General features: G+C 40.8%; 3 protein-coding genes and 1 long non-coding RNA gene across 5 annotated transcripts; 2 read left to right on the top strand and 2 right to left on the bottom strand.

The window, feature by feature from the left end:
- Positions 1-28,937: 28,937 nt before the first annotated feature.
- LOC140996639 (GDNF family receptor alpha-2-like) lies at positions 28,938-87,137 on the bottom strand. The gene is made up of 9 exons (XM_073467085.1): positions 86,790-87,137; positions 86,517-86,677; positions 84,945-85,301; positions 70,059-70,145; positions 53,937-54,315; positions 39,639-39,751; positions 38,506-38,646; positions 34,228-34,370; positions 28,938-30,192 (listed from the first exon to the last, which is right to left on the bottom strand). The coding sequence occupies exons 2-9, from the start codon at positions 86,566-86,568 to the stop codon at positions 30,055-30,057; spliced, it is 1,410 nt and encodes a 469-aa protein (XP_073323186.1). The 5' UTR covers positions 86,569-86,677; positions 86,790-87,137; the 3' UTR covers positions 28,938-30,054.
- Positions 87,138-91,704: 4,567 nt separating this feature from the next.
- Positions 91,705-104,037, bottom strand: bco2l (beta-carotene 15, 15-dioxygenase 2, like). Of its 2 annotated transcripts, none has more exons than XM_073466853.1 (12): positions 103,979-104,037; positions 100,839-101,016; positions 100,282-100,493; positions 99,725-99,840; positions 99,492-99,594; positions 99,230-99,370; positions 96,771-96,931; positions 96,228-96,398; positions 94,777-94,914; positions 93,880-94,062; positions 93,588-93,698; positions 91,705-91,978 (listed from the first exon to the last, which is right to left on the bottom strand). In XM_073466853.1, the coding sequence occupies exons 1-12, from the start codon at positions 104,004-104,006 to the stop codon at positions 91,862-91,864; spliced, it is 1,659 nt and encodes a 552-aa protein (XP_073322954.1). In that variant the 5' UTR covers positions 104,007-104,037; the 3' UTR covers positions 91,705-91,861. The 2 variants fall into 2 exon arrangements, with proteins under 2 accessions (XP_073322954.1, XP_073322955.1); XM_073466854.1 differs by lacking the exon at positions 103,979-104,037 and adding an exon at positions 101,557-101,620.
- Positions 104,038-112,006: 7,969 nt separating this feature from the next.
- Positions 112,007-114,961, top strand: ela3l (elastase 3 like). The gene is made up of 8 exons (XM_073465966.1): positions 112,007-112,112; positions 112,364-112,452; positions 112,668-112,765; positions 113,131-113,259; positions 113,662-113,798; positions 114,145-114,290; positions 114,666-114,818; positions 114,904-114,961. Exons 1-8 carry the CDS (start codon positions 112,073-112,075, stop codon positions 114,919-114,921), a joined length of 810 nt encoding a protein of 269 aa, XP_073322067.1. The 5' UTR covers positions 112,007-112,072; the 3' UTR covers positions 114,922-114,961.
- Positions 114,962-119,848: 4,887 nt separating this feature from the next.
- On the top strand, positions 119,849-125,553 carry LOC140996594 (uncharacterized). The gene is made up of 2 exons (XR_012178819.1): positions 119,849-120,112; positions 123,994-125,553. It is a non-coding gene; the product is annotated as an uncharacterized lncRNA (long non-coding RNA).
- The last annotated feature ends 6,295 nt before the right edge of the window (positions 125,554-131,848 follow it).

The following is a 131,848-nucleotide window of genomic DNA, read 5'->3' as shown; positions in this document are numbered from 1 at the left end:
ATATGGCAGATCACCGTCCAGCTCCATAGTCATGAAATATTTACGTGTAAGGCTTTTATCCCACTCTATAAACAGCACGGGGAAATGTATTGTTATAAGTGGAAGTATTTTTAGACATTTCGAATTATAGCCCAGCCATTAACCACGAATATTTACCTTTTCCATTACCATCAGCACTTGTTTTGAACAGGCTGTGTCACTTGTGGCTGATATGACAGCCTCATGCGGATGAAATTTGATGGATCGTCATGAAAGCTTTGTTGTGCTGTCAGATTTTCATTTGTACAATAACTGAGCTCTCAGCAAGCTTTCGGCACGCTTGTTGTCAAAATGTAGAAGATATAATGGAAGCACATTACACCGGCGTCAGATGAGTTTTTTTTAGTGATATTATAATGTAAGATCATAAAATCGTGGTACAAAGACAAATTAGAGATAAGTGTTTTTAAGTTAGTGCTACAGCATTTCTCACATAGTAATTTAGTCTGTCTCATATATTTTTGTTTGCTTCGGTATCACAGAAGAATGACACACATAGGTAGGTGGGAAAGAATGAGGCCTTTTCTGGCACTGTTACCCACTGACCCTGTAAGCTGAAGACTCAGTGATAAGGTTGTCATTCTGAAGCATAACCATCCTCCCATCCTCCTAATCTGCTGTGGCTGTGTGTATGTGTGTCGATGGTGCAATGTGGGAGTAAGAGAAGACACAATGAACTCTCTTTCAGGGGCCTATATCATTCTGAAAGCAGCTGGAAATTTGTGCTGCAGGCGATACCTGTGCTCAGCTCTAAAATAAAAAGCCCCCTGACCTTGTAATGCTAAATTGTTCATGATATGGAAACTCTGCGTGGTTCTATCAACAGTTTCAAGGTGTCATAACTAACAAAGTCACCTGCTGATACTCACCTGCTGTGCACAGTTGCTCATCTAATTCATATACCTGCATGATATAATGATGTTTAAGGACGTTTACGAATCCTTAGTGGAAAGTTGAAAACTCTGCAATATCATCATGAGCTAAGCCTCACAAAGACGTTGAGATGCTGCACTCCTCTGACACAGAGCCTTCACTCATGCAAGGATACTGCATTTGGGTATCTGGGACAGTTATTTTAAGAAGCGTCTTCTTTAGCAGGTCATGACAGCTCCATTGGTTTGTCACACGCTACAGATATGGAACAGAGCTTTGTTAATTCCCTCGAAAATTCACTTGTGAAGTCAAGATATTTCCATAAACAAACGGAATTATTCACTTCACGTAGGAACAAACAAACAACTGAAGACAAGAGACCTGTCTTTATACTTTCATCCTCCACCACCTCTCCCTTCGATTCGGCCTCTCCTCTGGGTTTTACTGTTGCACAAAAAGCTACAACACAGAGCAAAGATGAACATGTCTGAACAGGTGCTGCCCTATACTTACCCATTCACCTTAACACCAGCATAATGCACAGTAATTCATGATCCTCACAGGTCTCAACACATGCATTATTGTATACAGGGGTGACAGCGCCAAAACTGGGAGGCTTGCAACAGTAAATTATTCCCCACAGAGAGTCTTTCTTTGTGTTGCCTTCAATTACACAGCAAATTATATGAATTTTTAATAACAGTTGGGCCAGTTCCTATAAAAAGTCACAGGGTGGGACATATATAGATGAACACTTAATTCATGCTTAAAACACCCATAACAACCAGCTCCGTGTCCACTGCCATTTATTTCCCCCGAATTGCTGTGTATAGTGTAACATTTAAACAAAGCCCCACGCTGCTCCCTATTATTTCACTAGTTTAAAAGCAATGGTTTGTTCAGTAATGGCTGTGCTAAAACTGAAGAACGCGATAGGCAGTTTTCTGCAAAGAGAAAAAAAAAAAAGTTGAAAGCAGACATTTCATTCAGAGCTGGCATGTCCTCAAACACAGAGATGCTTTAACTTAGAAATTCAGCTCGCATATTAAAAAGTAGCAAAACACTTGGACTGCCTCCAGGAGAGAAACTTTGTTCAGTCAGAATGTTTAACTGTGTAAACAACAGACATAGACCAGTGTGGTACTAAAATGATCCTAGCTTACATTTTGGTTCTTACTTAGTGCAAAAATAGCTAAAAAGCCCCCCCCCCCCCCCCCAAAAAAAAACAAAAAACTAAGCTGCAATCACACACACTTAAATCTGTGGGATGTGCTAGTGCCACCCAGTCTCACTCCTGTTCAAAGTTGCAAGCCTGTGAGCCCTGACTGACTCTGTGCCATCATTTGTCCCCTGTCACATCCAGTCAAACAGCCACAACCTTCCCTCAAGTCTGGCCAGAGGTGACTTACCTCCATTATAGTCTGCATGCCCCAACAGTCACAGTCACTGCCGCTGCTGCTCTCTTCCCCAAAGCTGTGTGGATCACTGTGGACAAACCACTTCCAGTGGGATGCTAGCTGGCACTGCTGGAGTGGAGAGAAAGAGATGTCTGCCTTTGTTGCTGATCTCTCTGGGTCCCCCTCTCACCCCTCTTCAACACCTGGTATGGTGAAATCAGTCCGTCCCATCTCCCATACACTGAGCACTGTCACATTCCTCCATAAACACGCTCTCTCTCCCCTCCCTCTCTTTACAGTGTATCCTTGTTGCCTCCCTTCTGAACTCCCTCCCACTCTCTCCTTCACTCTGAACATCCAACACTCCCTCCCACCTCTCCCTCCCTCCCTTATTCCGCTGCTTGCCTCGTCCACCTCTTACATTCCCCTTTAGTTGTGCACTTTTTCTTTAGTATTGTTGCCCTTTCATCTCTTGTTCCCTGCATCCATATCTCTCTCTATCTGTCTTCTCACTCTCTTTTCCTCTTTTCCTGGCAGTGTGCCCAGCAGCTTTGCTATTCACTTTAAGTCACTTCACTGCCTCGATATGCCTACGTACAGCACATCATCCCTGCCCACACTTCTAAGCCACACACAATATCTGTAGGTGTTCTAAATATTTCTGAGTTCGACTCGTGCGTCCAGTTGTGTGACTATATTCATATAAACCAGTGCGCCCTATATGTGTGCACCTGCGAGTAAGTCAGTGAGTGGCTACTGGGCTGATGATTCATGCATGCTGTTACCCACCATGCTCTGCTGCTGTACATTTAACCTGCTTCAGTGCTCCAACTGGCTCCATTGGCACTCACACATACAGGAAGCCAGGGGCAAATCTGTTGTGTGTTGGTTTATTTATGTAACAGATGAGTTGAATAAATGATCAGGGTGGTAGTGCGCAGGTTATAACCTCACACTGCAGTCTTGGCAGAATACCCATTTGACATGCGCGTACACCCCCCCGTCTCTCTCTGTTTTGCCTTTCTGTGTCCATCATTTTCCCGCGCGCCTGTCTGCAGGTCTTTTTTGTTCTTTTTATCTTACTCTTTCTTCTTTTTTCCCTCCTCTTTTGCAGTCCACCCTCCCTTCTCATCCTTAATCTTTCGCCCCAAAACTCACGACAACTGCTGCATCACAATTATCAAAACTTCCAGTCTCTCTCGCAGTTAATATAAAATAAAAAGAAGTTTGAAGTCACTTTGCTGGCTGTGAACAAAACGTACACTATTCCGCTTTGCTGTCTGGGCATGTTTGGTGGAGATATAATGACTGCTGGAGACTTCCTTCAGTGGTCATGGTGTGCCAATTTGTCTTGAAATGATACTCTCCCCTTTAGTACTCAGCAGCCAGGAACAAAGGTAGGGACATCGCCTTTACACTCAGTGGGTGCCAAAGATGTGCATATCTGTGTGTAACTGCATGTTTGGCTGCTCGATACAGGCCTTTAATCTTAGTTGTGACACAGGTGTGTTTGACTCATCTCATTTCGATACCTGACAGTATAATTTTCCTCTTCTTTTTTATCGTTGCTACAGCTGACCACTGCCAGGCAATTTGTGTGTGTCAGTGTGTGTGATAATGACAAAACAATCGTCTCTTATTATGACAAAGTGCACTAGTCGGTGTTTCAGTGCCCACTCTGTAAAGGCCCTAAATCTGACTTGTAACCTGTTTGTGTTCACTTAACAATCTGCCCTTGTGTGCATGAACAGATGTCTGGGTGGGACTGTGCATTTGGGATTGTCTGTGTGTGTATGTGTGTGTGTGTGTGTGTGTTTATGTGTGCATGTGAACATATAATTTCATGGTTATCTCAAAAGCCTGCATGCTTTGAAAGGGTCGCTTTTATACCTCAGTCCAAAGGTACCAAAAATGCAACCCAATCGCCAGAAGAAATGTTAGCTCAGTATGTTTCTGCAAAACCACAGATAAGTTAAAACATAATGTTTCTTTATGTTGCTATACTTTGTTTAACTTTACGTTTAAGTAAGTTAAGTAAGTCTCTCTTGTCACAATGCTGTGGTTATGGTCTGCTTAGGTTCAGGACCAAAAACCACTTGGTTAGGGTTAGGAACACATCGTGGTTTGGCTTAAAATAGGTCTGCTAAAAGAAACAACCCAGTTTTGTAGCCACAAAAATGGCTGAAAATGTCCCAAGGTCACCTAAAAAAAAAACACTTTTGTCACCACAAAACGGCTGGAAAAGTCCCCAGATGGTCCACTTTTTGGTGAAGAATAGCTGGCATTTGTCACCACAAAAACAGCTGGAAATGTCCCAAGGTCTCCTTAAAAAACACCCGCTTTTGTCATCATAAAAATGGCTGGAAATTTCCCAACAGATTCAAACTACAGTCACCCACTTGACAGCGGTAACACAACGCCACCACCCCGCCGATGTGAAAGTCAGCTCATAAGCATATAATGTGAAGGTGATGTGCCATGTTTGGTAGAAATGTCAACATTGGACGTTTATGTGGTTTGCATAAACGTTAACTGCTAACATTATATCCGGGCGACTGCGCTGCATTATGGTATTCAGGGTTGTTAATAGATACCTCATCAGAGCGTGTGCTGTATGGATCTTTGAGTATTTACACCCACTGCCATATATAAATTATCTAGCAGGTCTCTACAGATTGCATCACAGGAAAACAATTAAGTAATGTTTATGCTTTTTGCCAAAGATACTGAACCGGTGTCATTACTCGTGAGTTTTGCATTTTCTGTACCTGAGGAGCAGCTCACACTGTCAGATGGGGAATCGACTGCAGCAACTGATTGGATTTTATGTCAAATTTGCTCTTCCAGAACGTGCCTCCTTGTCTTGGCCCTGGCCCCATCTCCCTGCTTATCTTTACTCACCCCCATGGACACACACACACGCAAATAAGCACATGGAGGAGGATCAATACCTCGTTGAATAAAAAGACCCAGCATAATGTTGTTGACCCAGCTGGCCCAAGAAACTGACCCTGGTCAATGCCGGATGGCCGGAGGCTTGACGCAGCTGGGTTGCACAACCACACACACACACACACACACACACGCACACGCACACACACACACACACACACGCACGCACACACACACACAGACACACACAAATTACTAAATGCACACATATACTGTACGAAACACTTAAACTAAAATAAAATATCCTCGTATTTTCATGTATTTAGACCCTCAGGATTTTGGTGAACCAGTGCTTTTAAAAGCACTCTGAAAACCACACACACAGACACACAGACACACACACAGACACACACACATACACACTGCCGATCTTAAAATCCAATTTCTTATGTAAGCCTCATCTATGTTTGTCCATATGCCTTTTTTTTGGCAGACTGGTGGATGTAGGCAGCTAAACGTGAATCCAAAATGAAACCATAATACACAATACACAGAGATTAAATAGACTGTCAAGTCACAATAGCATCCCACATGGAGCAAACATGTACAGTAGCTGTAAATAGCGACTGTATGCATATTCAAACGTTGGGAATGTTTTACTCCAGAGTATTTAAAGGCCATCTTGGACTGAAACATTCAAATTAAAGTTGCTGTTTTGCAAGAAGCAGCGTACCATCGTGTTTTAGTAAATCATTTTGAGCTTCTTCATCTCATACTGAATGAGATTAAAGAAGAGTAAAACATGCAAAACAAGAAGCATACTCTCACTAAATGATGACTGGCACTCCAGCAAAGCATCATGCTATTAGAACAGTTTTACTTCCATCCTTACTCACATCTTCCCAGGTATAATTTCAAGGACAGAGAAAGTGGTGGTTTTAATCATTCCATAATATATTTACTGCATTTTAGATTTCAGACCCTTTACAACTTTAACACAACTATTATCTCGGAGAAATCATTATTGTGGGGAAATATTTCCAAGAGAGATTGAAGAACCATTTCCCAAGATGAAATCCAATTCTTTGTGGGAGGAGTTCATAATGGTAATCGACAGTAATAAATGAAAGCCAAACCTCTTCACCGCAGGAAACTGCTACTCTTTTGGGTCATAAACAGGTAGCAGTGACATTGACGCTCCAGTTTAATTACCGTGAACTACTCCCCAGTGCTCCTTCTATCTCTCTAATAGCATTTCCACTGCTGTCTGAAATGGTTTGTGGGTACTACACAAGGCCCTCAATCATTTAAACTGTCTATTTGGGGATCATTCACACCTCCAGAGCTTGAATCACTCAGACCCTCTGAAAAAAATTAAGTATGCATTTGTCTGATGTAGGTGCAGCTGCACTAACAAGCCGAATGGCCTTCAGTAATCCTAAGGCCTTGGTCTTTTCTTTCTTTCTGATGTGCGCCTCTTTTTTTTCCCATTTCCTGTCAAGGCTGACAGTTCCACTGTGTATCAGCATGTTCACCTGGGGCCCAGCAGAAGGGCAGATAGAGATAATATTGACAGAAGTTGTAGTCAGACACAGATAAATGATGTCACCCTGGAAAAGACAGAAGTGGAGAGACAGATGTACAATAAATGGGAGGGAGGGAAGAAATAGAGATGGAATTTGAGTAAGAAAAGTAGCTGAAGAGGCCGAGGCGAGGTCTGAGTGCACAGAAGTGGGGCTTGAGCTAAGGCTGTATTGATTCTGTTGGCTTTGTCTGTCACCGCCTCAGAGGACACAGTTGGCCTATGATGTATGGCTGCTTCATCCTCTGCCGCTGTAGCAAGGGACACGAGTCAGGGAGTCAGGCACTACAGGGACCTTACTTTACGCTGCTGGTACAGCAAGGCCAGGGCAGCCCTGTGAGCCCCGTACATCACAATTCCACTGAGAGTTGCTGTGAACCAGCGCGAGCGAGAGAGACACTCACCTGCTTGTTGACCTGTGAGAACACCACTCCGTGCTGAGCTAGATAAATCTCCAGCGCTCATTGCCAGACAACTGACAACATAAACTTGTCATCAATAAATAAAAACCCATAAACACATTTGATTTCTCACCTGGCAGAAACACGCGCAACTTGTCCTGTCGCAAGAGATGCAGCGAGGCAATGCACGCACACAGTTGCTCACACTTCAAAGCAGTGATGGCTGTCTCTCTGTGTGCAAAGCAATTTGCCCTACCCAAGATCTCTCTCACCGGCAGCATATAAATAAGCCTGGCACCGAGCGGTCAGAGCGCACGGTAACAGCCTGTCAGGTTAGATGAGGACAATGAAGTTGTCTGTCTGTCCCACGCACCTGATGAGTGGCACAAGTTGAGAGTAAAGTACGCATTAGAGCACACCAAGATACTGATGTTGTCACTGAGACACACGCACAAACACATACAGGGGTTATTAGTATTGATTTAATGTACCTTGCTAAGCCACAGTTTGATGAGGCTTTAATTCATCAACATACTCGCCCTGTTGAAGGTGTTGGGCGCAGAGCCAGGGCAAGCGTTGTCTTTATAGACGAAGAAGGATTAACTGACTTCAGATAAGAGTAAAGGGCCAAACACTTACAGATCTGCTCATCAATACATCTCGACCTCATGGAAATGTGAAGTGAGAGGTGAGTGAAAGGACAGGGATGCCTCTGACAAACACTACATTTCTGTTTGGAGCTTCCAGCTGCTGTTTCCCCCTCGTTTTACCTTTCAGACTACATTTTCACATAATCCTATTAAGTTGTGGGGTTAATAGAGGAACTGTTGGTGATGATTTAAATTTTTGATTCAGGGGGCAGAGTGTGTGTGTGTGTGCCCATATACACTGCAGATGGATCACTGCCAAAGTCACCCTGATCCAGCCGTTTTGCCCCCCAGGTATTACGTGCATAATATAAATTTCACAAATGAAGTCATCCATCTCTCCCTGTGGTTAACACTTCACAGGCTAACAACAGTTAACTGCTTTGAGAAGTCTTAAGCATCTGGTAATAGGGATTATATGGAGTGTAACTAAGCTATAAATTGTAGCAAGGTGCACGGCCATGTAGCGTGAACAGAATAGCAGAATAACCCAAACACCTCCTCCCTCCAAAATCTGCCTGCTTCATAGAGCTCATTCAGATTATGTTAGCTCGAGATGGTGATCTTATTAGTTTTTGTACTTTCTTCGAAAGACTGATGGGGTAATATATGTAAATTGCAGTAATGGCTAAACTACAGCTGACTTGTGGGACTCATGCCAGCTCACAACAAGTGTCTCAATTGAATCATGAAAATAGCAGTCTGTAAGCCAGTAGTTATTACTTTACAAAGAGGCCAAGCTGGTGAAAAATGGCCTTCACTGTCATATAATTAAGCCTCTGTGAACACTAGCACAGCACTAAACAAATGTGTTAATACTTGCTAGACTAATTAAAACTGAGCCCCCGCTGCCTTAATACACTTATAAAAATCCTGCTGTAGACATAATACCAGCTTGTGATTCAACTATATTCACACTGTTATTTTATCCCTCTTTTCTTCTGCACCACAAACTGCTCATGAGCCGGTACCCTAAAATAACCCAACTCCACATAACCCATTTTCCTCAGCCATTTTGTCAGTCCTGATCTTTCCTGATCACTTAATCCTTTCTGGCATGGCTAAAGTAACTAAGGTGTGTTGACAGTATGAGGCTGAACGGCACAAATCAGCTTCTTAATGTATGAAAGAAAAGAAAAAATTGGAGCTATTGCAAATCTTCAGCTGTAGTGAATGCAGAGAAGTTGCCTATCTGCTTCACAAGGGGGCACTGTTGCCATTCACTTCATGAACCAAGGTCTCCTCGGACGTTATTTCCCGTTTTGTCCTCCTACTAGATGATATCATACATGAAATGAAATTATGTTATTCCTTATAAGCAGGAGGGGAGTATTAACAACAGCTTCTTTCCCTGGTTAAAATTAGCAGAGTGATCCAGGGGGCAGTCCCTCCATTGTGCTTGCAGCACACTGGGTCCCTGCTAATTTCCTATCTCAGTGGCGAGGCAGTCATTATCTGAGGATGGGCATCTACAATGGATAATTATCCTGGGAAAAGGATTTCAAACTGTGGAGAAAATACTGCTTTCAGCAAGGGGGCCTGAATGCACAAAAACACTGGCTAGCAGTTAGTCACTGCCATTACTTCTTTCTATCTGCCTTTATCCAAACTCCCAGTCGTGATTTGGACCAACCCCCAACAAAACAATTTTAAAATCAGTCCTTTTTCTCTTTTTTTTTTCAACACATAATTCTATATTTATTGCTGTTTTAAATCTCATTTCCAAATGAGCTTGCTGGCTGGAGAGACCAGATAATAGTGTGTAATTTGAGTGGACCAGTGGGGCAGAGCAGGAGACTGGACACAAACACTGATACGTGCACACCAGTGAACACAGGTGCACATAAATAAACCAAAAGAAAGTAAAAGTTGAAACAGTGCAGGAGTTTGACATGTTTCAATCACTGTTGAGTTATCAGTAATTACTTTCTTTTGTCTCAAAGGCAGCTTTTTTGGGGGTGGCTGGGTTGTTTAAAATCTTCTCTTCCTCCGTGAGAGAGCACAGTTAAGTCCAACATCAAACGCTCTCTGAGAGAGTCCATTTATCAGCACAGACACTCTCATTTTCATGCACTGACTTATAATTTTGATGAATAGGAAGGCCACTCGACCCTGATAAGAATCCCCTTCTACTGTCAATCATTTTATCACAAGACGAAAGATAAATGACTCGACATAATGTCCTGTCAATGTTATCTCTACCTCTTACATGCAGATCAATACCATGGTCAATTTCTCTGTGTTTGAAGGGGATGGAGAGGGTGTTTGAAGGGCCATTGCGATGGTTAAAAAGTGAGGCTGGCTGGCAAAAGTTTTAACACATCCTGGATCAGAAGATGTTTAACCCTACAGCTTTTGAACTGAGAGTTCAGCTCCCTCATATGCCTTTTGAACTTAAGGAAAAAGTACTGTTTGATTCCACTGTGGCCCTCGTATCTTGTTGGAAAAATCCTGCAGAGATTGATTTGATGCCAGGCTGTTCTGTGCCGTAAACTCAAATAAATTTGATCATATCAGAGCAAAAGAACATTATTAATGATTTGGAGCAGCTTCACACACATACACACAGACATACATACTGCACGCTGTTCCCTCTTCCCTGGTGCAGTGGTGATTGACCCTTGCGGGCAAGTAAGGAAAAAAGCCAGATTCTGAAAAATAGATTAGAACCTAATAATGTTATCTTCTCTAAACATATAAAGGTTAAATAAAATAACAGGAATACTCTCTAGATCTGGAGTAAGTGGATGACAACACTGCGCTCTGATTTGTTTCTGGTGTACTGGTTTAGCTCAATATAATTGGCCGTACGGTCTGCAGAACACAGGTGATTTACAGATAAGTGGGTCTGCATGGGGCCTGGTTCAAGCTAATGCTCAGCCACTAACGTCAGCAGTAGGTCTCCTTTTCGTTTCAACTCATTAGACCTGAGTGCTGTGGGAGGGACAGAGCATAGAGCTGCAGGCTCGCGAGTCTAGATCTCTAAGTTGGGTCAGTCGGTGGACTTCAGCCTTATCACTTGTTATTGTAACGTGCAGATGTGGGTGCAGGGGGAGTGAAAAATGAGAAGAGACAGTGAGTGGAAATAAATATCATAATTGTAAATTTTAGGCTCTGTCACGCTAAACCTGTCACCGCCACTTGAATACCATAGTTTGTGGATGTCGGGATTTTTTCTCCCTCTTCCTCACAGTTTCAATCCCTTTTCCAAAGATGTATCGTTATTCCTGTATTAGCAGATTGAATCTTAAGTTGGCTGAAGATTAAAGTAAAGTGAAGACACCCACAAGAAAGACAATTCAGCCAACACTTTTTTGCAATCTAGTTATGCATCATATAGTTTGTACCAAGATTCAAAGTCTAAATTCTTGAGCTCTTGTCCTCAAAATACCAAGCTTACTTTTGCCATGCTTTTACTTTGTAATATATTCAAATGTACCCACATTTTCTAAAGAGTATTTAGTCACTTAAATGAATCATTTAGATCAGAAGGCCAACGAGGAGTATGAAAGGTTTTTGAATGCCATGGCCTTGGATGATGTAGTCTGCAGTGTATTAGCTGTGAAAATGCTTGGATGTTAAACAGAAGGAGTCTTAAGGCTGCCGTCTGGCAAAAAAAACAAAAGAATCTCGCTTTAAAATCAGAGCACAACAGCACTTCTGTTGACAGGAAGCATTTGGAGGAACCATTTCCACGAGAACAGATCATCAGCTTTGTGCGTGTCCATTATTGTCTTATTGTCTTCCACCATTAGCTGTAAGCATCAACAAGCAGCCGTCTTCTCTTTCAGTGTACTTGACCTCCTCAATTAATCACCCTTCCTCCCAACTTTTTCCATGAAATTATTACCATCTTCCTCTCGCTGAAGCTCTCCATTGCTATCATTTCTTTCCATCTCCACTGATGTCTTGTTAAAGACGGAGCACTCATCGATGATGAAGCCATGTACTGTAGATTTCTCGGATACATACCACACTGGTCCACCTCATTATTATGTTTTAACTTAAAGGAATAGTAGGATACTTTGGGAAATACACTTAATTGCTTTCTTGTGAAGAGTTAGACAGGAAGATCGATACCACTCTCAACTGTCCTTAATAAAAATAAAGTTTTCAGCGAGCAGGAATTAGCTTAGCTTAACACAAAGACTGAAAACAAGGAGAAACAGCTAACCTGACTTAAATCTGACAGTTACATCATTTGTCTACATGCTTTTCCAATGAACATATTATATCAAGTTTGTTTAATTCATACAAAAACCAAAGTGTGAAAATGATTTCTTGGTTGGCAGCAGTAACATCCTGGGTGGGTGGATAATGTTTCCTTCGGGCAGAGCCGGGCTGATTGTTTCCTCCTGTTTCCAGTCTTTGTGCCAAGCTAATACTTAACTGCAGACAGCAAGAAATCTTTGTTATAAAATATTTTGACTTATTAAATGGGCTCTATGTATCAATTTGTAACAATTTCCTTGTATTCATCACTTTTTTATTGGCCACATGTGAGCGGATTGTAACGTGATGTGAAAAATGAGGCCTTCCCCGTCACTCTCAGTTGCCTATACAAGTCTGTAGATGGTCAGTTGAAGTTTTTTTGCGGGACTGTCGGATTTTCTTCGAAAGATGTGACTTTATGCACATTCTCGAGTGCCTCGTCTCAGGGCCTTTCTTTGCCCCGCTAACAGAAAGCAACAGTAGCATAAAGACAGTGGGAAACAACAAATAGCCTGGCTCTATCCAAAAGTAACAAAATTCACCCAGCTAGAAAGTTACTGCAGCCAAGAAACAATCTAGCACATATAAGGGCTTATCATAATTTTCATATTCTGTCTTTTTAGTACGCATTCAACAAATATAATAATATGTGTAGGCTAATATTTAATGTATATAATGTGTTGATAAGTGAGCTTAAGAGGGGATGGTAGACCGATTTTGTTTACCATACAGGGACCCAAATGCAGACACTGAGGCAGGCAGGTTGAAAACTAAAAGCGAGCTTTCATTCTTAAGTCCAAAAATCCAAATCCAAAGTCCTGCAGACAACAAACAGAAGCAGGCCTATTTCAAAAGCAAAATCCAAAACAAAGTACAAACCAGAGTAACACAAGGAATCATTTAGCAAATGCTGGAAAACACAGGAGCAAAACAGAGGAACAGGGTTAGATACACAGGAAGTTATTAATGGAACACAGATGAGGAGCAAAAAGGATGGGAAGACAGGAGGAAGTATAGAGTGAAACATGACACATGAAGATATAACTACAAAATAAAACCGGAAATTAACAAAACAAAAAAGCCACACCATGAACGGAGTGAATGGAGCCATGCCCAGCTGTTTTCAGTCTTTGTGCTAAGCTAAGCCAACTGGCTGCTGACCATAGCCTCATTTTAAGTGAACAGACTTGAGAGAGTATTGATCGTTTCATCTTATTTTCTGTCAGAAATCGAATAGTCCAAAAATGTCGAACTATTTCTTTAACCAGCCCGTCCTCACCAGAAAAAAGGCTATACAGGTTGTTTGTTCAAGCAGATTATTATGATCCATATTTACGTTTTATTGTCAGGTCGCGACCTCTAGTGGCCAAAGTAATTATGATGAATAGAAAGAAGTCAGGTTACGTTGTATAAAGAGCAACACGAGCAGATTGAGGTGGATGGATGGAGCAAACACACCCATATTTTGACCCAGGGGACCACTGTCCGTGTCACTAAGGTAAATGACACTAAAATTCAGTGTTGTCTTATTTAGACTTACGTAATGTGTTTTCTGAAACCTTACCACATAGTTAGACTTGCCATCAAATATACATAACATACACAGTGTTTATTAAGGGTTTTCTGTTCCTATCTCTGCCCCTCTTTACAGCATACACCACTTTTCTGCAAAAGATGTGATTATGATTTATATTTCGCACAATCTTCAGAATTTATTGTCAGTTGTGGTTACAAAGTGCACCACTTGGCATATGTCTGTGCTGTATCAGTATTCACCAAGAAACTGCTGTAGTGGGAGAAAGAGAGCACAGAAAACTGACTTGGTGAAAAAAAAAAAATCTTCAGCCAGGTTTTTTGATTTCTCTTTTTTTTGTGTCTTTTTTTCATTTGGTCTCTGCTCCCCTCCCCGTATCTGTCTCCCTTTACTCCCTCTCTCCAACACTCCACCATATACACACACATACATTCACCACACACATCCATATAGTGTATATAGGGCCTCCCCCTTCTCAACATTATCTGTAAGACATCACCCCCCAACCCCTTTCATTTTCCTCCGTTTCCCCGACTCTCTCATTATTTCTCACTGTCCACATCTCTTCCTCCACCTTTCCTCCCTGCATTCCCTCCTCCTTTCCTTTGTTTTCTCACTCACTCTCTCTTGCTCTCGCTCTATCTCAGCCCTGCCTGATGTGTGGTTGTAAGAGTAGGTGTTTTGACCTGACATTGGGTTTGTTCAGCACGTCCGTCCACAGCTGCTGGAGGCCCTGTGGGGTCCTCTGGGGTCGGGTTTTGTTGGTTGTAGAGTGTGGTTCTCCAACAGGTACGCTCATTCAGAATACAAACCTGGAGCATACCTCTGAAGGGTGGAGTGAGAGGAAACTGCAACGCGATATTTTCTTCGTGGGGTGGCGACAGAATCACCACCATTACGAAAGAGTACATGAATGCAGAATCTGTAGGCAAGGGATAAGATTTTGATATCAAAGTGTTTTGATTTCCACTTGAAGCGAGTAGCATTGACCAATCACCATGAGTAGAGCCAACCTAATATCTTTATGCTGCAACTTTACATTTCTTTAGGTTCAATTTGCAATTTTATGTTGTGCTTATGGTCTGGTTAGGTTAAGGCAAAAATAAACCACCCACTTAATTAGTGTAAAATACCTGTTTTGGTCGCCACAAACATGAATGGAGATGTCCCGAGTTCTCCTTAAAAACGCCCAGTTTTGTTGCCAGAAACACGGCTAGAGATGTCGCAACAAAAATATCCAGTTTCTGTCACCACAAAAACAACTGGATTTGTTTTCATGTCTCCTTAAAAATATCATTTGGCGTGATGCTTACAAATGTTGAAATGTAGCCGAACACGATCACTGGTTTGGCAGCTGTCTCACCCAGCGGTTACTCCACCACCATCCTCTTCGCCCCCCATTATGAAAGTCATCAATATTTTATTCAGCAGACAGGGCTGATAATCTGGCAATGTTGGAACTTGGATCAGCTATCATCTGGCGATGATTTTGCTTTTTATTAGCCCTTTAAAAATGTATCCACATTCATATGCAGATAAATTAAAAGTCGTCTCTAAAGTCCAACTCCATTCTGGCATCTTTAGTTTGAAGCACAGAAGAAAAATCTTAACAGGATATCCATTTTGTGTTTTTTCCGGATATCCCCTGGCTATGCCGGAAGCCCCAAAAACATTTGCTCTGGAGGCTAAATCCTCCACAGGAGATAGCTGATAAGTTTTGACATTGCCCTAACCCCTCACCCTAACAGTCCTGGGTTGGATGTCAAGAACATTTGTCGTTTTGATTGGATGAATAATGTGACCTTCTGTCGCCATCCTAGGAAAAAAAGTGTGAAAACAACAGTGATGAGAGGGGTTTAACACCACCTCCTCTTTCATCCATTCATCCCTCCCTCCCTACCTTCAGGTCCACTGCTCCCTCTCTTATTCCCCCTCCTTCTTCTATGTTCCCCTCCCTCTCTATGCCTCAACGCATACACAAAGTACACAGACTCAGGGTAGTACAACGGCCCTGGGCAAAGACCTAAAAATACAAGCTTCAACACACCCTTACGCGAGGCTACACACACACACACACACACACACATGCACACACTCACACACACACACGCACTTGATATCACTCTGAGATTCCCAGAGCTGCTCTCTACCGTTGAACTGAGCTTTTTATGATGTTCACCTTTACTCAGACTTTCTCTCCACTAAATAAATCTCTGTCCACACTTTTCACGGTAGTTTTTGATCCGAACATAACTCTATTGTGCTTTTTGCTGGAATACAAATCAGACATGAAGATGTTTTAGATGTCAAAATCCATCTTTTATCTCTTTATTTCCCTTCCCTTTTTTAAAACAGTTAATGCAGTTTTGAAACACTGCATCTAGTTTTTAATTTAGTGGCTGCTGATGCTGACAAATCTAATATTCATTATAATAATGCATTTTTGTCAATACTGTCAGTCATGATGAGCGATCATCAATAGGTGCTCCCTTCACTCCCCACCTATAAGCCTCCTCCCTGCATTTGGTTGGGCAGCACACTTAAATATTTATTAATATTATTTGCAGTTGGTTATGATATGACTGTTAACACCAGGAAATAAATAAAACCACCGGCACAGTTGAGGCAGATTTGCTGAGCAGTGAAATACTCTGTTTTACTGTAATTGATGAAGCACTATAGTGTACAGTATTTCATATGCTGAGTAATTTTCTAATTGGTTGAGGGGTTGCGAGTTGTTGTGCAGCCCTGCAGCACCGTCAGTGAGGAGAAGCACTTGCTCATCAGAGGGAAAGAAAAAGGGGGAAAGAAATGCGATGAACTGAGAATCTCCTTGTGATATGCAGCATGAATCTCTGTGGGTTCAATGAAAATCTTTTTATTTTCCCGTATACTTGCCGACAGATACACCCCGCTGGACTGCCTGCTGTGCCTTTCTTTGCTTTATAATATAAGTGATGTTTTCCTGAGGTTGGCCTTCAAATTCCTTCCGCAGTGATTGGGTCTAATACAGCACTCCTGCTGGAATATGTGCAGTTCATGTAAATATGATTACAAGTCTGGAAGACAAAGACATCAGGCTACATACAGTGCGTGCATGTCCACAGAGAGAACGCACAGAGAAGCTCCTATGTTGGCCCTTTCAACACAGAGGTATGGATTGAATATATCTGCATAATGGATTTTCCCAACTGACAGTGTCTTATATGAATGAAGCTTTAGATGCCTGAGATAAAGAAAATGTAGAAATCATGGAAAACGTTTGCACAAAATAAATTTCTGTCGAAAATTTAATGAGGAGAGTTTCAAAGGTGTTGTGCTGTGAAACATTTCATTCCTCCCACCTCATTTAGGAAATACTGTAATCATGTAATTATGATACAAATAAAGCAGATTGCAAAACCAAGTTAATTTGACAAAAACTGTTGGTGTACTGTTGTTGTTTTGTTTTATCTGCAGGAGGTGTCGTGATGGGGTCATCTCCTCTAAATTCAAATATACCAGTTGTGAGAAAAACCGAGGTTTATTTTTTTGAGAACTCCTGTAATGCAAAAATCCACCCATACCATTTTAAATCACCACAGGCAGCAGGAATAATGAATCTTTCGCAGTGTGGACGTCATAAACATGTAAACGCGCTGGGCCAGGAGGTGCAAGAGTAATGAGAGGCAGTCCAAACAGTCTGTCATCATCTATGCCTTTAGAGTGGGTCCTTTACCCGGGCCTCTGCAAAGTATATTGGTAGCATTATAGCATAGCGGTCCTCAATTTATCAATAAAAGAACCAATGTGTCACTCCGGCAAACACACAGCCGGCATTTGCATTCAAGATAACGAGACCTGTCATGTGAATTTTATACTCTGTCTCCTCGCTCTGTTTGTGCTGTCCCTCTTTCTTGCACTCTTGCCTTTGGTTTTTCCTCCCTTTGGAAATTTGGATGGAAGCTCCTCCCGCGGCCAGGATGGCTCTCATGGAGTCCGCTGCAATATTCAGATTCCATTCTAGTGCATTACTGATAAATTATTCATACATTTGCTTTGCATTATACCATTTCTTTCATTCTATTCTGTTCAAATCTTTTCTGTTTTATTCTATTACTGCTACATTCCTGCTTGCACACCATAACGCCACTTGCAGAACTCTTCCCGCCAACCACCTTTTGTTGAACGCCGCCTGCAGCAACTGCTGATACTAACTCTGTTTATAGTTTCCACTCCTGTTTTTTTTTCTTTGGGAGCCTTGTGTCCATTAAGTTCAACTCCTGATTCAATTTCAAATATTCTTCTGAGCGTGAAAAACAGTATTAAAATATGGCTAAGATGCACTGTTGACCATCCAGAGAGGGTAAGGAGACACCTAAAGTGGTGAGCAGCAATATATTCCCTATGTGCAGGACTCCATACTGTGCTGTGTATTGTGTGTATATACGTGCCCTCCACAGGATAGCTATGACTGCGCAACACAGGCCAGACTACAGCTGTGAGAGAGACAGAGATCCCATCGGCAAATCCAATAAGAGGAGTAGAATTTCATTACAGATGTTCAGCCTGGATATGACGGCTCCATCAATAACCACCCCACATGTGAGAGGCAGAGGGATGAGCATGACGCAGTCAAAGTCGCACAGCCATGGCAGAATCTATATCGGATTGTTTCACAGTTCCACTAGCTTGAGTCCTCTTCTCTCCAACGCCTCTTTGCTCTGGCAGACGCCTCTCTTTCATTCTCCCCGTCCCCCTCTCTTGCTTTCACCTTCACTTTCTTTTTTTGGTCTTGACAATAGAAATGTCCAGTCTTTCTTCAATGGAGCAAGGAATTAGATCTCAAGTGGTCTGGTTCAATACTGCTGTCCACTCCGCTCGCCAGACAACGAAGATGTTTGCTTAAAAAGATATATGGCCCTTGTTTTGATTTCCAATTACAGTCTCTCTCCCTGTCTCTGGGTTTCTCTCCTCTTCACTGAAACAATTTTCACTTGTCAAACAGGGTGACATAAGCAACACTATTTCTTATATAACAACTACACAGACAGTTTTACAATTAACTAAAACAACAACATCATTTAATGGGGTAAAGAAAGCCGTTTGTGTTCTTTTTTAGAAAATCAATATGCATGTGCTCTTCTCATTTACTGTGTCAACATAAAAGGAGACACCGGCTCTTTTCCATTAACACATACAAGACTTTTCCATCCCTCACGTCTAAATATCTCCTACATGTTCATTCAAATGAGTCATTTTGTAAAGCATACATAACACTGTTGTCCATCTAAGAGACTTGAACTCTTTGAGCTTTATAAAGGTCTTATGAAGGCTGAAACAATTTCACTGGACATTGAATAGACAGAAAGGACACCAGTGTCTGGCAGAGTCGTCATCCCTCTTGAAGGTTTTTGTTTCAACAGTCGGATGAAGAGAAGAGTCTGAAGAACTCACAATTTTTCAACCCATTTAACTTTTTCAAATGCATCAGACATTTGCTCTTTCAGACTCAACAATCTGAAGGATTCCAGCATTTCTTTCAAAACAGAGGAGTTCATAGATCTTCCAAACACCCAATATGTGAGTATAATAGGTGCTTTTTATTATATTAAAGTACCGACATCATATCATGAATGACCTTTGGCTAGACGCAGATTACTGAGAATTTTCTAGCGAACTGACATGAACACACATGCCAGAAATATTACACATACAACAGGATTGTCAAGCTTGTTATTATGTGACGTTAAAAAGGTCACATAGCAGACAGGTTATTTATTTTGATCAAATTTGTCAAACAGGAATTTTACTGGAGAGGCAGGAATATTTGTGTACAGCAACCACTTAGGCTGAATGAATGCAGGTTGTTGAAGTTCACATTTTTCAATTACCTCTCGGTGCCTTCTGGAAACGCCACCACCCGGGGATTGCTTTGGCCCACCTGTCTTTCATTTAATGTGTTTTTAAAAAAGACATTTAATTCAAGCACATGCTGAAATTCCAAAATGCATGACAAATATTTTAATAAGCAAGACTTTGTCACCCTGTTACCATTCCTGGAAATGTATGTAAAATGATCTTAAAATGCCTATCCTTGTCCAGCCCAAAGTAAATGCAAAGGCTGTTGAACCATATGGACTACAGGCCTGATTTTGGGAAAGATTACAGTCTGAATTTCTTTTTAGAGGAGTTTGAATACACTGAATTATTTATTCATTTCTCTCACCTGAATTTATTAATGCCATAATATGCCTGTAGATGACCTGAAACGGCCCCCTATTAGCTGGAAAACACAATGGGTCCACATCATCTAGTCTTAAATGGTCCAATTTCAAATTTAGTAACAATATCACTAAAAATGTACACCTAACACATGTTTTTCTAATTAAATATTTAGGCAACTGGCAAAAAAATGCCATTTTGTGACCTCAAAATACCCCTGCTTGAGAGTAACAGGGGCTAAAACTCACTATAGTTCTTTATTCCCTTATTAACAGCAACTTTATGCATATAAAACAGTCAAAAACAAGGGCTTAGATTGAAAACAGCCTCAAACAAAAGGCATAAAACTATGTAAAATTACATAATTTCCAAGTTAAATGCTTTAAAAAAATAAACTAGATGTTGCCTGATTTGAAATCTCATGGGCTATATGATGCATCGATCATCCAGAGGCTGGCCTGTAAGTGTCTCAGGAGAGAGGAGAAAGAAGAGAGAATGGGTCACTGGTCTACATGACCACTCATTGGCTGTTGTAGGCTCTAGGGTGGGCATAGATGCTCATGTCTGCTTAAATGAGCTGTCAATCAAATGGCTGCCATCTCACGCTCTAACTGGTGTAGAAGGATAATGGCGTCTGCTGTGAAATGAGGAGTCTTAGTTTACAGATGAAAGCATGAAAAAGGTTTTGTTGGAGTTTGATGCACTACTGAAACACCCAGACACTTTATTGATGAGTTGGCCAAACTTCGTACAAGCTAGTTTGTTAGCCTGTTTGTTAATTGTACCTTGCTGATGCGGTTTTATCTTGAATGGTTTCAGCGGTTCAGCGCAGCTTAACAGGTTAAAAAAACACCTGTAGAATCAGCTAGAATAGCAAAGTAAATCTAATGACCATGTTGCTTGATTTAGACTCAGTGGATTTGATCTTTTTAATTTTCAGTGTCACATATTATTATTCCATCTCCTACAGATAATAATATGCAAACTTCAGGGAAAAAGAAACTGGTGGCATAACCACATTACTGTGAATTTAATTTCACATTCCTCTTTCTTATGTTGTCTTCTCTGATTTATCCGAGAAAGGCAAGAAGTGTTTTTGACAACAATAAGCGAGCGCTGCAGTCTAGCCATAGAAAGCCAAACGTACTGGCGTTGCATCCGTCTCTCTCTAATCACTTTAATTCCCTTCCCAACTGCCATTAACGTTGTATTGCAAATCGATCACGCAGACAGGATTTCTCACATTATAGTAAGATATTAACACCTTTAGTGGAACAAATGAAAGGACAGAGAAAATCATTTACTGCTAGGGACAAAACATCTTAACATCTTCTGAAGTAATATTTAATCTCACAAGGATATATACTACACACAAAACAAGAGGAGCAGGTCATTACTTTGAATTTATTTGTCTGCTGCTCTCTCTTTTCTCTTTTTTTTAACCATGTGATTTATTCTCACAGTGTGCTGCAGTGCGAAGGATACATGCTGTGACTGAGATTTTTCTTCCCAGGCATTCAAAGAACTATCATTCTCAGCTCATATCACAGTGGTTTTGAGAGCCATTAGTGCATGCCATACATATTTATCAAGAATCAACACATCCAGGCTGCGTATCAAACTTGATAAACAGGAGTTTATATCAAACATCTAGTTCTGTCAAGCGTGAAAGTGATATATTTCCAAGCACATCTGTAACTATTACCAAACACTTTACTGGCGGATCTTTTTCTGGCTGTCTGCTGGCAGCCGACTAGACTCTCCTCTTGCATGATGACATCAGCCACATTAACAACTTATTACAAACGTTTACATCAGTTTCTGTGGTAATCTCCAAACAAAGACCATGATACAGATGTATCACAAACTGTACAGACAAAACTCGCTGGCACCTTACCTAACGCAGAGTAAGGGGTCCTATTGCATCAGCCACAAACTGCTGTGGAGAAGAGAAGAAGAGAGCCCCTCAAAAACAGGTGGGTGAGCACAGAAAGGAATGATGGGACGGCAATGGGAGCCGTCTGTGATTGGAGCATTCCTAGCCCCGGTAAACCTTTCTTCTCCCACCGCCATGTGCAGAGTGTTGATAAGAGACATCATCCCACTGACTCATTAATCAACTGTGAAATGTACAGCTACCTGCCGCTTTCTTATTCCCGTGCCCCCAAAACCCCTCCGCTTCTCCTCTTCTACCCGTCTGTAAAAGGAAGAAACAAACTGGACTCCACAAGGATTCCTTTTGAGAAAAAAAAAAAAAAATGCTCTCCTTGCAGATTTCCCGTTTCAAGATTATTATTTTTTTTACTCCCACCCAACATACACACAGCCTTGTGAACACACATGTCCGCCACACACAGAAACGTACTTGGTGTTTAAACACAGGAATGCAAGGACACAAGGGCAAAAGGAGCGATCACGACTCTGCAACTGGTTTAAAGTTGTGCAGCTGAGCACTTTGTTGTGCACACACAGACACATGTCCAATGCATTTCCCTGCCAGGATCATGCAGCCAGATAACTATATTATTTTGGCTTTAAATCTAACATCCAAACCTTCCTCCCACTGCTCACTTTTTTCTCTGATAAAAGCACTTTATTCCCTTTTCAAGCTGTCCCATCACTGCGCTCCTGGAACAGGTAATATCTGCCATGAAACCCCTGATACATTTCTAAATTGTGCTGTGTGTTGTGTAGGTCTCCTGCATATACATTCTGTTACGCTGTGTAAGAACTGCTGATCTGCTGTCTTTTTCACCCCAAACTCACTCCAGGGAGGCTTGAATTTTGATCAGTTTATTTGCATTTCCAACATGTCAGAACCTTTAATTTATCTACCCGTTTTTGATTGACTTTATGGGGAGCTGACTATATAATCACTCATACTGCGTCATCATTTTTTTCTGAAAAGTAAGCAACAAACTGACCAAATCAAAGTTTGATTAATAGGCAGGGAGGTCTAGACAGCATTGTTCTGGTGACAGCTGCGTACACAGAAAGCCCAGAGAGCTTTTAGCTATAAATTTTCTGATAGAGCAGATTGTAAAATATACACAGCGTGGCAGAAGTTCACTTTTGTGCATTTATAGAGGAGAATATCCTGCTAACAGGTAAACTTTGTGATTCATGTTTATAGCATGCTGCGTAGGCCTGAAGAGCTCCGGTTTGACGTAAATTGAAAGCCCAAAAAACATTTTATGTTGTCAAAAGGGTTGAACATGAAGTGTCAAGCAGTGACTTCTCACAGTACATAACCCAGAAACATCACCGGAGTCTTGTTATCATCCAGGCACCAATGCCGCAGTCTGTTTGCATTTTACCTTCTCCCTGTAATAATCCTGCTGTAGACTCCACTCAGCTCTAAATTATTCAGGCACAATGTAAAATACATAGGGGTGTAAGTGAATGCAGGTGAAGGGGGCCCAAGTGTCAAACTTGAAGAACACATTTCTCTGTAGTGAGCTCCTGTACACTGTATTTTTTAATTTAATGTGAAAATGTAAATATAGAAAAATAATAAGGTTTTCATGCTATAAAAAGATCCATGTCTGTATTGGAGAATCAATCTTGAGCACTGGGTTGTGTCTGCGATGGGGTCTGTGCTATATTATAGCTGGATTGCATTATGGACCACTGGGGCTGCCGGAGAATTTGGCAGCTCTGCTTCATCTTTGATGGATTTCTTCCTCTGAAATTGTTTAATGTTGATGTCAGATGCTTTTTGATTCTTAAACACCAAACCTGGCTGATGCTGTTGATGTGGTTGATGTGTTTTAGATAGATGGTTAGATAGAAATGTTTACATTCAACTGGGGTGGAAGTAACTAATTACAGCAAGTCAAATTACTGTAATTAAGTCATTTTTGGGTACTTGTACTTTATTATTATTTATAATTATGTATTTTTTCATGTCTGTAATTTTACTTACTTAATTTTACTTTACTTACTTAAAGTAACATTATGTAACTTTTTACCTTAATAGCAGCTTCAGAATCATTGTGATGGTACAGTGTCTTGTAATAGGGTGAATGGTGTCTCTGTCACAGCCACTCCACCCTCCTATCACTTGTTTCTGCACTATGTAACTTCAGTGAGAGGGTGGGATCACAGCTTTACATACAAGTTTTCAACACATAACACATTAAGAGATGACGTAAAGAATTTTGTTTGTAGTTAGCACCTATATTACGTCTTACAAATTGTTAAACACGTGGATTTGTATTTATGATGGTGGTGCTGCACTCAAAAACAAAGTGTCAATTTCTACATAATGTTGCTTTCAGTATGCATTTCACGTTGGAATCTACTTAGTTACTTTTGACATCATTATTGAGTACTGAGTACAATTCGGATTCATATCTAAACCTTTCATCTGCATTTTTGTAGTCAATAATTCTACCTGATCACAAATGGGCCAATGAAAACCTGACATACGGACAAAAAAACCCAAAACAGATAAAAACTGTGCAGCAGGCCCAGGTTTGGAGAGGTGACCACAACCACTGAGCAGGACAGCGCAGGAGTTGGGAGTAGTTTAGAAGATTTGGAGAAACAGAACCCCCTTTGATTGAATGCCTGCTATTGATAATGCATTATAATGCAACATCAGCAGTTAAAACGTAATTAATACTTATTAATGTTTGAGAAGAATACTTTGTACTTTTTTGAATCTCATTCCTAACCTGTCAGATACTGACATTTTGGGATTGTAGACCAGTTGTCGCCATCCCAAAGCGTCAGTATTAGACAAGTTGGGGCTGAGACTCAAAAATCTACTTTCTTACAAAGGGGACCTTGAATACCAGAAGGGCTGTCACACTATCATAGAAAATTTGAAAAAAAAGGCCCTCTGTCAAATTCATGTCAACTTTGTTTGTGTTTTTTTCGTCAAATGAATAAAATTCAAGTCTACATAACCATAAATTGTTGTCTGTCATTTCGACAGGATTTTGCAGCAGATGCAGCAGATGTAATTCAATGAGATCCAGGCCACACACTAGTGAGCTAACAGTTAACTGTTTCTGCAGCTTATTCTTCTTCTTGTCCCATTGTGTGGCAGTTGGCAACATGTGTTGAGGCGCATTACAGCCACCTACTGTAACATACTAAGAACAGAGAGAAACATTTTATAATTTTATATTTTTAGCACAATATGAATATTTCATTCTTTGAATATAACGGTTATTGTTGATACTGGTTATCAGCACCACCCCTACTTAACAGAAGTTTTACTTGTAATTGAGTAATATTTCAGTAATGTAACTTTACATTTTTGGTACTTTTTCCACCACTGCATATAACTGTTTTGCACACAAGACCTACTTCATATTTTTCTTTTAACTTAGGCAGCCATATCTCAAAATCATGCCTTGAGGGTAATTGAGAGCAGCTTGTAAACTTTTAAAGAGGTGCATTATAATTCAAAAGTGCTGCTGCGCTGCCAGAAACAATATTTGATTTTAAAAATGCTTGAGATGTGTGCAGGTTGTAGACAGCAAGCACAAATTGCTAATGTATTCTGCATTATTTTATCTTTGAAAATACTTTTGGAGGTTGAAATGATGAGTGATGTGTAATTATTAGTTATAAGACTGGTGAAGACTCCCTGAAATGGAACTGTCTGTACCTTTTACCTCGCAGTCATCATATATTTTAACATCCAAAATGATAACAAGATGACTGAGCCAAAACATCAAACACAGTGTCACTGTTCAAATGTGCTGAATGTGGAGCTCACGGTGAAAAACTATACAAATCATATTCAAATGTTTGACATGTTATATTCTCAGAGGCCCAGAGCAGTAAACCCACCAGTTTAGAAAATCGCTGTAATTTCTGCCAGACCTGGCCACACTGTATATAGTGCAACCACAGTTAACAATAACATATTGAGCAGCGTTTACTTTGACATCTGTTCCTGTGACAGATTGTAAACCTTTTTTTCTAAATCAGCGGGTAACATAAAGATGTTTGGTTCAGTAGCATGCATTTATGTGGCACAACACTTTATTTGTATGTGCCGCCTGAAGGCATAAACATTTTAGTGGAGACACTAATTGTATATCAGCAATGGTCAACCTTCATTCTCTGTTGGGAAGAAAATACGTATGCAAAAACATACAGAAATGCATTTTTCATGTGCAAACATCCCCAAGAAAGTTCAGCACATGTGTGAGGGTGTATGTTTTAAAAAGAAGTCGCAATAAATCATGGGTAAAATAACATTCTAGTATAAACATAGTGATATATTGTTTAAAATGTAGGTCCAAAATTATTTAGTCTGCCTGTTCTTGTTTGCTAGTATATTATTACTATTACTATTGTACAGAACAAATATCATGCATAAGTCCTCTCAGTGATAGCCGCAGCAGATTGGATGAAGAAAATAGTGAAAGTTGCCCACTGGAGACTAGGTTAAGATTTTTACTATTTAATAGGAAAGTAACATACACCAAGGACTGCAAGTACACTCAAAAGGAGAGAAAAAAGTGTTCCACATGCTGGCTCCGTATGCATTTTTCTTTTTAATCCGACGACGTTTTGGCCCTCAGGCCTTCTTCAAGATCATGATCATCCTCAACCACTAGGGTGGGAACAAACAAGCCACTGAAGGCCTCCTGATTGTTCCATTGTGCTGGAGGATGATTGTCTAATCACCATCACATGTGCCATTAGGGTGTAGCCTATATAAAATACCAGTGCCTGCGACTAAGTATGGTTGTTGAACTTGAAGAGGGCCTGAGGGCTGAAATGTGATCAGATTAAAAAGAAGAATGCAGCATGATTTTCAATATGGCACTAACATGTCCATAGATTAGAGTTGCTGTCCATACCAGCCATGATGAGATCTTTTCCTAACAAAATCACCAGTCAACTCAAGGGGGTATCATCCAAAATGGCTTTCTGTGTCCCTGTTTCTGACTTATATCTATTTATTTATATCTAGCGCTGCAGAGGATGTGACTCTTTGAGTCTGCCCCTCATTTCTTACAGTGGAGTCACACATGTGCACACATGAGGCCTTTGAGTATTGAAAGCACTTGAAAAAACCTGAAACAATCCTGAAAAAAGTACCTTTTGTCCAAAGTCGGTATAAAAAGACCACTTTTTGAAAGGATGTAGATGGATGATTGATACCACTCTCATGTCTGTAAGCTCAAGGTAAATAGTCCCCTCCATTAAATCCAAACATATCACTTTTACAGAAGAAAGAGAAGATGACTGGTTGCTCTATTTAACACAATGTAGGCCAAACATTGTGTCGTGTGCTCTTGGAAAATGGGAGAAAAGGTCAATTCCAAAGGCAATCCAGGCATATATAATATATAATATTAAAAAGCATGTATTGTTGTGGCTAAATCATAAAAAAAAAGAAAAAACGCCGACATGTCTCGACCATCAGGTCTTCTCCTGGGCTCCAGACAAACAGCACCAAATGGCCCCACCTATATAGTGGCTACAGCCAATGGGAGGCATCACATGACCCACATGATGACATATCAGGTGAAACAAATTCAAGTTAATGAAGCATAAAAACACAAGAGATGTTTACATGCTTACAACATACAAAATAGATTAATAACCCAAACACTGTAAGGAAGGGGGAAGCCTTTACAGAAAAAATAGATTACAAAAACATCTGGGTCCTCTTGGCTGTGGCCCCTGGGCCTCATGGTGTTGTCTGTTTGATGGTGGAAACTCTTTTTTAATGATTGCCCTTTTTATGATATAGCCATGACAATAAAGACTTTTTAAAATGTCCTTCCTTCCTTTTACACCTCACTTTGAGTAAGGACTCAACAAGCAGGACATGACATACTAATAGCTTGTTTTTCTATTATGTCACATGTTTCCGTAGCTATGGCGCAAAAACTGCAGATGGAGGACAGGAAGTGATTTATGATACAAATGCTGATACATGTAGTGAATGGTGAATTACCATGGGACCTTATTTCAGAAAAAATATATGTGGTAGTGAATGGAGTGTGACAAATCATTTCTTTATCCTGTTTGAATTGTGCCATGAAAGACACATATGATGTTTGTCATTTTAATAGATAATCTTTTTGAGAAAGTAAACCAGAATTGGTCCTGAATATCAGCAGCTCACAGAACTGATGAACTCTCCATGCACATAACTGCAGTTGTCAATATGGACAGTTTTTTTGCAATTTTCACCTTTTTCTTTCTGTGCCTTGGTGGCGGCCATGTTGAAGTTAGTGATGCAGAATGGGGGAGAGGATGTAGTTCACTGAGCGGGTTTACACAAAACTAATTGGTGTTTAACTTTATTTATGACAAACTGTAACTTTCTTGACTTGCAAAATTGTCTTTGAAATTAACAAACACCATATGTGTGATTCATGGCACAAGTCAAACAGGATCAAAAATGTATCTGTCTCTCCTCATTGACTACGGTACAATTTTTAAAAAATGTTTTGTAATGAAATAAGGTCCCATAGGGTTGGAAGGGGGTGGGACTTTGCCTCTCTATTAGTCAGCTTCAGAGTTGCTGGTGGGCAGATTTTGTTACCTTCGGACAGAGTCATGCTAGCTGTTGCCCCTTGTTTTCAGTTTTTATGCTAAGCTACCCAAATGCTGTCAGTAGATTTATATTTAGCCTACAAATATGAGAAGGGAATCAATTCATCTTCTCATCTGATTCTTAGGAAGAGACCCCATCGTGTATTTTCTAAAATGTCAAACTCTTGAACAGCTGCCTTGTTTTGAGGTCCGCTTGATATAAACTCTGGACAAAGGGTTAACTTTTTAAAGGACAGGTTCAGATTTTATTGAACAAAATATTTTCAGGTAATAGATATGGTCATATAATATGTATGCAAATTAAGGATGTTTTTGGACTCCTACAATATGAGACCTTTCAAAATATTCTACGAAAAGAAGAAAAACAGAGTTAAAAGGCCGGGACATGCACTCTCCAAAACTGGTTGCTGTCCTTACAAAAAACCCAGCCGTTAATTACACCATGCATCATAACCTCTGCTCTCCGAGGGGACAGAGTGAACTCCCACACTGGCAATTTAAACTGCGCCTTATAAGCTACTTTTCTCCTGCGTGTAAACACGCGCACACACACACACATCGCAATAATTGTCCACACACACACTCAGTGAACACAGTATGATACTCACACACAGGTTATGGCTTTCCAAGCAGTTTGAGCTCGTTTAATCTCATCCCTGTATACATTCTTTGTGATCAAACCTTTATAGACAAATATAAACGCAGATAATGAAGGCCTTCCATTAGTACCAATAATCAATACAGAGTCATCTTAGTGTACAGTAATGTCCATTCAAGGTACTGGGGATATCATTCGGCTGAATGAAAGAAAAGTGTTGTTTATATACATAGAGACAGAAATATACACATGTGCAGGTGGACGTATGGCGTACACCCACAGTCATCAACAACAACATCTCAAATGACCAAAGAACCATGAACTGGTAACGTCGCCACCTTTAGTTGTTTTCTCTGACCACTGAAAAAAAGCTAAAGGTAGCACCCAAATGAAAGAGCAGTACGGTAGATTGATTATGGTCACGGATACTATACCAACACTTAGAACACTGAGTAGGCTTTACAGTTTAGAGTTTACACTTGTGTTGAAGAGACAGAATGTAATCATCCCCCCCATCCCCGCCCCGAAATTTGTGGTCTGCTCATCCAAGAGAAGATTAAGTCGAGAACCAATTCAAGACAAAAAAAAAAACTGTGACTGATAGCAGAAATATGTCTCTTCTCTCTCTCTCTTCCTCTCTGTTCGCTCTCACCCTACCCAATTTACCTTGTGCTCATTCCTTTTTCTCTCTGCAACAATTTCTTTACTGTCAATCCTGTCTTCTTTTAATTATGTTGCTCATTCCCTCTCTCCCTGTGACAATTGTGCAGAAGTCTTTGACGTGATCGGCTTCAGTCCTCCAGGTTTTTTTGTGTCTCAGTCGGAGGGAGAGAGTCGTTCCCAGAGAACAGCCTTCGTGGCCTCTCCTATCAAGGGTCCTTTTGAACGCTGTGTGCTTCATCACAGTTTTGGTCCGTCCCTAACAATACATCAAATGAACAACAAATTCACAATTGTAAAATTTCAATATTTTCCACCTCTTTCTTCTTTTTGTTTTTTTTCTTCTTTCACAAATGCCATTCATGTCGACTGCCCAGAGATTCAGCCTTCTTAATATCAGTCTCAGAAATAACACCTTCTGCTTTTGGGATCAGCTTGTGGGTGGATGACCTCTTTTTTCTCCTCCTGGCGCTCCTATAAGGCATGCTGGGCCAGGACCAGAGCCAAAGCCAGGCCGGGAACCAGAGCCCAGACGCTGGCACACAGACAGGCAGAGTGATCCTCTGGCAGGCCCCGGGTTTCGCCCAGGCCACCGTCTCTTGGTTCAGGATACTAGGCAGATAGAGAGACACACAGGGGGGAAAGAGAGACGTGTAAAGGTTAGACATGACTCAGTCACTCGTGCTGCTTTCTTGTTCTGGCATTTGATGAGGGGAAAGAGAAACAGGGCACGGGAGGAAGGTGAGGCAGGACAGTATCAGAGCCGAGCTGAGGAGACAACAAGAGTCGCAGAGTCAGAGTTAGAGTGAGAGATGACATGTAACCATGGAAGACCCACTCTGGCTCCGACATTAAGTGTTTGATCCACCAAATGTTTTGATATGTGAAGTATATTTCAAGCCCATGCTGCTTAGTATGCTCTCTGCTTCTTAAACAAGTTGGCAACAAAGGAAAGCTACTTGTGAGGACTTTTTCCTTTTTTTCCCACTCTTTTAGGTTGTGCCAGCAAGTCTCTAAACAGTTTTTAAAGCTATCATTACAGACTTTATTTACAAGAAAAACATGCTACGCAGCCAAACACACACCACAGAAGCCAACAGCAGCTGTGGATTTCTTTCAATATTTTATAAGGCATAAATTACAGTGAATAGACGCCGAACAAAACACTTGCTAGACCCCTTGTATGCAGCTTGACTGTGCACAATCAAACCGGCACAATGTTTATTCTTGTGCACAATAGGAAATAAACATATGTACAGTGTGCAAACTGAGAGAAAGCGGTGCATGTTTACCACTCATAATGGCAGAGAGCAGCGGGAACATATCAGCGCAGATATTAAACTTCGTGGCCTCTAGAGCTCCTCTGTTATATCCACACTACAATGGCCTTATTATGTGCTTTTCCATAAAATTGTTAGCATTTCGAATACTTTTTCAATTTTCTGGGATTCTTGTAACACAAAGCAGAACCATTTGCCTGCAAGTTAAAGTAGTCTCGCTCAATTTGCGGAGGCACCATTTTCAGTCCAGCACAGCAATACAGAGCCACATCATAAGGAACATGAAACATTCTCTCCTCCTCCTCCACCCCCTCCTCCTCCTCCTCCTACCACCACCACCACCATCCCCTCAACTCATCTTCACCAATGTAACCTTTGCAGAGATTGCACTTTGGTCCATTTCCCTGTACACAGAAAAAAAAAAAAAACATCTACTCAGATGTTATCTACCAGCACCTCATCTTCCAACTGAACAGGGCAACGTATGAACGAGAAAATAAATAATGAAACAGAAAGTGTTGAATTATATTAACAGGACAGGCATTTTTTTCTTTTTTCCTCCAAAGGGAAAAAGGAAGGAGGGGTAACAAAAATAGCTGCATTTATCACACTACCTGGGCATGTGCATTCTCTGCGCTCTACACAGAGATGGTTAAATGACAGTTGCCAAAAAAAGAGAGGGGGGGGGGGGGGGGGGGGGGGGGGGAGCTATGGGTAGCTTGACAATGCACCAAACACATCCGCGACTAAAAGCCAATTAATTAGCAAGGGCAGTGATGTGTGGCAGCAGCCTGTTGACATGAGTCCAGATCTCTGGCTGCAGCCAATATCCACACATACACTCAAGCTCATGAGAAGGTACACACGCGCATAAACACGCGGCGAGAAGCGCAAACACATGCGTACACGCGCGCATGCACCGTGACGGAATACAGACAATGTCACAACACGCACTCGTTTACTCACACGCACAGGATGGAAAATATCACAAGCTTTTATTTAAACTGTTGATACGAACATACAGAAGTTGGTTTATATTACATTGGAAATTAAACATTAACAGTTAAACTCAAACAGTTCCTTGTTGGGGGATCTGTTAAGTGAGGACATTAGGATTCAAATCAGGATAGCAATTATGAGTCACACAAAATCCATCTTTTCTGTGAGACCCACACCAACCTTGGGAATATAGCAAAGACAACACTAGGAGTTTACGATTTCCTTCGTCAAGCTATACTAAATGTTAATATTTGTGAATAGCTATTGTTTTTCTCCATGTAAACAAAGCAGGACTTGTGATGGCTACCCGACTGACTTACAAGGCTCCAAGGACCAAGCTTCAGCCCACATGTTTACTCACTGAGCATGGGATAAAGCCCACAACCACTGGCGGTGACATTTTGAATAATTATGCATCTAAATTAGCTGGAAAATATTCTATACGCCATAAGAGAGCAGGATGACTGACATGAACAGGCTTAGTCACAGACCGCAGATTCTCCTATACTCACTCATCTCCAGCTGCGCTTCACATTATGGGTCGTTTGACGTCCAACCATCCGTCAGAAATCTAATGTATTCTGTTACCCATACTGTTTGTACACGTGCGTGGAAGCATGTGTGTGTGGTACTAAAGGGGGGCCACGCTGGCCAGCGTAAGATTTACAGCCTTGGACAGTCAGTCTTCTGCCAAGAGGACTCATACCATAACAACACTCCCCCAATTTATCTGCCAGGGAAGTTTGACAAGTTTTAATTGCCAGGCATAGTTGTCTGAGAACGCAGGGCCGCCCAAAATGTCCCTACCAGCTCCCTCTCTAATTATAAACTTCCTGCTTGAGTAATCACACGTCTTATTGTTTCCTAATTACCATTTTTACAATAAATTAAACACCATGCTGCAGTGAGACAGGCACAGAGCGGTGCATCAATACTGACATACACACACAGAACCTTTGGAGAGAGCAATTCCACAATCCATTCCCTCCTCGCCGTCCCCTCTCTCCAACACCTTTCCCATATGCACGCTGTTATTGTTATCGGAGGTGCTTGTTCATTAATTCTCCTCTTCGCTACATTTTTAAAGTTTTAATTTGCTGTCTTCACAACAATGAGGGGTTCTGCGTAAAGGACAATACTGCATGACTCGGGTGCAGTGTGACCATTTAATGGCTGTGAAAGCCCCTGAAATTACTCAAAATAGATGTCTTAATGGGAGTCATTCATTCAGCGTGCAAATTTGCATTCATAAACACTGCACGCTGCTCGGATTTTGTGTATATCTGTAATAGTTGCTGAAATGTGACATTAACAATAACATAAACAGGAGCAACAGCTGCAGACGGTTGAAGTACAGTTTTACACAGTCAGTGTCTGATATAGCCGGGCTTGGTAACTAGGTCTCCTGCAAAGGTGAAAAACATCATTAGTCTTACACCAGGAGGCTGCACTGCACATCTAAAACACATCTGTAAAAGAGGACAATATTTCATGGTGAAAACTAATCAAACTCAAGAGCTAGATAAAAAAAATAAAGAAAAGAAAAACCTCCATTTGGCCCAAAGTGCAGTGAAATATTTCTGCCCCTGTTCAACAGAGACAGACAGAGGGAGGGAGTCTTTGGTGGACAACGTGGTTCTGTCATTTTCGCATTTTATTTGAAGAAGAAAATGAAGTACAGTTCTATTAAAAGACAAACACACGTGCATTCGTGCAGCACAGCAAAGACTGATGTTTTTCTGCTCCTGACTGTGAACTCAGTTATTGCCGAGTTGACTGCAGTCTTCAGAGTAGACGGCATTCAGCAGAGAACAGGCCCTGGGCCAGTATTTTAGAACCTCTAATCCAGATTAAACCCCCCACCTCCCATTTCTTTCACTATTTCATTGTGTGAGAGAGAAATATAATATTTCAACCAAATGTCATCATCTTGGGTGTAGCATAAACTGTCTTATCATAAAGCGTCGGTTCTGATGTGCCAATTGCTTTAACAAGCATAGAGATTGAATGTGATGTGAATGTGAATGGCGCAGTGTGTTGAGCTCCATGATTTTGCCTCTGCACACAAAATCCTCCTTTCATGGAAGCAGAGAGGAGGAGTGTTTTTGTGGTTCGTCTTGTAATAGGTCCACTTTGACAAATTTATGCAAAGAAGTTGCTGGGAACTATTGAAAACATATGGATTTGTGTATGCAGGGGTGTATTTGTGCAGCAACGACAACAACTCATTTCTGTTTCATTCCATTTCACACAATGAGGCGGCCTACATATGAATCAAAAAGCCTTCCTGATTGACAAGCCGGCAGTAAATAATGACTCTTCATGACATTTTACATTTGTAATACCCAAATCGATGCAATCTTATTACCTTTGGGATGGTGACAAAGGGCGGTTCCGAGGTGGCTGTTGACCAATCTGACCCCATCTTCGTCGTCACTGAGGGGGCTGGGACAGACACACTTTTGTTCTGCACGTTGTCTATCCCGTAACCGAAGGCCTGTATGGCATTTCCTGCAGGGACGGAGATATAAAGTCATTTGTTTTTGACTGCCGTCACAGCAGGGAGCCAGCTAGCAGACAGACAGCTCTAAGTCAACTTCTTGGACCCCTGCCCAATCTTTGGCTATCGAGGGAGTGGGACTGGGGAAGGATGGAGTAAAAAGAGTATGAGAGCCAGTGTATTTGCTTTGTCAGTTGTACGCCAAACTGATCAAAAACAAATCAGAGGATTGTTTGTAGAATCTGTCTCAGGGGATGACTCTACTGTCTTACAGAAATTCTATGTTTTATATTCTAAGCTGATTTATATTCCTAACATGTTTTGCTATCAATTTAGCTTGTAATTATCCTTCTATAAGGAATCCTGTGGAGACACAATGGACACATTTATCAAATACAAACAACTTTGGTTCGCGTCCTCGGCTCATTACAAAAACCCTTTCATGTTGCTACAGCCGTTCTCAACAAGCTGACCAAATAGTAGCACTTGAGATGATGAACCCCAATTTGTTTGCACACTCACAAATGGAATCTTTTAAAAGAAGCAAATCAATCAGCTCAAACGGGGGGAGCGGCCGCCTGCGAATGCACATGAGTGCCTGTGTGTCCGTGTGCAGATGTAACACACGCATGTGCGTAATTTTGTGTCTAAGTGCATGTGTGAGCCTCTGCAAAAATGTGATAAATCCATGTTCAGTCAGCTTTTCAACTAGATATGGTAAAATAGGGGCTGAGTACCTTTTCACTGCTCATCCGTTTAAAACACGGGGCTTGTTTCTCTTTGTTCAGCCAGAGAGAAGGCAAGGCATGTAATTGCTTGGCAACCACCTCCATTATAAGGTCAGCATGCAGAGATGACTTTGAATAGATTTATGTGACTGATCAAATTCAAAACATTCCCAAACAAAGGAGAACTGGCATTTCCCCATCACCAACTGGAGGACAAACAGGATAGTTGTGGAACACACACAGTCCTTAGTACTCCCGATGCATGGGCCCTTAGACTTGTCTGTCACGTCCTCTGTCCACCTACACATTGTTGAACACGAGCATACACACTGCTCACAGAGGCACACACATACACCTGCACGCTTAACACATACAAAGGCAGCATTCACGTCTCTCATTCCGTTCTGATTCTGTGTTGCTGCAGGAAAATAAAAGCACAGAGAGGGACCAGAGCTCACCAGTGAAGCCGAACAACTTTAATGCTAGCAGTGAAGAGCTAGTGAAGTACTGCTGAGACGTGTGATGTTACGCATCTGTTTGTCGGGGTCGGCTACAGCTAGCGATCCCCCTACAGATGCTGTGAGATGTAGGAATAAAGTCATAAATCAAACTAGTTGGCTGGAGGGCTTCCACGCAGGATGTTTTACTGCACCCAAATGTTCCACTGAGTGATTAAGCTCAGTGCCAATAGCGATTCAATGTTTTAATGACTCCGGATAAGTTTTCCTTTAACCCCTGGGCATGGCATGTATTGCCCTACCTGCAGGGACAGATGGAGTAAGAGATAAGAGGGAGAGCACAAGAGGAACCTCCACACATACTTGAATAAATATTGTAACTATTCTTCTGTTCATTTGCTCTTGTGAGGAGAGAGTGTGGATCATAAATTATTTGCCTTTTCACTTGCAATGTACTTTGGTTTGTCAATCAACGGGACAAAGGACTTACCCTGCAGAAACAGAGAGAGAGAGGGGGAAAATGGAAGGATAGGGGTGAGATTGCGGGGTTGATGTGGGTCATGGAGCTTAAAGATCATCTGTCTGTGTATATGTATAGTACTGTATAGCGAGTGTATTTTTGTGTATATTCTCCTCTCTTGTGTGTCGAAGTTTATCGCCTGTTCCCCTTGACTGCAGAGAGGAGATGCTGCATTTTGTGTTATTTTTCAAGACGCCTCCTCAGCTCCCAGCCTCATCCCTCATCCTGCACACTCAGCTAAAACGGTACCCAAGCAATCTATTGAAATGGTCTCAAAGCATTATCCACACAATGGAACATGTTAAAGGCAATGCTGTCTTGTAGCACTGATGACACTGCTCGCTCCGCCATGGCCAGGAAGAAGCTCTCTGTACTTTACTCCTCAGTGAAAAAAGCATAATGTTTGAGGTAACCACTCTGTCATGCTGCGCCCTGTGCGTTATGCATTAGATGTACAGATGATATGTATTTTAGCCTCTGCTATTATTTCATTTGTGCTAGATCTGTTCCTTTTCATGACATTTTTCTCCCTTCAGGGATAAGCCCTTTAACTCCCTCAGATTGAATGTGAAAATGACATGCAAATGGTTTCTTTTGTATTAAAGTCTGGGCAGATCTTGCCCAAAGGAGGGATGAGAAATGATAAGAAATGACTAGTTTCTGCGAAACTGAGAATATTTAATTCCAACTTAATCAGTGGGAAAGGGGGAGTCCATGGATAAATGGTACCAAACTATGAGGCAGAAAAATTGTCATTACGAAGTTCCATCCATCCATAAATATATTCACTTAATCCTTCCAACTCTTTGGTGGCAAAACATAATAACGTAAATAATTTATAGCTTTTTGCTAATAATAATAATAATAATAATAAAATGAATACATCACCGTTTAAATTACATTAATTTTATTCTGATATTTTAAAGCTGCTCTAAGCGTTGTCGTTTTAGCTACCACACTTGCACGACTCCTTTCTATTTTTCAAGGCAGCTCTCTTCGCCTCTTTCTTTTTTTCTCTCTCCTTTCTTCTTCTTCTTCTTCTTTTTTTTTTTTTTGCTTGCCATGTTTGGGAGTTTAAGCTGTTCCCTGGAGCGCCAGAACTGGTAGCTCACATTGTTCCACCATTGCCGGTAAACAGGAGGATCCAGCTCTCTGCGTGTTCACGAGCAGACAGGACTGCCTCTTAACTGAGTCCGGATCAGTATTGGGGGTAACACAAAACACAAAAGTAATGCATTACAGTGATATTATTTTACTTAATAATACAACGTGTTTCTAATAGGATTTGCGGTAATATTATTACAGTTTCAAGTCCGGTAGTGCGTTACCACCTGAAACTAAGACCCAGCAGGTGGCTGGCAGCCTCTTTAAGCTCATTCAAAGCGGCTCATAACAATATGAATGTTCTACATTTTGTCAATAGAGACATGCTATACATGGTTAGAGCAGTTAGATTCTCCACAATTCAGTAGTTCAGTTCATTTAACGGAAACAAGAACAACCAAAGAATTCATTCTCGTTTGCCGGCATGGCAAGAGAGACGGAAAAAAATGGTGTATCCCTTCCTTTGAAGAGATCATAAAGTCCTAATTTGTGTCCATTCCTTTACAATTATATTCCTTTAGTCCGAAAGGGTCTACTGATCAGAAGAATCAAAAAGGCTTTTCATCAAATTAATCCAAGTTGTGAAACATACAAGTACATAACTTTTTCCGACAGGAGACATATTTTCTATTTTCCCTGCCCGGTGTTGTTGGCCGCGTTTGCTTTCTTAAGTTGCTGCCTACGGCTCGGGTCAATTTTTGGCATCTTTTTCAGTTGTTTTATAAATGCAGCTGAACACAAAACATGAAGCTTTTGCAAGTTTTGAATGATAGTAAAAGGTTTTATAGTCAGTAGAGATCAGGTTAATCCCAGGCTTTAGTAAACAATGATATTTTAATAATGTCATTTTAGTAATATTTGAAACAATATTATTCTCTTCCAGTGTATAATGCCCTTATTACTTGCAAATGATAGTAACTAGTAATATGTAATTCATAACATTTTGGAAGTAACTTAAGTAACTTAAACAAATGTAGAGCTTACAGCAGCGTTAACATCTTGATATTTGAGGAGTATCTAGCTCCACGGCTCCAGCCCCACCTGTCATTATTCATGCATGCCGTGCCCCTAACACAATCCACTCCTCAACAACATCACATCCACAGTCATCTCTCCTCGAGAGCTCTCCAACGTTGAAAAACAGAATCTGACATGAAACCATTAAAGTTGCATTAGATCAAAGTTCGTGGCTCACTTTTCTCTTACATGGCAGCAAGAGTAACTATTCCATCGTATTGCTTGTGCTCTTATCAATATTACATGACTGTTGGATCCCTATCAGTTGCAAAACACATTTCAGATGCATGCAGAGTATCCGTGCATCAGGGTGGCTCACTTAGGCATGTGTTGTCGGTGAAGTACCGCAGGAAGTTCAAACATTCCTCCTCTTGGTTTCCGCTGCCCTTACAGGTGCACCACGGGGAGATGGTCCAGTTGGAGAAGCTGCTGTCGACGTAGTTGGGAGTCATTTCTGTCCCTGTGAGGACATCCACGCACAAACACAGACACATACACACATTAGGACGAACAGTTATAGGTCACTAATGGGCAATAATGGACTACATTTATCGCAAATAGTATATAAAATGGACGACAAGATGTTAGTCATAGGAATGGGTTTGCACTGTTTCAGTTTATTGGAAGGTGAGGCTTTCTGTAATGCTTTATTTTAGACGTAAAGAGGCCATTATGTTATGAATATTTTGCAAAGTAGGTGCTTTCGGAAGTGTGCATGTGTGTGTGCTGTTTGAATATAGCACTGCTGTAGCAACACATTTTACTTTTCAAATGTCTCTCGGTGTCGGTGCTTTCAACTGGAGTCAGGGGCGTTAGATGCACTTTGTGCAGCATTTTCCAGAGAAATCCAGGAAGCACTGTGGCATATTATCACTTCATCCTGCACAATTTATGACACATGGTGGGGAAGCAGTGACTGATATATGAAATATCGACTTTTCGGCATCCACTATGCAGATAAAAAAAGTTATTTCATGTAAATGTGCATTGGAACCCTTTTCTGAGCTCTGTGATTCCAGCTCTACATTATCAATGTGCTGTTATCAAACATTGGCAGGGATTGAAAAATAAGCATGTACCAGTCAATGCACGATGTTCGAGCAACATTTACTTTGAGCAAACAGATTGTCATCAAGCGTTTTAATTAAGTAAACGCTCCCTCTGTGGCTCTACTCCCAAATTACTTCTAGTAGTGAGCTGATGTCCAGCGTGCTGGGGGAGATATGAGGCAAGAAGGGAGCTAAATGAGAGTCTCAGTCCTGTCGCTGCTCCTCACGATAAAAATGTGCTGTCACACTGTCTATAATCATAACTCTTTATCTCACCATGTATCTGAAATTAGAGAAAAACATTGAGGCAATTTAGAGGTAAAAATTGTGCATCTCTGTTTGTCTCCTGTCGTCTTTTTCTCTCTCACAAACACACTCAACCTGCCGCACTGGCTGTACTGACCGATGAGCCTCGCGTAGGAGGCCAAGCAGGCTTGGTGATTGTCTTGGTTGGGGCAGGTGCTCACTGCGTGGGGAGTTACCCAGCAGTTCACCAGGTAATCAGCCAGCCTAGACCTGCAGCACAGACAGAGAAAGAAAGAGAGGCAGGGGCTCAGTCATAAGAGCGTGACAGATGAACATACAGATACACAAATTCAAAGCAATATGGGCCTAATTTTTTGGCACCATTTTTACTCTACAGCAGCTGCCTGTTGTGACCTAAATCAAACTGGGAAAATATGAAACATCTGTTTCCAGGTCACTACAACAGGTGTCCTGAATAGCAACCAGGTCTCACTCAAGCCTCAGTGCCAACAAGCCATTCACTCTCTTTTTTGCCATGCAATGTAAACACAACGGTCCTGCATCTGTGTAGGGATGAGAGAGATATTGTTGCTTCCATGCTCAGGCTGGACATCTCAACTGAATCCCCAAGTCCCTTTCTCCACACACTGAGAGAACTGATAAAAATAGTATGTTTTGTTTTGGTGTGTGTTTGTGATAAGGGCTTTAAGTCTGTAGAGTCCCCCAGGGTGGCATTGCTAATCCACTTAAGTAGGTTTATTGGGAGTAGCGTGTGCAAAGTTGCTCTGTCTGTACTGTTCACATCACAGCTGCCTACTAAGTGAATCACAATCCAATGCACACACACTCTCTTGCTCTGTCTCTCTCTCTCTGTTTCTTTGCCATGAGTCATTCCCTCTGACCTGGTCTGACCACTTCTTGCAGCCTTGAGTTCAAAGGTACTGTACCATACCTCAGGCTGTTTTGTCTTAATGAACATAAACCAGCATCCCACACAAAAACTCGCTCACACACACACACACACACACACACACACACACACACACACACACACACACTCACACACCAAAAAAAAGAAAGTTTAGTCAGGGCATTTGGATTGAATGTGTTTTCTGGCTGGTATACAGTTAGTTGCACATTTTTGGCCAACTCAGTACATTGTCAGATTAATTGTCACACATTTTAATTGCCATAAAGAATCGAATCAGCATCCAGATGCCAGCCAGAGTGCGTGCAATGATTTCTCACACTTAAAGGAGCTGCTCAACATTTTGGGAAATACCTTTATTTGCTTTGTTGCATAAGGTTATGAAGAGAACGATAGCCTGCACGATATGTAGCTGGAGCCAGGAGATGGTTAGCTTAGCATAGCATGAAGACTGGAAACGCTGGGAAACAACTAGCCTGATTCTGATATCATGTGTTAATAAGTTAGTGAGTTGTATTAATGCTTGGACAGAGCCATGCAGGCTAGCTATCACCTCTATTTCCAGCAGCTCAATCGGCATAATGAAATGTTGACAGTTAATGTTTGTGCAATCTGCACATTTGTACGAAACATACATTTCAACAATACGTGTCAAATCATGTTCAAATAACATGCTTATGACTTGATTCTCATATCGGGAGGTGAAGGGGATGGTGGTGGAGTTAAGCTAGGGCAAGAAGGCTGCCAAGCCAGTGACGGCAGTTTTCTAAGCGTGACACCATTGGATATTTTTAAGGAGACCTCAGAACAAGTTCCAGCCGTGTTTGTGGCAACCAAAGCAGGTGTTTTGAGCCAAAATATGATCCTTTCCTCAGGCTAACCTACTTGAATTTTTGTGAAGCACTTTGCAACACTGGTTTGATAAGTGCTATACAAATAAATATTATTATTATTATTATTATTATTATTATTATTATTATTATTATTAACATAAAATTGGAAATGTGATGTAAAGGAACATACAGATGCAGCATAAAGAAATGTATTTCTTGGATTTCCATTCTTTATGCTAAACTAAATTAACCATCTCCTGGGTGTATTTTTATATTTCTAACAGACAGACATGAGAGTGATACTGATCTTCTGTTCTAATTCTTTGCAGTAAAGGGATTTCCAAAAATGTCAGACTGTTCCTTTAATACAGCCTTTTTTTTTAGCTGCTTTTATTCCTGTCCTTGACTTTGCAGAGAAAGGTGATGTGTTTCTTTTTTTTCAGTGAATTTTTCTACGTTGTTCTTACAAAGTCTACCAACCTACCTACACTTGAGTCAGACATGTTTGAACTGGGTTTTTCATTCTCATTCTTGTTCTCTCTGCTCATTTTTTGCTCATCCTTTTTCTGTGTGGAAGAGGTGTTAAAAAGTGTATCCCTAATTTGTGCCACAGGAACAATTTCCTCTTGGCTGATTTCATTCCATAAAGCAATGTATGAGAAACAATTCACTAAGGGAAAATGTGTAAAGTCGTTTCCTGGTAAGTCATTGTCCAAGTGTGTTAACATGAATGTCGTAATAATCTCCTCATGTTAAAATGCTACAACTTAGCACCTTTAAATACATGTTTTTCCACAGAATAGGGACAGTACTCGACAAAATATGTGATTAAAGCGTATGTATTCACATTCACGTATCACTGATCAGAGGTGGCAAAAGTACACTCATTCTTTACTCAAGTAAAAGTAATAAAGTACAGGTTCTGAAATGTAATCGAAGTATAAAAGTAAAAAGTATTTCTCTGAAGGGCATTTCTACCAGCCATTTCTGTGCAAAGCTAACTGAGCCTCACATCACTTGAAGGCAGAATCAGTAGGATTCATCTGAGCTGTTCGTTAAAGCACCAGAAAGTTGATTGTCGGGTCTCATTCCGACAATGTCTAATACGGACATTTTGGGTTGGTAAAACAACCGAGCACAGCAACAAACTGAGAAAATAAGAAAATCCAGGCAGAGGGTTGCAGGGTCTCTGCAGATACGAGACACTAACACACCTTTTTTCATCGAAATTGCCCCCAAATGCATTACAACTAAAGTAATGAGCCTGTTTTGAAAATGTAATAAATAGAACAGTACAGATATTTGTGTTAAAATGTAGGGAGTAATATGTTATCAGTAGTGCAACAAAGTATTTGTACTTGTTTACTTCCCACGTCTGTCAATGATTAGCAAAACTGTCAAAGATTCATTATTGTCTGTCACTAAATTATTCTGTTGTTAATGAGGTACTTTGACGGATGCATCTACATCATTGTCTTCATGCGTTGAGCAAGAGACTCATATTAAAAAAAAACAACAAAGTGCTGATGGGGCACACCACTCATGCCCAAGCAGCCTAAACAGGTGGAATGTTAATGTCACACACATTTACATACTGCCTTGTCTTTAAATATGCATTGCAGCTGTATCACATATTCTTCAGTGGCGCTTCTTGATCACTTATTCATCATTTTGTGCCTCTTTCATAAGGCTCTGAAGTAATTGGATTAGATGAGATGCATTGTAATGATACCGAGCCTCCTGCTTGTTTACCTGCACACACCAGATCTATCGCTTCTGGCAGGAGGGACATTGTCATTCAGGAAACTCAGAGAGGAGGGTAGATGGAGCCTTAATACAGTTTATCAGAGAGAGAATCCTCCTGTTGCTGCGATGAGTTAAAGACAAATATGCTTATTGTTATGCTGCATCTCAACTCTGCAACTCTGTGAATAAGGCGAGCGGAGATGAGCAGATTTGGCTGAGGGGAAACACGGGGCGGTGAGGTTACAATCTCTCCGTCTCCCTGCCTGTCTGTCTGTGTCTCTCTCTCTGTATCTTTCGCCACAGCAGAGATGCAGCCAGTGTGGTGTGATGGGCTCAGGCCTCCAGCAGCAAAACCCCACTCAGACTCACTTCATTACTCCAACTGCATCTCCATCCACCCTCCTATCAACTCACCCGGAGAGCCTCTCGACGTGACATGCTGCTAACATCACATCTAAAGCCATGCTCCAGAAAACGGGACGTATGGGCGCTCTACCATTGCTGCAAAGTCTGATACGGATGCCCACACACACACACACACACACACACACACACACACACACACACACACACACACACACACACACACACACACACACAGATAGCAATACATAGTACATTATGTTAATTCACGCAAACAAAGAAGACCCAAATCCAAACCTATGCCTCTCCGTTCCTGCCCTCGTCACTCAGAGCCCTCTCTAAAACATTCCTGTTCTGAGTGAAAGAAGGCACTTGTACCCACAGTCACACCACAGATGATAAAAAAAGATACAACAGACAGAAGGGAGCGAGAACAAGTCTATTGTGCCTATACAAAGCAACCTTTAAACCACATTTTCCATTTTTCTATTTCTCACAGGAAAAGCACTTTACTCACACTTTTGTGCTGGGAAAGAATATGAAAGTCAGATTTCTGTAGGAACGGCAAAGACCACCAAAGATTAAAGAAACTGAACAAGTACTGTGTTTCGTTTTAGATGCAGAGCTCTTCCAGACAATGACGGCTTGAAAACAGTAATTTAAAGTTTAGAGAGGTGTCCTGAGTGTTCAGACAATGGTGTTCCAACACCGGGATGCAGCAAATTTCATGGCTTCCACGGGCTTTCCATTATACCTCGGCAGAGCGCCACTCGCTGCTGAAATTACAGGCTGTCTAGCTCAACAGAGTTTTATGGTCATTTCAGCCACTCAGCCCCCAGGGAAGTGGCAGGGGAGCCCCCACAGAGGTAGACTTCTTTCAACCAACCTGACACTTTAAACACAGTGATTCGGCTGAGCGCTGAGTGCCTGTCCATCCTGCTTGGCAGTAATAGAAAACTAATGGCTTTTTATATGGATTCTTATTCCTATCACTTGATGCCCGTGACAAACAATGTGACTCAAATCAGATGAGTGTCAGTCTTGGAAGCCATTTCCTCATGAAGGAGGAGGGGCAGGTGGAAAAACAGCTTTCAGACTCCAAAGTCCTCTAATAGCTTCCTCTCTACATTAAAAACAAATCTAGTGAGAGTTCTTTCTGGTTTAGAGACTTCCCCTCCGCGATCCGTGCACAAATATGACTTCTTCCACAGATGATAATTTCTGTTAAATGTGAAATTACAGCTCTTCGGTCTCATCACTTCCCTCAGTCTTCAGCCTAGAGAGGCTTTAGAAACCCTATCTCTCACTCGTCTACAGAAAGCATAACAATAACCATGACACAATAGCTGCCGACATAATAGCAGTTACATGAAGCAAATGAGGAAAAACAAAAGATGTTTCACTCGGCTCTGCTTTTCCTCTTTTCTTCTTTCTGTTGTGCTCCTCCTACCTTATCTCTCCTCTCCTCTCCTCTCCTCTCCTCTCCTCTCCTCTCCTCTCCTCTCCTCTCCTCTCCTCTCCTCTCCTCTCCTCTCCTCTCCTCTCCTCTCCTCTCCTCCTCGCTCATTTATATCCTATTGTCACTGTCATAGAAGCTGATTGTCATTGGAGCCTCAAGTGCTCACAACAAGGAAACTTGACCCTGGTTCAATCAATAGGACTCCACAGTCCCGAGTGTCCTTTGGCACTTGATGTTAAATGCCAGAGTAAACAATAAGGCTTGGTGTAGCAGAGATTTTACCATTTCTCTTTTTCTGACACCCAGAATTTTCTGCATTATGCAGCATGGCTCATTATGTCATATCAATTATCATGAAAAGCCTAACAATACAGCAATGACCTTGTGGGTGGAGCGCTATGAATATATTTTGATTAAAAGGGCATAACATCTGTCAGAGTTATTTTTTTTGCTTCCACTAAAAGACTCACTTTTAGTCGCTGCACTGACATTTTTCTCCTGCTTTGCCACCTCACTTTCTGCCAGTGACCCTGATATCTGCTCTGGTCAGAGGTGATTGTCCATTTTACCGACAGCTATTTTCTCTTAAATGTGACCGGACAGGGCCCTGCCATTTTTTTTGGCAGCACTGTACTCATTGGGATTCCCAGTCAATACTCTAAAAGGGCAATGTGGACAGATGGCATTCAGTCAAAACACAAGGCAGTTAAGCTTAGCTGTCACATGACACAACCTTTCGCCCCCTTACTCAGCAGAGAATTGAAACCAACAAAAACTGTCTGGTGACACAACCTCCCCTGCATTAATGAGCCGAATATCCAAAGTCCAAAAACAAGCAACAATGTATTGCACATTTAATTAGCCCACTTTGTGTTTTATTTTGAAACACTTACTTATGCATGGCTGCAATGTTCTTTGTTTGGTGACCAGAAAATTGGCTCACAAGTCAGTGTTTCTTTGACTTTCTCGCTTTCTATGGCTCTCTGTGTTTGCTTGTGTACACCACCCGCTGCAGATGTCTTACCACCCCCCACTGAGTGTTATGTCATTGGGATGAATGCTAAATCAAGCGCGCCACACACTAAATCCAGTGCTGACTGTTTGGTAAGGGGTGAGTAGATTATTCAAGGTTATCTGAACTCCCTAAATACTCCCCGAACAAGGCAAACAACATCTCCCAGACACAGTGTACACATCAAACAAATGGATGAACTGTCCCCGAAAAAATGACAGACTTTGCAGTGGGCTGCAGAACAGTTATTACCGGTAATTAAATAGCTATTAGTCACATATCAAACAATTCTGTGGGAAAAGTTTAGAGAAAGGTAGAGCTATCAGCAAGACTTCTTAAGTACAAAGAGAAGTTCAGAGTCGGAGTGATTAAGAGTGAAAGAGCAGCTCTAATTGACACGTTCGAAACCACACATCGACCATCCTGTACTGTAGGAAGTCCTATTGATGATGTCTGCATTAATAATAGATATGGGACCATTGGAGGAAGTGATTGTGAAGGAATGGAAGAGGCCTTGTCAGTAATGACTGCAGTTGTCTGCTATACCATGTTCCCTTAGAGATTAGGGTTAGCAAAGTAAATGGGCATATACTAATCCATGAATTGGAATTAAATGCACGACTCTTTCTTTCCAGCTCCTGCCCCATCCCTCTTAATACTTCTTCTCTTCCTCTCTCACTGTCTTTTGCTTTCCTCTCGCCCCGTTGGCCGCTCTCATGTGTAGCCGGCAAACTGAGCACGTCTCCACAGAAGCTGAGGCCTGATTAAAGTCGCACACTGCAGCAAACTGTACAATGTATGAAGAAAAGGTCACCAATTGACACATGCTTCGCTTGCAAAACCGGAGCTTTGCACTATCATGAAAGACACCTCCTTTTGATTTCTTTTATTGCACCCAGGCAGACAGAAACAGTCCAGGTATTCCTCTGACTTTTAGAAGCAGATAAGAGAAATCTGTTATATGTTGTATGCTTTTGTTCTTCTGTCATTGTTAGGACCATGTTAGTTTGATTTCTTGAGAGCGACGACAGTTTGAGCAGTCCTTTCTTCCTCACACGCTGTTTGAGCTTAAGACTTGGCTTTACAACTAAACTTTATGCTCAATGTTAAATCTTCTGTCTGTCTGTAGCTTCTGTATGTAGTACTTGCTATCTTTTTATTTTAACTGAATGTCAAAATCCCCCTGAACTGATTGCAGTGGATTCAGATCAACTGTGTGCAGAGTGTGGACACTGGCTCCAAATTAATGAGTGAGTGAGGGTGTGAAGACGCCCTTTGGTGAAGGCTTAAGAGAGGTGGGGAATGACACCCAGGTCAGTCTGATTCTGTCCGTGACACACTGCAGTCCTCATCAACATAGATTGTCGGCTAGAAACTCTGGCCTGTTTAGGTCGAGATTTCTTTGCTGTCCTCGTCTTTCTAGTTGAGGGAAATTGTGAACATTATGCAGCCCAGTTGCGTGTTGGTCATAAGTCACAATTCAGCTAGGTTACCTGCATCAGGGCTGTGCTTCTCTGTGAAACAGTTTTGCTTGTCTTTCTATTGCCCGGTGGCTGCAGGTTTCTTGTTGTTTGTCTTAACTGATCCCCTTCATATCCAAGCCCCTCTAAACCTCTTTATTTTTTTTTCCTATTTAATTTAATTTGGGAGTTAAAGGTACAATATGTAAGAATTTTAGTTTAAAGTATTCAAATTTAACTAAGATTACCAACAACTATGGTTTTGACGTTAGATAAGTGTGTTATGTTGCAGAAATATCTACTGAAGTTAGCATGCTAACCAGCTAGCCCTGTACCTGAACACCATTTCTTCCAGCTCTCCAAAGCTCCTGTGCTAGTGGTGAAACAACATTTCCCTGGTAGTCCACATGGCTAACTGAGTTAACAAGCTAACAGCAGCTGCAGTCATTGATGTATAAACAGAATACAGTTAGCAGCAGTGAGCCATTACTCTGATGATATGCTGACACTATTTGTTGGGAGTATCAATTCAACAGGTGTCAATTCTCCCATATTGCACCTTCCCAGGCTTTAAAGCCAACTAGTGGCCAATCTGTGTAATCACATCGTCACATGATGCACTGGAGCCAAAAAGACTTTGTCTATAAGCTTACATTGTAAAAGAAACGGCTGTAAAACGATGGTATCAAGCACCACAAAATGACTCAATCCAAGATCATAATTTGAGCCATTCGGTCTGACAAAATTTCGAAAGTCTAGAAAAGCCGCAAGATTAAATAATTGTGCTCCACGCGCCACTGAGCAGCTTTCATAAGAATGATGGGGCTCTGCCTCAAACACCATATCCATATTTTAATGTAATATCCTTGCTAAAGAGGCATTATTTTGTTATCTCCTAAAGAGGCATTTTTTCATTATTTCATTTAGTTTGAGTTTTTTTTTGTTTAGTTTTTTACTGCCAGAGCTGCAGAAGCATTGAAGTATGTTAGCAGTGACAGTTATATTGTTTGAAATGGACTCATGTATTTTCCTACGTAAAGGGAGCATTAATGAGCCTGAAGAACAGATTCAGGTCAAATCTGTGATAAATCAGTCAACAACAGCTTAAGCATGTAGCTGCCATTGTTAGCACCTTGTTCACACATACAGATGTAGAGTAGCAGGCTGACTGTTGTTGCCCGCTCATGAGTTTTCAGCCTCTGGCATATTTGGGTTGCATGTAATTTACATACTCGACTCTAATTATGCACTTATATCTTAGTTGCCGCTACACCCGCACATGAATAAGCTGTTGATTTGAGAATCTGTTTCCACGCAGTCATGTCTTGGTTGCTCATTAAAGTTACGGTACATCATTGAGACCTGACCGCATGTGGGAGGTTAGAGAAGGGTTTGCGGCCAGGGAATACTTGAGGGTCCTGACAAGCACACCTGTGTGTGAGTGAATGTGAGAGAGAAAGTGATGATAAAAGTGCAGCAACATCCTGATTTCTTTCAGCTTTGTCTCAGAAGAGTAATGCCATCTGGGCCAGTCATTCTCCCTACGTTGTTCCCCCTCAGTGAAGGTTTGAGTTGTCAGATACAGCAGAGCAGACTGTTGATTTAGGGCAGTATGTGTGTGTGTGTGTGTGTGTGTGTCTAAGTGTGAAAGAGTATCCCATGAGTTTTCTGTATAAATGTGGCGTGGTACAGTACACCTCCCTAACTGGGTCAGGTTACCTGTACAGTGATCGATTGTCTCTCAGCTTCCCACTTTGATAACCAGTGGCCAAAGAGCTCAATCAAAGAGCACCCAGTGAGCCTGGAGACCAGGGGATATAAATCAAAGATAGAAGTGTTGCATTGATCGTCCAGACAATCAATACAGTACACACATACAACTCAATGCTCTCTGGGTCAAGCTTCATTGGGCTAGCGTTGTGTGAACTGACATGGAAATGGATGGGGAGTTTCTCTGCTTGCATACATCCACACATGCTCACGCCGCTCTACCCAAAACAGCACATCTAAATATAGCCTATTGTCACTCCATGGACTCAGCAGTCCCCAATGAATAGATGTTGGATCCATTGGAAGGATGGTGAGAACACTGAGAGGAGAGGTAGTGAGGAAAACTGGAGAACAGTAACAAACATATGAAGGTCTGTTTGCACAGGATTATGGAAGGAAGTAATGTAATAACTGCAGCAGAAGTAGAACCAGGTGTAAGAAATAAAATCAGCTTAGTTTAATGCTTGTTCTCTGTCCATCTAAAGTCCCTAGATCTACACAGTATGTCAACAATTGCTTCCACAGAGACCGGGAGGAGAATGAAATCTTCCACTGCAATATGTCACCTAAGCCCTAGCCAAAATTATATATTTGAAATCCTTTCAAATATTTACTTTTTGTTTGATTGAGCTCTGGGCTCCACCTGGAACAATCTGAACAGTCTCCAAAGGTGAAATCACAGCCAATCTGGCATCCGATGTGCTCAAGGCAAAAAAAGAAAGTATTTCAAGGTATTTTTCATGGCATAAAGCAAGGAACTGCTAGACTGGACCTTCAATGTCTAAAATAAATAATAAAATAGGCGAGTATACATTTTTAAATCCATCTTGGCTTGGACGTGTTTTGAGCCGTGACCCTTTCTTCGTCAGAGTGTTGCAGAGTTAAGCTCGTCTTTGAGATGGCCTGCAGAGTCTGCTGCAGAGATCCATAGCTGTGTGACCAAACCACTGACCTCCAACCCGCCGCAGTAGCTTTACAGCCCGGATCGATTCCAGGACCCTCCCAGCCTCTCCTCCCTCTCTGTCTCATTATCTCTCCCTCCTTCTCATTCCTCCTCCCATTCCCTCCTCCTCTCTCAAAACGTCCCATGTGTTAAAAATGAAATAGGTTTGGGCTAGCTGTGTTTCCCCTCTTTGGAGTCAGACAGGCGTCCCCAGGGGAGGCAGGCCTGTCGTTGAATGATCTTCCCCTGCTTTTATCAACACATCTCTGAGAGAGAGAGAGAGAGAGAGAGAGAGAGGAGAATGGAGCCAGGAAAGTTTCCTCTGGTGTTACACTTCAGTGTGCTGGGACTTATGTTTTTTAAAAGTTTTATCGAGAGCTCTTTCTAGTGTTGTACGATTGTTTTTTATCACCAAGGTTGCACAAAACAAACCTTAATTTGCGGACATTGCCTCCATTAGCATGACAAATAACTTTTAAATTCAATTTGTTTGTACAACATACTGAAGGTGCAGGACAAATTAAGAGCATGATGTGTTGGTTAATGCATTGCCTGGATAAATTATCAGATCAAGTACTACCAAGGTCTTCCAGGACGCAGGGCCGTCCTGTGAGGATGCCTGACATCATATAACTGATAGAGGACACGGAGACGGACAGAGGACACGTTGAGAATATCTCACAGGATGGTGGTGATTGCGGACGCCTCAAGGCAGGATAAAATCGCCAATCAGAGAGCATTGTCAGCCCGGCACTGACCAATGACATCTCAGCTTAATTGAATCGTAGTGACATTCTTTAGTCACTGCAGGACAATGCACCACCCAAACAGCAGATTATTAGAGTCACGTTCGAGCTCCGAGTGGATGTGTGTGTTTGTGTGTGCATGCATCTGAATGGTTGTCTACGCAGGCCGGCGTGTGTCCGCACTGTACGTGTGTGTGCGGGCTCATCGAGCTGTTGACCTCAGTGGGGCATTACGCAGCCACCGATAATGAGCTTTAACGTTCTATTTCATCTTTCTCAATGAGGAGGAGCACAGCAGACACCACAGGGCCTAAAGGTCAAAGAAAGCAACTCAGCCTGAAAACAGATTACACAATGCAGGCAAGCAGGTAATTATGAAGACAATCATAAATCGGGGAGGAGGTGATAGAGTTTCCCTCCTCTCGTGGCGTGGTGGTCGGATTTAGTGTTGTTGGAGAGGGATTGGGTTTTGGCCATTAGCACTCAGCCTCGACAGCTGCTAACCTCAGTGGAAACAGGATGAATGTGATGTGCCGTAGATAAACTTCTCACAAGGAGGTGTCGTGCATGGCTAGCAACACTAATTTGAAATTCATGTGACTGCAAATCATTCCTCTCACATGACTCTGTCTGGTTAACCAAAAGAGAGCAAAACAACAAGTGATGCAAAAGTGGCACAAGATGTTTTCACATGTAGATGGATGCTCTTTATGACTATTACTCACATCAATTTAGTGACCTAAATAAATTCATTACAAATCTGTCACATCCAAGCAAACAATGACGATAAAAATGCATACGTATTGGTCCTGTCCAAACCTGCAACACTTCGGTGCCGTTTCTGGTGTCTGGTGTGCCATCAGAGCCCTCACAATGCACGGTTCAAAATGGAGACATAATTGCCCTTATGACACTTTCTTAGCAAGAAGAAGGCTATTACTGTCCTGGAAATCTCCAAAACCAGCCTCCTTTTCATTGTGGTTGAGTGATTTGACATTTTTTTCTGAGCTTGGAAAAAATAAAATTCTCTTTTAAGGGAACCACTGATTTTTTTTTCAAGTTATAGAGACCATTTATTGAGTGTTTCAAAAACTTGTCAACCATTCATCCAGACCAAGAATCAAATCTATGGCCACTTCGCTTTATGTATAATATGTCCTTCCTAACTTGATCTTTCTTTCTTTCTTTCTTTCTTTCTTTCTTTCTTTCTTTCTTTCTTTCTTTCTTTCTTTCTTTCTTTCTTTCTGTCTCTTAATATTACAGTAAAAGTAAAATATGGTGGTTTGCAAAGGTGGTTGAAGTTCAAATGCATTAAAACTAAAGTAAGGAGCCTGTTTTGAGAATGTAAGAAGTAGAAAGGTACAGATATTTGTGTTAAAATGTAGGGAGTAAAAGTAAAAAGTTGTCAGAAAAATATATACTCAAGTAAAATACAGATAGCTGAAAAATCTACCTAATTACAGCAACAAATATGTGTACTGCATTACTTCTCACCTCTGTTTGTTGTACCTGTCCAGCTCTACACTAAAATGAGAGTGTGGTTCTAAAGCAGTCGAGCTCTTTCCGTACGAATTAACGGGTCACCTGTCAGAAAATAGATAAAAGATAAACTTTCCTATCGATATGTACTATAATACAAAATGTAGCGCCTCTTTTGCAAGAGCTTGTCAACAGCAAAGAGGATAAAAACGTTACAGATGATGAGACTCTACTGTAAGAACACGCCTTTGAAAATAAGTTTTAGAAATCCAGGCCACTTGATAAGAGTTGCCTAATGCTACACACACACACACACACACACAAACAACTCACTCTTCTTTGCTTGTGTGTTGAATTATTTCTGTTGATTCACCCATCAGTCCACCGTTGCTACATTTAACAAGGACTGCCATTTCAACTGTTCATGAAACGGTGATTGCTCCTGGGGCTTGGCGCTCTGCTGCTCCATCTCCTCAGACACAGTGCCCAGAGCGCGCTCTGTCCCTCTGAGAATGTGGCGCTCTGACGGCCCATTCCAACAGGGCTCTGAATTTAGAAAAGCTTCGGTTATTTTGCCAGGGTGCGCTCCGGTGCTCAGAGTTACTATTTACAGACCCACCCAAAAATAGTTGTCAAAAAAAACCTTTTTGACAATAATTTAAAGTACTTTTTTGGAGACGTGTCCGGTGTCTAATTATCAGGCAGTTACTGTGATTAACGAACCAGGCGTGGTGCTACCATCTTCCATGACTACTGAGGTGGGAGTGTCACTTCTTGGAGTATTACACCCTGAAACTCTGTCAAGACCCGTCACTGAATTGTATCAGCTGCCTTGTCATCTGTCAAACTGAGATATGAAAAAGTAGCAAAAACTTTGCCCCTTCTGATAATTCTCACATCTTGAGTATTATTTTTAGTAGTGAGCTTTGAAGGGTTTAACACTTGGTCGAACTCCATTAGGCTCATAAATTAGCTTTTAAATGCTCAGAATTATTCAAATGTCTCACTTTTTTTTTTGCCATGAGTCTAATGAACGCACATCCTCTTCACCCGGCTGGTTGTGCAGCCTGTTGATGGCCAGACACAGCACATGTTCTGGGGGGTTAAAAAGATCTTGACAGCTGATTTGGCTGATAGTGCAACCGCTGTGTTTCACCTGCTCTCAGCAGCATTAACGCAGGGAAACATGTCACGGCTGGATAGGTGTGAATTGAATCCGGCCGCTTGAATCCAATAGAGGCCCCCGTGCAGCCACCGTGATCCACTAATGTTTTGTTCAGCTTAATTGAGCGTTGTCCCTTTAACTTAGCCTCACATCTTCATCCTGCGTCTAATAGCCCAAGCTTCCCCTGAAAGTCTAATTACTTCACTGGCAAAGTTACAGCAGAGGAATATACAACTTTAGGATGCCACGGGAAGGAGGAAATTACCATCAAACATGAATTCTCTCTAACGCACGGATTCAATTTTCTTTTTTCTCGTTTTTCATGAATACATGAAGATGATTATGAATCTTCAGATGTGTGTGGCGGCAGCTTGTCTTGTACGCACAGCACTAAAATCTGTCCATCAAGCCAAGAAAACAAAAATGCACACACAGACATGCATGCACATAAATTGAATGTGTGCCCTGCCACCCGTCACACACATGCATTAGAGGACACTCCTCCTTCCCGCCATGACCTTCCACCCCCCCACCATTTCCCGTTCCCGCACCTGCAGAGAGAGTCCTGGCGGCAGACCTTCCGTAGCTCCAGACAGTTGGGTTTCTCCTTATCTTTATAGGAGCAATCAGGCACAATCGTCTGCCTGCGTCTCTCTGCGCAACCTTCACTCTGGCAGGGGCAGAAGAGCAGCCGGTGGCTGAACTCAGGGGGCACACGATCCAGGAACAACCTTAGCGCTTTGTGGCAGCGCTTCTTGCTGCAGGTTTCACCCTTGTTGGGGTCCTCCTTGCTGCAGGTAGCGATGTAGGCAGAGCGTTGCCTCTTGCAGCTGCCGTTGAGGTTGCAGGCTTTGGCAGCATCAAGACAGGGGTTGCAGTTCCTCTCAGGGTCGAGACAGTGGAAACCTTTTGGGGCAACTGTGTGCATCCCTGACAACGAAAAGAGACAAAAAAGAGGTTCACTTTCAGCCTCACAATTAATTGATACACTTAAAATATTCCTTTGGATTTCACTCCTATTACGTGTATTTCCAAAGGGAATGAGTATTTTGAATTTATGATCCTAGCTTTTGTATGAGTGTTAATATTTAAACAAACACAACCTGGATCAAATACAATCACAACAGAAGGATCAAAATCTTTCCATTCATCCTCTGACTCCACATCATCACTCTGACATGGTTTACAGTGGGCTCAGCTGACAAGTACGAACAACAAATAAAACAATAACCCTTGCATCTCCACCCGTCGGGGAGTTCACTGCAAATGTTAGACCTGAGCGCAGGAGGAGAATCTTCAATATCATCTGTGCTGTTTCTGTGTTTCTCCAACCAACAGTAAACCACTGGAGGAACGCCTGCAGCTAGCCCACATCCACTCCAACTGAATAATTGATTCAGTCTGTTTCAGACCTTGAGTGAAATAGGAATGAATTAAGCTATGATTCCAAATTGGATGTTAATAAACTATTCATTTCCAGGTAATTCCATGATGTGATTGTAAAAATATAAGTCCATTATCTAGTTGCCGTAGAAAGTAAACTTGATTTCATAAAAATTAAATTTAATTAGATGTTTTGTTATTTGACTTATAATGAAGTAAACAAGGTATTGTGTTGGCTTCATGGAAGTAATGTAAAGCAAACAGGAGTCCTTGGGAAAAAATTGACAAGAAAGCTTATTGATGCGAATGCTAGTCAGTGGGAAACAATACTCAATACTGTAACGTCTGCAGAAAACATGCTAAGCTCAAGGACTTGGCAAAGACTCCGTGCTGTTGGAGACACTGTGTTGTGTGATTCATTTATTGGACAGTTCAAGTAGAAGATTAAGTTCCCTTATTTTTTTCCCCTGGTGTAATCAAAAACTGAAACATTGCAATTACCCCTCAGGCTGCACATCATATTTGTGGGAAACAGATTATGTCATTAGGTGCGTGTTCTGAGATACTACATATACCACAGCGGCGGGACAAAAACACACCTTTTCCTGAGATATACCAGTAATAAAGCAGGATCATGTTCACTTGTGGCATCCCTCTCTTGCATTCAGGCTATATTAGAGAAGTTAACCTCCCTCCCCTGTAGATAATGATATTTCAGAGGTCGTAGCGGCATGGTGACACCCAGAGAGATTCATCTCTTATTCAACAGAACCAATCTCACTCTGTGTCTATCAGACAGCCTGGAGCTGGAAGAAGACCATTTATTTTAGAGGGGTGTGCTAGAGATGCTGTTTTGTTTCCAAGTGCTGCATTGCACGTTATCAATCCTAGAAATGGGGATACATATAACACATCACATACCAAAAGGAGTGGAAAAAATAAGCAAAGCCCCAAAATTAATGATTTTGTGGTGTCAGATGACGCCAGATAAAATAAAATTCACTGCCAATGAAGAATAAGAGGAGCAGTAATATCAGGAGTTCATCAGAGAAAGCAGAAAGCAAAATTAATCTCGCTTTCTGCTAACCAGGGCTTTCATTTAGATGTATCAAGGTTGAATGTTGCAGGTGTTTCTGATAAACAGGCAGGTTGTCATAAGACATATCTCGAGTTCGGGAGATGTTTAAAATACTGCCGTCTTTTACAGCGCTCGTCACGGGCCACCGGGGAGAACCTTCCTTTCTTTGTTCGAAATAATAAGTGCATTCCCTTTTATGACTCATTAAAATAAGACATCATCGTGTCATCAAATGAGACTTGTTTATCCCTGCACTCTCTGAGGGGAGAGGATAAACACTTCACAACAGATGTCTGGCAGCAGAACTGACTCAGCCTTGTTAGTGTAAGTGTCTGAAAAGGCAGGCAGAATTGTGCTTCGATCATTTACTTATGCGACAGTAACAAACATCAAACCTTCTCAGCGGGATGCGACAATTAGTTAACCTTGTCACAGAGAAGCAGCTCAGTTGATCTGTGATTACAAGAGAGAGCTGACCTTGGCACTGGGTATGATGAGGCCCAAGCAGGGCCAAAAGTTTTACTTAAGTGGGCCAAGCTTGGCTGAAGCGGGCCTGAACGGGTGCAGTACGGCCCAGCTGGAGGAGAGGTTAGCGGGGCGGCTGTCCAGTGGTTCAGGCTACATTACATTGATGGATTGCAGCTCCTAAATCTCCCCTGGCCATCTGCAGGCTCTAATGTGGGCCACCGGGGGGTCCAGGATGAAAAGAGTATAGGAGAAGGATGAGCTACTAAGATTTATCTGACCAAGCAGGGCTGAAGCAGCTTTTGAAGCCACAGCGATGGACGAGTTTTTACTACCTCTGATTGGGGAGCTGAGATTGAATTTGGTGCTCAACCCAAAAAGATGTCCTGGGGCGAAGCATAAGACACAAAGCCCACTTGATGGCTCTGACGTGCTTACACACAAACAGGATGATAGCAAGAGCGGGACGGGAGGAGGAAGGAAGCGAAGAAGTGGAGATGGGAGGGGAAATGTGGTGGTATTGTGTTACAGAGTTATAATTGATTTTCCAAGTCCATTACAACGACGGTTTTCAGCAAACATATTCCGCCATAACGTGAAGAGAAAGGGGTTGATAAGCTAATGATACGAGACATATAAAAATGGAAAAAGCTTTAAGGGGGGAGAGGAGACTTGAGCAGTTGATTACAGTGGCTGATCATGACAGATAGAGCGATGAAATGAGAGGACACAGACTAACAGATTGGACAGCCACTTACAGAGACATGCTGGAGAGCTTTCAATTAATCCAGCCTAATTCGGGGAAGATGTGCGACTCTTGTGCTCAGAATAATTAACCCAAGCCATCACTGGCGCCATCAACAGCTCTCAGCATCACAATAGCTTACACGTATATCTATTAACGTACCTCCACGGCTGCACTATACATTAATGAGCACGCGAGGCTTTGACTGAATGGATGAACATATAGACTGGCGGCTGGGAGCATTGATTGATTAATGGATGTAATAAACACCGGGCAATCAGTGTCATTGAGTGACGGAAAAGCCATGAATAATGTTTGTTCCATTACTACTTGTTGGCTGCAGAATAAACTAACATGAACGTCTGCGGAGATGTTTTACCCGTGCATGTAGCCACGATGTGACGTATTTAATTGATTCAGGGAATAGAAAGCACAAATTCACAATAAGAGTTTCAAATTGTCGGATTCTGTTGACTCACAACTGTCTCGTGTGCACCGGAAATTGTGGCCTCATAACATTTAGCTCATTGCTTTTGGTGATCCTGCCATTCGACTGTAAATAGGCTTTTAATAGGGCTCTTTGCTCTATGGGCATCATAAATTAGACCCCACTGATGGCAATGTAGTGGGAATAACCATCTATTCTTTCAGCACACACACACACACAGGGAGAGAAAGAGAAAGAGGGAAGCGAGAGTGAAGCAGAGAAGATGAGACAGATGGAGAGAAACACAATGTTACCTAAGACCTGTGTTCCAGGGAGAAATAAGAAAGAGGGATAATAAAGAGAAAGAGGGAGGTGAGGCAGGTGGAGGGAGCACATATGAATGAGAAGAAGGGGATAAAATGTACACGTACACTGTATCTGGATTTTTTTTTCCCAAAGAAAGGAAGAAGGGATCTTGCTTCCCCAGTAATTGCTCTCTGTCAGCCTAATTTGAATTCTGCATTTCATATATCATCCCATACTCAAGGGACGCTGCGCTGCAGAGGGGAGTTCAGCCCAGGTTAGGAAGAGGCTCTTGGCTCCGGGTATGTTCTCAGTAATTAGGAAAGGTGCCAAAGTTTGGATTTAATACGGCCCTGGGTGAGTGTGCGAGAGCTTGTTAGGGAAGTCTTTAGTCCAGACCCCAAGGAGCGTGTCAAGCATTTCCGTGTCAAAGGGCTCATCAGTCATTAGCTCTGTACTCTGTGTTGCAGCGGGGTTTCCAGAGGAGTCGAAGAGGGTGCACTGGATCTACAACATCATTTCCCGGAGCCTTACTTTGCAAGTCAGACCAATAGACGTCATCAGACGAAGACCAGCGGCGTTCATGGAATCGTCTGCTCCAAAGGCTTTAAAAGAATTTACCCCTAAGCAGGAAATTATGGCTGCGAAACGAACCAGGGTGCAGATAAGAGAGAGTAAGGAGAAAAGGAAACGACGCGAGAAGACTAAATATTTGTATGTAAGAATAAATGTGTGTGTGTGTGGAGTTGAGAAGGGGGCGTCCAAAGGAATTTTAAATCATTGTAAACACACTTTCTAAATACTTGAGCTGTTTATGAGTATGGTTAAGTGAGCTTCCTCTGGTGAAATTCAAAGCTGGAGCATCCTCAGTGGCCCCCCTCAGTCTTAATATGCATGCTGTTTAGCTCCTTCAGACATCACTGCCAGTAATACATAATGTATCGAAATAATCTAACGATATGTGTGTGCCAAGTGAAGCTGCACGATATTGTTTCAATAATCTGCTTAATACATTTATATATAAATAGTGATAAATAATTCTGCAAAACTTCTGTGTCTTCTTGTGCCGGAAGCCAGTCGTTGTATATGTCAATGTATATGTTGTATATGTTCACAGTCCAGCAGCATCAAACGACTTCAATTAATCGTCCACAGGCTTGTAAAGGCAGCCGAGAGACAAGGGGAAGGTCTCATTTTTCACGTCATCTTACAATCTGCTCACATATGGCCAATGAAAAAGTGATTAATACATGTAAATTGCTACAAATTATTATTTATTTTATTATTTTTAAACTATCTGACCGATGAGTCAATAAATCATTTGATGTTAGTTTTGTTTCCAGCTTCACAAATGTATAATTATTAGGATACAAACAATTAATCAATGAATGGAAAACATAATCAGGAGATTCATTTATATGATTTTTTTAAGTTAAAGTCCCGTATAAAAAGCTCTACCTCGTGCAATAACAGTGTTCCCTGTACATTCGGTCAGGAGTGGTGGACCACTGCAGTAGGAACATTACCACCACAGCTAGATACAATGGTAAATTGAATCATCATCTCGATTACAAAACAAAAAAACTCACACAAATAAGCACAAGACCTCCTGCATAGATGTAGGCCGTTAATCATGGTCAAGTGACTAATTATGAACAATATTAGTGCTGCAGCCAGTTATAGCACTTGAATCAACACAGACCAACAGGGATGGATGTGGAACAAATACAAAAATATACCCACTGCCACCACTGTTACAAAACAATTAGAGGAAACACTGAACAGAGTAATATATTATCATATGGGACATTTATCTGCATTAAGTACTTTACAGTTTAAGCAAGGGTGTTATTTTATGTGGAAAAGTGGTAGGGACATGAGGGCTCAGATGGAAAAAAAAATCTTCTGCATAAGCAACTTTAGGCAATGTAACGGAGGGATTGGTATGAGGTCAGAGCAGGGCCGCCCCTGGCCAAATTGGGGCCCTAAGCAGAATTTTATTTTGAGCCCCCCCCCCCCCCCCCCCCCCCCCATTACAAAATGACTGTATCATGAAAGGCCATTTAGGTTTACAACCTTTATTAGTAGGAACAAATCAAATGAACAGCCTCTTTCAACAATGGAACAAGCCTTTTACAGATGCAGGCTACTTCAGTAGACATGGTGCTTGATGGCCCTTGTGACGTACTGGGCGCTGGCTCCGTGTCACCCTTAGTAACAAACTTAAGCATTGACCCTGTTATGACAAGAAATCCATCATACAAGCAGATTATTAAGATTTGTTTTGGTCTTAATGGTAAATTACACAATGAAATTAATGTAAACACTAGCCTCACAAAGATTAAAATTAATGCAAATAATAATTATATTCATTATGATTTGATTTTATTATACTATTTTAATCCCACAAGGCGGCGCCCAATGAGCATTGTTAGGGGTCGGTGCCTTGCTCAAGGGTACCTCGGCAATGCCCAGGATGTGAACTAGTATTCTCCATTACTAGTTCACATCATACTTTTTTTTTTTTTTTTGTCCGAGCGGGACTTGAACCGGCCACATCTGAACCCCCAAGCCAAGTCCCTACAGACTGAGCTATTGCCGCTATTTGATACCTCTATATTTAAATATTTTTATATACTTATTTTTACATTTTGTACTTCGGTTCTATATTCCTATACTGCTGTTTGCTGCTGCAACGCTTTAAATTTCTCCATTGTGGGTCAAATAAAGGATTATCTTAAATATACCAAGAGATGGCGACATTTTACCTCCATAAAAATAGCCCAAAACTTCTATTGATAGCATAGATTGATAGGCTATAAACCTGAGCCAACATACGACCACCAACTGGTCAATTAACCACTCCTTTTTCAACAGAGGTGAATGTATATGCAGTTAACAAGACATTCAATAAATGATAATCAGGGCCGCTGGAAAATTTAATCTCCAGTCCAGAATTATCCTCTCTTCTGTCTCATGATTAGCAGGCTAGCAGCTGGGGTGTTCCTCCTCTTGTTTTGACTTTGTCTTTCTTTTGCTTTCTCCCGATTCATATTGCCGTTTGGAGGCCATCTCTCCACCTGCATCCAACTGCCTGTCGGCGTATCTGACCGCTGATTGGTCAGATGCTGCGTGCTGTCAATCATTGCGCCAACGTGTGCGGTGTCAGATTACTCGTTTTTTTTTTTTTCTCTCCTGCCTCGGGCTGACTTGGTGCTCTACGCGCGCCTCACGGCAGCGATGCGCATCCTTTGCGCATTTGCAGAGAATGTGTCCCCTTGCGCAAAATGGGGCCCCCCATGGATCGTGGGGCCCTACGCACAGCGCGTGTTCTGCGTGTAGGGAGGGGCGGCGCTGGGTCAGAGATAAACAGGGAATAAATGCATAATGGCGCATCATAAGGGCATAGCATAGGCTACTACAGAGTCATCAATAAGAAATAGCATGAAACAACACTGACCGCACATGTAAAAGTCATCCATATGCATCACATCCACAACTGCAACACCAGTGATTCAGTATTCAATATCACTGCCCTAAAATATGACAAACAATTGAAGGAATAATGTTGCAATGTTAGCTTTAAGCAACATTATGTAGAAACGGGCACTTTGTACTATTTGGCGCCCCCGACACTTTCTGAGTGCAACCCCCTACTGTCTTCAATACAAAACCCAGGTGTGTAACAATGTGTCAGACTACAAACAAAACTCATTATGTCATAAGAATGTTATGTGTTAAAAACTTGCATCTTGAAGTAAACATGTATGTTACGCTGTGATCCTACCCTCTCACTGAAGTTACATAGTGCAGAGACAAGTGATGGGAGGGCGAAGTGGCTGAGACACCGTTCACCCTTTTACAAGACACTGTACCATCACATTGATTTTGCAGCTGTTATTTTAAGGTAAAAATATTACATAATGTCGCTTGTGTACCTTACCTTCAGATGTTAAGTTAAACTGCCTTGTTATTTCAATGATGAATACTTTTTTAACATTAGAGAAACAGAGTTTACAATTCTAGATCTCAAATCATTGATTTGATTTTTAGTCTTTTACATACATTTCACACAACAAAATTAAAATACCACTCCTCTAAATCCACTCTACTAGGGGGCACATCAAGATAAACAATCATAGAAAAGTAGTAGCTAGCTACATGTTTAAAAAAGTTCAGTATACCTTAGAAACTACTTTAGCAAGCAGCACTGTCATGCCTATCTTATTGGGCTATGTGCTGTAATATTTATCAAATAAGACGCAATGATCAAATGTGTTTGCAAACCCAGGCTATTCTCGCTAGATAGCTAATCAGTCCATCTAATGTGTTACATTCTGATTTCACAGTCTGCCTATATGCAGATCACAGAGATTTTTCCTGCACATGACTCTCAGTTCAAAGTGTCCTATACTATATATTTGGTCCTCCATAAAGATTTTGTCATAATTTTGCACCAGAATCAAGCAGCCGGTTTCGACCAGATACTCTGCTGATGGAGAGAAAAGTGTTGTTTTTTATAAAAAAAACTCTCACAAATTATGCCTTTTAAAAAGGGACAAAAAGTGGTGGGGACATGTCCCCAGCGTCCACAGTGAGAATGACACCTATGATTTAAAGTACATTGTCCTGGTTATACTTTCAATGTTCAGTTTCAGCAGTGTGGTATTAGTACTTTTATTAATAGATCTGAATGCCTCCTGCACCACTGAGAGCAGGGAATAACTAAACGCACTAACAAACTAAAACAACAAACATCTTCTGTGGATAATCCACTGTTGTTTAATTCAAACTTGTTAGAAAAACGCTGACTATTAGAAAGGCTCTCTGTGAAGTGAGCTTTGAACAGCAACTCTCATTAGTGACCCACTGAGAGAGACAAGCTAAGACTGGACTGAGGGTAAACTGATTAAAAAATTCACACAGAATAACAAAGCACATAAACAAAGTAATGTAAATACACACAGGCACAATCGCAAGAATACACAAGACAAACCTTGCAGAAACAAAAAGTATGCACAGTTACACTCAGACCGCATGCAAAAATAAAGATCTTAGTGTTTGCCAAAGTAATAGTAATTGTTATGAGGACATTGTGAAAATGTCGAACATTTCAACAGCATGCTGAGCACGGCTGTTGCACTGGTCCTTTTCCCCCAGCTGTAGAAACAGCTTTCTGGATTTAATTGGATGGTGGGCACACTGCGCTGAGAGGTGAGAGGCTTAGTGCTGAGAGTTAGAAGGTCTAACTAAGGGATGTTAAACTTAATTCCTGGAGGGACCCCTGAATGCAGGATTCTCTGCTGCCCTCTGCTCCTAATAAGTTAATTAGCTCAGCGCTGGGTCAAGAGAACAGAATACATTTCACATGGAGCATATTAACAATTACAGTCAATGATATCTTTGCTGTATGCCGTACGTAATGCGGCATTCATTTGGGCTTTGATAAGGGTACCGGTTCATTGTGGGGGAGGGATTCTTTCCCAAATCCTTTTTATTGATTTGAGTAGAAGGTTATTGACTTGCACAGCAACTGAAACCAAGAAAACAGTGGTTATGCATCGTAACTCTAGTTCCATGAATTTCGCTCTCCATGAAAGCAAAATATTTTTTTTTCTTTTACCAGCTTATCAAATGTGAAGATCTATGATTGTAAACTGAATATCTTTGAGTTTCAAACTGTGATTTATAGACCAAACAATGAATTGATTCATTAAACAAATAAGCATACCTGCCCACACTGAGACCTCAAAAAGAGGACGGATTTCAAAGCCAAAGCGGGGATCTGGGGGTCCCCCCCAAAAATGAAGAGATTCAAGGACTGTGTTTTCTGCATTTTGGTGATATTTAAAGGTGCAATATGTAAGATTGGCCACCTGTCAAATTCATAATCAACTCTAACTGCTGCCAACTGTGGCTGCTGTTAGTTAGCTAGCTCAGTTAGCCGGCAGCTAGCACTGGAGGAATGTTGGTGTTTACATCGCAAACACAGGAGCTTTCGAGCCGGGACAAGCTGGGGCTAACTGGCTGGCATGCTAACTTCAGTAGATGTATTAAAACACAATACATAGATGTACATTTTTGTGTTTTCAATTAAAATGATTACATATTGCAAGAATAAAAACAACCAAACAATAAGTAACAACAGCATTTTTATGTCAAATAATTTCAATTTTGCTTTTAATTCTCAGAAAACAACACAGGATAATTCACCCTCTAGTGTTAACTTGCATAAATCTGTGGTGTAAAGTAACATTTCTCACTTTTCATTCATTCATTCATTTTCTGCCCCAGAATCTATGCATGCCACTGCCCTTTGACAGCCTCTCCCTGTGGGGATTGACACGGTGCAACTCCTGTGATTGACAGAAGAATTAACGTGGCCGATTTTACACCCCCTTTCGTTGCGTAAGAAATGGGAATTCTTCTCTCCAGGGCGTCTGAAGTTGGTTTAAAATATTCTTTCTCCTCTCCATTTCCAAGTGATAAAAACTGTCATAAATCAGAAGAAATATAAGACTTCTGATCAGGAGAGGGCAACAAAAAATGGAGGAGGGTTGGCAAGTATGCAACTGTCTGTACTTACTGTATGTTTGATTGTTGTTTGACTTTGCTTTGTTGCACTGTAATTTGCTCTGCTTTACTGCCCATGTCTTCGTCCTGCTTTTCACTGTAACTGACATGCCTTACATCATGATCGTTGTTTTAAACCTGTTTCCAGCTTTTAGGTTGCCAACTGTCCACCTGGCCAGGGACTAAAGATTAAAAACTAGCCTCTTGGCTAATTCTGGCAATACTTACAGTAATGCTCATTAATATTCAGTGTCCCTGAGAAACAAAAGGTTCCTGCATGTATCAAACAAACTAGCAGGACAACGCCAGTACCCAAAGGTGATTCATTTTCTGAACTAACTAAACCTGGTGCGGCAATGAGATGTCTTTCATTGAGAATATAAAGAAGACAAATTTGCCTTCCTGCAGCATCTCCATGCTTCATCTTTTTGTTTGATTTTGTTAGATTCCCACCGGTGTTTAGTCCAATTTGATTAGAACTGGGGAAATATGCATTAGTATCACTTATTACACTCAATTCTTGCTGCAACTACAGGGTTTTTTGGGGGGGAGAGAAGTGATTATCAATAGATTTCCTGTGGGAAAGACTCACTCAGAACTCCCTTAGCATCATTTGATGATGAAGATGTTTCCAGTGACAAAAAGTTAAATGCGTGTCTTTATATTCTTCCTGCCTCCACTGAGGACAATGCAGTAATACTTGTCCCAAAATGTAAATAGTGGTGCAAGAGGAGTTTAAGTTTAGGATGGACTGCTAACTTGAGTCATTCTTGATAATAATTTGGTATTTTCAGGCGAGAATGTATGACGTCTTTCCTTTGACATGATTACTGCTGTAACTAAAAAAGAATCCAATGTGTACAGTAATATGATTGACTGATTCAGTCATGGTGCACTGGATTATTAACCTCCAGAAGTTAATAAAATGGTGGTAGAAGTCATGTCCGGGTAAAAAAATGGAACAAGATTGTGCTGAAGTGCTGATGTTAGTGTAGACAATCCTCTTATTGCCCATCTAGGGTCTTTGACCTGCACTGTGGTTGTTTTGCTGCTTAACCTGTGAAAAGCACTTTACATGCGTCCTGTAAATTTGCTGCAATATCCTTTGCGTCTTCCATTAAATGGTTTTCACTGTGATAGTAATTCTTCAGCTCAGGCACTGATAATAAGGGCAGAGGTTGTCTAATCTTCTTCTCCCTCGCTCAATCAATTGCTCTGTCGCTCCCTACGGCAACAAACATATTTTGTGGTATTATTGAATCTTTCCATTTCTGCTTTATTTAAGATTCCACACAGCGTTGTCTATAGTGCTCAATGTATCGCTCACTTTGTGTTGCGTATCTTCAAAGTCACACAAAACATTTTTCTTTTAGGGTTTTGTTGAGATCAGAATCTGACTATTGCAGCTTTAAAGGGGCACTATGTAGTATTGGAGAAGAAAAGAAAGAAAGAAGAATTTTAATATTTACATTAAAGAGGTACTAATACAAACTCAGAAATATTTATTTTTTTCCAAAATTGAATAAACAATCTGTTCTCAGAGGTAAATGAGGTCCCATGAACACAGTTTGAAGCTAGAAAGCTGGCAGGGTCCGCCAAATATAAACAAAGTAAAACAGTATGAACTTGTGTTGTCAGTTTGTTTATTTCTTTTATCCTGTCACAGAAACGAAGACAGTTTATTTATTTAGTTTATTTAGGCCTAAAGAAATGAATTAATGAAGATCTTTCTCTTCTGATTAAAATTTCTTCCCCAAAACTACATAGAGCAGTTTTCACTGGGGAGATTTGCCACAGAGCCTTTAAAAGAACTACAGGTTTACAGCATGTTAACTATCACCATATTTCAGGCTTAGCTGTTCGTAGTGAGTGCTGTATATACTGTGCTGTCAAGCGCGCTCCCAAAGGAGAACACCATTGTTTCTAACAGCATTCCCGCTTGCTGGTAACCAGAGGTCATTTCCACTTTCTGTCAGCTGTCAGTATTGTCCTGTTTATATGTTTGCTTCTCCTGTATAACATCTGCTCTTTTCACATCATCTCCATCATCAGATAGAAATGCCCTCTGCCCTGACACCGACAGCATGATATGGTAACGCGTGCCTGCTTAAGCAGCATGTAGAAATAGTGGGCCAGCATGTGACAGAATCCATCTCACACTGCACTTCTTGGATGGGCTGAGGAACAAATTTCTTCCATGTGATAGCAAGCCTAACTGTGCCAGGTGTCAACTGGGCTTCGTGTCCATTTAAAGCGGTTTTATGGAAAGGTCTACGGAAAAACTGAGTAGAACCTCCTCTCTGGAAAAACAATATTTACTGAGCCCGGGAGCCAGAGTCGGTGAGCATTTTATTTTTGTTACCAGGTAACCTCGCTGGCTCCTTCACCCAGCTTCCAGTAGCTTCTCGAAGTTGGCACATTGTCAGCACAATGATAGCAGAAATATGCTGCTTTTGTGACACTGAAGGCAGTCCACCTTGTCACAACACAAAGTAACCCTTTAGTGGTGAGAGGCATGGCACGCAGAGGTGGAGGAACAGGGTTTTAGAGACCGCACTGTGCCTCACAGCAAAGGGATCAGTGGAAAAATGGCACTGACGTGGCGTGACGAGGACACTGGCTCTGGATGCAACTGTGCTGAGAAGTGAGGTGATGAAATGCTGCTGATGCAGGTGTATACCGCCAGCCAAGCCGGGGCAGGAGGGGCAGGAGGAGCAGGATTCATTGCTGTCTTTCTAACGAGGCCATCCTTGGCTATATTGCCATCACTGCAGGGACAGATCCCAGGGGGTTAAATGTGGCCATTGTCTTTTTGTCTGTGTGTGTACAGTGAATGCAAATTTTCAGTTTGAAGATCTGTAACAATTTGTGGCTCAGACTACATTGGAGAGGCTGTGTGAAATTGTTTTGCAGGTATCACTTGGGGCAATGCAGAATCAGAGTCTCCATATGGCCTGTTTAATTTAACTCCAGAGTGTGAGTGCGTGCAGTAGTATAGAATTATTTTCCATTTCTATCACAACTTCTGTCCCTTATCTTCCCCCCAGACAAAAACTTTTAAAATAGCAGAGATTATTTTTCAATTTCCCACCTTGCCTCTTGGAGAGTATACATTCTCCTGTCCTCATCAACCAACCAGATATCATATATTCCCTGGGTCTCCATACAGTTTAACATTTATAGACATGATTATGAATACCATTATGTGGTTTAGTGATTGAAATGAGAAGTATTTCCATGAAACAAGTGTGTAATTACTTATCTGTTTTGCCTGTGGTTTCCTCTCAGCGCCACAATCAATTACTCTGTCCTAAAAAATGATAAATAATGAGGAAAGCTTGCGGCTAAACAGATTTCAGAGAGCAAATCCAATACTCCACCTTGGAGAGAGTGGAGGAAACAGCTGAAGCAAAATGGATACAGTAATGAGTCCCCTGTTGTATCTTAATATGTGACGGTACACTGTACTGCGCTACTTGATTTACCAGGGCACTTGTACTTATACACTGGTGGGCTACAGATAAGCATCTGTACTCTTTATTGTGATCTGGCTTGAGTGTTAGTTAGCAGGGCATCTCAGAACAACCACACATAAGTCAATAAAATGTTGTTTGATTTGGCCATTTGCCTGTTTTGGGTGCAGCACTGCCAACATGCAGGGCTCCAGGAAAATCCATTGTACAACTTAACATATTCATTGGTGGCACCAGTGTGCCTGAAATTTGGCAGGTCTGATTTTTTTAAAAATGGAGCCCATAAAAATATGTAAACAAACACCAACTGAGTAAAAAGACAGTTGCCTTTCAACAAATATTAGCTTTTAAACATAATTTCTGTGGATCATCTTGTCAGTGTAAAGCAGGATTTCATGTATATATATTTGGACTGGCCTACTGATTAATCTTTTGTCATCAGCAGAAGTAGAGATGCCTAATTCATATTAGGATACTGTAATTAGGAAACAGACATTACCCTCTCTTGTAATTTACATTACATTTAAATGTATTTATTTGTTTAAACTATTGAGGTTAACAAAATTTCCTTCTTTATTGTTTTGGTTTAGTTGTTTTCCTGTTTTATTTTTTCTATCCTCGTGTGTTATGTTTTACTTCCCACTTCCTGTCTTTGTGTTTCTTCCCACCCTTTTTTGATTGCCCAATTAGTTTCACTTGCCTGTAATTAGTCTTTCCTCCCTTGTGTGTTTTAAGTCTGTGTATTTCCTTCTCTCTTTGTCGGTTTGTCTGTTTCACGTCAGTCCTGCGTCTCCTGTGTTCTCAGTGTTTTTTCCATCTGCCGTTGGTTTGTTCTTATTGCATTTTTGTCGCCCGTCATTTATTGCCTGCATTTCGATCTTTTGGGTATGGGCTTTGTAAATAAAGCCCATATCTCTTTTTGTTTCCAACCGTAACAGTTATCGCTTGTGTTGTGATTTAAACGGAGAAAAACATTTATCTACACCTTCAGTCCTGTTCACAATCTTAACATAAAGTGTTACAAAATTAAAGTGTATAATGGAGTGCATTTAAATTATGTACTGGTGCAACTAAATGAAAAAGTTGGGCACATGAGGGCAACCACATTAAACAGTTAGTCTGGATATCTGATATGTGCTCCTTTAGAATGATTTTGCATATAGGTAGCACTTCAGCCAGGGGATTAATAAATGTTAAAAATAATAAAGAATAATAAAACTCAAAAATCATAAACCAGCATTATTGTTTATGACTATAAATATTTTGGGGTGGAACTCAAATCCAGAGGCAACTTCTTTTCATTTTCTTTCAATAAAAATATCAATTTTTGAGGATTCTGCAGCCTTGGCGGAAGTATTCACTCTCTGGATGTTTTTTTAGATGGATGTGCACTTAAATCAGGGAAGGCAGCTGGCCATCAAATCTCACATTTCCAAAGTAATCAAAGCCTGTGCTTCTTCCACATCCATTGGTACTCTCTTCATCTTTTAATATATCAGAAAAAGCGCATTTTCAAAAATAAGTGATACACTAAGGGGATTATGCAGAAAGCGTGTCTTTCTTATACCTCCCAGTTATAAAACAAAACTACATCAAAGATACATCAGCCAAAAGAAAAGGAAAATGTGCTGCCTTTAGTGTTTGTAGATTGCTTTTGGCAAAAAAGACAAAGAAAAAAAGAAAAGAAAAAAAAAAAAAGAGAACATCCTCCGGAAATTTATGTCAGAAGTGGATGATTGAATTTGGAAGTCACTGTAGCCTTCAGCTCTCGCAATGGACAGGCGTCTGTGTCCAATCACTCCTATTGTATAACTCGTATCTCTGCACTGCATTAACTGTTGTAGCTGTGTTTTATAATAAGATCTCCATTGATTAGTGATACCATGACGGTAATAAACAGTAAATTAAACAGCAGACTAAAGACTCCCCTGCTGAGTGCTGGGCTGTTTAATTAGTAAACCAATGAGGAAATCAAACTAAAATCAAATCGATAGCTGGGAGAAATGTGGGATAGTGCGCTGAGATTATAATTTACCTCACAAGCCGACAACAACCGCCGTATGTCACAAGACAGATCAAACGATAAGCCAGGCCAAGGACATGTGGAATTCCAGCGAGGAAAGATCAACACACAGCTGCATTGTTTTTTCTCATAAAGGATCCTCCATTTCACCCTCTCTAAAACAAATATTTCCACTCATATGATAAAGATCAAACCTGTGATACCTGAGGAGATGGAGGCCAAGCGAAACACGTCAGGCTGTCGGTTTGGTGCCACGGGTTCATACGGTGATGAGTCATCCATGTCTCCACCTGAAACAACAGTGAGGATGACAAAGATTCATTAACACCCATGTGAATGACCTGCTCTGCAGTTTGTCTTCCTGGCAAAGCAGAACATTTCAGCATTTCAGACTATCAATTACAAAAACATATGCAGGAATGCATTTTAGCTCCAGTATCCTTAAAAAGAGACAACAACAGAGAGGAAATTCAGTTCATGTTTCCTTTTTGGAAAGACTTTTATCTTTAGTTTGATAGATCAAGGGAGTGCATGTTTTGGATTTAAATGTAATTTGCTGTGATGATGTAATTTCCTATCATTTTTTATATGGAAAACAGGATGTTCATCATGGTCACATCATTTCCTTTTGGAAAGAAGATGTGTTCCTGCTGTGGCTGGATTGAAGGACTAAAGCACAAGCAGTGAATATTCCCTGTTAACAAAGTGTTGCCAGAGCCGTTTGTAAAAGAAACAAGAAAATCAAAATTTAAAAATCAAATTAGCACTCAACTGACTGAGTCTCCCCCATGTGCCTGCTTCTCTGTAGGCCCTAATCCCGCATTTAAAATTCATAGCCATTCGGTGTGATTGAGACAAACCCTCCAGTGTGTAATAGCTTTGCATTCTGATCCCAACAGAAACACAGTGAGGGTGTTGTGAGGAGGAAGGTTTGGAAGCCGCTGATACAAATGAGAAATTCTGAAACCTGTTGGTACAAGATCGTGCTTCCCAGACAACCAATCAGTAGATACAACCAATAGATAAAGCTTTTATTTATTTATTTATTTTTTATCAGCATCCTTCTCGGAAAAAGATGATTCACAGTGATAAAATGTTGTCTTATATGGCTGCTTTGATAATAGGCAAAGCTGCTGTGGAATGTGTATTTGTGTGTGTTTACCAGTGCATAAAGTCGTGTTTATCATACCTGCCGTAAACATATTTAATCATCAAATAAGAGTCAGAAATAAGAATAAAAGCAAAGATAACATCAGCTTTGTGTTGATATTTCACTGAAAGAGGAATGCACATTGCAGACACTGTATTTGTCTATTTAAGGAGACATGCTCATTTTCAGGTTAATCATTTTATTTTGTGTTACTACGTGTGTTACTAAGTTTCAGTTTTCTCATACTATCCAGTGCTGCAGCTCTGTATTCCCCCCTCTGTCTGAAACGCTCTCGTTTAGCTCCTGTCTCTTTAAGGCCCCCCCTCCCACATACCCACTTTCCTCTGATTGGTCAGTTCACACATGCCTGACACAGCACCACCAACAGCAACAGAGCAGTTGTGCTAAATCAGTTCTTACGTGCCAAATTATGTAAATGTGTGACTGATGTCACAAAGTGACAGATTTAGAGGCGGGACTACTGACGAGGAACTTCTGATGGTGCAAACTTTGACCTACTTAATTTTCAAGATCTTTTACATGCACAACAACGTACATAAAACACTGAAGGAAAGGGAAAAAATGAAAAAGCATAATAAGTCTCCTTAAAAACTAATCAGAAGCACAGGAAGATTTGTACATGTGCACTGGCACATGGTTAAAAGGAATGACTTAACATAGAAAATGAATGGAAGAGGGAGTTACTAAAGGGAATTTTCTATCGTAATTCATCCGAAGGGTAAAGAAAACCAACCGGACTTGTGTACATCTGCAGAGTCATTGTTTCGGGCCAAGCTCCACACTTCTCCCTGTCTATCAATATTTACAATCATAACAAGATAGAGCGGCTCAGCTGGCCATTCTCTGAGCACATATAGCTATCGACATCTGGCACAGTTGAGGATTGTGTGTGTGCTTGAGAAAGAGAAAAAAAAAACACATAGCAGAGGAGAATCGGACCAGAGACACAAAGGCAAGGAAAGAAAAGACAGACAGAGACAGAGAAGAGAAGGAGAAAGGAATTTCACATAAAGAGGAACATTACATGAATATTATATAATCTGTATGTTTCTTTCTAGATTTTTTCTGTTTGCCTTTGTGTCACCGGCATCTCTGTTCATGTTAGTTTTTACATTTCTGTCAAGAGCGAGGGACCTGTGGGCGCCGGACTCGAGATCTCTCACTATGTCTAATTACAACAATTACCTTCTAAAGCTATAGTGCTTTAGAAGCCTCTCAAGCACTCAAGACCGCCACTTACTGGGCAAACAACCACCTTAACCCTCCTGCTATGTCTTCTTTCAGTGGTCGACACACAGCTATTGTGTATTTTCAAAAGAGAGGCAAATATTTCACAGGAAAGTCAAGTGCTTCTCCCAGTAAACCAAGAACATGTTGTACTGTCGAGCAACATGGAACACAGGATGTTCCATTTTTTGCCAAAAGCAAAACATCTCGTAATGAGGTTGCTTACCATTTTGTCTGGGCAGCTCCTCACATTAGAGAGGCTTCACTGCACAATCAGCCGGGAATCAAGCCGTGTTAAATATAAAGCAGAACTGTACAGTGTGTGCTGTGTTCATCCTATGAAACAATAATGTCCAACCACAAAGGCAGCAGTAGTTAATGAATATTAAAAGCTTATTTACATGGATGTTACAAGCCGTGCTGAATCATTAAATTGCAAAACACACTATAATCACGCACAGCCTTAGGATGTTAAAAACCTCGCAGCAGGAGGCCTTGTTGCACTGTGTAAAAAAAAAACAACTGCTCTTTGACAGTCACCCTGGACCCAATTATGCATTCATAATAGAAAATTCTTCCCAGCTGTTTAGCGATAAGATGTTTTTAGCCACAGGGCAACAACTTATCGCTGTAATTAAGCCTCCGTTTGACTTCATTTGCTCTGACAGTGTGGAGCATGACCGCCACGGCTCAGACAGACAATCAGCTCTTTTTTTCGTAGTTACACCATGAGAGGAATGCGGCTTTTAAGTGAATTCACAGTCCTCTCTTCTGCCATAAGGGGTTTTATGAAGCCATTGGGCGCCATCACTCATCCTTTCCATATGCATTATCAATGAAGCTAAACTCCTGAGGTGATGGAAACTGTCATATAGATTTTTTAGTGACATTCTTGGCAAACCGTTTATGGCTTGAAGCAAAGTCAATTTTAATAAATGTCATTCACCTTGTATTGTTTTTTTAAAGGTGCCCTATACTGATTATGCTCCTGTTTAATATAGATTTATAGTGTACATCTATTTTTGGTGTAGGCAGTGGAAAAAACACTCCTGTTACATAGCACATTCTTCTTATTTAAGTGATAGTAATATATTGCAACACTACCTTTGGTAATATATTAATTATATACAAAGAAAGATTAGCACAGCCTGAGCAGCCTGGAGCACAGCCGGAGGTCCTCAGCAGAGACCTGCTGGTTATATACGAACCCGGCTGGTAACAAAAGGTGACCAAGCTTCCACTGTCAGAGCTCCTAAAGTTTGCAAATGAGCTGTCAGTGGAGATAAGGCTGGCCAGAACATTTCCTCTTTTAATCACTTCTCAAAGCACATTTGTATTCTATAGAAATGTACCAGAGGTAGCACCAGTGGAATATGGGAATTCACATTTTTATTACATTAGGTTTAGATGCATTCATCTTTCCCCTCAATTCCCTCCCATAAAGTTCTCGTTTTCAACAAAGAAAAGATAAAAATGAACGAAGTGACACCGCAAATGCATCCTTCCTCGAGTTGTGCTTAACAGAACACAAGTTGAAGCACAAATTCAGTTAACGGCTCAGCTTTTGAAGTGATATTGACATTTTAAACTCAATTTCAAACCATACAAATAGAATATTGGATTAGCTCAGAATAATATTTCAAGTCACAATTCCAATCCAGCGTGGCGTGGTGGGCAAACACAGCTGAGAAAATGAGTGCTGAAATCTCCAGCCTTCCCCTTGGCTATGCGACTGTAATGTTAATACGAATAGTTACACACTCGCTTAACTAAATCAGCTTTTTAATACCTGGTGTCAGGTGCTAAATGTTGAATAGGGTGTAAATCCTGCAAAACTTAAGTAAAAACGGCTATCATCTTTATGGCGTAGCAGCATATTGGGGAGAACATTAAAAACAGGCAGCAGCAGTGCAGCCCAATTTATCAGCCTCTCCTCACCATTTTATACATTATATCAATATGAACAAACAGAAGCACCATCATTTTGGATGTTACAAATTTACAGCAGCTTAAACAGCCAATATTCAGCAACTCACTGTAAACAAGATTAGTGCTGCTGCATTGGTAACAGATGGTTGAGAACCCAAATGATTTAGGCGAGACACTACAGGTGAAAACATTTTCTTCATGCAAAAGTCAATTTTTAAAAAGAATTGGGCTATTTTGCTTCCATAACATGTCTTTTTTTCAGACTAGAGGAAGAAAAAGATCCAAAATACACATTTAGGTGTTTATTTTAGTTTTTTTAATCTCATAAATCATCGAAAAGACGTGTAATACAAAACATGATGTCTTTATGTAACTAATCAAACGGGAAAGTTTAAAGGGGCTCTGTGGAACATCTGTGTTGTGCTGGAAGTGGTCGTTAGTGTATGTCAGCGGACTCTAAACAAACGTCAGCTACTGTTGCTCTCTGGTAGCGGAGTGGTGAGAGGCACTGGGACATGGAGCTCCAGACAGTCTGGCAGTATTAAACAACAATGAAGCAACAAGTCTAAACCTGGCTTAACCCGACGCAAATTAGCATATATTTAAGTTCAACTTTCGTGGTGATATATACAAGTTAAAATGTTTACCTTATTCAGAATTTTTTTGTCTCAATGTATGGAATTGTACAACATGTCTTTAGAGCCTGTTTTTCAAAAAGTCAGCAACACATACATACAACAAACTTTCCAGGTTTATTCCGATCTATATTCTGAAGGTTTTTACTAAAGGATTCGTTCATATTCTCGATCGATCGATTTAATCATCATTTTTAATCTTAAAAACACGGTGAACATTGATTTTAAGGGTTATTCTTGTACGAGCATGTTTTGGAGACACGGATGTAGTGTCTTCCCTCTAGCAAGTGTTGCTTGCTCTCATGTGAACATAAGATAGTGTTGTGCAGTGTCACTTCAGACTTGTGAAGAGCAGGTTTGCCTGAAACATCACTCCATTGGTGCATAAAATAATGTGAGCCGTGTGTTTTGTTTCATTTCGTTATGGTTATTGACAGTATTTTCTAATTTGTGGAGTAATCAAAACAGATACCCAAATTCCCCTCTGTTAAAAAAATGTTCAGCTCTAATATGTCAACAAGTTGAAACAATAACTTTTAATCTGGTTTTATCTGATGATCAGATTTCTGTAAATATATGCAAATCAGCATGAATTTTACTATGTAATGCCTCATTCACATATTTAAACACAAAATTTCAGAAAACTTACTACTACAATAAATAATTGTCTTAGTAATTAACTGAGGATCTTCCATGGTTATATCTATTAGTTTAAAGTTTGGACCCTACTCACCTGTAGTGTCTCCAGTATAAATAACTTGTGTTTGACTTCTGTGCTTTGAATTCCACCAGAAAGAAAACTTGGCTGACTTATTTCATTTAATTACACAGAGAAAAGAGTGACACATACAGAGAGAGAGAGACAGAGAGAGAGCGAGAGAGAGAGCGGTAACCATGGCATGTTGACAGCCGCTGGGTCTGGTAGTCTACTTCTGCGATGCGCATTCATTCAGCACCGCTGCGAAACCTTTCTGCCAGGAGTGAGTCTTAATGCCCACATCATGACAGTATTCACTGAGCAGAATGGGCCGTCACTCACTCACTCTCCCATCTGATAGAGAGCCTGAGAACTCACTCGGCCCCTCATTTCAGCCGCGCTGTCACCCTCTATACCGCTCTCACAGTGAATGGGAGTCATCCCTCACAGTTCACCTTACAGTATAGAAAATCATTAGACAGATTTATGCGGACAAACAGTGCCTGTTTTGTCACCGTATTTCACTGATCCTTTTCACATTTTGGGATGAGAGATTAAAAGGGGAGAATGAAAAGAACGAGGAAGGGAGCGCTCTGAAAGACCTTATTGATCACGTCCAGAAGCTATCGACAGGTCCCTTCCTCTGATGATAAAGTAGCCACCTAGCGAGTGCCGACTGTGTCTCCAGCGCAGGCAGGGAGAAGCAGAGAGGACATATTCAGCATGCAAGAGCCTGCTTCCCCTCTCCCCTGACATGCGGGGCAGGCTGGAAAAATGTTCTGCTTATGACAGTGGATGGCTAAGGTAATGGCCGGTGACTGCTACCATTGCTCATAGTAATGATGGTTTCACCCAGGAATACTGTGTACCTTTGTAACCCCCCCTCCTCCGTGGTTTCCCCTCATGACTCTCTCTTTCTTCCTCTCGCTCTTTCATTCTTTGGTTTTCTCTGTCTCTTCCCCCCTCATCATCTATCTATCGTGCCTGTCGTCACCTCCTGTCCCCTCTCTGGCTCTCTCCATTTCTCTTCAAGTCTATCATGATGTGCGCAGCATTCCTACACACTGCCCATTTCATCCACCTTCCCACAGCATTAAGGGCCAACCTGTGGTATTAGCATGACGCAGTGACATATTCAGAAGGTGACCTTTGCAGCGGTGACACTCCTGAATATGGAGAAAATAAATCATTCCACAAAACTGTCTGATATTCTCGTCCAGTCGCCTCTCACAATGAACAAACTGGTGTGGAGCACTGGTGGGGCCCCCCTTTCTCTCTCTGCAATAGAAGTTGGCTCAACTAATTAAACTGCTGTGAAAGGTCCATACAAAAGATCTTCGATTCCTACTTTGAGACCCAGGCTATGTTTTCATAGCTGAGGCTGTGAAATAATGTATGTTGGAGGTGTGAAACGTATCGTTTAAATGACCAATTCTGCTGCAAACCTACAAGGCGATATTCACATGAGGCCCAGGGCACAATTGAAAGAGAACCACAGCCGCCTATACATTATCCCTGTGTGTAGCAGCCAATGTTTCTTTCTTAGTAATTACTACTTTTATAGATTCAAACTGCAAGACCTCATTGCCTCACGCCGACACAGGTTCATTCAGAGCAGAAACCGCCCATTATCCATCAAGGATGGCTGCATTGACACATTGAATTCAGCTGCCTTTTTCCGTTAGAAAACACAATTAACATTTCATCAGTAGCACCATTACTGATAATGCAAAGAGCGGCGTTATAATACCCTTTAGCCTTTCGGGGCAGAACAGTAGCCTTAAGGCAGGCAACAACAGCATGGTAATTAAGAAGGAAATCTGACCCCACATAGCCTCAGGCCTTGTTATTCAGATTCCCGCTGGTAAATGATGCATTTTAAACATTTAAAATGCTGCAGAAACATAGTTTCCAACACCTGCTGGAATGTGTCAAATAGCCTCTGCTATTATTCAAAAAGACACATCGATTAACACAATAAATGACTTGAGATTCGACTTGGACTTGGAAGATAAAGCTTCGTAACTTGACTTGACACACGATGACTTGAATTACTTGTCCCTGTTCATTTTATGTTTGAGTATTTCAATTATTTCCATGGTGGTGGGCAGGAACAACAAATCCACACACATATGCGGCTTAAGACCCTGAATCTGCTCATAACTGAGATATTCTGTTTTATGTTGTGGTCCGGCTGTCAGCTCAATGTTTAAAATTAAATAGACTTGCTCAAAGTATTTTGCAACACTTGTCACATTCACCCATTCACACGGACGGCAGAAGCTGCCATGCGAGGTGCCAGCCTGCTCAGCAGGAGCGATGCAGCGCTTCCTATCTAAAGTGCCCCATGATATTTTTATGCTCAACCATTCACACAAACACTCCCACACCTCTGAAACATCCATCGAGAGCAATTTGGGGTTCAGTATCTAGCCCGAGGATACTGCAGCTGGGGGATCCAGGGATCGAATCATCCACCTTCTGATCCAAAGAACCTTGAGTGGTTCCAGCTGTGGTTCAGGATTCCTTATCACCTTTTGCATGCACACTTTTGGTATATCTTGTATTGAAAAGTACATGATTTTTACTAAATATAGTATAAATATAACAAACTAAATTCATTGTCTTACTTTTTGAACAGGTTAAATAACTTAGTCAATAATGAAGCTCAGTTCAATCAGGAAGACCATCTTAATATTCATTCTTGGACAACACTCTCTCTCTCTCTCCCTACTTCTTAATCAGCTTAACTTCTTCAGTTAAACCAACCACATCTTGCCACGATTAAATCGACCAATCATGTCGTTTCTATCAAACTCTAAATCTGTTCTCCTCTCTGCTGTTCTCAGTTGTCATATCAGTGCAAAATCTTTGCGACCCTCCTCCACCTCATTCACCTCCAGGTCATCAGATCCAGTGCCCAGGTTGAGCTCATCAGAGTCCACCTCATCAAATCCAGATCTTAAGCCATTCATCTTCATCCCATCACCACCACAAGCATCGAGGGGTTTCCTATACTTCCCACAGCCCCCCCACCCCTAAAATATAATAGTTCATCACAATGGGGCCTAATCACCAAAAGTATTTCTCATCTGATGTGCACATTGCAAGAAATATTTATTCATTCAGAACAAAGTCTCTCCTGATTGATCAAAGAAAAAATGACTCTGGACTTGTTTTTAGGAATTGGACCAAATTACTTGAGTCACATAACTGGTATTGAGTTATGCTGTCATTGTTTTCTTAGTAGCAATTCACTTTGAAACAGCTTTCTCAGGCCACCTGGGACAGGTTGACTCAGTGTTGTCAGCATCAAAGCCAAGCAAGTAAAGCAGCTTTTTGTTTCTGTTCTCTTCCTGAAGACCTGAGGTCTGCTTCAACTGTCAGTTAATTTAAATCAGGGTTTAAAACATGTTGTACTGTGGCTTTACAATAAATCAGATAAATAACTTTTGTAGCTCATCTGTAACTATTTTTTTTGCCTGATGTTGTTTTATTGTCAATTTTAAAATGTTCCTAATGTCTGACTTTTTAATGTTTTTCTTTGCCCTTGTAAAGTGCTTTGAATTTGCTTTGTGTCTGAATGGTGCTATATAAGATTCAGGCCCCTCACTGGGCTAGGTGGAGGGCTCATGCAACTCCTAAGTGTCTGGACCTTGTTTGCTATAACCAATATAATTTACAGTTACATCTCACGACCACAGGACACATAGCAGCATTAGGGCCTCGACCGGGTGCATTTTATGGTGAGTCTGGTTTGACAAAAGACTGAATGATTAATTTTACAGTCTCAAGGTGGACTCTTTAGTCTGCTTTCAAATAAGTATGACATTTTCAGTTATCAGACTGAAGGAGACGTGAATTCTCACAAGAAAGAGACGTACGAGAGGTGCATGTCAATCCGTTTAACACAATGGTTTAAAGCCCGTGCGTGAACAATATCCACTTTAATCTGAAATGAATTTTGATAGCACAGAACTGTCTGCAGAAACCAGCAACTACATGTACTGACATCACACCACCTGAGTGGGTAATTAACACGCACCTCACATACAAGGTGACACCTCATATTCCCTTCTGTCCGTTATAAACCATTGTTTGTCCTTCCATGGCAACCAAGACATGCCATGAATAACCTCAACTAGAGAGGAAAATTTAGACACAAAACTTCAAGATTTGCATCTAAAATATAACTGAACTATTTTCAGAGATGGGACATAACCAGGTACAAATATTTTACTTAAGTAGATTTTTCAAGTATCTGTACTTTATTTGAGTATGTATTTTTCTGACACCTTTTAACTTTTACTCCCTATATCTAATCACAAATATCTGTATGTTCTACTCCTTACATCTTACAAAAAAGTACTTTAGTTTTAATGCATTTGAGGGGAATGATCAATTATTTTCATTTTGTGTAGTTGCACGCCGCCTTCCCAACATCACAAGACTACATAAAAGATGTAACAAGACAGAGAGGGAGACTTGAATGGGGAGAAAAGGCATGTTAGTGTCTCGTTTTTGCCTGTATTTTCCTACTTTTCAATTTTTTTGCTGTGCTCGGGGCGCTTTACCAACCCAAAATGTCTGTATTTGACGTCCTGGGAATGAGACTCAACAATCTTTCTGGCGCGTTTACTGATTCTACCTTTAAGGTGAATAGTCTTTGAATTATATTAATATGACGTGAGGTACAGTTAGCTTTGCACACAAATGGCTGGTAGAAATATCCTTCAGAGGGATACTTTCTACTTTTATACTTTGAGAACACTTTTGAGGGCCTGTACCTTCTTACTTTTACCAGAATTTGTTTTTTTTCACAAGTATATGAACTTCTAATTGAGTAAAGAATGTGTGTACCTTTGCCACCTCTGACTATTTTCTGATTAAATTGAACTAATACACTAATACACATTGCTTCAGCCTACTTGTCTTGTCTCGAACCTCTCTCTGGTGAGTGGGGCGAAGGGTGAGTTTTATTTTTATTTTCATTGGCAGATGGTGACTAAATACACACCAACTCTTCATCTTTGACGATCAAACTGCAGGTGTTTCGTTTTTCTGTCTACTTGGAGGTCATGTGCAACACCTGATATTAAAAATAATGACAAGGGACTAAAAAGTACCTGTAAATACTTGAGTCTTGAGTGTATTCTCCACTCCATATGGATCATTACTGTAATTATAATATTCTCAGGACCCATTCCAACAATCTGTCGACTGTTTCAACACTTTTTCATCACAAAAACAAAAACAAATTAATTAAATAAAACAATCTGAGAAATATGAGTCAACATTTCTTTGAGGACTGAGCTCATACTGTTGCTAATGCAACCATTTTGTAGCTGAACGACATAAATCTCGCCGGCTGGAGAAAGAGATGAAGCAGCAAAGTAACTAATTCGAAGAAACAGATCCGTCCAAGGTTGCTTCACCTCTTTAACAGATAGTCCTTATCTCTAGAAGTGCAGCCCCTAAGCAATTCAGATGATGAGTACTTAATGCCTCGTGGTCTAAGGTTGACAAAGTCCTTTGATCGGCAAAATAAAGATCTTATAGAACAAGTACGTAGTGATGTGCATATTTCAAATACAGTCATCTCTTACAAGTACAAACCACCCAGGCTTGTACTAATCTTATCCTTCCTTCATTCACACATCAGTCTTATCTGCTGAGATAAGTCTTAATTCTAACCCGATTAAAGAAGCGCACATAGCCCTATACAAATGCATATTTTTTTTCTCTATTATGCACATTGTGGAAAACAATTATGTAGAATTTGTCATACAGTTCTTTAATGAACAAAACTGATCTTTGAAGGAGACCTATTATGTTTTTTATTTTTTTCTTGCTTTCCTTCAGTGTGTTGAAAAGGTTCTTGTGCACATAAATTGTCTTGAAAGTCAAAAATCCCAAAGTCTGTCTCCCATGGAAAACACTGCTCCTGAAACGCCTCGTCAGTAGGCCCGCGCTTAAATCTGTGACTTCTTGACATCACACTACGTCACCATGTCACACATTTGCATAATTTATGCTTATATTCACGGTAGAAGTGAAGCTAACTGGAAGCACGACAGAGCTGACCAGAGACATGGTGAGCAGTGCGTGCTCAGGTGTGCATGAGCTGACCAATCAGCACACTAGAGGGCCCTTAAAGAGACAGGAGCTAAAACAGAGTGTTTCAGAGAGACAGTATAACAGTCCCTCCAGAAAAACGCGATTATGCGATCGCATAATTCAACGCATAATCAGCCAAAGTCCGCACATTTATGCGGGGGCTGCATTTTTTCAAAGACACCGCACTTTGGCCGCATAAATCGCCAATTTACGTGCAAAATGCGCGAAATATGCGGGGCTTGCATGATTTCATAATCCCCGCATTTTCGTTGCAAAAAAGTCACATATATCTTCGCAGAAAGTTGAAAAATGTTGCGTTTACTTCACACAAGAGCAGCCATTTTCCTCCTGTTGCCTTGGGAACGTTATGAAGTGACGTCATCGGAAAGCTGAGAACTTAATTATTCCCAGCACTTTCTGTGATGTAGTATGCTTGCTTATCATGGGAAGTCATTAGAAATGACTCTTTACATTAAGGTAGTAGCCTAGTGAGCCTAGTAACAGAGTGTTGGGGGAATCACTTTTTTTTTTCTTATTCATCAAACCGCAGTTTTTGCAAGTTCCCGCAATATTTGGAAATTCCCGCAATTTCATCGCATAAAATTGCATAAATATCCCGCATATTCCATCGCATTTTTTAAGAAAACGTGCTGCATAATCAATGATTTTTGCCCGCAACAATCACAGAAAAACTCTGCATTTTTCTGGAAGGACTGGTATAAGAAAACTGATGTTTTTTTGAGCTTTAAAGCATGTAAACCTATTCTAGTAGTAACCTAAAAAAAATCATGCACCTGAAAATGAACATAATATATCTCCTTTAATATGAAGCCTATTAGTGAGTAGTGAGTCCTTAATCTTGCTAAAATTATTAAAATTTAAGGCATTCAATTTTCTTCCTGTTCGCCCACTTAGGCCTAGATGATTATTCTTGTTCACGTTTCATTGAACTGTTGACTTCTAGATTTATTTGATTCCGTATTTCATTGAAGAATAATAGAATACGCACGAAATAAGTCAGTGTGCTAACCTCGCCCGAGGCAGTGGAGTATTTGTGTGCTCTTTGTGTAGGGCTGGTCTGGGCATTGTTTCAATCCTAGTCCATCCCCGGTTGACATCAGCTTTCCCTTCACAGACACAATGGTTTAGCCCTCAAGCTTGCAGACCAACTCTCTGCCCCCCGGTCAACACAGGTCATAAGAAACATGCCAACGCTGGAGCCGGATTTCTACAGTCTATTTCTTTCTATGCTTTGTAATGGCCCAAGGCTGCAGAAAAGTGGCCATATGTGCAAAATGGCTAAATATGTTTGTCCTTAAGCCATCATACATTACTTTTCACATAGAGCTTAACACATTAGTAAAAATTACACAGGTCTTTATCAATCTCTGCCCTCGTCTTTCATCCTCTTCCTTTCACCTTCTCGAGCTCTACTCTTCTTTTAATCCCTAATTCCTCGCTTTTCTTATCTTTTTCTCTCATATGCTCCTGCACTCTTCATCTTTCCACATTACCCACAAGAAAAATAAAACTTTCACAGCTACATTACACATTATCTAACCCAATTACTACATCGAAACCTTCCTGTTATGACCAGAAATCATTTTGGAGGTGGTTTAGCACCATTTCGAAAGGGTCTGCTGGGATTCAGCCCTTCGTGTTTGTTTCCAGAGATGGATGTTGTACATAGATTGTTTCCAGTTAACAAAAGCCTGCTTGACTGCACAATGGATCGTGATTAGATTAAAGCTGCACTGTAAGAGCTTTTCGTTTGTGTTAAAGCAGGTTTTATCTCTGAGGGCGACAGGGCCAAAACGGGACACTGCTGAGAGGCATTTATTTAGAAAGAAACACAGGCTCTGTGAAGGGCATACCGCAGGCGCAGAAGGTCTCTATCCATGACAGCCAGACAACTTGCATGATTCATTCAAACACAAACACTTTGACTGATGCAGCTATTTAATGGTGAAAAGAAGAAGAAGAAGAGCGAGAAAGAGGCATAGAGGGAGAACAGAAAGATCCTCACAAAAGAGAAAAAGGAGAGAAAGACAGGAAGGGAGACAGAAGGCCTGGGGAGCATCCATGTCATTACATTTCCCTTGAACTCATGTCAGGGACCCTCTGCTACCATCAGTCTGATGAAGTGTAGCTGGTGCTATGAGCAGTCAGCCTGGCGAATCACTTCACGGATCACAACACAAAAGCTCGGAATGCTCCGAGCTCAGCGACTTCGCAACATTTCCACCATTAGCCCACGTGTCATAACAGCTGAGTACATGTTCGTGTTTACATGCCATGAAACTTGACATCAGTATCAGTGACTTTGGCCACGTGTGCAAGCATGAAGAAATGTCACTCTTGGGTTAAGGTCCCCCTTTAGCCTTATCCCCGGGGCACAGCATCTCTAGCAGCTCTGACTCAGTCCCATTTGTCTTCATATGAAACACTGTGTGCCTTTGACCCTTAAGGATGGACCAAGACTTATGTCAGACCAGGAGGCTGCTGCATGCTCTACTGAAGGTTTCAATATAACAACTAGAGTGCTATTTTACGTCCAGTGTAAGTGGACACATAAGGGCCACTGCGCTATACAAATGCAACCTAATTACATGGTAATATGGAACACTTTAGGTGAAAACCAATAAGTCTACCATAACGGGTCTACGTAATGTAATCCCATTATAGATCCATTACCTTCGAGAGGGTGAGGAAAGTAGGAAAGCATATATTTTTCATCAGGGGCTTCTGGGTATCAATGTAAGAGGGCATTAGGGAATAGGGCATCAACACTGGGTGTGGTGAACAACCCTCTTTCCTTTGCTCGGAAAGTACACTGGTGCTTGAGTTCGGAAGATTCATTTAAAATAAATGTTATAATGCTGCAGAATACGCTAAGTCATACACATTAATATCAATAATGGTGTGTTACACAACCACAGACCCACACCACTTACTGCAGCAGTACATACGCCTCTTTTTGTACACGTGGCCATGAGACTCACGCCCTGAGACGCCCTGCTGTACATACCAGTATTCAAACAAGAAAACCTTGAACATGTTGGAAGATGAATTCACAGCCACTGGGAGAATACAGAAGGAAACAAATGACACTGAAGGCCCAGATCGTTTATAATACGAAGACTGAGAAAAACATGAAATTTCACATGAATACATTTGCTGTTTCAGAAAGAAGCTGCATGACTCCCGAGGTATTATTATGGGTCTATTCATGGATCTGAAATTGCCACACAGTTAAACATGATGTGAGATCAATTTTGTGAGACAGAGAATCGTAAAACCATCTGCCTCCTACCTTCAGTGAGTCCCATGTGGATGGTCCAGTAGTTCTGCAGACACTGCAGCTCCTTCTTCATGCCCCTCTTGCAGCGGCAGTCATACAGAGGACTAACCAGCAGCACTTCCAAGGCAGCCTGGCACTCCCTGTTGTTGTCCAGCATGGCTTCCTTCTCCTTGCCCACAAGGCACTGGCGCATCACCCGGTACCGAGAGCTGCAGTAAGGGTTCTGGTTGCACATGTCACTCGCCTGGATGCAGTCCACCCATTCTGGCTGAGCTGCGGGCCCAGACCCAGCATCTGGAGATGCTGGGGAATCATTGGCCAAGGACACGGACAAAGCTGAGGGACCATCCCAGGAACTCGCAGCCTTATCTAGGTGGGGACCAGGAGACAGAGGCGGAGGTGGCAAGAGAAAGTGTAAATTAATGTGTCAAGGATTTTGTGTTTGTTTATGTGTGTGCAAGTGCAGGCACATATTATAAAACCTGATTTTCATTTTTTAATGTTGATGCAACAGGTTGGATGTGGGACCCATAAAGAGGTTTGATGGCACTGACATGCCCACACTTGCAAAGGCATCTTTTTAACGAGACAGTTACATTCTTCACGGTCCACATGAATCCTAAACATCTCTACATGGGGTCTTGTTATGCCCCATTGCTTTAAACACAGTGATTTACTCGTAATAAGCTGTAGTCACGTTGGTGCATTTTTAAAACAACTGCAGCTTTCAGTTTCCTATTAAATTCCAATCAAAGGAAGACTTGATCAGTGACGGATATCTAATTATCACACATCAAACGAGCACTTAAAAGATGTGAACTACACTCAGTTCACATCTGGGTGGCCAGAAAATGAGCTTAAAATGAGTAAACAGTGATCCACAGAGCAGCAGAGACTCTCAGGTGTTGCAGTTTGACAGGAGTCAAGCAAAGTACAGAAGATTCTGGTGAAATGACAAGAGAGACCCCTTGTGGTGATGTGGAGCACTGAGCTCGGAAAGGAAAAGGGGATACTGCATCAGAATCAGGAGAGAGTAACATGAAGTTACTGTGTAGTTAACTGTGGAAATATTTTTATGTGTCGGATTATTTTGATTTTTGATTTGAAGCAGCATTTATGGATACTTGTAGTGATAATTGTGCTGCTGCTGCGGCTGATGATGATGAATTTTCTCATATTCCACCAAACACAAGTGTGCAACTGAAAACACCTCCTATATTTCACATTCACTGGCCGAAAGCTGGACTCTGCTGTTACAATAATGAGCTTTCTGTTTCTACTATGGAAGCTGTGGTTGGTTAATGGATCCAGGAGAAGTGATTCACTCGCACATATCAAGTTCGATCTGAAGCTATGGGTGATAACTGAACATAATCTAATCAGAGCATCCTGCAAGAACATGAACGCCCATCAGTATTTCAGCGCACAGGATAAATAAGAGGAATAACCTTGTGCGCTCAAACAACTCCTGCATGAGAAAAGTGGGCACCAACCAGAGACAAAAAGAATGATAACATGATGTGTGAAAATTAATAAATTGCCCACAATTGCATGTGCACGTTAAATCCATATTTCACTTCTCACCTAAGAGCAGAAGAAAGATGTGAACGCACATCCACACAGTGTCAGACTTCATGTTGGACTCAGCGGCAGCACAGATGAGTTAGGCTCCAAAAACACTAATATTTCCACCTTGTGAAAGGTTAATTCCCCTCTCCGGATCCTTGACCCAGGCTGTAGTCTAACTGTGAAAAAATCAATATCCTCATTAAAGACGGGAAAGAAAAGAAATCCTCGAATCCCAAAAAATAATCCGCGATTTTTTAAATATTTTTTTTTAGGGGATTTTAGACTAACCACGACGCAGGCAGGAAAATCCTCTGATAATGCAAAAAAATAAAAAATCAAATGTCAATCAATCAATCAGTCAATCCATGAAAGCAGTTTCTCAGGGTCCGTCTGTGCTGCGTTCATACCGACAAACTACTGAGACTTGATCTCTCCGCATTATAAGGGCTCAGGCTGCCCGCTCCAATTGCCCCTTGGAGACAATTTGTCCCTAAAACATCATTTAAACTGGCGTAAAATGATCTGTCAGCTATGCCGATATCTCTAACGAGGTAGAAGAACTCATCTGAAAGTGCAACAGAACGCTGACTGGATTTTTTTCCCACCACTGGCTCCCTGGAAGAAGAAAAAAAAAGCTGTGCGCTCCTCTGGAGGGAGTGAACGCTTCTTACGCACTGACTGCATGTGTGTCGAGGCATCACAGCACTTTATAAAGAGGAGTTTGAGCGGGCCGGCAGAGGGCGCTGCCGGTGGGGACGCGGGCACATCGAGAGGGCCCTGTAATAAATGTTCCCCTATAGAAAAATCACCAGGATATTCCTGTAATTTTCCCGCAGGGAGCTGGTGGATGGCGCACCTTTGGTAGTCAGCAGTGGAATTATAGTGACCTCACATGGCCTGTGAGGTATTTCTTTGATCTCCAAGGGGTTTACTGCTTGAGGATTTTTGGTGGAAGCCTCTACATTTCTGTGATTCATGTATTAATTCCTTCCTCTATCATTACTATCTGTTTCACAGGGGAGTCTTTAAGATACAACTGTAGGAGTGATGAGCCACAACTGCAACACATCCAGGAAGGAAGTAGGAAGCAATAATAAGTGCATTGGCTACTTGCAGTCTTGGAAAGAATATCCGGTCACCCAGCAGATAGTGAGTCTTTTATTCCAGTATTTAAGGCCACTAGGTCATCCTGGCTTCAGTCCCACAACTCATAGAAATTTGCAAATGATTTTTGAGGATAGGGTTCAAGGCTCGACCCAACAATGACGGTGAAAATGTCATCATTCATTTCAGTGAATACCCCCAACACTTCACGCGACATCTGTGTTTCCTCTGATTGAGAGAAAGATTTTAAAAAATGAGCACAATGCCTCGTATTATGTGTGTGCTCTGGAAGAAATAAGACCACAATCCACAGAATCTGCCATTTTTCAAAGTGGTTTCACATTAAACAAAACGACTTTGCTGTGCATCATCGCTTAAATAGTGCCAGGAATGTCATAAATCTTTACAAATCTTGAAAACAAAGTCTCTATTTAGAGGCCGTGACAGTGACAAACTGCAAGGCCACTGGCTCATAATGATGTTTGACTGTCAGCCCAGGCTTCCATCCAACAGGGAAAAGAGCTCGCCGTTATAATGGCAAAATCAGCCTCATTCTGCCTATATTGGCCTGGGCTTATTCTCCCCCCAGAGTTTGAAGTCTCTGTCATTATGAGGACACTGTAAAGCAACAGCCAACACCATGAATGTATCTTGCATCTGTCCTGCAGTAACTCATACCACTGATTCTTCAATCGTTTTTTTTAGCTGAAATGCATTTTTCAACACAGTATGGTTTGTGCTTTTTGAGCAAAAAGACCAGTTTTTGTGGGGTTTTTTCTTAGTTTAGCAGATAAAGAAGACATTTAGTTATTCAAGTAAATTTCTCACTGAAGAGCAGTTGCATAAATTGTATTAAGTTCACAGTTGCTTGAGCAGTATGCTCAAGAGGAAAGAGAAATCTCTACTAACACAAAAAGACGTGAAATCAAGAGAGAAACATTAGCAGCAAACACAGCGAATAAAACAGCTAAATCTGAATCATTGTGGATTCTTATTCAGCCATTTCATTATTCCCGTCCATGATAGTGCAATATGGATAAATACCATCCTCACATTTTTTTTTCCTTGAGCCAAGCTGTCATGGTGGGAGTTTATTCTTGTTGACATTGCACGATTCACCCCCTCCGTGGGTATTTAATTGCTCCATTCTGACTTCATAAAGCATCTGCAGTCCTTTTTTTTTTTAACTTGTACAGTTAGATGGAGCTAACAGAGAAACAGATACACATGGCTTCGTTCATGCTCCCATAAATAAGAAAACATTTATGTGCACTGGAGACACACGTGCATGCAGATGCATATAATCTGTATGTCAGATAACCATGCCCCCACATGACGGCTCAAGACCGTGACGATATGGGATAAAAAATCTGGATTTGAACACATTGTTCCCGCTATTGAGGGAAATCACTCCCTGCCCCGAGAAGTGTGTCTAATATGGTGAATATAGATGATATCATTATGAATTCATGGGATATGAAATAATGATACAGATAACAGTCAAAGTTAAGACTCTGCGCAATAACTTGTGATTAGTGAGACAGTAAGGGGGAGGGGGTGTTTGAGTGTGAGCTCATGGTTACTCTCATGGGTCAAATAAGAGCTTAGACAGTCTGAATCCATCACCTTGAAAGCAGGACAGACAAACTTGAATACAGATGTTGTGTACGCCAGTTTAAATGTGTGTGTATAGGTGCCTGAATAGGTGAGTTTGAGTTTTTTTGTTCGTTCCCCTCCTCATCTTTCACTAGGAACCTCAAAAAGAAGGAAGGGTCTTTACGTCAATGGATCTTGCTCTGGTGCCAGACTGTGTTGTCATCTGTATTGAAGTCTATGGGAGATGTCATGGAGAAACACACTAAAACCCAACATATCTATGGCGTATCACTTCTGATGAAGAAATGCCTCCAGAAAATGAAAGAACACACTTTAGAAAGGAGGTTAACTACTGATTTTTTTTTCTTATCGACGCGTTGTTCGTCCCTCGATTTCATTTGGTAAAGGCTCCTGTTCGCAGTGTAATCACAGTCTCATTAGCATATTTGGTTGGATGATATTATTAGACCTGTCAATCATTTTGAAGTGTGTTCTGTCATTTTCATATAACAAAGATACGTTGGATCGTAATGTGTTGCATGGAGAAACCAATACCCAACATATCTATGTCGTATGGTTTCTGATGAAGAAATGCCTCCAGAAGATGAAAGAACACGACTGATATTTTTCCCCCAAATGATTGACAGGGCTAATTTCTTCATCGGTAGTCACGTAAATATGTCGGGTTGTAGCGTGTTTCTCCATGACCTCTCCCATAGACTTCAATACAGCTGACACCACAGCCTGGCATCAAAGCGAGATTCAGTGACGTAATGACCATATTTTCTTTTTTAGGGTCCTTGGCCTCTCTTTATTCTAATTGTGCTTTGGCAGCACTTGTCAAATGCTCTTCCAATAAAACCTATTAAATTGAAAAAACTGAAAATTGAAATTGATTGTGTTCTCAGAATGACTGTAATTACTGCACTCGGCCAACACTGAAACTCAACCCAGGTGAATCTGAGACATTTAGCCATCAAATTGTTAACTATCTAGAAAAACACCTTGAATGAACCATTGATCCTTTTGCTTAATGTCTCATCCAATAATACTCTGGAACAAAAGGCCATTGGGCAGCATTGATAAGGGTTTGCAGTGCTTCGCAACTTTGCAAACACAAAATTTAGCTTGAGAGTTATCTGAGGGCAAAGGTCTCTGATTGCTCTGGGCTGGTCATGCTTGTTTGAGCGAGTACTAATGAACCGGGGCATACAGTATGTGCAAGCACACACATAGAAACACACAGAGGTTAAGCATGACTGATTAGATTAGAAATGATGGGCTAATTAATGTGTATATTAGGAGACCTGTGCGGCATGCTTATTAAGAGACACAGCCCAAGTTAAGCAGAGAACATGGAAAAAATATGTGTTGAAAATTTCCTAAGTTTAATTTAGCCCTCTATAGATCTATTTCCTCCTGTTTTATCAGAGTAATGAGAGATGCAGAAGATGAAACGTCTGCCTGTGCGTACTATACAGACATAAATTATTAAAGATTGGGGCTTGCTGTTGCCATATATCCTCAAAACTTGTGTTTCTCTGACTCTCGACTGAAAGTCAAATTTGAAACATTAAAAAAAGGCACAAAAAACTATATGGGTTATAATATTTGAAACACAGCAAAGAGAGCCTGTATCAGGGGCAGAGCCCGGAGTCAGTTTAAATCATCCGTTCAAATCAATGTGTGAGGGAAAATAGCCAGTGAAGTATGCATCAGTGAAGTCGATCGTGGAGATGGTGGAGTGACAAGTGTCGCTGTAGGCTGCTTCACATTCTGGGGTCTGTTTGCGTTATCTCACATCGTTCTCCTCAGTTCATGGATTAAGACGATGAAACAACACAGCTGCTCTTGTTGTTGCAGATAAGTTCCTTCATGTCAGTGTTTATATGTATGTCAACTTTGTTTTAGGTTGTTTTGAGCGTATAAAGAGCCCTACACTTGTGATGTGACCTCTTCCAGACTCTCTGGAGGCTATCGACCAGTTAGATCCATTTGTTTTCCAGCCATTTCAGACGTCGTCCATTTCTATCACATTACTTTGACAGAAATTGAATTTCCTCTGATGCATTTTTATGTATCCTAAGTGCTGTTCTGTTCTCACTGGGAGTATACCGTTTCCAGTGGCGTGATGATGCAAAAACACTATGGGTTTAAACAAAAAAAAGGGGAAATGGATTTTTTTTTAATGTGTGTATTGCCTTTCATGTTGTTGTTTTTTTGTTTTTTTTATGTTCTCCACATAAATTATTGCTCCTTACAAGTGAGCATCATCCACGTAGTGCTCAATCCCATGGCCATTGTCTAAGACATCATCTTCCAAGAGCACATACTGTAAGAACACATAGAGGACAAACTTTATCAGTGTGCTGATGCCATGCTGGGCTTTCTGTCTTGTTAGTCTCAAAAAGATTGCCATCTTTCTGACAGTAATGGCAGCACACAGCGAGGACATGCACCTATTCCTATCAAGGGGGCACAAACAAATACCATGACTCTGCAGGTTTTTCCAAGCTATTATTTATTTTTCCTCTTATTTTCTACAGTTCAGGAATATTGCAGGTAATGACATAAACAGAGATATTCTCTTCAGTGGATAAAGCGGCCGGTTGCTGGTTCAATTTCAGCAATTTACAGCAGAGCTGCAAACTGTGGCACATCTAGCCCATCTCGTTAAACACACCATGGGTTCCGTATGGAACATTGACAGGGACCTCTGCTCTGCCCAGCTCAGTAAAGGTCTTGGCATCCAGGACGAGCAGGAAAGTACTTTTCTCCTGGAAACAGAAGCAGAGGAGATTAAATATGTTATGTAAAGAAGAAGGTCACCCTTTTCACAGTCATGGCAGTGAAAGTATTAAGCCATTTATCTTCTCATGCATACAGTACAAAAAATATATATTAGATTAGCAAACACATTAACCATTTACTAGATCCTTATTAGCAGGCATAATAGTAGCATATTGGCTCTTTATTAGTGATTATAAAGCCTTTTTCGGCATAACCATATTATACAAATACTACCCCAATCAGTCAGGACGTCATTTTACATGAATTATGATCTTTATATGCTGGCCTAATAAGGTGGTACCACAAGAATAGTCTTTCTTCCTCTACACTTCATGAAAACACTCTATTTTTGTCTAATAAAACTCAAAACTACAAGTTTTAATAGTGTCTAAATAACTTTAAATTAAGTCTTTCTAACTCTTATATATTGAGGTCTTGCTCTTAAAGGTAATGAAGGCTTTTCTGGAGAAAACAGTTGATTGTTCGGTCTCATTCCCAGGTCGTCAAATACCGACACTTTGGGTTAGAATTTAAGGCCGAATACCTACATAAAGCGTCTGTATTTGACGACCTGGGAATGAAACTCATCAACTATTTTCCCCAGAAACGCCTTCGCTTACTTTAAATGCACAATATGTAATTTCTGCCGGGATCTCTATCAAAACAAAATGAAGGGTCGTTTGTTTTAGCCGCTTCTCACTGCTCTAACCAGCTCTGGGCTGGAAATTGGACTCTTTTACCAATGAGAGGAGAGCTCAGAGATCACTTTTAAATGTAATCGATTAAAAATTTGAATGATCTTCACTCCTGTTTATCAACCTGACTGCAGCAACAATCCCCAGCTGGTGACCTCCATTTTCGGGGGTTTACACGCTAATGTTTAATTCTCACTGAAGCTGGAGGGGAATGGACGTAACATTACAGAGAGGAGATGAGAAAAAAAGAGAGAGAGAACCAGAGTCTCTGGTGAGTGCTGAGTTCAATGACTGACCTGAGTTCAAACACACAGACACACACACCCTAGGTGCGTGCCATCACTCATTAGCGTATGGCTAATGGACTGTTAAGGAATCTGGCTGTGTGTCGTGAACTAACACTCAGGCGAGTAACACAAACATATGCAAAAGATCCTGTGGTCGTGAACACACCATTTAACAGCCTATCAAACATGACTCCTCCAGACACGTTCATGCATGAGTTCATGTTTTAGTCTCGTTCACCTACTTCCTTCCTCACTCTCTGACTCGATAGCTGACCAACTCTAATGCATCGTTGCCTTAACTTAACTTGTGGATCCTCTGGTTTGAACATTTTTGGAAACATTCAGGATAATGCACTGTAAGTACACAACTCAACAAAATCTAATCTAATGCAGAATTCTTGCATATTATATCTTTAACTAATCGTAGTTTTAGCTGTGTGTATAAAGTGGTTATGTATCTTTTTTATTTATATTTCTGTGTTAAAGTACACTGTTAGAATCTAATGTCAATATCAGTCAAAGTAATGTTGACACTGGTAAAATAACAATGTCTGCTGCTGCTCCTTTACATTGTCTTATGTGGGTTTTTATTTTCTTTGCAGCTGTTAACTTACTTTTCTGGGTGTGATGATAACTGACATGACCACTCCATCATCTTCATCAGTAGCTTGGGGCGAAGCAACAAAGACAGGCTCAGACGGGTACAATCCGGGGTAACGCCACACCTAGACAGGGAGAGATTACATAAACATCCCCTTTCACTCGGAGCTGTTTCATGTTATAAAACCTACTCCCAACCCGCTGGCCTCACTGATAGAGAGACAGCAGTAGACATAACTTTGATGTGATAATACCCGGCCCAGTTAACAATGAGGTCTCCCTAAGTACTCTTTGATTAATAGAGACCTTAAGCTCTTTGGTGTGGACATCCATCTTGAGCAGGGAGTTGCTGAAGACGTGTCCAAAGCCGCAGGAGTAGAAGTAGCGGTAAGGTCTGCCGTTGTGCTTGTCATAGTTGATCTGAGGGAACTCGAGGCCGCCGTATTGCAGCAGCTCGTCGTCGTGAAGTTCCTCATGGGTCATGTAAACCTGAAGAAGAAAGTCAGTGCAGCTTTTACATTTTAGCCAAAAAATATTACAGTAATGCACACCAGCAGACCTGAATTACTGTAAGCTGTGAGAGCTAGAATCAATACTGCATTATTCTCTAAAACAGGTAAATGGCTACCTGCACAAGATCCTGGATATTCATTTCAAACTTTAGTAAGAATAAATCAATTTCTTTTAATTTTACTTTAAAGAATATATGTACCTTCAGTTGCAATACAAGCCCATATTGTTCTATAATTCTTCTGTGTCTGTGGCAGCCAGCAGCATTTCTACAGCTGTTACTCAGGTGTTATTTCTCACTGAGAACTAAAACTGAGGACAGTGTCACTCAGGTAGTCATGACAACTAAAACACCACACTTTCTATTACATTTCAGACGTATTCTATCATAAGAAAATGTTGGACTCTCTGTGTGTGCATGCGCAATTGTTAATGGCAATTGTTCAGCACCATGGTGGACTCTCACTTTCTAACTGCCTTAGTTATAAAATTACTATTGCAGAAAGTACCTTGAGTGTCTCATGGAGCTGGGTAATTGCTCAGTGTGAGTGTGTGGGAGTGAACTGGCTGCATTCATCATGATTTTAGGTCTCAGTCTTTGTTTGATTCCAGGAAATCAGATCGAGCATTATGTACAGTTTAACATATGACACCGTATGCAAAATGAGTGATGTCCACTTAGTTTAAACATACCTCTCCTAGTTTTGTCTTAGTTGCTGTGGCTTTATAGGTATTGAGAGTGACAAGGTTTTGGTCCACAGGAGTTTGTTCGTCCACAGTCAGGGGTAGGACGTATCTCCTTGGGAGGTTTCTGCACAGCGAGTTGTAAAACTGAAAAAAATCAGGCAGACATGAAAAACTGTGAGTGCGGCTCCTTTGACTGAAAGATGCATTACAACCTCAGGAACAAACAGACCCAAACCAGCCAAGTCACTTGGATATAATGTTAGCAGTTAACGTTTCTGCAAACCAAAGATACGTCCAAGTTTTAAGAGGCTACGTACTATACTGACATCTGTACAAAATGTGCCATATCATGTTCACATTACATGTTTATTAACTGCCTTTCACATCAGGAGGTGAGGGGGACGGTGGTGACGTTACAAACGACAAGGTTGCCAAACAGGCAACAGCAGTATGAGTCTGTGTTGCAGCGTTTGTAAGTGCAACACCACTGGATATATTTAAGAAGAGCGCAAGACCTCTTCAGCTGTGTTTGTGGCAACCAAACCAGATATTTTCCATGGGAAGTCAGACTATTTCCAGCCGTGTTAGTGGCGACAGAAACAGGAGTTTTGAAGGAGACCTCGGGACATTTCCAGCAGTGTTTGTGGCGACCAAAGGAGGTATTTTAAGCCAAACCATGATTTTTTTCTGAACCATAACAGAGTTGTTTTTGTGCCTAAACCCAACCCTGAGCATAAGCACAGCATTGTGACAGGAGAGAAATAGAAAATGGAACCCAAACAACATTAAGAAACGTACAGCTTGAACCTATCTGTGGTTTTGCAGAAGCTCTAGTTAACATTTAGTCTGGGGATTGGGTTGCTCAGACGGATCCAAAATACTGACAAAAAGCCATGTTGTTACATGGCAGTAATATTGTTTGGAGGCATTTATACATATGAAATTTAAATAATTATGTTTTGATGAAAGAAACACGCCTCACCACATTGGAAATAGCAGAGATTTGAAAAGCTTATTGAATCAGAAACCGACCAATTCATGATTAACTACAGAAAGGGAAAATAAGAGAATATCAGATATCATTCAAGAATGTCGGCCTAAGAGGCAGACTTTGCTAAGAGAGAAAGATGAGATAACCTTGGTGAAAAAGATGGCCCTTACTGAGAGAAACTCAGCAACCTCTTTAAAAGCTTGCTAATAGATCGAGGTTTTGCAGACAGTTTTAAAGTAGGTGAAAACTGAATGGATGGATCGATGTCAAGAATACAAACTAGCAATGGTGGAAAGAGAAACATCATTATACTTTTTGACAAACACTTCTGCTGAAATAGTCCAGTAAAAGACAGCACTTAAATCTGCTCTGCTCTTTGATGAGGAATTATAAATTAATATACATAATCATTGGATTATGTCTGCGTTTGTATATCATTCTGAGGAATCAATCTGGATGCGTTCACCTTGTCCATTTCCTCTCCTGAGTCTTTGCGGAGGTTCTCCAGTGTGAAGTCTCCAATGGAGTCGCCATCATCTCCACAGCACATGTCCATAACCAAGAACCCGTTGTCTTCATAAGCATTGATCTGATGCAGCGTGAACATGGGTGCTGCACGGTACCTCACTTCACTCACCTGTTATTGACAAAATGAAAAAGTTATGAAGGCAATCAAGAAGGAGTTTCTGTGTCGCTTTTCTTGGTTTCCTTGCAGGCACTGCTATTACTGCGTCGCACCTTCACATTATGAAAGTTTGATATTGTATGCTTAATGGGTATGCTGTGTAATGAGATGAGAAAATTGAGAGTAACAATGTATGAGAAAAGGCTATGCCATCAAAGTGTGATTTCATCAAAATAAATAAGGAAAGAACCTCGCCATGCGTGAAGAGATTAGCTTGCAGTTTTCCTTTTTTGTTCTGAGTGTTCAGCAAATGAGCGAGTATGTTTCCTATTTCACACTTTGGAAGTAAGTCTACTCCTGTGCAGTGAACTAATCTGAACCCACCTTGCCAGTGTGCCTGTTGACCAAGTGGAAGATGGTGTCATACTTAGGCTCCCAGGTCATGACCTTATGGAAGCTCTTTCCCTGGATTCTGTACAGCATGAACTTGAGCAGGTCCAGCTTGATTGGCTGCTCGATGAACACGATGTAGTTCTCTGACATGACTGAGGAGAGAGAGGAGGGAGATGATTGATTGATTTTTTAGCTCATATACTGTGGACCTGCTGTGTCATGGTGGGATGATGAACTTACATTTGGTTGCATGATTCTGATTCTGTTTACTAATTTCTTGTTTTTGCAATGCCCCACTGATATGCCTCAGATATTTTCCTAAATATACATGAACTGGGTCGAAGCTAATTATTTCAGGGTGTGACACTAATTTGGATTTTTTTTAAATAGGGCATTTATGTCTGTATGTAAACTGAAAATGAGTTTGTAAGTGGCCCCATGTTGTTTAATTGGAGCAGTAATGGAAAATCTGCAAAAAGGATCTTTTTCTGAAGACATTTCCCTTTTCGCAGGAGGCCACATCCACTGTTGCACGTTTATTAGTTGGCCAGTTTGCAAAATGATTCTTTCTTGTCTCAGCACCAACCCTTCCTGACATGAGGGAAAAATATACCCCCTTCCTATCTACTGTAACTCTACTGGCAGAAGTAATTATGTGGTGCCTTGTATAGCCGTACAATGTTCCATCACTTGTTAGATTTCTCGGTGCCAGACAGTCTGACAAAGCAAGGGTGGTCTGCTGGAAATATAGACTGAGATATAATCAGTGAACTGGTGCAGTATGAAAACCAAATGGGGCAACATTGTGTTAGATCAAGCCTAATGAAGTTGGGCCGGCATAAGCTGATTGGCATCAGCATAATGCGTCATTATCAGTAGCTTTTTTATCAGCTGCTTGGCTGACTAGTAATACAGTGATGGAATTTGTATTTGTACTTTACTTGAGTATTTCCATTTTCTGCTTCTTTATACTTCCATTCCACTAAATCTTCACTTTAGTTTCTAGTTACCTTGCAGATTGCATGCTGCATCAGAGCCAAAGTAGCATATTTTTAAATAAATGTATTACCACTGCCAAGGAGGTCATGTTTTCATCAGAGTCTGTTTGTTGATTGGTTTGTCAGCAGGATTACACAAAAACTACTGAACGGATTTCCACGAAACTTGGATGGAGGATTGGTCTCAGCCCAAAATAGACCTCATTAACTTTATGTGCAGATCCGGATAAAAGGACAGATCCAGGATTTTTTTCTTATCTTCTTTAACATTGCACATTACACATATTTTTATTAATTTCTCAGGGAGTGCATCAATCTTGCTGAAAAAAATCAGCCATATTTAGGTGAGTGAGTTCAATTCCATGTGGATCTGGTAAGCTTAAATTACGGTTTAGCAGTTATTGGTGGTTTAATTTTTATTAGGATTAAAGGGGATTGTTTGGCCTGGGCAGAGGGATGCACTGTATTGAGTGCCATTCATCTGATATGCAATCACATTTAAAAAAAAAAAAAAAAATGTAGTAATTCAGAAAAATGCAAAATATCAGATCTTACAATTGGCAAGGCCGATAGTCAGTAGACCCATAGTATACAGTGTATACATACATGCAAATACATGTATAATTTTACATATATTTTATATTCAATATCAGATACCGCAAAAGTGCCCTCTTGGATGGCCCTGTGGTAAATTTAAAAAATGATAAATTGTCCTCTAGGATGCCCTTCCACTGCTGTGTGACCACTATAACTTTACTTTCCTTACTTTTTACTCTGCTTACACGCTAATGCCAGTGCTGTCGCAGCTCCCTAAACCACCCCAACCACCACATTACGTGTTGTGTGCTAAGCTTTTTGCGCTGTCAACTTTACTAAGATCTAATATTCATGTATTTGTTTATTAGGGGGGATTAGTTCTCCCAGTAGGAAAAAAGACTCCACTGGGAGAAGTAATTCTTTAAGAGCATCCTAAAAGAGCAGAGCACACACCAAATCTGACTGTATAAACATCTGCTATAAAGGTTGTTGACATGAAATATAGACACAAAACAGTTTGCAATCAAGCAAAAAGCTACGCAAATTATCCTGATATATTCTTAGGGAATAAAAGTTGATTGTGTCTTTTTAATATTTTTGTAAAAGTGTGAGAAAAAGTGTTTAGTGTGAGTCAGAGGCAGAGTTGCAGACAGAGAGAGATAGCGTGAGCTGAAACACAAATACAAAGGAGCTGTGATTGACAAAAAAAGAAGCAGGATGAGACTAGAATTCAAATTAGCAATTAATAAGAGCTGCAAAAAAACTGTGACGCTCCCTTTCACTGAGTAGACTCACCCTGTCAGTGCAGGCATAAAACAAAGTGTTTCATAGAATTCATTAATTCCACGTCAGTATACGTGCAGGATGTGGACTACTCAAAGAAGCCGAGTTGTTATACTGAGGTGTCTATCTCACCAAAGCTGTGATAATAAGAAGGTTTCCTGGGTTCAGCTGCAGGGATGGAGCAGATCACTTCAGCTCCACCGAAGTCTACAGAGTCTGCCTTTGCCGCCTTCTCGTCAGGTGGAGGCACACGGATGATGTTGTAGAAGAAACCTGAGGAGGCCCAGACACAAGTGATGTTGTACAAAAGAAAGGGTCCCATAAAATGCAGATGTATATGGTTTAGCAGGTAGACAGATGGAAAGCAAGGAGGCAAGGAGTGAAGGAAGGTTACCTCCTTTGCCGTAGGAGTTGCCCATGTTGTACGTGGCCCCGTCCTGGTCATAGTGTGGGTGAGCTGTAGCTGAGTTGACAGCAATGTATTGAGTCCAGTCCACCTTAGAATGGACAGCATCATCCTCTTTATTATCCTGATCATCATTATCGACAGGCACTCATTTTCCTCATCTCTATCCTCTGACAGTTTATCAGCATTAGCATTCAAAGGGAGACTTTACTCTGACTCACCTTCTCCTTCGTCTCCAGGCTCTGTGGGTCTACTCGTCTCATGTAGTTGGTTTCCGTGCTGACATAATAGTCTCCTTTGTACTTGACAAAGTTCACACTGGCGTTATCTGTGGCCTCTATTCACACATACAAATGTCAGGAACATATTAAATACAGCTGTTAAGCGAGACTCATTGTTTTCAATGATATCACTGGCAACTACCATCAATATGTTCCTACTTAACTTTTCAGAGCTTTTACGTCATGCCTCAGATTGATCTTTCCATGACAGACAACTACACACAAATACTGACTTGTGTTCCCTTTACCTTAATAAAAACACAATTTAATGTAACACCAGCTTTCATTAGGCTGCAATATACAATGCAACTCATTCAGTTGCGGGCATGAGCACTGAAGAAAGACATGCTGTGATTTTGTCCCTTGTAATCTGGCACAGCTGCCTTGTTACCTATGCACAAATGAATTGAATATTTTAAATGATGCATTTGGCACTGCTGGCGTACTGAAGCAAATTACACATGGGAATATGCAACATGTAAAGAAGACACACATACTGGGAATCTGAAAGCGTGAAAAGAAGCGTGCAAAGATGTTCTTGCACGGATCAGGCATGGCTACTGTGCCAAACTCCGACACCACGATGCGGTTCTTCTCTGAGTTGCGGACGTACGAGTCGCTCTGCAGGAATCGACTGCTGTAGGTAACGTCACCGTCACGGACGTGGAAGCGGTGCATCATGGCCATGCCGTCAAACCAGTGGGTGTATCTGAGAGGGGAAAAAGAACAATTGGATTTCTCAGCAGGTTATTTGTGTAAGTCAGAGTAGAGAGAGTGATTGGATTGGGAATTTTCATGGGTGAAGGAAAAGTAACCCCCCTGCACCATATTACTACAGGGTTGTAAAAAAAATCTGAAAGTCATACTTGACTAAAGTTCTATTGTGTTAAAATAGTGTCTCTTCAGTTAATTCACCAAATACCTCCAAAATGTACATCCTGAACAATGCTTTCTTTTTTGCCGGCTGCCATTCCAATAAAGCTCACTTAATTTAAGTCATTTGTGTACTGTACACCTTTGGCCATGATGTTCTTTCATAGTGCTTCTCAAATACCTGTCTTTCCCAAATTCAAACTTCCCAGGACCATTCCTCAGGAAGCTCCCATTGATCCAGGATGGAATTCTTCCCGTGACGGTGGTGGGGATGGGATCAGGGGTTTCCTCCACAGAACGCACCAGAGGCGCCATGCTCTCCAGGCCTTTGGCAAGCGGACATCGCTGCCTGCTTGGTACTGAGGAGGAGGACGAGAGGTTTTGATTAAAGAAGACTGTAAATTCTGTAAGATATTTAAATACAATCATGATATAACCCAGAGGTGGGAAGTACAAATACTTTGTTACTGTGCTTAAGTAGATTTTTAAGGTATCTGCACTGTACTTGTGTGGCCTGGCCATAAAAAGGTGGGGCCGGACACAGAATATAATTTTATGTGGGTCACTCCCCGACTTAACTTACAAAATGCATAAGAACAGTGTTAATGCTGTAAGCTGAGGATTGTAGATAACTACAGTGGCAACAGTACAGGATAGTTATCTTGCCTTTATGTGGTTAATACAGGCACTCAAACTATTCACTCCAGTACTCTGATAACATTAATTAGACCGACCAACTACACAATTGTGACAAAAATGAACTAAAAAGACAGATCCTAAATACTATAGACAATACTAAAACAATAGACAATACTATAGGCAATAGTATGGACTATAGACAACAGCAGTGGCTTATTTTTTCACTCAAGTGTGTAGCCTGCACGCAAAGACACACACACCTGGAACCCAACGTGACATATCTCCCCTGCTGTCCAGCTGTTCACTCTTTCCCTCAACACCCAACACGTTTTGATGTCAGTGGTCCAACGTTGGGCAGTAAATTTGTTTACTTTCACTTTCGTGTGTCTAGCCCTGCACTATTCTTAAAGTGACAGTGTCACCTCAGCATGCAAAAAGCAGCTTTTGCAGTAATAATGCCTCAAGTTTATCATATTATGAACATAAAATAAACCCTATTAACAGTCCCTAGTTCGCCTGGCTACACTTGAGTATTTTATTTTTCTGACAACTTTTTACTTTTACTCATTACAATTTAACAAACAAAGGCTGTCTGTACTTTCTACTTCTTACATTTTCAAAATAGGCTTGTTACTGAGGGGAATTACTGATTATTTTCATTTTGGGGAGAAATGGGGTGTGGTGGCTTTAACTGCAGGGACCCTGCAGCCCTCTCCTGTATTTTTCTTATTTTCTCGCTTTGTTGCTGTGCTCTTGGCGCTTTACCAACCCAAATGTTAGTATTTCACATCCTGGGAATGACACTTTACAATCAACTATCTTTCTGGTGCGTCTCCACACAGTACTTACTTTAGATAGTTCAAATACTTTTTACTTTTATACCTTCAGTACATTTCAGAGCCTATACTTTCTAACTTCTACCTGAGTAAGAATGTGTATGTTCTTTTGCCACCTCTGATAGCACTCGAGCCCCACAATCCCAGACCTATCACACCTCTTTTTCTCTCTCTCTCGCTCTCTCTCTCACACACACACACACACACACACACATAGACACAGGTATATCTCTGCAGACTTGTACTGACAAGGTGTGGTGCTGTGAACCATTTATAGCTTTGGAACTTTGAGCGAGTGTGAATGGGGAAGTGATGTAAATTCCTACAGAAAACTTTTTGTTAGCAGTTAGCTGATAGCAGTGATGAAGTAATTCCACTTGCAGGCTTGAAGAGACTAACACAATCAATTTTAGAGAAGTGATGGAATTTCACTGTGATTGTACCTTACATGTTCAAATTAACATGTTTCAAATTGAAAATAAAAACAAAATCTTGAACCAAATTGGTCTTCTGACTCTGAGACAGGTGTGCTGTCAATAAACAGTATGTCACACTTTTACACCTCTAAACAACCTTTTGTTCACACCCCAGTAGCTGTATTGCCTACCAAACTACACAAGTGAGAATGGTTTAGTGAGAAACACGTGATCTCTTTGCAGGAGAGCTTATGTACTGTTACAGCTCCTGCTTGGATAAATTCATGGCTCTTTGGGGTCATGCCCTGTGAATGACACCTGCACTATCTACTGTCTTATCTGTTATCCAATAACCAATTTGTGTTCATTACCTCATATCTCCAAACATTATGGAGATTGTAAAACGTATGAGTGTTGCATGATTAGCAAAAGCAAATCATCGCAGTTCAATACGGAGACCCATGCTGAGTTCTACTACTATGTGAATTGTTATTGCAACCAATCAGCAGAGGCAGAATTTTGTTCATTCCCATGACAGCAGCACAACAGACAATAAAAAAGAGAATGTGCAATAGAGAGATAACCGCTGTAGGCTTTAACAATCGCTTACAATGTTGACTTTGTGAGTTTTGATGTGATTACTGCAGCATTGCAAATGATGCCTGAATGCGTGCTGACATTTTTTTTAGGGGGGGGGTTTCATGTAGTTTCCTACTGCGGCATATAAAATTGAGTCTCTTGAAAACAAAACTGCGACACTGACGAGCTCAGAGCTGTTGTGGATAATAGCTTCAGGTATTGCTTTTTTGTATCTTTCATTTTTGGTAATCACAGTGGCAACAGTAGTTTATTCGTAACAGCTATTGCTTTAACAAATGTTTTTCTCACAGCACCAACAGTATGTCAGTGTGCGAGTAAATGACCTTGTTGGAATTAGCTGTCATATTCCTGCACATCTTTTTAATTTCTGTTCTTTTCATTTCCACCATGCAGGGACCTGTTCAACAGTTTTCTTCCTTCAGTTCACAGCTGAGAATGACTAAAAGCTGTTAATGAGACATTGTGCGTATTCTTTCACAAGCTCTGATTCAACAGGAGACCATGGAGCAGGAACAATAGTAAATGTCAACATGTACTATTGCAACTGCATATTTGGTTTTGAAATGCAACAAAATACCATTAGGTCTGCACTGTGTGCATGTTTGTTTCTGTGTGGAATATGAGGGTTTTTCAACAAGATGCTATTGTTTGTCCCTGCTCCCTGCTACACACCAGCACTGCTACAACTGTTCACACTTGTTGAATGTGGATTTAGTTAGTCATGCCCAGTCCTCCGAATAAATGATAAAATAGCATAACATAAAAATGATGTAACTCATCTACAGTCTTGATTCATTCTTCAGTTGTTATGTGCGTGCAGGTCTACTCACTGCTGGTTGTCTCTTTGGTCTTGGACATGGCTGGTCGCTCTGCGGAGATGATCAGACAAACACAGAGGATTTATATGAGCTCCGAGGGAAACCTTTGAACCTTTTGTCACTCGCCAGGTACAGGAAGTAATCCCTGGAACTAAACAACAGTAAGTGCGGTGTTGACTGTGTAATTAAACCAGTGCGGGTTGTATCATGAAACCCTGTTGCTCAAATTAAAATCACTTCATGTGATTAATTAACACTTATTAGATCATCAGATAACGAATGTTAATTCAGAATTACATTAATTGATATGCAACCAAATTAGCTAGATTCCAGTTACATAAAACCTGTGTGTTTGCTCAGCCTCTCTAAAAGCAGAACAGTACCTGTTTCCATAGGAAAATTAAGCTATTTTAAAAATAAAATTGGTCGTCAAATGCAAACATTTACCTAATAAGTATGTCATAAATACAGTTACATAACTTGGTCATGCTAAATATGGTAAATTCATAGTTAATCAACTGTCAGTAAATAGTTGTTGCACTGTTAACAATGAAATGCTTTATAAACCATGTATTAAAGGGGCAATATGTAAGAATTTTAGTTGACAACATTCAAAAATACACTTAAATTTTCAACAGAATGTGAAGAAATAACAGTTTTGACATTATGTCCTCTGGGTATTGTGTTGCAGAGATATCTACTGAAGTTAGCATGCTTATCAGCTAGCCCCGTCTCATTCAAGTCTAAAGCTTCTGTGCTAGCAGTGTAAACACCAACGCTTCCCGGGGTGCTCCGACCTCCCAGTCTGGGCTGATAGCTGCATGGCTAACTGAGCTAACTAGCTAGAGCTGCTATTGGTAGCAGCAGTTAGTGGTTACTTTAGCGATATGCTGCTCCCTATTTGTTGTGAGAATGATACTGACAGATGGAGAATTCTTACATATTGCACCTGTAATGCACATCAATTAACGTCTGAAGTCACTGGATTAACATTCCTTCAATGATGATCTAGTAAGTGTGAACTAATCACATGAAGTCATAGGCTGTGTCCGAAATCACTCACTCATTCACTACTCCCTACTCCCTACATGGGGAGATAAATGTAGTGGACTATATAGTGAGCTCAACTGAAAATCTTTCGGACACTTTCGGACACTACTCTTGGCGCCGTTAATTACGTCATTGCTGTCGCACAATTAAAACGTACCACATTAATGTCATCTTTCCTCCCGTCCGTCCGTCATTTTCCCATCAGCGCAATGCCAGAGAATCTCTGGCAATGCATGATGGGATATCTTGCTTCTGTTAGTGACCATCGGATCTTCACTACATTTCGCGGTGCATTGTGGGACACAATGAGTGCACTATATAGTGAATATCAATAATCACTAAACATTCGGACACCACTACAAAATGGCGTAGTCACTATATAGTGCACTATATAGTGAGTAGGGGGTGATTTCGGACACAGCCATAGTGATCATTTGTTAAAGTGAGCAACAGGAATTCATGACACATCCTGCATTAATCATTAAGAGTCATGCATTAGTTAAACAGTCCTTAAGCATATGTTTTGTAAACTTATTATAACTTGTTACCAAAGGGTACATACTGTGTACAGTTCTATCTGAGCAGATGACCTTTAGATTATCTATAGTACTTAGTCCACGTACTTGGTGCACGTTTGCTGCGATTATCTAATCTCCCTATACATACATATACAAGGTCACGTATATCACACAGCAATCAGGGTTCATACACATTTTTGCTGAATCAAATCACATAAAATGTCCATAATTACTGTGATTTATGTGTCTTGTATCTTGTCAGTCATCTTTAGCCCTGTGTAGTCTGGAAATTCATGATTTAGGTTGAGTGTTCAAAATAAAGTTGCAAAATACTTTGCTGCTATTAAAATCTATATACAGCAACAACCAAACAAAGTTAATGAGACTTTTTTGCCAATGACCACTCAGTGTTAATTGGCTGGGCAATATTCAGCTTGTGAGTCCAATTCTGATAAGCACTATTATTTAAGTTCAATGACACTGCAGGCTTCACAAGACCCTAAATAACCCTGCATAGCGGAAAAACAGGCCTCCAGGATCTGAAATAGTTGTGTTAGTTCCAAAACCAAATTGCTATGATTAACTCTACAGATATGTGTGTGTATAAATGGCATTACATGCCTTAATGAAGAAGAACTAAACTCAGAGGGAGAACACTCCACACTTTTGTGTAGAAAAAAATATCCTGTTTTATAATTGTTTGGTAGAGAGATTCATATTTTAGAAGGAATAAGGCTGCAGCAATACTTAGAAGTAAACTTCAGAAATTATCTACTCACCCCCATGCTTAAAGTCATGTAAAGTTTTGTAGTCCACAAAACATTTCTGGAGCTTCATGGCAAAACAGCATTGCAGCATTCTCCTAAACAACTGATGTAGAAGTGTAAAAACACGTAAGAAATAAAACAAAACATAAAAAGGCTCCATACAACTTGTTTGGCTGAGATCTAAAATTGGTTTGAAAAAGATGTTCATGTATCATACAATGTTTGTCACAATGTAACATAGTGAAACTTGCACTCTGAATTTAACCCATTCTGAGGGAGCAGTGGGAGAACAGGTACAGGTACCTGTACAGGTTTACACTTAGCGAATATGTTCCTTTAGAAATACTGAATAATAGAATAATGGAAATAACACTATAATTTGCTATAATATAGCTCTATAACACACAATACAAATTGTACTTATCACACTTAAAGTCCTCTTTTGTGCACAGGGTATCAATGCAACATCTGATATAGAGCTATCGTTTATCTCAAACAGAGAATAACATCAACAGCCAAACTATGAATTAAAAAAGCTCCTTTGTGTTTGTAGTAGAGAATTAACTTGTGAAATTCACACACTTAGAATACATGTTAATACACGTCAATTCCAAGTTACATGAGAGCTAGTATGTTTGAAGTTGCCAGTAAATCAATGTCCTACTGGCACCGTCTGCTGAGGCACACATCCAGTCTAGCAAGTCAAATTAAAGGGTAACTCCACCAATTTTACACATTAAAGTGCTACCTCACACGTGAAAAAAAAGTAGTATAAAGCCTTTTGTGGCTCCAGAGGAAGCCTAATGTCATCTGAGCCTTTGATGTCACTCTGTGGCTAAGCTGCATTGTGGGTAATGTAGGCACAAGGTTTTGAAAAGCAGTCCACTGGTCTAGCTTTCCACTCTGAACACTGTTGGACAATTTGAAAACAAATGATCAAAATCGATACAGCAGAACCAGACATATTGCTTTTATTATTCACTGCTCTCTTCTTTCTTTAAAGAAAACTTTCTATCTCACCTCTATTACCCACAATGCAACTTAGACATTGAGTGACATCACTGGAGGCAATTTATCAGATTACATTCTTCCTCTGGAGCCACAAAAGGCTTTATACTACTTTTTTCAGAAATGCACTACTTTCCAAGACCTGGACACACACATCATCCCCGATATATCCATCAGATTTACTGGAATGAACTATCAGACAAACAAAACAAGCCAATATACTAATTAACCACTCAAAGTGTCTGATTGGCTCCTGACATGCTGTCCAATGATACTGAGGAGGGCTGCTGTGCCTGAAACATGGGTAACTGAGAGGTGATTTATTTGTCACAGAAAAAGGCAGCAAGGAGAAAATATAAACATCCACTGAAAATATAAACATGGAGTGACTGTAAACTATTAGCATACACGAGGGAGGACGAGCCTCAAATGCCAAATCAAATAAATAATTCATTCAAGCTGTAAGTACTTCTAAACACTACAGCACTGTATGTAGTGAGGCAGGCTGCACCCAGCCCCATTCTCCCCTGCTACTCTCTCCCACTCAACATGAAAGACATGGAAATCTGGCAAGTACATACAAGATCTGTGGGAAGACCAGTTCGGTCATGTGTGCTTATGAGATTTAATTAAATTTGTAGTTCCCAACATGGGAGTTTCTGAGGAATGATAAGCCAAAATGTTGAGAACCACAGTAAACCAAGACATCAAAATGAAATAAACATATGCACCAAGAATCGGAAGGCAACGGCAGGGGAGGATTTCTGTTACCATCAGTAGAAAGGATAATGATAAAAGCACATCAGCAGCAGACAGTCGATGTTTGGATTTACATCAGCCCTCCAGCTCAAAATACACTGCCTGTGGCAAATAAAGAAGCCCCTGGAAAATACAGCTGTATATTTTTAAATAGGCAAAATGCTTGACAATATGGATGTACGTGGGCTAAACATTATACTACTGCTACAAAACTAAAAGATCCAACACACTGTGCAGCGGCACGCTACATACCAGTGGTGATGTTGTTGGATACAAAGAGGTATGCAAGGAAAATTTGTTAAAAGCCACACAGCTGACTGCAGCCAACAGCGCCCACCTGCCACAATAATGTTTATACTTTATTGCAAAATCTTTCTCCTTTGCTCCACATGGGGAAAGGCAATGGGCAGGACAGTGTTTACTGCCCCAATGTGATATAACCCAACCATAAACCTCACATAGAGTGTCATTCAGGGTTCAGCTGCTGTTCTGATAGGGAAAACACGCAGAAGTGTACCTGTTACAGACCCTCGGGGGGGTTTCAGTCGATGAGGTGTTCTGCTTTGCCCAGCCATGAAACTAGTAGGCCTCATCCAACAACAAGACAGACTGCATCTGACTGCATATAAACATATTTGAGCGGTAAAGAGCAGATTCTGGAGATCAGAGGTTTTGAACTCCGTACGAAGGGCTGGTGATATTTCAGGTCAGGTTAATATGTTTTGCTGCAAAAACGGCATTAACTGAGATCATTTACTCCTATCTATTCTTAATTTCTCTTTTCTTTTTAATGTAGTTATACCAATTCAGCACACACCTCAGTTCATTATCAGTGTAGTGTCATCTGGCCACTATCACATTTAATGAATACAAGAGGTTTAATCAGAAAATGGGAAAGGAGGCTTCTATTCTGGACACTGGCCTGTAATAAGTTTGACAATGTTTTAGAGATTTGAAGAGTAATTTTAATTAGCTTTCAATTAATTGGATATCGCAGCTGTGGAGAAGCTCACACACGCAGGAATGGATACACACACACACACACACACACACAAGCTGAGTATGTCTAAGCTTGTTTTGTTGCTGTAGTGGCCTTTCAAGCATTTATTTTTTAAATCATATCAACTATTTTCTCAAGTCTGTAAACTAGAAGGGTAGCTCGGTTAAAACTTTGAAACCAAACTTTAAAAACAACCCTGTTTTGTAGATTCAGCTGTCATGAGTTACAAGGTATTCTCAGTGGTGTATGAAGCTCTCTTACTATCAGATCGGCATCAAAGTTTTGTCTGACCTCCTTTTCAGGTGCTGCAACCCAGTTAGACTGAGGATTGATTTTCTAAATGACTCAAAGCTTGGATGTTGTATCTTGCGGCAAACAGACACAACATATAGAGTTCCTCTTTTTTTTTTGCTTTTATCTCTTTTGTAAAAGAATATAACTCAGGTTTGGTTTCTAAACAGATAAATTGTCCCATCTAGTGGTGAGCTGGGAGAGTAAATCATTCATGAACAACAAGTCCCGTCTGCCGCCTAATGAAAAATGTTCTTTCCCGAATCTCTGAAACACTTTGTATTACAGCAGTGTTTGTTTAAGGTGGTCGGTGACTCGAGATAAAGCTCCTGTAACAGCGTATGTAACAACCTGATCCTGTCTAAGGTGGTGACAGACGGACTTTCTCACCATAAACACCTTCAAGATCATTACATACAAGCAAACTGTGTTCTAATGCTATAATTCCTCCTTCACCTTGTCTCCTGACTCTACCTGATTACTGCACCAGAACACCTCACCTTTATTGAGCCATGTAATATTACAGCCTTTGACAGATTTACAATGAGAGCATGCTGAGTCACCCGAGTCTGTGTCCTTGTTACATTCATTGACTTTCTTCTATGGAGCTGTCTGTTTATGTGTGTGTGTGTGTTCAGGTCTGCCACGCCCCTCTCTGGATCAGCCACCCCTGAACTTCATTAAATCATCATTGGAGCCGTATTTCAACTCCCAGAACCAGTGTTGCTTACCTTTTCATGGAAATTCTAATCCACGTGTGAAAAAGGCAATAGCATATGAACATATGTGTAATTCACATGTGAACAGTTTTATTTCTTATGAGGAAATTTCCGTTTGTTTGTGAAAGAAGCAAAGAAGCAAATTTCACATGATTTTATGTGCCATGTTTTGTTTCCTTATGTGGATAACAGTGTCCAGTGTCCAAGTCAAGAACCACCTAAACTGAGACCAACTGAAGACCAAATCAGGGCGAGACCAAGTCAACGTGCCAGAGAACACGCAAGCCGTAGGCAGTCCTAAAATTCTGGATCAGATCCACATTCACATAAAAACATCCACAGAAAACAAATGAAGCTTCTTTTTCATTCACCTCTTTTATAGCCATGTATGTCCATACATATCCAAGTTTTGCCATCGACCAAACACAATATAATATTTGTTGAAATATAAGGTTTCCATGTCTTGTCTTCCAATAGAAACCATAATGGAGTACAGTATATATAAACCAGTAATTCCCTAGAGTTGTGTTCGTGACTGGTCTTGAAATAAAATCCAGTCATCTTTGTCTGAGATGGAGAAAAATGGCTAAATAAAAATGCGGTCGACTCCGAGATGAGACTGAGACCTTTAAAAAGTCATCTTGAGACCAAGGCCAATCTCCACGTAGCTGTTTGTTGGTCTGGTGCAGCTGTTGAAGAGTTTGTTGTTATTAGTTAAACTCTGTTTTTGACATTATCTACCTTGATACGGCTCCGTTTAACCCATCTTTTGCCTTTGCTGTCTAGTTGGTATGAACACCCTTGTTTAATTAGTTTTGGCAACTTTAAGGAAGCCTTGTGGGAATTCTCTGCTGTTTGTTTTGCTTACCCTTTCTCCCCTGTTTTGTGGTTTGCAAGAGAGCTTGGTATTGTCTTTCTGTTTGATTCTGTAGACCAGTTTTGATTTTCTAGTTAGTGTTGGGTTTTGTTCATTATTTTAGCCTTGAGGCTTTATTTGTATCCATTTCTGCAGTGTTAGTTGGTTTATCTTTGCTAATCATTTTCTGTGAATCAATCTCATTCATTGCAAACTAGTATTGTTTGAGGAGCCTTTCTTGTGCTTTTGGTCCCATATTTGCAAAGGTTTTTAATAACAATGATTTGTTTCTCCCTATCAATAAAAAAAAAGACTCAACAAAATAAAATATTCAATTTCTATCCATTCAAGTCATTATAACAACTGGGTCATTGTTTTAAACAGTGCATTTTACATCACAACAGAAAATGTACTAGACTAACACCGAGACTGTTTTGAATGCGGCATGTGTTGAGTGACATGTTTGGTCATACGTTTGGTCATTCAGTGTGTCTCACATTCCTGGCACAGCAGAATCCACTGCAGAACTGTGTACGTTGTAAGATGTCAAAAAGATTTGAGTGGAGCTGTCGATATTTTCTGCTCCAGTGACACCATCTGTTCCTCATTGTCCTAGTTATTTATCATAGTAATGCGTCCAAGATTGATTTTTATTTTACATTTCGGAGTAAACAGGCAACTACCCGTAATCCAGATGTTGGCTTCCCATGCTGTTATGCAAGCATTTAATTCCAGGTTTCATGCTAGAGACTTTGTCACAGAAAGGAGTGAAGGCGAGGTGAGGTAAAAAATCATGTGCAGGTTATTTAGTATGTCTCCCCAGCATGTACACACATCCACATACTGTGCATGTATACATGTGAGCCCTCCTGAATGCACACATCTTCTGCAAAGTAATAGAGCATACATTGCAGCTCTGCATGAAGGTCATGGGAAATGTTCCAGAAAGCACACCTGTATGGTTAGTCATTCGCCCAGTTGCACTGACCCTCATTGCCATTGGTCGACCTCCATCCCCGGAGGCCATGACAGACCAATAAGAGTGTGTGTTGCCGCGTTCGGTGCGGGTGTTGCCTGTGGTAGAAAGTTTAAAAGAGAGTGTGTGTCCTGCCGTCCCCAAGCAGAAGCATCAATCAACATGATCCCCATTGTGCTGGCCTCAGTGCTCATTGCTAGCGGTAAGAACATCTGGCGTTCTCTAATTCTTTGTGTAATTGGCTCTGTGTGTTTGCAAGTTTGCTTGAGTGAGTGTGTGTTTGCCTGCATAATACCACACCAGGAGCTAGCACTGTGCAATTCTTTATTGGGAAGAAAAATGATGCAGTTTGTGCCTGATGTGGGAATCAAAATTAATTTCATTGTTCTCCTGCCTCATGAACACTCCCTGTCTCATGTCCATCACACTCGTGTTTATATCTTCCTCGCACAGCCCTTGGGTGCGGCACCCCACCCATTCAGCCCCTGACTACCCGTGTGGTCAATGGAGTAGATGCCAAGCCCCACAGCTGGCCCTGGCAGGTATGCTAATATGTACACATCTGTCAATGTTTTTATTTTTACTGGCAAACCTTACGGGTCTGGCATCTGCTTGTTAGATTCAAGACCCAGTGGCTATTGAAAATTCTGTAATTAAATGGTTGCTTTTGAATTGAATCAGCAGCAAACTGCCATCTTACACATCCATGACCTGCCTCTCACAGTTTCTGCTATGTTGTCCTTTTTCTTGTCTCCAGATCTCTCTGCAGTATGAGAGGGACGGTGAGTGGAGGCACACTTGTGGGGGATCTCTGATTGCTGCCAACTGGGTCATGACTGCTGCTCACTGCATCAAGTACGAGCATAAACACACAAAGACAAAAACACAACCACAGATTCCCACATCTACAAGTCAAATACACACAGACCTTCTGGTAAATGTACTGTCCTAACTCGGCACCAGACTACTTGCCAAATTCTGGACCCTAAACCCTGCTTAACCCTCATTAAAATGAGGACTGGGCAAGACATTAGGTCCAAAGGTTTCCAACCCAAATGTCACACTGATAAGAAAAAGTACATTCAAGGTCACTTGGACCGCTGTCTGGGTCAAATCCTCATCTTGCTGTGACTTTTAATCAATGTGAGCTTAAGAAATTGTTGAACTGCGCTCTAAATCTTCTGTTTGGGTTGGCCTCAACAGTCTGTTCTCTCCCCCAGTACCCAGTTCAACTACAGGGTGTTTGTGGGCAAACACAACCTGGTCGAGGAAGAGGCTGGCTCCAAGGCCATTGTGCCTGAGAAGATTGTCGTCCATGAGAAATGGAACCCCATCTTTGTGGCCTTCGGGTAAGAGAAGCACTATTATACAGTACAAAGAGCAGCCTGAGTCGCCCCCTGCGACATAGAGTACATTAAAGTCTGTCTCTGTCTCGAGGAAGTGGACTGAGGCATAAACTCAAACATTTTTATTCAGTTCGGCCAAGCACTTGGACACAACTTCCTAATATCACTGTATTGTTCAGTCTGAAATATGCAGCAGGACAAATGAGAGAGATAAGATCAGCCATTGAGATTATTTATTTGTATCTGTAGACATGAGAACAATAAGAAAGATTGCAAAAGTGCAGATTGCACTTGTTCTCATTATCTTTTCTAGCTCTCCTTCTTTCTGGCTCTGGATGAACGTTTTAAATTGCTTGCCAGAACAACCACCTCCCTAAGTCTCGCTCTCTTTTGTCTTTCTTGCAGTAATGATATTGCCCTGATCAAGCTGTCTGAGTCTGTGCCTTTGACTGACCATGTGCAGTTGGGATGTATCCCTCCTGCTGAAACTGTGCTGTCCAACCTCTACCCCTGCTACATCACTGGATGGGGCAGGCTGTACAGTAAGTCGACTGTAATGTGTTTATGTGTCTGTCACTGTAATACTTTTTTTTTTCAGCTTAGAACCTCTGAAATGTCTTCATGTAATGGTGAAAGCACAACAGTTGGATTTAAATCCAGCTGTGTGTGAGTGTGTGTGATTAGGGTTACCCAGGGAAGCCTCCAAAGTTGGGATGAAAATCAAATGCTTGAGATTTTAGTTGAAACTTTTTTGCTCAAGGATTACTCCCAAATTGAAAATTTGGGTCGGGCTGTGAATTTGGCGCTCAGGGGAAATGCTGTAAAGCAGATTTGACAGACGGCTAGTGTATGTGGATGATGGTAATGGACTCTGCCTGTGTGTTTTAGCCGGAGGCCCCATAGCTGATAAGCTGCAGCAGGCTTTGATGCCTGTGGCTGACTATGCCACCTGCTCCCAGTCTGACTGGTGGGGTATCGCTGTCAGGACCACCATGGTGTGTGCCGGTGGGGATGGAATCGTGGCTGGATGCAACGTAAGTTTGTACTTTCTTTGTGCGAGTGTGCAAAAAGAAAGAGAAAATTCATTTGTGTTTTCACTTATTTCTTTCTGAATGATTATACTTAAACTGTAAAACTTGTACAACCTGCTGTGGCTTCTGTACTTGATTATGCATGTGAAGCAAACTGGAATTTGAATGCAGTGAGTGTGTTCAAATACAAACATCTAAGGAATCAGAGGGAAAGATTTTTTTGCTGCCTAGCTACCAAGAAAGATGAAAAAATGTGTCTTTTGCCCACACGATACTTCAACTATGAATGATTTTGATTCTCATAGTTGAGGCTTCCTTGCCAGTCAACCAGTTACTCCACCAAGAGAATAAAACATAAGTCTTTCTTTCTGCGTCCAGGGCGACTCCGGTGGCCCTCTGAGCTGTAAGAACGCCAATGGTGCCTGGGAGGTTCATGGCATTGCCAGCTTCGTCTCTGGCCTTGGTTGCAACTACAAGAAGAAGCCCACCGTCTTCACCAGAGTCTCTGCTTTCAACGGCTGGATCGACCAGGTAGGAGACGCACAAACACATCTAGACTCTGTTGCGAAGGAGCACCTCCAGTTGGCTTAGGGTAACCGAATATTTGTGTTTCCAGGTTATGATGAACAACTAAAGAAGATGGAGTGTCAATAAAGAAAACTTGGCAATCTGCATTTATGCTGTGTTTTTGTCTTGTTTGGAGCTGATAAACACACATCCAGATGAATAGTGAATGAAGCCTAAACCATATCAAGCCACGTTAACTGATTCTATGCTTTCCTCTGATGCTTATTACACATGCAAACAATGTCAACAAATGTCCAGCAGGTGTCCTCATACACTCGTGATTCGAAATTGGTTGTGACAGCTTTCCATAGCAGGACCCTGTGCAGAATGATCAATGACTCTGCCTGGGGAAAAAAAAAGCACCAGACAGATGTGATACACTGCAAACGGGCCAAATAAAAGAAAAACAGGTGATTCAGACAAACCTGTCAATCAGCAATGTGACAAATAACACTAAGTTGCATGTTGGATGATTAATAGTTAAAGGTGAATGGTGTGTGTGTGTGTTGTGAAATAGACTCTTCATATAAAATATTAATCTAATATTCCTGCTTGTAACTGACCCGGTTTGCCCCCTTGGCCCTCGCTACAAGAGGACTTTATGAAAACCATAATATTCATCTTGGGAGTCTATCTTTCCTCGAGATAACAGTGCTCTGGAAAATGAACAAAGCTGGAATGGCAAAATTGAGATTAACACTTCTGTCATATTTTTTTCCTCGCTGTGATGAGATGAGGACGAGAGAGCGGTGGTGGTGGTGGTGGTGGGGGGGGGGAATTAAGAAAGAAGTGAAATTGCCTTTCACTTCTTTCTGTTTTATCTCACTCTCCTTTCTCTCTGTCACATTTGCGAGACACACACACATTGATGAGTTTTGACAGGGTAATGGGAGTGTGTGAGCGTTTTCACTGACATGAGAGGTAGTGATCAGACATGACGCGTCCTGCAAGAACAAGTAATAATGACTGTGTGTGTGTGTGTGTGTGTGTGTGTGGCTGTGTGGTGGCATGTACGTGTGCTTGTGTGTATATTAAGAGCAGACACAGACACAGGCAGTTTTACTGTGCGTCCGTGATTCTCCCTGGCTATAATTGAGTGTATTTATCTGATATGATGAATCGTTCCTCTGAAGCAGCTTTCTGGAGTATCAGCCTGTGATCAGTGATAACTATCTATAAGCTCTCATGTAAGCTACAGCACAAGTGCTGCTCCCTGACTCATTCAGAGTGGGTTGAGTATCAACGAATATTGCATGTCTACATTTGAAGTGCATCCATAAAAATAAATAATTGCAGTTTTTAGGAGCACTGTGAATTGTTATTGTGCACAGTAAGGTTGTCCAAAGTAGTGATGCTTTCTAGAGATGAAAGATAAATATCAGACCAATAAATTATCAGCCCGATATTGGGACATTTATATTAATGGCTGTTTGTCGGTATTGGTGAAGTTCTAGCCAGTAAATATGGATAATACAAAGCAAAATTACTTTCATGGACTTTAAAAGCACTGCATCACACTCTGACACAAGAGGTGAGGAAATGCATACAGTTGGTTTGCAATCCACCAATAACCACAGAGAGGAGGAAGAAGACGAAGAAGAAGAAGAAGAAGAAGAAGAAGAAGAAGAAGAAGAAGAAGAAGAAGAAGAAAGAAAAAAGTCTACAAGTTTTAACAGTTTTAACACTTAGAGTAAGCAACATTATGTAGAAATTGGAATTTTGTGCGATTTGTTTCTGACTGCAACACCTCTGTCATGAATACAAAGTCTGTAACAATTTGTCAGTTGAATGTAGGTGCTAAATACAAACAAAATTCCTTAAGTCACAACAACAATATGTGTTGAAGACTTGGAGACATGTATGTAACGCTGTGATCCTACCCTCTCATTGAAGTTACACAGTGCAGAAACAAGTTATGGGGGGTCGAGTGGCTGAGACAGAGACACCATTCACCCTATTACAAGATATTGTACCATCAACATGATTTTGAGGCTGTTACTTTAAGGTAAAGTTACATAATGTTGCTTTAAAACCAAGAGATTTTAGTTTTCAGTATCAGCAATCAGACTGCAGCTCCTCCTAAAGTTCAAATCAAAATGGTAACTTTGTATTCAGTGACACCAACAGATATTGGACAGCTGGCTGCCCGGGTCAAGGCCAAGGCAAAATCTGCTCTTGTGTATTCACTAGCAACACTTTTTAGTCTCCGTCATACTGTGCTAAGACCAACCTTCATCTCTGTGTGGCATATGTTGGCTCACAGATTTATACCAATAATTTTAGAAGGAGAGATGAGGAGAGTCAGACCTGGTGGCTCTAGAGGTTAGCACTGCAGGCTACATCTGTGAGGAGCTTGCATGTTCTCCCATTGTGAGTCCAGAGACAAGCAGGTTAGGTTTATTAGCAGCCCTCGTCAAGTTATTAGTCTGCCTACACTTAAAGGTGCAGTAAAGGTTTGTATCCACATGGGTGTTGTTTGTCACAAGGTCACACAAGGCTTTTAGCTTGAACTGAAACCACCCCACGTCAACCACGCAAAAGCTTACTGGCTGGACCAACATGGTGCCTTATTTGAAAACTTTCTATTTTATTACAGAAACAGCTCAGCGAAGGTTGGTTCTGAAGACAGTTCAGGCGAGAAAAAATGCAGTTGCAGAATCTGTCTTTGTGCAGGATGTCACTGATTTGCATAAAGGAGCTACAATTCCATTTAATGCAAATGAGGAGCCAGCAACATGACGCCCTGTCCCTTGAAACAGGACGCTCGACTACCAGAATGCATTGCAGGGCTTTCTACATAGACAATCAATGTCAGCCATCTTGTGGACACAGTCTCCAAAATGTTCATACACATGGGGCAAAGTTTCTGTAAATTTACGCATATTTCCACGTCAAGTATTATTTTTTTTAATGCTTAGAAAGTAGCAAGGTTTATAAATGCCCACTTACAGCACCCCCTCCCACAAAATAGTTCCAGCGTCCCTGGTGCACAGTACCGATAATGCAGCCTAACACAGTGAATATGGAATAATTTATTACTGAGGGCAGTAATTCATCAAAACGTAACAAGATAATTAGGTTAAAGGGGATCTATGTAACAATTTGTCGCAATTTGCAAGTTAATCACTTTTTTATTGGCCATATGTGAGCGGATTGTAATGTGATGTGAAAAATGAGACCTTCTCCATCTCTCGTGGCTGTCTATACAAGCCTGTGGATGATTTTCTGCGACAGTCCAACGGATGTGACTTTATGTACGTTCTCGAGTGCCTCGTCTAACAGAGAGCACCTATAAGCTAATGTTTGTTTTGAGATGGAGTCCGCTTACGCAAACTAACGACTGGCTTCCAACACAACACAGAAGTGCCACAGAGCCCCTTTAAAACAGTCATCAAACTTTGCCCTACGATGTAATGACATCATCCAGACTATCAGTGAGTTAAATATGACGTATTCTACCAGCTGAAAATTATATATTGACAAATACTGTAATATAAGAAGAATGCTGTAACTGAAGCTATTACATTATTTATCACTATTATCAATAAACGTTTCACAGACAGGTACTAACATGTCGTGATTCAATGTTTCAGGATTTACAACATTTTTGGCTGTGTTTGATTACATTTATCATCCGGCAGTTATTACACTGCCAGTCCCTACATTTACATTTAATCTAAACACAGTATTGCTAATGTGTGCACCAGTGTGGCACTTTGATTAAACTGAGTGCTCTCTGCATCTGTTCTTCTGCAGGACATTTTTTCTTTCCTTCCCTGAAGCAACTGGTGAGAATGAGGCCTCAAAAGGACGCTTTGTCCGTGCCTGAACCCTGTGGGTCAGGTTCCCCCCACTCCCACACACACACACACACTACACACACACACACACACTACACACACAAAGGCATACACAAAAGGGAGGCGACAGAGAGAGGGAGCAGATTCCCCGCCGGACAGCCTGCTGTTGTGCTGAATGCCAATGAGGAAAAGAAAAGAGGGGGCAACAAGTTTAAGGTTTGTGCAGCTGCCTTTCAGCTTTATGCAACTTGTTTTGAGTGCAGGGAAGAAGGTGGCTGTAAATCACTGCAGCTCTGCCAGGATTGAGGCCAAAATAGTTTTGATGGACACAATGCAGTTTTGAGATGGTTCCTTAGAGTTTAACTTTGACATTAAATCATTTTAACCATTATCCCTATCTCTTTTTTCCCCCTTGCTTTCAATTTAGTTTATTCTTTCTTGTCTCGTCTGAATGGTGTTTGTTCTATGCATGATGTTACATCGTTTTTGAAGTTACTGTACAGTAACTTTACAGACTGTTTGGGCTGATGCATTGTGGGGATGGGACAATGAAATATCTTATTACTGAAAAAAATTAAGGAAACAAAAACAGTAAATTGATCGTGGTGAATTTTCATTATCGGGATAATCGTGAATCGAGATAACCGTGAACGTCCTCACGTGAATGACTTGAAAAAGCTGTATAGCTCGCTGACGTACACTTCTGTATTGGTTACCTGATTTATTTTGAATTGCCTCAGCCGGTCACCATGGCTGGAGGAAGGTCTTGTACATTGCATCTCCCACTAAAACAAGTGAAATCTGATTTGTTTTATAGATCCTTTATTTTTGCAGGAGGTCCTTATGATTTCTGTTGACTGATGGCTGTTTATTTTAAAGATTTAAGAATATTTTGATGATTATCGTGATAACATTGTGAGTCGTAATAATGTTGGACAGGATAATTGTCACATTAAATCTACATGTCGCCCCATGCGTGTTGCTTTGACCTTATGTGCTCTGTGCAAATGAGTTGATGAGGATCTTCACAAAGGTGCGAGAGGAAAAGCCCTTGATGGGATGTTCATGAGTCTTTTTTATAAATAGCTGTGTAGTAACAGAGGGAGGGAGGGAAGGGTGTCGGAGGGGGGAGGGACTGAGGGATGATGGGCAGCCTCACTGACAGCAGCATCTCCGCTCTGTCGCGCTGCGCCCGTCAGCAGTCACAGGGAACCGGCCGGGACTCCGCCAGCTTCACTTCATTAACGGAGCGCGCTGCTCACAGCCATATTGCCAAAAACGGTCGTGGAGAGTTTGGTGACCTACTTCGAGACAAAAGTTCCCGACTCACAGACAATTTGGGGAAGTTGCTGAAGATCGGTGCTCGTTCTCAACATTTTATGCAAACGTGTTTTGGAGCTGAGGCGCGCGAGGGGGATTATAGACGCATGGACACCGGACACCAGAGGGAAGAGTTAGGTAGGTCTATGAAACATTCATGTGCTTGAAGTGATACTGCAAGTGTAAACAGCAAGTACAGTTACATTACCGAAACATTACTCAACTACAAGTAAAACTACTGGCATTAAAAGAGTACTTAAGTAAAAGTACAAAGTATTCTTCCCAAACACTACTCAGAGTATTAGTTACTTTTTAACCGTTGATGTTTAATGCATTATCATTAGCACACGTTCAGACAAATGGTTATCTCTCTCTCCATATCTTCAGTCTGTGTAAATTGCGGTGTAATGCACTTAAACAGTAAGTAAAATACACAACATTCCTCATTTTTAAGACAATGTCAAAGTGCATGGATGTATTTTAAAATTGCATGCGATATATAATGATTTTCTAGTATGGCTACTAATAGGACAATGAGTAATTAAATGTATGATTATGCCCAAATCGCCAACAATCCGGTGATTCTCAATAGTGATAAACAGTGTCAGCACTCAACCTCCCAGTGAAGGCCATGCAGCGGTGTTCTCAAATGAGCTGGGGAGGAAGGAAGGAAGGTCAGCCACATGAGATGATAGTCTACTGCAAGGTGATGCATTATGCACAAGCGTTTGCCTGTTTTGCATGTGCAGGTGTGAGTTGAGTGTGGCTGTGCGCCTCCATGCACTCCCCATTTGGATGTTCCTGTACACAAGCATTCCTTGGTGCATGTAGGCTTGTATTTGCATCACTTTACATGAGATAGTTTGCATGTTAACACAAAAGGCCTTTTATACCGGTCAATGGTACCATTCACAAACACACAAATGCAGCCACACGCACACACTCATTTTGTGTATTTTGCTGTTGCATGACTCCAGTCTCAGCTTATGGCTCGACTATTTCCTGCCACAGCCACAGAGCCATTACATAACAGGTAGACTTTAGTTATCTGTGTATTGATTGTGTCCTCAGGGAGTGTGTGTATGTGTGGTGGGTCAGTCATGTGCTTTCTGATCTTTGAGCCTTTGAATCTGCCAAACAAACTTAGGCTTACTGGCACATTATTTTAAGAAGGCCTTTTCAGACTCTTCAGGTGGACAACAGCGTTCACCAGACATTGTTTACCTGTCAAGAGCAGTAGTGCATCAAATTTGAAAAGTGTCTCCTTTTCTGTAAAATTGGGACCCACAAACATTTTCGTATCCTGTGTTTGAAAATGAAACAAAATCACAAGCTAAAAACTTTAATTCTGTTTGGGTTGTTTATGTTCTGTTTGAATCCGCCCAGCTGCAGGATCAAATGTTGGCAGTAAATGTTTCTGCAAACCCCTGATACGTTCACATTTGTATGTGTCATACAACACATCCTCATACCTAAATGATTAAATAGGTTGATTGTCTGCTTCTCCCAAAACAACATTGTTGTTGCAGCGAAACATGGACACACACACCGGCCGGACCTTTCAACGTATGGCTGCAGTTTGGTTAGGTTTGCCCGGAAATATGCTTGGTAACAACCTCATAGTTTGGGTTAAAATCAAATTGCAAACATACTTACATTACCTGAGTAACTTACATTAGTAAGTAAGTAATTATTGGTTAGTAACTTAAAATAACTCACTGCTGACTTCTGGTTTCTCACTGGGTACAAACAGCAGTCTCCTGAATTTAAGTCCCCCTCCCTACATTTACCAACAAACGTAAATATGAGCCGCAATGACCTGCTTGATTTTTAGACCTATGTGGCAGTTTTTCTGTGGAGGACAGCTTCCATAATCTACGTATTAACATTTCTGCAAACGGTGTTATATAACGTTCACATTACATGTTCATTACCTGACTTTCATGTTGGGAGGTGGATGGGGTGGTGGTGGAGTTAGACATCGGAAGGCCCACAAGCCAGTGACTGCAGTTCATGACTGTGTTTCAACGTTTATAAATATGTAACCATTGGATGTTTCTGACAAGGGACCACAGCATTTCAGGATTTGTAAGCGAGAAACCACTGGCTATTTTAAGGGAGACCGTGGGACATTTCTAGCCCTGCCTGTGGGGACCAAAACAGATATTATAAGCCAGAATATAATGTTTTCCTCACCCTAACCAAGTGTTTTTGTGCCTAAACCTACCAGAGCATAAGCACAGCGTTGTCAAGATAAAGTTGAAAGCTGTACCTAAAGAAACGTTAAGTTGCAACATATCTGAGGTCTGCAGAAACATACAGCTAACATTCACTCTCATGATTCCGTTGGTCTGAACACATCTGCTCTCTTCCAGCATGGTCACTAACAGAGCAATCTTGTGTTCAGAGGAAATGTATTTATCTTGCAAATGAGAACAAATTATCCTCATAGTTATTAAAAACGTGCACTGTAATCATCTACTTTAGGAAAGTACGAGTCATGAAAATGTGTTGTAATTGGTGATAATGGATATCTAGTGTTGCGTGTTTTCTTGTTATTTGCACCGCTGATTGTCTGAAATCAATATCAGCACGCAGTCCTCTGTTCCAATACATTGCTCACACTCATTTGATTATTCTCTCCAGCACACACAGACACACACACACACATTCAGACTCTCCCCTGTCACATCTCTCTGTCCTCTAACAACCAACACATTCCTCACTTTTGCTCTAATTGAAATTGCGATCGTGGATACGCTAGATTTAGTGTCTCCTGACTTCTGCAAAGAAGTTCCTCAGGATGTTTTGGAAATATTCTGCAAAACAACGAAAAGAGGAAGAAGTTTTATTGACAGTAATCCCAGTTAGCGATTATGAGGGTAATTCTCCCCACAGCGATGCCACCAGCATCCTGAGAGGGACCCATCTGCTACAAACAGAGAGCGACTTCATGTGTTGGAGAGCAGATCAAATGCATCACTGCCACCTACTCTGACTAGGAGCTATCCATCTTTATTTGGCTTGGTCATAAAATGCCTATAAAGGGAAGGATAACTTTGAAATAAGTTCTCAACAGCAAGCTCGGACGGTTGCAGTGTTGCCCTCAGTTGGAGAGAGGAGGAAATGTGCGGGCTCATTAGAAATGCATTAGAGGAAAGGGAGAGAGGTATAGAGATGAGATGAGCTCGAGTTTTTATCTGTTAAAACTCTGAGAGGGAAAATATTCGCACCCTCCATCTCATGCTTGAACCGACTTCCCTCTCTCTCTACCTCTACCTCTCTCTCTCTCTCTCTCTCTCTCTCTGTCAGTCTCCCACGCACACACACCAGCACACACACCAGCACACCTCAGTGACCCATTTAATATCAGCCACAGAACTGGCAACTATATCCCCACGTGATCCTCCTGAAAACAAATTACTGCTGAAACTCATTCAAAAATAATTCGGCGAGAAAAACTGCTTACTGGCACCTTCTCTATCAGTTTAATAACTTCATCCCTCTCACTGCCTGTGTAACGGAAACAAGAGTAAAAAGGAAAAAAAAGGATGATTTTAACACGGAACTACAGCCAAAAGGCGCCTTTTCTTGTCCTGCAATACTATCCTATCATTCACAGATTATTGTACATGACAAAGTCCCTACATTGAATCTGTCTCCTCACCTGTCTGACACATTTCCTGTACATTACAGCTGCTGTGATAGTATAGCTTGTATAGTTCTGTATTTGACACTGCAAGAGCTTTCACCGCCTCTTAAATAAATGTTAAAACCCCTCATGCAGAGACAGGACATACGCACACTGTTGCATATAAAGCGTCAGCAGGGATAAAGCCACCTTGACCCAGTGACTGGCTTGTCAGAGAGAAAGTAATCTTTACTGAGCTGACCACACCAGTGGACTCAGGAGGCCCACGTGACCGGCAGGTTAACTGTAGCCAAGTATGCCAACATGTGTGTGTGCACGGGGCATGTGTGCATGTTCAGTATGTTCATGTGATGTCTTTCTTTTCAAGGAGAATCTGTGGAGCTGAAGTGACCGACGTGGCAGCGGATCTGAGACGTGCCTCTGAAGTGTGATGTGACCATAGTCGACCATGGATCATGAAATCAGGATGGGCCTGTCCGTGTGGGCCATCGTGGCAATCGTTTGTAACTCTGTGGTCGGCGTTCTCACTCTCATCCTCTTCGTCATCCTCTACAAGGCTTGCAAGGTGCCGTCACACCCGGAGAAAGTGCCAGTTTTAACAGCAGAGCCGCAGCAGAAGAAGGCTGAACAGAAGTACCTGCTGACTGCAGCCTGATGATGAAGACACAGACTTGTCAATAAACTTTGTCAGTCAAATAGAGGGCAAAAATTGAATTACAGGGTGTTTAGAAGAACACTCTTGTCATTACTTTGTTTAACATACTGTTTACATTTCCCCATCAGCCCTGCATCCATGGCATTCAGTGGAGCTCAGAGTGAGCTAACGGCACTAAGAGTTGTAGCAAGACCAACCACAACAACACGCGGGGCCCAATCCTCTTATCTCTGCTGTGCGTCGCTGGGACTGTCCATCTGTCAGTCTGTTTGCTTTTCTCCACACAGGCAGACCATGATCTCCTCCTCTACTCCATTCTTTTTCATCCCTCCACACGAGACAAGTGAGAGGCAGTGGAGGAGAGACAGCGAAAAAACTATGGATTGCAGCAGCAAAGTTTGGGGCGATGGGGTCAGTTGAGAGTCGCAATCACATGTTAGAGAGGTAAAAAGAAAAAATAGCTGCCAGCTGCAGCACTAATGATGGCAGCGACAGAGCTGTAAACAGATGACAGGTGGGAACCGAAAGCCTGACAGAGTGAGGAAGGAGACAAATGCTGCTGGAGGAAGTGTTTAAGAGTCAAGAAGATGGGGCGGAGAGGGCAGATATTTGGTGGGGATAATAAAGTGCAGGGGAAGAATTGTGCTTTGATGTTCTGTTTACAGAAAGCAGCTCGAGGCCCCTGTTTGACAGTCTCCTTATTTGACACAAAAAGTCTGCGCATCCACCAATCCGACTCCCGTGGGATTAAAAGCAACAGAAAAAATACAGCTCGTTTCCCGGTGTGCCTCTCTTTCAACTTGGGAGCCCCCTGTAAAGACTGAATACGATATTTATAGACAGCCTTCAGCAGAAATGACAGACTGAACACTCACGGTCTCACTGTAACGAGTGAATATTGTATTTATTGTAGTGAATGCACTGCAGCTAACACACAACTCTACCAGTATGTGTACATCATGAGAATAGAAAGTGCTGCGTACCAGTATATCTATTTGTCTCGTGTATTATTGAAAGGGCTCTTAACAGAAATGTATGTTGTTTTGCTTTTGGAGAAAACAAAAAAAAAGTCAGTTAACATCTAATCTCAGGTATGAGTTAACTCGCTTTTAGTCCAAACTGCTTTTTGTTTAAATGCTGGTTTGATTTTCTGTGCAGCACTTTCTGTTCTACTTAATTTGTGGAATATTTCTGTGCTACTCACATGTAATGTAAAAGTAAATTGTGTTGAAATGACTCATTGTTTCATTGAAATAAAATACATTTAAGACATGTTTGGTATTTGATAAATCATTTAAATCACAGTTAAAGGATAAGTTCACCAAAAAATGAATGGTCAGTCAGTATCTGCCAACCCCAATGCTGATAGAAAGTCAGATGAAGTTTTGTAGTCCACAAAACATTTCTGGAGCTTCACAGCAAACCAGCGTTGCAGCAATCTCCTAAACAACTGAAGTAGCTGAGGACATGTTTTAAAATGTAATTTACACCCTTTTTAAAGAAAATCTTCACTGTAGTTGCTAAGCTAGAAGGATTACAGCACCCAGTATGAAGTGGGTGCATGAGCTCAACAGGGCATCAAGGGTGTAAATATTGTCTTATCAAATCAGTTTGGGATCTCTTGGCCTCCAGAAACTTGGGTTTATTTGATGTTTGTTTTATGTTTTGTTTTTTGTTTTTTGTTGTTTTTTAACGTTTCACAACAATGACTACATTTTCATTTTGGGTGAACTTATCTTTTAAGTTTCTTCCTGCACGCGGACGTTTCCTTTAATGTCATAAATTGAATATTTTGGGACTACAAGTCGGAGTGCTCATTTTTCAACTGCATGTTTTTTTTTTGTTTTTCAGATGAAATTACCCATCAAAGAATGATCAACAGAATAACTGATGTTGTAAATAATGAGATGTTGCAGCCCTACACTTCACTGAACAGCTATTGATTCACTGCAGGTGGTAATCACCATTGTGCTCTGCTCTGTCTCGTGTTACTGATGACAGTTTATTGTTTCACTGACACAATCAAATTATTTACTCTTCTGTAAAACTAATGGGCACCACAGTCAATATCGCCATGCCCGTTCGGTGTGGGTTAGTGATAATGGCCCTCTAAATTCTTTAAACAGTAGCTTGAATTAAATAACAATTGCCTTCCTGCGCTGAAGTTATCAGTGTGGAACATGTTGACCCACATCCTGTTGTTAGTCACCAGTCAGCTTTATCTGCTAAATAATGTGAGCATCTGAGCGTTAACTGCTGAGCTTCTTTTCTTTGAATGATTTCAGCTCCCATTTCTCTCTGTCCCTCTGCAGCACACATAAAGTCACTAACTATATAACTCAGGTACTACTTTCAATAAGTTCAATCTTTAGGTACTCGTGTATTTACATTTTATGCCATGTTGTGTACTTCTGTGTAATAATATAATAATATATCAGTAAAAACTGTATAAAATACAATAATATAATAATAGTTACTAATTTTAGTTTACAGATCGTGGCTTTTATATAAAACAACAACAACAGTAATAATAATAATAATAATAATTATATAGAATAAGAAGGCATTCTGTCTACATACGTTATACTTTTACCTTTGATACTTAGTATAAATAATACTATGGTATGTATATATAATATTAAGTATGCTTCTGCTTAGGTAACATTTTGAATGCAGAATTTCAACTTAAAAATGAGTATTTGTAATGTAATTGGTTTACACCAGTGGCAATCAAAATCTTACTTAAGCAAGTCTCTGTGAGTATAATCAAGAAAATGTACGTAGAGTACAGAAGTAAAAGTACTCACTATGGGACCAAAGATGGGCTCTTTAGTTGTTACATTATCCGCCAAGGAGGTTATGTTTTCACCCATGTCTGTTTTTTGCCTGGTTGGTTTGTCAGCAGGATTACACAAAAACTACTGAACACATTTCCACCAAACTTAGATGGAGGACAGGTCTGGGGCCAGAATAGACCCCCATTAACCTTTGGTGCAGATCCAGATAAAGGGACAGATCCAGGATTTTTAATTTTTTTTTAATATTATTCATATTTACGTGTTTCCTGTAAAAATGGTCTGGTAGGGAAGGACTTGAGGATATTGATTGGCATTTATTGTAGCCAAATGGTGTTGGCGCTATAAGAGTAAGTGCTAAGAACGCTTGGCAAACAACCCCAAGGGGGACCTATGGCAGCAGCCGAGACTGGGGACTGTTAGGTCTTGGCGGAGATATGCGCTCTACTTAGCGCCATTCTAATTATATAGTATAATACCAGATTAATATCATTAATGCAGTGTACTTGTAAGATTCATTTTAATGTTGTAGCTGGCTATTTACTGTATAACAATCCATTGAATGTCATATAGTCATTATAGGTTTTTAATATCTTCATCTGCAAAGGATGTAACTGAGCTGAAAAAAAGTGCAATATTTCCCTCTGAAATGTAGAGGAGAAGTAGAAAGTAGCACAACATGGAAACACTCAAGTACCTCATAACTGTAATTAGCACTTGAGTGAATGTAATTAGTTATTTTCTAAATACACATTTTCGCTGACTTAATCTTACTTAATCATGGATTCATCACAGACCTTATGAGACAAGATAAAGTATATTGTTATTTGTTTCCAGTAGATCTATATCAGCATGTCCATTGAGTGTGTGTGACAGAAAAAGAAAGTATGAAAACATATATGCACAAGTGTAAAACGTGCTGTAAGAGACAGATGGTTTGGGCCTTTGGTGAGCTGTTGATTTGAATCTGATCGTCAGAAAGGAGGCTTTACAGCTGTCTAGTGTTTATCTTCTTCCCTTCTCTTTATCTGCCTGCCAATTTCTCTCTTCCTCTCGCTCTTTGGCTGACTTCCTCTTATTTGTTTCTTTACTCCCATCTAAGACAACCAGTGCCAGACCAGCACAAACTGGCCAGCGCACGTCCAGTGATTTCTACCAGAGTGATGTGTTTGGGTGTGAAGGTCAGTGCTCTCACTCGCAGTTTTTGAACCATTGCACTGACCTCCTTTGTTTTTAATGTCAGATCCTCTGTTCAAGTCAGCTGAAGGGTTTCTTCAATTGATCCTTGAGTGAAAGAAAACATTGAATAAGCATCCATCATCCATCTGTTCTCTTGCCCATCACACCTCCATTAATCCCTCCATCTCGTGTTTGATGTTTACTATGAGTTCATCCAGTTGAGATTAGACGTGGCCACTCAACTCTGCAACAGTTGTTCCATCCCTCCCTGTCAAGGGATGCATTACGTGGCAGGGAAGCATTTTTCTCGGGTCTTCCAGTGTTGGCTGAGATGGAGGAGGGTCACTGAACTCAGTATGGTGTTATATAATGATGAGAACAAATATTATAGACAGAGAGATTACTAATAAACATATGAAGGGCCAGTAATCTGCAGCTCCATCTGCACTGCTGGAGGGGTTGCATAACACACATCAGGCCAGACTGAGTCACAGCCAGTGTGTGTGTGTGTGTGTGTGTGTGTGTGTGTGTGTGTGTGTGTGTGTTTGTGTGCGCGTGTGGGAGAGAGAGTGAGTGTGTGTTGTAACGCAATTACCAACGGATCAAATGTTAATCTATGTTTTGGACGCTACACGCCCCAAAATGTGTGGGATTTGTAAAGTACTTGAATTTGATGTAATCCATAATTTAATTTCAAAATAAAGCTTTTTCAAGTGTTTGTCTGCTGGGAGCAGAGAGACAGAGAGAGAATCTGTAAGTGCTGTTTTGAAGCTGTTTGAGGTAAAGTATATATTTATGCAGTATTTTGACAGCACAGGTTAAAAGTGATGGAAGACACGTGCGGGGATGGGATGTGTGTGTGTATGTTGATATCTTACTGTCCTTGTTTGAATAATTAATGACAAAATCCTAATCACACTTAATCAGTTCTTCATAACAGGACCCCTAAAGAGTCAGGAACACTCTTCGCAATCACACTCACACACACAGTCAGGACAGACATTCATTAAATCGATTTTGACAACAGTGCGGCTCTGATATTGCACATCATTATAATTCAGTATAATTTAGTCAGTATGAATGTTTATACTGTCAACAGAGGTCCAATTATAGCATGAAACAAGCTGAAATAATGATGGTAATGGGGGAAGCGTCAGTATGCATAAAAACGATAAAACACAGCGAGTGTGTGTCAGATGTATTAAACATGAAAGTGAGAAAATTGAAGAAAATGAGCTTCTTTAATTAGTATTTTAACAAAATACCAGAGCCTTAAAAAATAGTGCAGCGTCTCACGTTTCCCAAATGATAAAAAGCTGACCTCCAGCCACGCTGCCATAGTCATATATAATACATATGCATGACAGGAGTATGGACTTCAAACTGTGTGCATTTAGCAGGCTAAAACACAATGACCTACTTGACCCTGCACACACCTCATTGTCATTCATCCTCCATCCGTCCTATGACCCCTCGCTCCTGTAGACTCAGACTGCCACCTGCTGGCTCAGCCTGTAATGTCTGCTGCTTCAGGTTAGTACAGGCTGCAGGAGCTGCTGATGGCCTCTCCATTATTGTGCAGCAGAGCGTGCTATTGCTGCTCTCTGCTGGTATTTCCAGGTAAGGACAATGTGCAGTCAGACGTGTCAGTGACTTTCAGTGAGAACGAGTCACAACGTTGTGGATATTCTTCTTTCCTTAGCAAGAGGTTATTTTCTTGAGAATGTATAATTAATGTGCTCCATGATGGTCATTTGATTGTTTAATTCAGTGTGACAAAATGTATGGTCATCCAATAATACAGTAGTTAGAGGCATATTGCACTGAGCTATGATTTAAAATAGAAGGTTTAATGAGTTTTTTTTTTTTTACAGAACTATAAAATGGAGGGTAATTGTTACCTGGGGTGGAAACTCCACAGGGACAAACAAGGATCGGACCAAATAATGCAACAGCCCTGCAGTAAATCCTGTTTTTGTGAAGTTTATAATGTTGTTTTTTACTTTCAGAGAGTCTCTGTGGTCATTTTTCAGAAAGTATTTCTTCTAGTTCAGGAGTTGAAGAAATATTCAGATATACTAGAGTGTAAAAATAAGCTCTATCACTCAAAAAGTCATTTGCAGTAATTTTGCATGTAAAACAGTGATTTTAAGTATAATAATTGCATGTACATTTTCATTTTCTTTTTACACAAGTTCAATGTAAAGTGTCACATTTTAATGTAAGTGTATCTGTCATGCTGAGTCAATGGGAATAAATCAAATAACTGAGTCAGAAATTAAAATTAATGCAGACTTATACATAAACCATATGTGTTTTATTCAATTATTACATAATACATGAGGGGAATGTTCTACAAAAACATAATGTGTTTTTCAAGGGTTCATGATTCAAGTGTTATTTATAAAAGTAATGCATTGCAATTAAATCGCAATCTTATTATTTAATGTATGCACATTGACTGGACATTATAGAAAAACATTGCATCAGATGTGACCCTTCACACTGAAATTATGTAAATAATTTATTGGAAATTGTACATGCAATTAAAATACTTAAAGTCACTGTTTTAGGCAAATTATTTATTTTTTATGTATTGAAAGTCAAAGATCTGCATTAAATACAGTAAAATATAGTTAAGATATCAACAGCTAAAAGTAATGGTTATGCAGTGGAATTGCTCTTATAATGTTGTAGTTGGTCGAGGTGAAGCTAACTCAAAATACTTTATATACAGGTGATTCTATAACAATGCAGTGTATTTTCTGAGGTGATAATATGTGCGTGTGTTTTTTTGTTTTGCATAAAATCTAAATCTGCAAAGTAAGAAATAACTAGAGCTGTCAAATAACTGTGGTGGAGTCAAATGTATTAAAGCATTATAAAACCAAATTGCTCAAGTTAAAACATTACCTCAAGATTGTACCTAGAAACACTACTTGAATAAATGTAGTCAGTTACATTCCACAACTGCTATAGTTTCACAGACTGAATAATCGTATGTTGTAAGGAGTTCCTGTCATTGTGGCGATTCCCTGCCATTGTTCAAGATTTTGTACCAAAATTGATGATTTAAATGTAAGGTTTCAATGTATATTTAAACATAACAACAAATATGTGTTTGTTGATGCTGTTGTTGTTTGCGTGTGTGCGTGTGTGCGTGTGTGCGTGTGTGTATCTATTATGTATTTATTACATAATTATTATTCTTAATCCACTGACATATCCCAGCAAGAGTATTTTCTGCTTAACAGAGGCAATCATTGTGCTTTATTTATTCCACCTGGCCTACATTTAAAATGCACTTAAGTTAAACCACAGAAGTATTATCAACAAAATAGACTTAAATGATCAGTGACCAGTTTCTGAGTGATCTATTATTATATGTATATCATATCATTTATTGATTTACACACAGAGATAACTTAGAATACATCCACCTGCCATATCACTGCCATACTGATGTCTCCTTAAAGGTGCACTATGTAGTTTTAGTGAAGAAATTTTAATCAGAAGAAAAAATCTTCATTAGCTTTAGCATTTGGCTAAACAAACTAAACAAACTCTCTTCATTTTCATGACTGAATAAACTG

This window comes from Pagrus major, chromosome 5 (genome assembly GCF_040436345.1).
Source record: "Pagrus major chromosome 5, Pma_NU_1.0".
Taxonomy (NCBI): Eukaryota; Metazoa; Chordata; class Actinopteri; order Spariformes; family Sparidae; genus Pagrus; species Pagrus major.
Note: the sequence above shows the minus strand (reverse complement) of the source record. Positions and strands in the feature narration are given on the sequence as shown.

Bases quoted from the DNA above. Each gene is read 5' to 3' on its own strand.
- bco2l (XM_073466853.1), bottom strand. From the start codon at position 104,006: ATGTCCAAGACCAAAGAGACAACCAGCA. The intron at 100,494-100,838 runs GTATTTGAGAAG...TTCCCCTCTCAG, and splicing joins TTTGAATTTGGGAAAGACAG to ATACACCCACTGGTTTGACG. The intron at 94,915-96,227 runs GTGAACGCATCC...GATTTTTTTCAG, and splicing joins CAGGAGAGGAAATGGACAAG to TTTTACAACTCGCTGTGCAG.
- ela3l (XM_073465966.1), top strand. From the start codon at position 112,073: ATGATCCCCATTGTGCTGGCCTCAGTGCTCATTGCTAGCG. The intron at 112,453-112,667 runs GTATGCTAATAT...TCTTGTCTCCAG, and splicing joins CCCACAGCTGGCCCTGGCAG to ATCTCTCTGCAGTATGAGAG. The intron at 112,766-113,130 runs GTACGAGCATAA...TCTCTCCCCCAG, and splicing joins ACTGCTGCTCACTGCATCAA to TACCCAGTTCAACTACAGGG.
- LOC140996639 (XM_073467085.1), bottom strand. From the start codon at position 86,568: ATGAAGTCTGACACTGTGTGGATGTGCGTTCACATCTTTCTTCTGCTC. The intron at 85,302-86,516 runs GTGAGAAGTGAA...GTCCCCACCTAG, and splicing joins CATCTTTCTTCTGCTCTTAG to ATAAGGCTGCGAGTTCCTGG. The intron at 34,371-38,505 runs GTGAGCCACCCT...CCGTCCCTGCAG, and splicing joins CACCGACAACACATGCCTAA to GAAATGCCATACAGGCCTTC.